The sequence below is a fragment of the Carassius auratus genome, chromosome 38, assembly GCF_003368295.1.
Source record: "Carassius auratus strain Wakin chromosome 38, ASM336829v1, whole genome shotgun sequence".
NCBI classification, from domain to species: domain Eukaryota; kingdom Metazoa; phylum Chordata; class Actinopteri; order Cypriniformes; family Cyprinidae; genus Carassius; species Carassius auratus.
In genome coordinates, this window is record NC_039280.1 from 9,843,324 (window position 1) to 9,986,155 (window position 142,832).

At 36.8% G+C, this 142,832-nt stretch overlaps 11 protein-coding genes across 15 annotated transcripts; 4 read left to right on the forward strand and 7 right to left on the reverse strand.

Annotated features, from left to right (window-relative positions):
• Positions 1-7,067: 7,067 nt before the first annotated feature.
• On the reverse strand, positions 7,068-8,941 carry LOC113057490 (dual specificity protein phosphatase 13). Its single transcript, XM_074559855.1, is given in 6 exon segments — positions 7,068-7,242; positions 7,244-7,280; positions 8,024-8,060; positions 8,063-8,204; positions 8,206-8,241; positions 8,326-8,941. Coding segments are annotated over 6 exon segments (588 nt in total). The 5' UTR covers positions 8,487-8,941.
• A 2,619-nt stretch (positions 8,942-11,560) lies between these two features.
• zgc:153981 (dual specificity protein phosphatase family protein) lies at positions 11,561-14,424 on the reverse strand. The gene is made up of 3 exons (XM_026223953.1): positions 14,117-14,424; positions 13,633-13,850; positions 11,561-12,754 (listed from the first exon to the last, which is right to left on the reverse strand). The coding sequence occupies exons 1-3, from the start codon at positions 14,239-14,241 to the stop codon at positions 12,543-12,545; spliced, it is 555 nt and encodes a 184-aa protein (XP_026079738.1). The 5' UTR covers positions 14,242-14,424; the 3' UTR covers positions 11,561-12,542.
• A 67-nt stretch (positions 14,425-14,491) lies between these two features.
• Positions 14,492-16,458, reverse strand: si:ch211-223p8.8 (dual specificity protein phosphatase 13A family protein). Its single transcript, XM_026223954.1, has 3 exons — positions 16,271-16,458; positions 15,965-16,182; positions 14,492-15,794 (listed from the first exon to the last, which is right to left on the reverse strand). Exons 1-3 carry the CDS (start codon positions 16,396-16,398, stop codon positions 15,592-15,594), a joined length of 549 nt encoding a protein of 182 aa, XP_026079739.1. The 5' UTR covers positions 16,399-16,458; the 3' UTR covers positions 14,492-15,591.
• Positions 16,459-19,319: 2,861 nt separating this feature from the next.
• slka (STE20-like kinase a) lies at positions 19,320-53,357 on the forward strand. The gene is made up of 18 exons (XM_026223951.1): positions 19,320-19,997; positions 27,623-27,787; positions 34,762-34,810; positions 35,743-35,892; positions 36,309-36,381; positions 36,510-36,704; positions 37,049-37,130; positions 37,221-37,352; positions 37,516-38,622; positions 38,705-38,835; positions 38,957-39,080; positions 39,371-39,550; positions 46,295-46,424; positions 47,002-47,126; positions 47,213-47,401; positions 47,493-47,618; positions 49,262-49,375; positions 51,702-53,357. Exons 1-18 carry the CDS (start codon positions 19,848-19,850, stop codon positions 51,846-51,848), a joined length of 3,369 nt encoding a protein of 1,122 aa, XP_026079736.1. The 5' UTR covers positions 19,320-19,847; the 3' UTR covers positions 51,849-53,357.
• Positions 53,358-54,134: 777 nt separating this feature from the next.
• On the reverse strand, positions 54,135-75,225 carry col17a1b (collagen, type XVII, alpha 1b). The gene is given in 57 exon segments (XM_026223950.1): positions 54,135-54,256; positions 54,368-54,448; positions 54,546-54,707; positions 55,684-55,869; positions 56,098-56,238; positions 56,330-56,473; positions 56,557-56,661; positions 56,748-56,864; positions 56,955-57,062; positions 57,147-57,254; positions 57,336-57,473; positions 57,725-57,772; positions 57,860-57,937; positions 58,066-58,110; positions 58,251-58,277; positions 58,390-58,449; positions 58,537-58,599; positions 58,681-58,731; positions 62,010-62,081; positions 62,165-62,239; positions 62,342-62,377; positions 62,556-62,636; positions 62,712-62,747; positions 62,948-62,983; positions 63,116-63,142; positions 63,360-63,431; positions 63,557-63,592; positions 64,322-64,384; positions 64,478-64,513; positions 64,610-64,645; positions 64,735-64,788; positions 64,883-64,900; positions 65,096-65,149; positions 65,302-65,406; positions 65,944-65,997; positions 66,074-66,100; positions 66,224-66,250; positions 66,391-66,441; positions 66,580-66,819; positions 67,193-67,354; positions 67,459-67,503; positions 67,646-67,735; positions 68,829-68,981; positions 69,085-69,159; positions 69,921-69,995; positions 70,096-70,167; positions 70,291-70,464; positions 70,545-70,685; positions 70,970-71,017; positions 72,595-72,624; positions 72,749-72,796; positions 72,914-73,147; positions 73,253-73,270; positions 73,273-73,359; positions 73,549-73,599; positions 73,829-73,889; positions 75,068-75,225. Coding segments are annotated over 56 exon segments (4,542 nt in total). The 5' UTR covers positions 73,884-73,889; positions 75,068-75,225; the 3' UTR covers positions 54,135-54,170.
• Positions 75,226-78,719: 3,494 nt separating this feature from the next.
• sfr1 (SWI5-dependent homologous recombination repair protein 1) lies at positions 78,720-79,827 on the forward strand. The gene is made up of 3 exons (XM_026223955.1): positions 78,720-79,001; positions 79,165-79,485; positions 79,581-79,827. The coding sequence occupies exons 1-3, from the start codon at positions 78,921-78,923 to the stop codon at positions 79,770-79,772; spliced, it is 594 nt and encodes a 197-aa protein (XP_026079740.1). The 5' UTR covers positions 78,720-78,920; the 3' UTR covers positions 79,773-79,827.
• Positions 79,770-95,650, reverse strand: cfap43 (cilia and flagella associated protein 43). The gene is given in 39 exon segments (XM_026223956.1): positions 79,770-80,217; positions 83,102-83,255; positions 83,437-83,517; positions 83,741-83,905; positions 84,236-84,395; positions 84,479-84,591; positions 84,699-84,710; positions 84,712-84,904; positions 85,005-85,093; positions 85,182-85,268; positions 85,498-85,605; positions 86,026-86,145; positions 86,488-86,613; positions 86,711-86,791; positions 87,455-87,544; positions 87,761-87,967; positions 88,154-88,342; positions 88,429-88,548; positions 88,697-88,801; positions 88,913-89,038; positions 89,138-89,215; positions 90,538-90,624; positions 90,745-90,916; positions 91,071-91,201; positions 91,331-91,498; positions 91,591-91,754; positions 91,885-92,034; positions 92,431-92,534; positions 92,637-92,785; positions 92,899-92,979; positions 93,144-93,260; positions 93,482-93,613; positions 93,683-93,762; positions 93,897-94,059; positions 94,268-94,418; positions 94,542-94,709; positions 94,804-94,900; positions 94,978-95,231; positions 95,563-95,650. Coding segments are annotated over 39 exon segments (4,977 nt in total). The 5' UTR covers positions 95,592-95,650; the 3' UTR covers positions 79,770-80,041.
• A 456-nt stretch (positions 95,651-96,106) lies between these two features.
• Positions 96,107-103,110, forward strand: erlin1 (ER lipid raft associated 1). Of its 5 annotated transcripts, none has more exons than XM_026223958.1 (12): positions 96,107-96,219; positions 97,121-97,248; positions 97,795-97,876; positions 98,088-98,134; positions 98,262-98,323; positions 98,493-98,618; positions 98,791-98,864; positions 98,935-98,993; positions 99,438-99,529; positions 99,617-99,706; positions 99,791-99,870; positions 100,783-101,007. In XM_026223958.1, exons 2-12 carry the CDS (start codon positions 97,136-97,138, stop codon positions 101,005-101,007), a joined length of 1,050 nt encoding a protein of 349 aa, XP_026079743.1. In that variant the 5' UTR covers positions 96,107-96,219; positions 97,121-97,135. The 5 variants fall into 5 exon arrangements, with proteins under 5 accessions (XP_026079743.1, XP_026079744.1, XP_026079742.1 ...); XM_026223959.1 differs by having other exon boundaries at positions 96,119-96,207; XM_026223957.1 differs by having other exon boundaries at positions 96,159-96,350; positions 100,783-103,110.
• Positions 103,111-122,193: 19,083 nt separating this feature from the next.
• adam8a (ADAM metallopeptidase domain 8a) lies at positions 122,194-130,176 on the reverse strand. The gene is made up of 25 exons (XM_026223962.1): positions 129,999-130,176; positions 129,778-129,881; positions 129,601-129,674; positions 129,419-129,497; positions 129,267-129,343; positions 128,808-128,991; positions 128,339-128,404; positions 128,189-128,257; positions 127,914-128,083; positions 127,647-127,728; positions 127,387-127,520; positions 127,080-127,257; positions 126,450-126,539; positions 126,136-126,331; positions 125,879-125,945; positions 125,621-125,789; positions 125,450-125,527; positions 125,089-125,173; positions 124,876-124,993; positions 124,597-124,780; positions 124,448-124,483; positions 124,288-124,344; positions 123,000-123,077; positions 122,822-122,896; positions 122,194-122,655 (listed from the first exon to the last, which is right to left on the reverse strand). The coding sequence occupies exons 1-25, from the start codon at positions 130,048-130,050 to the stop codon at positions 122,611-122,613; spliced, it is 2,547 nt and encodes an 848-aa protein (XP_026079747.1). The 5' UTR covers positions 130,051-130,176; the 3' UTR covers positions 122,194-122,610.
• A 1,375-nt stretch (positions 130,177-131,551) lies between these two features.
• On the forward strand, positions 131,552-134,257 carry znf511 (zinc finger protein 511). Its single transcript, XM_026223963.1, has 6 exons — positions 131,552-131,821; positions 132,019-132,092; positions 132,524-132,725; positions 133,504-133,628; positions 133,799-133,978; positions 134,082-134,257. The coding sequence occupies exons 1-6, from the start codon at positions 131,624-131,626 to the stop codon at positions 134,146-134,148; spliced, it is 846 nt and encodes a 281-aa protein (XP_026079748.1). The 5' UTR covers positions 131,552-131,623; the 3' UTR covers positions 134,149-134,257.
• Positions 134,258-135,059: 802 nt separating this feature from the next.
• On the reverse strand, positions 135,060-137,685 carry msx3 (muscle segment homeobox 3). The gene is made up of 2 exons (XM_026223964.1): positions 137,149-137,685; positions 135,060-136,630 (listed from the first exon to the last, which is right to left on the reverse strand). The coding sequence occupies exons 1-2, from the start codon at positions 137,555-137,557 to the stop codon at positions 136,215-136,217; spliced, it is 825 nt and encodes a 274-aa protein (XP_026079749.1). The 5' UTR covers positions 137,558-137,685; the 3' UTR covers positions 135,060-136,214.
• Between the last annotated feature and the right edge of the window lie 5,147 nt (positions 137,686-142,832).

A 142,832-nucleotide genomic window follows, 5' to 3' on the forward strand; every position in this document is an offset into this window, starting at 1 on the left:
GGCAAGGCAGTCTTCAGGGAAGCTCCTTAACCACAATCGAAGCTAATGGCTCGAACGGTAATAAGAGATAGAGCCCTCAAAACTAGAGCGAAATCCCACGGCGGCACGGAGGGCGGCCATGAAGTACACAATCGACTTGCTCCCCTGAGAAAACTGAATACCAGAGCGTGCTTACCGATCGTTTACCCGTAACCGGGGAACGAAAGCGGCAATAGCGGTCACATACACCTTCAGCGTGGATGGTATCAAACTCCCGCTATCCAACTGTGCTGTAGAAAGCGCAAAACATCCGACACGGAACAGGTCCCCGGGTCAATATAAATGTTCTCGCACCATTTTGTGAAAACTCACCACTTCTGCGCGTAGCAGCGAATGTTTGATGATGCTCGCGTCTCAGTAAGTGTGTTTAGCACTCGTCAGTGCAGAGAGTCCCGCTCATTAGGGTCCCCGCAGCGGCCACACATGAAGGTTCCACAGCTCGGGGCTGGGGTGCTATATTGTGCCATTCGCCTGAGACAGCAGGTCCTGCTTGAGGGGGATTCGCCATGGGGGAGCCATCAGTAACTCTCTCAGGTCCGCGAATCAGGGCTGATTCGGCCAGTTCGGGGCCACGAGTATAACTGATGCTTTCTCCTCCCTGATTTTGCACAACACAGGCAGAATCTTCACAGGAGGGAATGTGTAAGCCTGGCTTCCGGCCAGCGCGATGTCAGAGCATCTCCCAGCAGGGGGAGTGAGATAGCAAACGTGTTCTCGCTCGTGGCAACAAATCCACTTCCTCCCTCCCAAATCATTAGATCTGATCTTGGGTGAAGCCAACATCTCCTTGAGGAATCCCGTTCCTCAAAAGCATGCTCACTCCACGGTCCAAAGTACCGGGGATGTGCGACGCTCCTATGGAGATTAAGTGTCGGTCCGCCCACAACAGGAAACTCGCTGCCTGTTTGAATAGAGCTCTGAAGCGCACGCCGTCCTGGCGATTTATGTACGAGACCACAGACGTGTTGTCGGTTTGAATCAGTACATGTTTCCGCTCCAATCTCGACCGAAAGGCTTGCAGGGATATTAGGACACCGCTTCCATTATTCCAAACGGTTTATGTGTCACCTTCTCTGTGACTCCGACCACAGGCCCAGACGGACTGCTCCCCAGCCTAGATTCGCAGAGAAAAGAACTCCTGGGCTGAACATATCCGGGCTGTTCCATGGTCTCAGAGTGCTGACGCAACTGTGAATGACCGTAAGTGCTTGTGGACCGAAGACCACGCCCTCGGCGGAACTCGAGTTATAGCCAAAACTGTAGCGGCCGCAATGTAGCAGACCCAGATGGCACACTGAAGAAGCCGCCGCCATCAGTCCCAGAAGCCTCTGAAATTCCCTCAGTGCAAACGACCTGCCCAGTCAGAAACAGCGCAGAGTCGATGAAATGCTCTAGAGAGAGATGGGCTTGTATCGCCATCGAGTCCAAACATATTCCCAGATATGTTACAGTCCGACTCGTAAAAACACGCTCTTCTGCATATTCACACGCAGTCCCAGCGTATCCAAACGGCGAAGCATTGTTTCCACGTGACTGATAGCACATCTCTTGAGTGGGCTAAAATCAGCCAATCGTCCAGATAATTCAACATGCGCATTCCGCTCGATCTGAGGGGAAATTTCGCTCTATCGCTCTCTCTCGAGCAGACTGAGAACTTCCTGTCGCAGAACAGGACGGTTTTGGGGCAAAGTCAGTGACGGGACCACGCCATTGAAGCGGGGAGGTCTGCGTTTGAATTGGAGAGAATATCCGTCGTGAATTATTCCCAGTATCCACGGTGAAACGCCCGGGATAGCCCTCTTACCGTCCATGAGATGACACGGCGGACGCGTTAGGTCTACAGCCACTGATGGCTTCTTTTAATCAGGGCCCCGCCCCCGCGAGGCTGGAAGCACTGGCGGGAGGGCGGGCCATGGTGTGACACTCTTGCGCCATCGTGAGGCCATTATAATCATGGACTGTGGCTCTGCGCTGTTTGAGACAGGGCGAGTGACACAACGTTGGGTGCAAGAATTTGTATATATGCTTCCTTAGTACAATTTTTACTCACAAAAACATCATTTAAACAAATATAGCAATTGTCACCCATAGTGATGTGGGGGACATGATGCATATGTCTTTGTGGTGTTGGCACTCTCGCTCCTTCGCGAGGCCATTATAATAATCGGTTGTGGCTCTGCACTGTTCTGAGACAGGGCGAGTGACACAGAGATGAGTGTAAGAGGAAGTAAAGCTCTTTTGTTGATTGTAACATGCTTTTATTGTGGAACTCACACAAACAGCATTCAAACAGACATATAGCAATCGTCGCCCGAAGAAACATGGGGGACATGATGCATCCGAGCATTGAGGGTGACACCGTGTTCATGTGGTGTTGGCACTCTCGCGAGGCCAGTATAATCATGGGTTGTGGCTCTGCACTGTTCTGAGACAGGGCGAGTGACACAGAGATGAGTGTAAGAGGAAGTAAAGCTCTTTAGTTGATAGTAACATGCTTTTATTGTGGAACTCACACAAACAGCATTCAAACAGACATATAGCAATCGTCGCCCGAAGAAACATGGGGGACATGATGCATCTGAACATTGAGGGTGACACCGTGTTCATGTGGTGTTGGCACTCTCGCGAGGCCAGTATAATCATGGGTTGTGGCTCTGCACTGTTCTGAGACAGGGCGAGTGACACAGAGATGAGTGTAAGAGGAAGTAAAGCTCTTTAGTTGATAGTAACATGCTTTTATTGTGGAACTCACACAAACAGCATTCAAACAGACATAGCAATCGTCGCCCGAAGGAAATGGGGGACATGATGCATATGAACATGGCGCTTGGGGGCGGGGCCTCCCGCTCACTCACTCTTTCACCGTCAGGGAGACGGCTCGTATGGCGCGCTGGCTCTCTCGCGGCGCGAGATCCTCAACTGACCCTGACGTTACCTTCAAGGCTCTTACCACTGCTGGATTTGGCAGAAACGAGCGTCCGATTCAGAGCGGGGTGCCACAGCGGGTTATTTTAGCTGGTTTTAGAGCCTGACCCGGTGCATAAGAATCTCGCAGAGAAGACTGGGGTGAGCGACGGGGTATCACATGGCTCATACTTTGGCGCGCTTTCTGCGTCTCTGAGAATAGCTCCATGACGTCACCAAAGAGGCCGGAGGGAGCAACTGGAACGTTTAGGAGCGGCCTACGGTCTGCGTCTTTCAGGACAGCTAGGGTAAGCCATAGGTGCCTGTAAAGATGACCATGAGCTCCGTGAAACAGCTGAGCAGAGCGCTTAGTAGCAATCAGCGCGAGATCAGTTGCCGCGTGCAGATCCTGATGACGTCAGCGCTACTGTGCCGCCGTTTGCCTGAAACACCTTGAGTATTGCCCTGGCATGAAGAGCAGAAGCTGCACTCGCTCTTTCTAGACTGTGGTCCGGACCAAAAGCAGAGGGAGACGAGCACAGGTGTGTGGTAACAGTCTCCTAGACGGGGGGGGGAGGGTTTCCGTCCCGTCCACGTGCGTGATATGGCCTTCGTAGCAGAGTGGGTGCGCGCCGATTGGGGTGCAGCCCACGATTTCACCACGAGCTCTTGCATGTCTAAATGCCATCTAGTAGCAGCTCGACTGGAGGAGCCACGAGTCTAGTTACCTATCACAGGCTCGTCATGTGCGTTGCAAACGAGACTCAGCTCCGTGACGACCTTTCCGAAGACCCTGACGAGCTTCTCCTGGAGGTCTCAGGGCCCTCTTGGTCGGGGCGGTCCCACTGAGAGGCCCAAACCTTTTTCGACGTCGAAGCGACATGGAGTCGTTCTCCTCGCCAGCTCCGAAGAGGACGAAGTTCGCGGAAGCTATAGTCCACCACGCCGACGTCAAACTCATCTTCGGGCGGGGGAGGGCCCACCAGCGGCTCGCTGGCGGCAGTGGGCCTCATTCCCGCCGTCCTCCGAGCCACTCTGGCTCTGAGGGCGCGCACTGGCAGTTCGGTACAGTGGGCGCAAGTGTGGTCCATCTGAGAATCCCAGGCAGGTCACACAGAACTGGTGAAGGTCCGAATCTAGCATTTGCAGCCATCGGATGCGGAGAGGAAAAACAGGGTGAGTAGTCCTCTATTGCAACTTCCACGATGACTTAGATAAGACTTCTAGCGTGAAGAAAGAGATTCTGACGTAATTTTCGCGCCCATGCATTTTATACTGCACGCTTACCCGCCAGTATTTGCATGCTTCGCGTCAATTGGCCAGCTGTCCCCAGCTGGCGTTAGCCAATAAGATTTCAGTGAAAGTGGAGAAGGGAAGAGTTCCCATATACGTCTTAGCTGACGTAATGTTGAGTTACCGCCTCGAGAGGGAACCCTACTGGCGCTCATGATTCTTTAGCTCCGCCCACACGTCACGCCTCCAGCCGGTCATGTTTTTGCGGGAAAAATCGGTACAGACTATCTTTCTCTTATGAATATAATAAAACTAAAGACTTTTTGGAGTTATGAAGGATGCAGTAACTACTCTATAGGTACTCAAGATTAACAGAATATTGAGCGAAAACGAGCATTTCACCCCCCCTTTAAACTTAAAGTTGATTCATAATTTGATATGAAGCTGCTTCCTCAACGTCTCTTGCATATATTAAAATATCAGGCATTGTTCACACTACTTTTCAAAATGTATTTTTTTTTATTTTTAGTTTTATCGAAATAATACTTTTATTTGAGAAGGACACATCAAGTTAAGAGAATGTACATTTATAATGTTAAAAAGTAAATGTTCTGTAGAACTGTATGTATTAAATATTTTTTGGGGGGAAAGTATCACAGATTTTACAGCAAATTTGCATATTAGAAATATTTCTAAATGACAACATGACTGAAGACTAATGACAGCTGTTAATTCAGCTTTGACATCACAGGAATAATTTACATTTTAGAATATATTCCATCGAAAACTGTAATATTCACAATATTACTGTATTTTTGTCAAATAAATTCTGCCTCTGGAAGCATAAGACGACATCTAAAAACATTTACAAATCTAACCGACCCCAAACTTTTAAACTTTGTTTGTTTGTTTGTTTTTTTGGATTGTTCAGTGTTTTTGTTTAACTTGGAGTCATTATATTTTATCAAAATGTTATATCATTTGCTCACATTCCTATCACTCCAGACTTAAATTACTTTCTTTTTTCACAAAAGTAGAAATTATAAATCATTATAAATATAGTTACATAAAATGTACACTTTTTCAATATCTTCAGTATGCTTTTTCTAATATCATCAAAGGTATCTGTATGACTTCATTTGTCTTGTGAAGCTGCATGACGATCAGAATGAAGGTGAGTAAATGACACAACCTTCATTGTGGAGTGATTTATCTCTTGAATTGCTTATCCAGAGCTCTCAGCTGCTCAAGAAAGCCAGAGTTGAGAGAGATGTTTCAGAACCTGAAAGCGAGGATGGCATCCGTAAGAGTGAGGTTGGTTCTTGCACATCATGAGGAAAGCCAGGACCAAGGCTGACTCCCATTGCGCAGTGAACCAGCACTTTGCCTGCAGCACACAAAGAACCTCCTAACTTATTCGGTATCTCTGACAATGGTTATGATTTACATATTTCACTTATTAAAACGACTGTATTGCCTGCTGACTTTGCACTGCTCCATTTATTCTTTTGCTCTGCTTCTTTTAAATTTCAATACAATCACTGACAAAATTAGTCAGAAAAAGGTCAAGGAAGTCAGACTTGCCAGTTTGAGTGAGTGCAGCTTTAATGAAGGATGCAGTGGAGCAGAAATACTGGCTCAAATCAAACTGTGGGTGATCTGAAGCCTCCACTCCACAGTAATATAGTTCACAACATGAGAGGAGTCCTTTATCATGAGACGTTGACCTGAAATAAGCGGCTGTTTAACACGTTTTCATGTTTTTGATTGCATAATTTACGTGGAATAAACTGTAAACATAGACACCTATAATGTGAAGCTTTGGATTTTCACTAGTATCTTAGTTAAATCTGTTTAACTCCCAAGACTGTGATGGTTCAGTACTTGCTTATCTCCGATGTACAGGCCGGGCCAGATAAGACTGACCGGTCCAAAAGGCTGTCTGTTTGTCAGCAGCGGACACCGCGGATCTGCTTTAGATGCTATCTCATACACTGCCTGCAGTTGAGAGGCCAATGGTTTGTCTTTAGCAGCTTTTCTGTCAAAAAAATAAAATAAAAAACTGTTCGAAATCTCTGGAATCAAAGATGTAGCCTTATATAGCCTGTGTTAATTCAATGCACATGTTTTAAACAGAATGATCATGGGACAGTTTACACATATTACACATTTGACCTTTCTGCTTCTGTAATCATGTTTGCCTTCACAGTCACCGGTGGGAAATGAGGTGAAAATGAACACCTTTTAAAACAAAACATCACATAATTCCTGAGGTACTGTGTCATTTATTTCACATACCAACAAGAAAACAAACAAGAAAAGATATGATTCAGAGGGAACAATGTGACAGTTTTGGTCCGTTCCACTGTACTGAGAAATAATTGAAATGCTTTACCGTCACATTCTTGTTTGGTCATCAATATCTGTAGGTCGCAACACCAGTGTTTGTGACCAGAAACCAGAAATATGTTGAAGCATATGATACCCATTAGAAACTCACTACAGGGGACCAACCCTTAAGTCTTGTAGCCATGCATGGCTCCTCCACCTTCCCATGATAAAGAGCAAGCACAACCGTTTCATTTTGCTCCAGTAAAAAAAACAAACATGCTCGCTGGCTCATTTCGAGACAAGTTCAAAGTATATCTCATCTGGAACAAATTTAAAAACCTGCCATTTATTTTGGGACCCTGCTGCCCTTTGGAGGTTATTTACTATTTATTGGGAAACCCTTCGATTTTGCCTTCTGATATCCGCTTTGCTATTGCACTACAATGGATATTAGCAAATAAGATCTGGCCCAACAGAACTGGGTCAGGGCCATGGGGAAGGAGGCCCTTAAGGGGTGAGCTCTTGAAATGGGATTCATCACATTGTTCCCAAGTTTTCAGTTACGATTTGTAAGCTTCCAGTTTTTTCTTCCTCTCTCGGACGAGGCTCATGTCAAGATGTCGAAGCTGGTTGAGAAAGCCAAGATTAGGACAGATGTCCCTGTGTTGCCGTACAGCTTTAATGGCCTCCAATAGTGTCCGATCCTCACAGATCATGAGGAAGGCCGATACCAAGGCGGCTCACTCCCATCAGACAATGGACAAACACTCTTCCTGAAGAACAGAACGGACTCAATGCATGACATTTTTACAGTGCAAATGCTACTTTTAGTAGGCATAATAGCCAAAGGAATGCTTTATTGGTTTTGTTAGGTTGTACTCTTTTAAGCCTTCAAACCTCAGATCAAGTCAGTTTATAATCTAGGTTCAGTTTTAATTAATTTAGTACATTATTATAAACATAGCTATAGCTACTCTGAAAAACCAATGTGATGAGTAATTGTTTTCTAAATGACCTAATTAGCTAAAGCAATAATAAAAAAAAAGAACGGAAAATAAAAATGACACTTCTTATATAGTCTAAGGTTATTTAATAAAATCAATTAATTTCTAAACTCATGTATTTATGCAACCTTGGGCTATGTTCACGATGCATTTATACAGCTTTTAGGCTCTACGCGTGTGAGCCTGGAATATAATACACAGTCCAGTGATCATGTATTGTGCCAATACTTGAAAAAGAAGCTGAAAATGGAAATAAAAGTAGACGAACATGGAAACACCATTAGTAGTCGTAGTTGTAGCAGTCCTAATGTGAAATTTTGTGTGCGTCGAATAGCCTACTGTACAGCAGCAGGTGAGAAAATAAAGCATTTCCCAAGTAGAGCAAAGAAACATACTGTTTTTTTAAATATTTTAGATAGTTAAAGACTTGCCAGTGATATTTTATTAAATATTGCTTTAAAAATGTACAAGTCAATGTTTCCACATTGGATGTTTCCAACAATTCAACTCACAATTTTTTGACCACGCAGCTCGTATAAACCTTGCTGTGTGGGATAGAAAAACACACTTAGAATGAAATCTGAGGAATCATCCGCCTCCATTCAATAGTAATCAATATCAATGTCTCTGTAAAAGCGGGGTCCAGTGTTGACATGAGGGGTTCCACTAGCAGCTTTCACAATGTGTGTGATCCATATTATACAACTTTTACTTGTCTCGTGCTGCAACCCTGAGAAAACACAAACACAGAGAACATCTGTAGTTCTGTACATTTTCATTCAATTTCCATTTGAATAGAAATCATAATACATACTCATTGCCAACGTACACATTAGGCTGCACCTGGTTGACATGTCCAGTGGGTCGTCTGTCAGCCAACATGAAGTTCTGCATTTCGGCAACAGATGGGGTTTCATAGGCACACAGCTCCTTGAGGGACGTCCTGGCCCCAAAAAAATATTTTAAAAAGGACATTTTTTATTTGTAAATTGCAGTAAGGTATTGGATATTATCACGCTGCCTGACATGCAGTTAAGATACATCCTCCGAAAGCCCAGCTGAGCCCACCTGAGACCGTTGCTCGTGAAATCTTCTTGTTGCTAAGAACACTGACACTCCACTTCAGCTCTTAACATCATTAAAATTAATACTGAGGGCTTTTTATGGAATATCATTCCACTTAGGATTCCTTGACTGTTGTGGCACATGTGTTTACAGCTCAGGTGTGGGAAAGATAACGTGCGATGCCAGAGCCGAGAGTGATTCAGTGAGGTTAGCTTCCATAATAGCTCTCCAAAACACCAAAATGTTACTTTCTAAAAGCCTCTAAAATCTCCCCTCCTTTTGTGAACATACATTTAGCAGCCGGTGGCCCTTTTTTTCTCCTCGTTCTCAGATTGCCTGCTCTTCTCTCCTTGGTCAGGGACGTTGTCGACAGCCAGTCCACAGATATGTCTCTAGAGGCTGTTTCTTTTTTTAAATGGTGTATAATTATAAACCTCCCTGGATACAAAGAGCTCTTCCAGGTCTTAGTGGGCAGTCAGGTTTGCTTTTAGAAGCCATGTCTTTCCCTAGACAATGATCTTTTGAGCATGTTCTGCACATATTGTGTATATCTTGGCTAGATTCCCAATATTGTAAATCACTCTTGCAGTGCAGACGAAGGTAAAGGTGGGTCATCAGCGGCTTTCATTGAACACATACATCTTTATCATGAGTCATTGTGCAGGGAAATGCATCTCGCGAGGTCTTGCCAGCTGCTAGGTTAAACACTCTTGAAATCCAGATGTTCCTTTCATTTGCCTTGAGCGCGAGTCTCTGATAAATGGTGAGATCTTTGCACATGCAAGTGAAGTGACATGTTGGGTAATTGGAGCGTGTCAGATGCCCCTCTCAAAGATATGCTGTCTTCTTTGCACTCCAGCTGAAAGTGTTTAGTTAGTGCTCAAATGCTTCAGGAAATTAGGCTATATGTGTAAAGCAGGAAAAGTCTTAACTAAGAGTTGTTCTTACCATGCCGGTAAAATAAGCTTTGAGTCCCGTAGTAATTATGGTTTTATGAAGCTAATAAAAAGGAATTAATGGCCTGGGTGTGAAAGCCACATACACCTGTTCCTCCTCAAGATCTGCTTATTACTCACTATTATCGAAACCTTATACTGTATACGAAAGAATCACAATAACACATCGTATGTTTTGTGGATTTTAATAGACTTTTCTCTTTCGTTTTTTAAAGTCCTTGCCCGGGTGAATCAAATAATACACTGAAGTGTATTTACAGGGACTAAGCTTGGCTTTCTTTAATCTTTATTTGGAAACGCAGTGTATGTGATTTGTATTAAGTGGTCCAAATTTGCCAGTTTCAGATTGCAGTGGTAGATCCAATCCATGAATCATTCAGGCTGCTTTTCTTTTGTGGGTTTTTAAAAGTCATGGAGACTTCCTGAATTTAAAGTAAACAGTGGTACAGTAGCATATCTACTATTTAAAAAATTTGGGGTCAGTAAGATTTTTTTAAATACTTTTATTCAGCAAAGAGGAATGCATTAAATTGATCAAAAGTGACCGTGAAAACATATCATGTTACCATTTCTATTTCAAATAAAATTGTATCAGTTTCCACAATCATGTTAGACAGCACAACTGTTTTCAACACTGATAATAATAATAATAATATAAAAAGTGTTTCTTAAGGACCAAATCAGCAAATCCAAATGATTTCAGAAGGATCATGTGACACTGAAGAGACTGGAGTAATGGCTGCTAAAAAAAATAAAAAATAAGCTTTGCCGTCACAGGAATACATTACATTTTAAAATATATTTAAACAGAAAACAGGTTAACTAATTAAACTGTTTTACTGTATTTTTGATCAAATAAATGCACTTTTGGTGAGCATAACCAACTTCTTTAAAAAAGCATTTAAAAAGGTAAAAGAAAGTAGACTATGTGTTCTAGTTCTGCTTTACTATTGCTGTTTCTTAAAAGGTTTGTTTTAGCCCAAATATATGTTGCTGCTGGGCTGATTTGTTTATTTGTTCTTCTTATCCTGATATCTTAGGCTTGACAGTCTTCCCTGAGAAAACACTGACACGATGTAATCATGTACAGATGCATCTGCTTTCCAGAGCACTTGTGTGACACTAATGTGGTCTTGAACATCACCCCCTCTGTGCCTCTGGTTCTTCCACAGTCAAATCAGGAGATGACTAGCTTAGCTGAGAATATATACACACACTTGGCTCAGCTGATTGCGTCTGTTCTGTTTCTCTTCTCGACTGTTTCCATGATTTATCATTGTACACTGTATGCCAAGCAGCTAATCAGGAAGCAGAGTAGTGTCTTAATTGAATGTTCTCTGAAAGCGATGTGTGTCCTGGGACTCGTGTTGGTCCTGTTTTCCTCTGGCTGCACAGCTGCAGGTCGAGGTCACACTGTCAGGGTGACGACAGGAAGAGCCAGTCCAAATTCGATTCTGGGGGTTAATGCTGTTCTGTTACGGTTTTGGTAGGTCGGTGATGGGGTCCTACAAGTACATCTGGATGATGAAATGTCATTGACAAGTGATAAAGAACAGGTTTGAATCTGTAAACTATTTATCTACATTTCTTTGAAAGTGGTTGAACTCAACAAAAGAAGCTTGTTTTAATGTAGCATATGAAAGACAGCAAAGAAAAATATTATGAAAGGACACTCGGCATAAAAAAACAGCAAGATTTTAATTATGAAAACCCTGTTTGCAAACATTTCATGGCGCAACACTGCACCCTGCTGGAAACAGCGAGAAGCACAAGGGAAAGAGACGCAAAACTGTAATGTACTCTAGACAGGGTCATTGACAGTTTATTACTGACACATGCATTTGGCTCTGCATGTGGATGAGCATTTTGCTTTTCATAGAGCATCTGTCTTAGCATGAGCATTTTTTTTTTTTTTTACATTTTAGAAATTTGATATTTATTTTAAGTATACAAGCAAAAAAAGAAAGAAACAACCGAACAACTTTCACATTTATTTTATTTGAACAAATACATATAAATGTTATCTTTATTTGGCACCTTGTCTGTATAAAACATTTGAACGTGAATCCCATAGTGCAGTTGTTACACTTTCGAAAATACTTAACATATATATCTAACAGTGTAACAAATTCAATATTTATCCCTCTCATGGTCAACAGAGTCTAATGTGCAATTAAATGTAAGTATATAGTGCATTAACAAAACTGTGCATTTATACACTAAATATTCTCCAAGATAACAAAGGAACTTCTGTGAATCAATGAGCTGAATGAAACATTATTCTGCTATTAAAACAAAAAGGTGCACTAAAATCACATCAGTGAGTGCTGTTCAGTCATTTAAACAAGGTTTTTAGGATTGAGTAAACAGAAGAGTGTTGTGCTTGGCCCGTATATTTCTCCAAATGTGTCTGCCAAAAGCAACGTAAAAGCTAATACTGCTCACAGTGAGGGTATGCTCTGCAGCTGAATAATAAACCACAATTCAATCATTTAATACTGCTTAATTTGGTATTCTATGCTGAATACTGACTGCACTGTTAAATATTATTCACAGTGTGAGGAGCATGTGGCACTTTTGTGCTGTGGTTCAGAGCTGCAACTTGAATATATCGTATAGACTTTCCTTAAAAACAACATTCTCATTTCCTTCATTTACACTACACTGTACATTAAAGCCACCTATGATAATATGACTATGCAGACGTGTCAAATGTAAAATAAAAATTCAGTATTAAAACTTTCATTCAATATTAAACTGTTTTATAAATAAATTCTTAAAACTTTATTTAATAATCTTGTAAATGTATGGACAAGTAAAAAGATGGTCTATACATACAATAAACCTGCAAGGCACAAGTTTTACTATATGAAACGATATATATATATATATATATATACATATCATAAATAATGTAAACATACCAATGGTGGTTACCTCCTTACCTTTTAGTTATTTAAAATGAATGCATGTGCATTTGTGTGCTCATGATATTTGTGTTTTTTTCCCGTCAGAGAATAGGACACAGCATTCGCTTTCTCTGTAGCTGGATGTCCAAATCCAGGAGAAGGCTCAAAAAGTTCCTGTTAGGATAGATTGCTCTTTGCAGTACAACTGTTTGGATGGCAGTGCAGAGAGAAAGACGCTGACGCAGCATAAGGTACGCTAGAACCAGAGTGGCAGACCGACTCATTCCCATGATGCAATGAACAAGCACTTTTCCTATAGATAAAAGACACCATAACTGTCAGGAGAAGATTAATACTACAATTGAATACTATAACCACTTCATTTCCTTAGAAATAGATATTAGAATGAATTTACAGAATGAAGATGAGTTGATTATTAAGTTCAATGAGTAAAATGAGGTAAAGAGGTAATGTATCTTTTTTCTTGGAGTCTTTTTGTCTAAAGTCAAGTCAAGTCAAGTCACCTTTATTTATATAGCGCTTTAAAAAAAAATACATTGCGTCAAAGCAACTGAACAACATTAATTAGTAAAACAGTGTGGCAATAATGCAAAAGTCAATAATACAAAAAAAAGGAGAAAAAAAAGTCACCTACACCTACAGTAAGGTCGCCTACAGTAAAACAGACCTATTTGTTATTTTAGTACAAAATATTTTAATAATTTACTTACAAATCTAAGTTGTTTAAGGAATTGGTGGTATTGGATTGTATGTCAAATTAGTGAAAGTGAAAGTGAAGTGACTTTCAGCCAAGTATGGTGACCCATACTCAGAATTTGTGCTCTGCATTTAACCCATCCGAAATGCACACACACAGAGCAGTGAACACACACACACCCACACTGTGAGCACACACCCGGAGCAGTGGGCAGCCATTTATGCTGCGGCGCCCGGGGAGCAGTTGGGGGTTCGATGCCTTGCTCAAGGGCACCTAAGTCGTGGTATTGAAGGTGATCGGATGAATCATCAATTAGTATTGATATCATGTGTTATTTAGGATAATAAAAGGTTGTATAAATTATATTTATATAAATCATTGTTTTATTTTTAAAGAAGTCTTAAAAATTCTCCTCTGCATTTTTTTTTTGTTTTTTTTGCATTATAAGAATATCATTGACTGCGGTCACTTACCATTCTTCTTCCTCAAGGCTTTGTGGATGAAATCAGAAGCCGGTTTAAAGTATACACTTAGATCAAATGATGAAGAGTCTTCTGCTGGGATGCCATAATACTCAACTGTATTGCCGTAATAACTCTGGTCCCCAATGCTGCCTTGCTTGGAGTGGGCAGCGTTTAAGACATGAGTGATCCCCATTTTCATCAATGCATTTCTATTTTGAGCAATGGCCCTATAGAAAAAGTTAAATATGTGTTATGTAATTAAACAGGGCAAACACTATGGCAAGTCATTAAAAGTGATTTAGGATCGACTTCGCTAGAAGGATGCACAGTATGATAAAATCTCAAACAAATAAGTTACTCTGACCGAACAGCTTGTTCTCAAATCTTATTTTAATATAACAATAATAGCTATAAACCAATAAGCGCAATTTTTGCATATAATGAGCTGCACCATCACATGATCAGTTATATAGTAGGCTAGGCTGGTACTTACACGTTTCCAATGTACAAATTCGGCCAGACCTCGTCGAATGGATTTAGATCAAGTTTACATGTGTCCAGAATATTCTCTAACTCCTTAATAGCCATGAGTCCGTGTTTGTTTCTCTGAGCTGTCATTCTTCTCAGTCGACCCACATTAGATTGTTATGCCCGTGAAGATGTGTTTCTGCTGTTTTCCCGAAGCTTCAGTATACAGAACAGGTTTGGCACGCCGTGATCCACAGAAACAGGTGCTCTTTATGACGCTGTTCGGTCATCCGACACCACTGAGCATCTCAGTGCTCGCGCTCTGCTGATGAGAGACGTCTGCGCGCGCGTAAAGCACATCATCCTGCGAGCAACTGTTTCTGTGTCGTGCTACGTTTACCTCCTCCAGAGGGCGCCTTGTGGCTCAGAATGTCAAAAACATCAGTTGAGTCACATTCAAATCTTCGGATGTTTTTATCGTAGGCCTACTGGAAATATTTTTATGCGAAAGAAATAGCCACTAATATGTTAAATATATGTATCCCAAGGCATGGTATCAGACAAAATACTGGCATATAAATTACGATATTAGCTTTCTTTAATTAAATAAAATACTGGCTGGGCCAGTAATCACAAATTACTCTGATTGGTCCATCCTGACTAGCGCGGAAAAAAAATAACGGGCACCACATACGTACAACATCGTCATCAGTTTAAACCTAAAAATAACAGTGAAAACTTTAAAGCATTCACTATACTTTATACTTTACTTTAAAGCATTCACATTTGTTAATTATTATTTACACACTTCGTTCCCCGGCTATTTAGGACAAATACTATATATTTCGTGTAATTTCCATTCCAGCTTATTCCATTTCTGTGGTGGGTCATTGTGGTCTGTTCCACAAGTTAAGTTTAGAGATGATTCATCCGATGACGAGAGAACAGGACAATAAGTGACAATTGTGTTGCGTGAACATCAGTAAACATTGGTAGTATTGTACTGCATAGACAAAGAGGGAACAACAGTGTTTGCTCATCAGCTTGGGTTGAATACATTTGCATGTTTACTTCACTTCAGTTCAAGATTTAAATCCTTGGAAGATGCATGCCCTATCACTTTCAGACAACTTTAGTTTTGTTGTATTATATGAAAAATATACAGACTTTGAGGTTTAATTTGTGCTCAGTGGTATTGTGAGGTAATTATCAAATAATAATAAAATAAATAAATCATTCATTTATTATAATGACAATTGACATTTACAGAGCCCAAAAATGACCCCTTTATTGACCATATATAGTACAAGTATATTGCTTTGGAATTCTTACATATTTAATCAAATTGGACAGAAATCTGACACAAAGTTGTTATTATAAACAAGAAATATTTATACTCATGGTAATGTTGTTGATCAGTAGGCCAGGCCTACTGTTCAATGTTATTAGATACTATTTCTAATTGACAGATTTCTGAATTGCATACTTTTTAAAAAAAAATTACTTTGACTGCACTTTGTAATTTAATTCATTGTTGAGAGTTATCAGCTGATTCAGAAATCCTCGGTTTGGAAAGATCCATCTTCTTTCTTTCACTTTCAAGATGGCATCCACCAGAGAGAAATTGCAATTTATCATTAGGTAAGCTAAGACCAGAGCAGCTGAACGGCTCACTCCCACAGCACAATGCACAAACACTTTAGCTGTTGAACAAAATATGCTTCAATACTTTCATTTATTCTCTATTATTAGCTGATAAATACATTTTGAAAAATTAAAAATTAAAATAAATTTTAAAAAGTAAAAAAAAAAAAACAAGTGTTCATGTCTAAAAATGTCATACTGTTTTTAAGATGGAAATTATGTTACATACCACCTGTTGTGCTGAGAGCATCATGAATGTAGTGTGCTGACGGGTAGAAAAATGGTGAAATATCAAATGTAGGCAGGTCATTGGCTGGCACACCATAGTACTTTACGGTTGTCCCATAAAAATCATCATTTCCTTTGCAACACATTTTACCATGTGCAGCATTCAAAACATGAGTTATACCCAGTCTCCAGAGGCCATATCTGTCGTGAGACATGTACCTGTATGAAAGAATGACATAATAAAGGGTGAATGTTTTCTATTAATCAACAACTTTAAAGGAGAGAAGTCCCACATAAATGCACTTACATGTCCCCCAGAAACAAATTAGGCCACACTTCATCGACATGGTTACAGGACAGCTGACCCCCATGTAACAAATCCTCCAGCTCTTCAATAGAGGGACTTTCAGACAAAATTTGATCCACGCTCTCCATTTTCAGGAATAAAAGAAGAGAGCAGTGGCTTTAGGGGTAGGCAACATGAGTGACATTTCCAGGTGTGACACTTCTGCATTACACTGTTTCCCCCAGAAGATGTCAGTGTATAGCCATTCTTTCATTTAACATGCATGTCATTTCCCAATTATTGTCTAAGTGTGCCTTAATGTAGTAAATTGTCAGTAAACCAAAAGTGTGTGACTGATTTTTTGCTTTCCAAATACTGATTGTTGAACGAGTTAGTGAGTGCGGGCTGTGATGGAACAATATCATTGGTCAGTGTTGGGAAGGTTATATAACTGATTACATTTTATCACTTTTTGATTTCTTTTCTAAATATCTAATGTTTTCAACTGTTAATCTTTTTGAAACATGTAAACCAGGCAGGATTAACATTACAGTGACTCACTCAACACTGATTATGGTCAGAATTTCAAAATCATCGCTTGAATTAGGGTTATAATAATTTATAATAATTTTAAACCATAACAAGGTAGTTTAATAGCGATACTGCTTTTGAAATCAATGCAATTTATGAAAGATATAAAATAAATCTGTATGTGGGTGTGTGAAAATGAATATTCAGATGTAACCCTTTGTAATCATTAATATTTTCATAAGTAACCTAACTGTAATTTAATTACATTTTTTGTAAGTAAGTGGTGACAATTAGATTTATTTTGTACGTAATTTAGTTACATGTATGTCACTCTCCAACAGTGGTTGGACCTATGATAGTGCGAATACGCCCCTTCATTGAAGGAGTCTCTTCAGTGTTGAGTCTGAACTCTGAATGAGATTCGGGGCGGAACTTCGCTGAATGAAGAGTTCAAAACAAACTGAATGAACTGACGTGTTTCTGAACGAACTACAAGAAAGATTGGCCGTGTTCTAAATTTCATTCTTGCTTACTGCCCAGTACACAGTGTATACAATCTACTGTTTTTTAAAGAATAGTGTGTGAAACAGTATATAATAAGCAATAAATGTTTCAAAGTAGTGTGCTAACGTGTTATCACATGACAAAACATTAATTCAGCACAGCTGCTGAGGTTGTTATCTCAAAAATAAATGTATTAACCATTCTTTTTACAAAGGCTTGTTAATTAAGGATTCATGCTAGTAAACAATGTTATATTACTATTAATTTCATAATGAATTAACTTTACATACCGAGCAGAACTAATAACAATTGTGTAACTAGTAGTTTGGTGGTAGATATTTATATTTCAGAACTGTATACATTATAAAACAGTATGCAATAACATAGAATGTTTAAATTATTAGACCTTAAAATATTATTAAATGAAAGCAACTTTATTGGGACAAAAACCTCCCTATACTGCTAACTACTCAATAACACTGTATTATTAATGAGACGCATCCAGGCATTGGTGGGCGGAGTTAGTGTAAATAGTCTCTGCCAGCAAACTATTTATATATTATATTACTTCAGTGTTTTTGTTATTCTATATCTTTAAAATAATCTGTACTGTATAAAGCACTATAGAGGTAAAGTTATTTGACTTGATCGGAAACGTGCTGTAGAGATTAAAGTACAATTTATATAGTCTACATTTACATGTATGTATAAAAATGTTTTATAATTACCATTCCCCGCCTCCAGTTAGGAGTTTAGGAGTAGGATGAACACAGATTCTGTACTGATTTCAGTGTACTTTTAACAGATTCTGGTAATAGTAAATCATCCGGGTATTTAATGCATACAGAACATTTGCATACTATGCACTGCATACATACTGGATAGTGGATACTGCAGAAATAGTAAGAGTAGTATCATGATAGTATGGCATTTCGAACACAGCAATTGTCCCAAATTGAGTGTTTCTAGAGAATCGATTCAGTGGAATGAATCAAATCCCACACCATTATTGGTTGCAGTTTGTCAGAACGCTACAGTCAGCACCAACTGCGCCTGCGTTAGTCTTTCCTCAGCCGAGCACGTGCCTTCCCTGTCCAAACCATAGACTGTATAAAAACCAGTCCCAAACGCTCGCGTTTCGAGCTTTCCCGCAAAATCCTCGAACAGTCCCGAATGACCGTTGACTGAGGCGCGACAAACGTCCTTGAGAAGAAGACATGGACTGTTTGAATAAACCTTGCTGTAGTATACAAACGAACATGGAACAACATGATTATTAATCAGTGTTAATATTAGTTAATAAAACTACGATCGTTCAGTGTTTGTTCATGTTTTTGTTGCTGTTAGGTGGCGTAGCGGTGTCTGATTGGGGGAGACGTGGGCTGATATGTAATCGTTTCATAAAATATACGGATTCGCTGTCCACACGAAAACACAAAGGTTGTGTTTTCAAACTTATCCACTCTGGGACCGGTTTAAACAATATATTGGTTTCACTCTCCCAAAACTTGGGATCCGTGTGGACGGTGTGGACGAAACACCTATACGATACAAAATGTATGCTTATACGGTGGTAGTAACAATGAAGAAAATTACAATTTTTTAGATTAAAGGACATTAAATTCCCAGCAATGACTTTGCTAGGTCAAAGCGATTTCCGTGGACAGCAAATTAATCTGTGGTAGACAGAGTTTACACCAAATGGTGACATTTCCACGTCTTTCTTTAAAAATTAAATTGTCATAACAGGTTTATTAGGAAAAAATATAAACGTTAAAAAAATGAAATTTAGGAGAATCTGTGAATTGTGAACAAATTATTACCATTGTGTTCATAATCCTGTAATCCATAAAAATGTACTGTAGTTTGATTACGAGTATTTTAAAAAGTAGTTTAATTACAAGTTGTTACTTGAGTTTTGGAGTCTGATTATGTGATCCAGATTACATGTAATCCGTTACTTCCCAGCTCTGTGGTTTGTTTGATCGGTTTTTATCGAAACAGTTTTGGTTGGCTAAACTGTAAAACACACCCCTCCCGAGTAGACTGACTGAGCTCAGACTGGAGATTGATCAGCATCCGCTCCGCTTTTTCACGGTGTGCTAGCTGCCTATTCGACTCCACCCTTATGGATTTTAATGTGCTGTATTTTTTTTAAACGACACATTTGAATACTCGATGCTTGTTAAACTAGGAAGCTGTATTTTTTATTCGTCGGCTGAGGTAAATACAGAGGATCACACACATGTAGCCGTTGTGAAGCTAGCTGAGGAAGTGGACAGTTAAGTTACTTTTCTTCTGCATGGTGGAAGGAGACGCGAAATGCCACAAAAATCCACATCTCGGCCTCTTCCAGAGCGTCTAATATCTTCGTCATCATTCACAGGATTACTTGGAGCTCTCTGCAACTGTATAGTTAAATTGAATTGATGGTAAAATCCATCATCCACAGCTAGCCCATTAGCCAACTCCCCAAGTGTTTTGTTTTTACAGAGTATTAACAGTTTATGTCGTGTCAGTCTTCTTCCCCCCCACAGATAGTTATTTAGATTACGTTTAGAAAATGTCATTTTTCAATTTTCGGAAGATATTTAAGCTGGGCACGGAGAAGAAGAAGAAACAATATGAGCACGTTCACAGAGACATCAACCCAGAGGAGGTTTGGGAGATCGTGGGAGAACTTGGGGATGGAGCCTTTGGGAAAGTCTACAAGGTAAATATAAACCAGAAGGTGATCGTGTCACCTGAGTGTATTTGTGTTACTCCCTAGCTCTACTGATTAATCTTAAAGGTACACTTCAAGATGTAAACTTTTTAATCATTTATTTACCTTTATGTCTTTTGAAGCCTTTATGACTTTATTTTTATCTGTGGAACACATATGGAGATGTTGGGAAGGACTGACATCACCAGTCTCGGTTCAATTGCATATCTTATTCCATACAATGAAAGTGAATGGTGACTGGAAGTCATTCTGACTAACATCTAATGTAGTGAAGGTGAAAACTGATTCTAGGTCTGTTCTTATGTTCCATTACCATGTGATGTTATCCTTACCATTCTTGATTTCTTTATTTTAATTGGCCTGTTTCTTGCACGTTGTGGTGCATATCATCAGACTGATGAAATGAGACCTGAAATGTCATTTGAGTTCATAGATACAGTTATTCACATTTAATGGGATTGTTCACCCAAAAATGAAAATATACAAAGAAAGATATTTAGAAGAATTTTGGTAACTAGTGGAAAAAATACTGTGGAAGCCAGTGGGGACCACACATTGGGCCTCATTTATCAAACATGAGAAGATAAATTTTTGTGTAAATCATTTGTAAAGCAGTTCTGACGTAAACTTTTGAGTTCATGAAAATGTTATTATACGTATACGTATTTTTGAAATGTTAGTTGGTTCAAAATAAATGTACACCTGTTCCCTACCACGTGTAAATGATGCAGAAAACATTCTGTGTTTATTTTGGCAAACTGTTGACACTGAATTTTGATGCATTGCCATTATAATATTTTACAAGTTTGTTTGCTTTGTTTTGCTCTGTTTTTATTTATTTATTTATTTTTTGGTAGCTGAGAGTGGATAAACTGTTTAGCTTTGAGTAAAACGTAGTGCTTGTCACTTTTTACCCAGCCATCCTATCAGTGGAGGAGGGGCGGGACAAATACTACACCGACCAATCATCCTACTTGTACAACAATGGAGAAGTTAATATTGCTGGTTACTGCATTTTTATATTCAGTAATATTCTTCAAAATTAGATACTAGAAATAAGTTACTGCTGTAGATATTTCAAATCATATTAGCAACCAAAGCCTCCCAGCTGGAAAAATGCTTTGCCATCAAAGTGTGTGCACGAAAGCCATATTTACTAATGAATGGAATTCATTAACATACACATGTTTAACTATAAAATATGATGTGTAAAGAGTGTTTGTAAATTCGGAAGAGAGTTTTCAGGGAGGGGCGTTCCACAGTACGCGCAAATGACTCCGAATTTACTCCTATAATTCCGAATGTTTTGTGAATGAGGCCCATTGTTTGGTTATCAGCATTATTAAAAATATCTTCTTTTGTGTTTAACAGAAGCAAGAAACTGGTTTGGAACAACTTGAGAGTATAAATGATGGCAGTAGAGAAGTGAAGGATATGATAACTTGGTTCAAAACATTAATGTTAAACCTAATGCTATTCAACAATAGAATCAAACTTAATACTTTTTTTTTATCTCTTTACGTTCTCAGGAACCTAGTTCATGTATATTTTATATTTCTGGTGTTGTGGGACCAGTTCATACCATTCCTGTCATTCCCTGCTTCAGGCTTTAATCTGGTTGAGAATGTTTCCATACTGCTCCCATTTATGGAATGCATTGTGTTTCTGACACTACAAGTTGGGTGTGTCATTCTAAATATATTATACAAATGCATCTTGAAGTATCGTTTAGTGACTGGCTCGATATGCTGTCAGATTAGTCTTTGTTGTTTAAAGACTAAGCTAATTTGAAGCTTTTTATACAAAACATTTTGCAAAGTATAATCAGTGTCTTCAGTTTATGGAAATCTTATTCCAAATTAGTAAGGAAATATGAGTCATCTTATTCTGAAATAAGTGTGGCTAAATTGTCCAAAGAGTAAGTAACACAAGCTGCGTTTACATGGACACTACTTATCCGATCGTAATAGGACTAGAAGCACAATCAGAATAAAAAAGTCACATGTAAACACGTCAATCGGATTGAATTGGCCAGATCCGACTAAAATTTTGATTGGATTGAAAGGGGTTGTTTATTCCTTTTGTAATCTGAGAGAGAGGACATGTTAACACTTGATCGGATTGATATCCAAAACTGGAAAATTTTGCGCATGCGCAGCGACATAGACATAGCGTAATGAAGTATGACACGCAAAACGAGCTGTTCTTCCTGGTGACTAAAGTGTCATAAATAAGTGTCCTGTCATTATAAAATCTCCTTTCACTCAGCGTTTGTGAAGTGGAACAGGAACATGTTCCACCAGTTCTTGTTTAAGATTCTCATCAACAGACGACTAGTTTTGGGTGTGGGAAGGGACACTTTTACACCTTTTTTTTTTTTTGTATTGTCAAGCAGCACAACAGTTCATGTGCTGGTTGTCGCCTAATTAGGACCCGAAGTAGATAAATATCACGTCTGCTTTTTAAAACAGCATGCGACAAGCAGTGGGAAACTCTACATTCATACAGTGTGTGCATATCAAAAGAGTAAATCCAATCAGAAACTTGTGACATGTAAATGCGCTTATCAACCCGATCACTTTATTCGGCGTTCATGTAAACACTACGTTCGGATTCGTCAATCAGAATGAATTAAATCCGATGGAAGCAAAAAGTGTCCATGTAAATGCACCTACAGTCTGTGAATGAATGTGTGTTGATCTAGAGAGTGAATCAGCAATGTCTTCCTGCCTCAGTTTAGCAGCCCTGCAGTGATGTTAGCGATACTTCTGTTGCTTGTGTGGTTTATCAGCGGCTCGCTACAGTTTCCTTATTAAAAAAAAAAAGTTTTTTTTTCTTTCTCTCCTCCTCTCTCTTGCCTATATCAAGATAAAGTGTGCTGTGTTTTGTGCCTCCTCTTTAAAACTTTTCAAAACTATTCAAAACATAAAATTATTGCACATTCAAGGTCAGTGAAAGATTCATCAGTGAATGTTATAAAAAAAAAGTAAAAGCAATTGTTTGTTTTCGTAATCATAAATCCAAATTCACTAACACTCCCTTGAAACCACTTAGCCCAGTGACATCACTTAGCCCAGTGACATCACTTAGCCCATGCTGGCTGTTATATATCAACCAATTGTCAAATGGCTATAATGACTCACATTTAACATGGCTCAATGCTGATATCCAACGCCCACCATTCAGTCATTTCCAAAGATCGATAAAATCAAGCCCCGTCCTACATGTTTTCCATGACCCAAGTTTAGTACGTCGATCTCTGAGATTTGATTTGTTGCAAACTAAAAGCATGAAATGACAATTTGCCTTATCTATTTTTGTCAGAGCAAGTTATAGATCTTACTGTGAATAAATTGTTCAGGAATCTTTCTATCTTTCTTTTTTGACCTCATAATGTTTAGATCAGATGTCATTACTGGATCTTTCAGTGAAGTCGCTGCAGATGCCCTAGAGTATTCAAACTGGAAGCGTTTGTACAGCGTCATAGCAGCGGCACCAAAGCTACATATTTCTTTACAAAGACAACTATAAATGTGTTTTTAGAGATTGATCAGTTATAAATTGAATGTTTTGAAGTCTTGAAAGTTTGTTAACATGGGGATTTATTGCGTCTATAGCTCCGTTTCTGTAGCTGTGGAACTGAAAATAAACAAAAGGCATAAGTTTGTCACGTCTCTCGTAAGTGAACACGTGCAATATTTACTGATTACAGTATTTACAGAAGCTGTCAATAATGAGTGAATAATTAATTTCTTATGTATATACTCCATTGTAACTTAAGATCCTGTGCAAGATTAATTGTTTGTGAGTTTGATAAAATGTTTTAAGTTATAATTTTCGTATGGCAATTAAAAATTAAAACAAGTTAAAATGGGTAAATCTTCTATACATATTTTTTGATTCTTCATTTTCTTAACTGACATCAATGACATCATGCTTATTCTGTGCATTTTAGCATGTTTTGTCTGAAATCATGTTTATTTTATTCATCAAAAGTGTGCTGTCATTTGAATTGGGCTGTGCAATTAATCGAAAAACGATTCATTAAAAACGATTTAGATTTTGGCCTCCTGCAATTTTGAAAATACAGTAATTGAGTGATTGTTCATGTATATCTTCGTCGGTCATGTAATAAATGAACGTAAAGAGTTGAGAACGAAAATACGCTTTTAAAGTGATACCGGGCTTTTTTCCTTAATATTAATCAAACAAAAGACAAATGCAAAATCACACTCTGCTCTTGAGTGAAGGACTTTTGTAGCTTTAATAAGAAACAAAAAAATTTAATTCTTGGAATGAAGGCTGTTTTATTTTACATTGTCATTAATTTCTGTAGTAGGCTTTAAGCTTAAGACTTGCATAAAATAAATAAAGCAAAGTTTGTTCATTTGTATCTTTTTATTCTATAGTATTTGTATAGCTTTTTTTTTTTTTTTTATAATTTTCACTAATTTTGAGTACCGTAACCGGCGTTACAATTGCGCACATCACATTATGTAAGACAAGATGTGTCGCTACTCGCTACTTTGTTGTATTGGGATGTATTGTGAATTTAAGCTTTGCCTGACTGGTTTATGACCTGAAATGTTTGTTTTTGTTTTTTGACCAGTCTTTTATCTTTCCTAAAACAATTAGATGAGTTTGCCATTGAATCGTCAGTGTGCATTCGTATCTCTTCTATTACAATACAGTTATGACAGTTATTCACTCTTCTGATGAAGTATGACAAGTGTCACCCGCCCAGACTCGCTAGTTCTGTTGTATGATAATGGAAGTCAAAATTAACCCTTCTTTGTGGTCGTTTCAGATATGCAGATGCTGTTGATTTCCTGTTGGTCTAAGAGTAGAAACAGGTGTGAAAACGTGCAGAGAGAAGACTTGGTTACAAAATACTCTGACCCACTTGCACACTTCTCTGTACACTTTGCCCCATTCCTTTCTCTGTCTGCTCCTCTGTGTTTTCGGGTAGCTGTAAACACAAAGCGCTTTATCCCAGAATAGAAAGTGTTTCTTGGCATAGATGGAAAAAGTTTGAATGGAATAAAATGTTACACCCGCCATTAGTCACTTCCTCTTTGAATAGAATATTCTGGAACAGTTAGCTAATGCAAACACTTAACACGACTGGAGGAGTTTAATTGGTTTTGTATTGTAGCTCATAGGGATGACCTCAAAGCTTCATGCAGATATGTATTTCCTCAAACAGCCTCTGGCACGCCTCTAGATGAGGTAACCCTGTCTTGTTTCCTTTTTCTTCTTCTGCTTTTTTGTAGAATAGATGGTGTTGCTGATGTGTGTCAGTTGCAGGTTACACGGAACGGCTAATCTTTTACAAGATGTTTCCGGTTTTATGTTATCATAGATGTACATATCTCATGTTCTTTATTCCATGAATTTCATAACATGGTTACAAATTTAATGTTTGTTGGCTTATTGTTCAAACACAGTATGTTACGAATTAATTTGTTAGAAAGGCCGGTGTGCTTTGATGGTTCTAGGTTTCATTCTGAATGGTGTCTCCCTCCTGTTCGTGGAAAGCTGTGAATAAGAGCTTTTGTAATGAAGTAGGTCAAAGGCAATAAACTAATCTCAGGGTACATTTCAGGAATTTGTTTTCTCTCTCAGTAATTTTAGCTCTAAATTACACCAAAGTACACCAAAGTTCCTTCTTTTTATTGATAGTTTTATTTGATATTCCTTATACCACAAAGTGTTACTCAGATTTCCAGTCACACCATTATGATAGGAACATACATATATCAGACAGTTCAGAGGTCAAGTTAACAGTTTATTTTATTTCTGCACTTCATATCAGATGATAGGAAGGAAGAGGTTATTTGACTTCGGGTTGGGCGATGTCTTCAAATTTGGCAGGAGAGATGACTGAGGACGATGGGGAATGGTTTGCAGATGGAAGATGACATTGCATATCAGCTCAACTCTAATCTGACCGACATGTAAAGAGTCTAATATAACAGATTGTTTTGTTTAATCTCATGATTAAGCAGGTAAATGTTGCTACAATAATAGACTGGCTTTCACCTTTACAAACTTTTTGAAATCTAGAGTTTAGTATCTCATGTGAGGTGATAGTTGTCTTCAAGGACATGGCTTTTTTTCCTGGCAGACTGATAAAGACTGCCACACACTAGGCTCCCAGACACCTGGTTGAAGTCAGCCGTACAGATTTAGACTTTGCAGGAGTTTTTCCAGTTTTGTGTTTCATATGCATCAAATGTTAAAGCTATGTGGGCAATCTGGGGCTGAGGCCAGAGAAATTGAGCTTCAGTTTATTGATTGTGCCCGAGTGGTTGCCAGTGTGCAGAAGAACATTATAGCAGTGGCAAGGCCTGAAATGTTAAAGTGGACCTTGGTGAAATAGGGACGACCTCAGAGCTTTCTTTTAAATTAAAGTGCATCGTTTTGCAATACATGAGAGAAAAATATGGATGCAGATTTCTCTCATGTAAAAAAATAAAATAAAATAATAATAATAATAATTATAAGCCCAAACACCATAATACAATGCATAGATGTTGAGGTGATCCTTAGGCCTGTCATTATAACAACTTTGGTGTGCGATATATTGCCCTTGAAATAATTGCGATAAGAAATATTATTGTCATTTTAAAGACCATTTTATGCCACTGAATATATAATCATAACGTAACAGCATAATAATGCAGGAGGCCTACACACTTCCAAATGACAAAAAACTTTAAATTTTTAAGAATATTTAGATCATGGAAATTAAGTATTAAAATACTAGATACCTTAAAAAAACTGAAAAATAGTAAATAAACATTTTCTAGCAAAAAGTGCAAAGTAACATAAAGAAAAATGCACAACACTTTTCCATCTACAGATATTTCCCTGAAGTTATTTTCTCTTTAAATTAAGGGTTCACAATATTGCTGAAAAACAAAATCACTAGCAGTCGGATGTCTGCATTAGGGTTGGGCTGATGGACATTACATGTGTCATCGATAAAGAAATAGTTTAAACAATGTCTTGTTAGTGTACGTACCTGTTTGTGGATGTATCCTGACGAGACGTCCCCTCGTAGTCTTCACTGGAACATCATTTCTCGGGGAATGGATGGTTATACGTGGGTCTGCCATCACCGAAGTGGAAAGAGTAAACTTATGAAAATTTCTGTGTTTTCTTTAAGTTTAAGGCCTTTAGTTTTAACCTTCTTCTCCCTTCGGGGGTGGCGTTCAAATCATAGGGTGCCCCCATCGTCATTCAGCTCTGGTGCGTGGATTATGGTCAAAACAAATGTCTTGCAGGTATTTTTCTGTGGTCCATATAAACTAGCTAAAATAAACTATCCTGTTATCAACTTATCAGCACTCATCCACTAGAATGTTATTACTTTATACTTAGCATAAATACATTGGGTGGACTAGCTGTCAATCTGAGTGGGCCAGTGCCATCGCCACTGCATCATTAATGTGACTTGCAATGACACTAACCGTTATTACAGCTGCACTAGCCGTCATTAAAATGCTGCAAGAGCTGCTGTTTGAATACAAGGCCTGCACAGCATCAGAGAACACATTGTGTGCCTTTGCTACCTGTTGAACGTTTCCCACTGGTTGCTTTTATCACAGGCTCAGAACAAACAGACCGGGATCCTGGCTGCAGCTAAAGTGATCGACACCAAAACAGAAGAGGAGCTGGAGGACTACATGGTGGAGATCGACATCCTCGCCTCCTGTGACCATCAGTACATAGTCAAACTGCTGGATGCTTTCTATTATGAGAGCAAACTATGGGTGAGTGACTCGTCTCAGGAGGCGTTTGGTTATTTCAGCTGTACTGCAGCCATACACACACACACACATACACACACACACACACACACACACACTTGTCTGGTCAGCTATCCTTGTTGGGACTCTCCATAGGCGTAATGGTTTTTATACTGTACAGAACGTATTTTCTATCGCCCTACACCAGCACTACCCCTAAACCTAACCCTCACAGGAAACTTTCTGCATTTTTAGATTTTCAAGAAACTTCATTCTGTGTAATTTATTAGCTTGTTTACCCGTGGGGACCTCAATTTAGGTCCCCACCGTGACACGAGTCCCCATGAGTCTGTGTGTATTCAGGTTTAAGTCACCACCAGAATAGAAAAACAAGTACACACACACACACACACATACATACACACACACACACACACACACACAGACCTCTGTAGGAGGAGTAAGAGTGAGAGCACACTTCACTCTCTCCTTACTTATCAAAGAGTAGCACTATGCTGGTGGTTAAAAAAGTGTTTGTACACAAATCATGTCTTATTCTTACAGCCTATTAAAGAATCATAATGTTAATTTTGTACTTTGTAACAAGTTTGTACCCCCATGTAAATGTCATAGTTTTGAATTTTGTGTTTTTACTTTTATTTATATATATATATATATATATATATATATATATATATATATATAATGGATTTTTTTTAATCATGCTAGGGCTGTGCAATTAATCACATTTGATAGTCATCTCATCAGTAAAGGCGGGCACATGATTAGTAGTAAATTATCACCTGCTTTCAGACTGAACAGCTTTCAGTACACAGAGCCATAGTTCACTGACATGATAGACGATATCGCGTTCGAAATCAAAGTTGATTCACCTGCCATTATCAGGGTGATTTTGCCTAATTGTCAGAGAACTATTGCTCTGTGTATTTAAAGCTGTTCAGTCTGGAAGCATGTGATGGAGATTTACTACTAATCACGGGACCGGCTTTACTGATGAGATGCGCATGACAATCGAATACGATTAATTGCACAGACCAGGCTAACAATTTTTCTCAATAAAATCTTATGTAATAATCCCATGTCCTTCCCCATATTATTTTTTTCCCTCAGTAATGTTCAAAAGCACATAACAGGATTCTTTAACAATTAATAAACCTGCTAATTTCATGTTTATTAATTTAATCCTGAATAGCAACAGTAAGGCTTCACAGCTCCATATTAGTCTACAATAATGCCTCTCTATTTATCTCTGTCTAAAGAGTGTCAGGGGATCCTATTTTTCTACCATAGAGCTCCCAGGATAATAATGGCAGAATGGTTTCATATGATCCTCCCCTCTGCGGTTGCGTGTATAGAAGGATAATGGGCTATTTCAAATGACCAGAGAAAGTGCTCATGAATTAATTAGATGCAAGTCCAGTCTGCTTAGCCTGGCTGTTAATCAAGAGATATGAATGCATAGCTCATAGCAGCACAAGCATGCTTCTTAATGCGCATAGAGGTCAATCCTGCACTTATAAAATATTCATAGAAAGCAGCCTAAAATCTGCACAGCAGTCAATTGTTTGTCATAAGTCTCCAGCCTTCTGTCAGTGTTTATAGTTAACACAGACACAGTATGAGATAACATTATATGGAAAAGCTGACGCTCTCCAGCCTAGCAAAGAGGTTTGTCTAATAAACTGTAAGTTCCCTGGGTTTGTGACAAGATTGTAAATGTGGCTGTTTAAAGGTCCCCTGAAGTGCCTTGAAACACACAGCATTATTTTATGTGGTGACGTAATTTCAGCTGAAACAGGAAGATAGCGCCAGTGGCGGATCTAGAGATTTTTTTCCTGGGGTGGCAAAGAGGTGGCATGAGGTTTCAGGAGGGGGGCCATGGACAGTATTCATAATTTATAATGCTACAGTTTTCATTGAAGGTGTTTTGTATGGAGCCAAAAGAGTATCAATAAAGATAAGTGCACACACAACATTCACATATGCACACATAGGATTCATACATGCACACACATAATTCATAAATACACACACAGGATACACAAATGCGCACAAAATTCACAAATGCACACATAAAATGTAAAAAGCACAGAAGATTCACAAATGCATACAAAATTCAGAAATGCACACAAAATCCAGAAAAACACACACAATTCAGAAATGCAAACAACATTTACAAATGCACTCAAGATTCACAAATGCACAGGACAAGATTCAGAAATGTATTTCTGATGCACACACACATATATCTTGATTTACAAACTGCTTGTGGTCTGTGAACTTCACTGCATTTTGAGACTCCTTTGACCTGGCTCAACACAAAAATGCCTTTTTTTAAACAGGGAATGATCTGCAACCAATCAGATATCTCCCTTGTTTGAGCCAATCACAAGAATGCACCCCACGTGGGGGATTGTTTACTTATAAGCCAATCAGCGAACGACTCACTTTCCTCAGTGAACAACTCGCTTTCCTCAATCAGCGAACGACTCCCTTTCCTCAGCGAACGATTTATTTCCTCACGCAGCGAACGACTCACTTTCCTCAGCGAACGATTCACTTAGCTAACGCAGCCGGCGACTCACTTTGCGCAGCCGGACACCCACTTTGGGCAGCAGGAGACTCACTTTCCGCAGCCGGAGAGTCACTTTCCTCTCGCAGCGAGCGACTCACTTTCCTCACCCAGCAAAGTTGAACGAACAATTCCCTTTCCTCACGCAGCGATCAACTCACTTTGCGCAGCCGGAGAGTCACTTTCCTCTCGCAGCAGACCACTGACTCTCTCTTCATGTAGGGACCGAATATTGTAATTAAAGTGACTTCTACATTGCATCCAAAAGAATATTTAGATATATTTAAATATTTAAAAAGGTGTGAAAAAAATTTGTTTAACTTTCATTAAAATATTTCAATAAAATGAAATAATTGCCTATTGCAAATTTATGAATCCATGGTTAACTTTTTTTCTGCAGTCACAGTCTGGGCTATATGTATTGAGACATTTTTAAATTTATATTTTGTAAAAAAAAATAAAAAATAAACCTGAATTGTAATCTAAACAAGTAGGCTATAATATGCCGCACCACAGGCATATCGCGCTGTGTGAACGCGTTCATGTGATTGGCTTATAAGTGAACAATCCCCCACGTGGGGTGCGTTCTTGTGATTGGCTAAAAGAAGGGAGATATCTGATTGGTTGCTGATCATTCCCTGTTTAAAAAAAGGCAGTGAAGTTCACAGACCACAAGCAGTGTGTAAATCAAGATATATGTGTGTGTGCATCAGAAATACATTTCTGAATCTTGTTCTGTGCATTTGTGAATCTTGAGTGCATTTGTAAATGTTGTTAGCATTTCTGAATTGTGTGTGTATTTCTGAATTTTGTGTGCATTTCTGAATTTTGTATGCATTTGTGAATCTTCTGTGCTTTTTAAATTTTGTGTGTGCATTTGTAAATTTTGTGCACATTTGTGTATCCTGTGTGTGTATTTATGAATCATGTATGTGCATGTATGAATCCTGTGTGTGCATATGTGAATGTAGTGTGTGCATTTATCTTTATTGATACTCTTTTGGCTCCATAGTTTTGTTCTCTACACTACACACAAAGGTCTAGACATATCAAGGTTAATTGTCTGCTTATGGACTTTTTCGACTGGGTGTCAAACTTACCTCTAAACTCACTGCTAACTGCTTATCAACCTCTCTTCTACGAGACACTGCGTACTGCAGACAGATGCACTGTGCAGCCTGCCCAAGCTGCCCTGCTATGGCTTGCGGTCCGGACCAGAAATAAGGCTACCGACTTGTCGCGGGAATTCACCATACAATTGCCAGTAACCACTGAGTTTACCACTGATAGGCTGGCAGTGCATATCCGTTAAAATTCTAACTGACCCTCTGATGTCACATGGACTACTTTGATGATGTTTTTCTTACCTTTCTGGACATGGACAGTATACCGTACACACAGTTTCAATGGAGGGACACAGTTTAAGATATTTTAGATTTAGTTCGAGAGCTTTCTGTCCCTCCATTGAAACAGTGTGTACGGTATACTGTCCATGTCCTGAAAGGTAAGAAAAACATCATCAAAGCGCTACGATGTTCAATCAAAATATTGCGGAAAAGGAGAATGTGGAGAAGCTCTTGTTTACTGTTTAACTCTGAAACCAAGCCATTCACACAGAACGCATATTTCATGAGTTTTCTAGAGAGGGACATCTTCTATCACCGTTTCACTCGCGTCTCGCACAACAGAGCCACATATTTAGAAAGCCATGTAAAATTAAGGTGGGTTCAATTTTTTCAAAAACATATCTTGAGACTTTATGGTGGGTTTATGGTGTGATTGGCTTTCACCCCTTTGTATTAAACTATGAATGTCCACATGATGCGGTTTTGTTTATAGTACTTTAAGCTACTTAATTATGATTGGTTTATAAACATTATTAAAAAAATTATGCACTTTTTTTCACCGTCATATTTTCTTATGCTTTGAATAAACGTGTATTAGTAATATTTTGCCCAATGTGCCTTCTTGTGGCCTCAAAAGAGAAGCCAAAAGCTTTTATTCACCCTTACTGAAATTATGCATTTTAAATGTAAATGGCAATTTAATTGCCAAGTTGTCCGTAGAGGGTTGCAAAAGAGCAATGATATACAAGTGCTATAATGTGTATATAGCACTATATATAATCAGTTAGCTTAATATGTTTTTTTTTAAATCATATAATATCTAAAAAGGCTTTTTGCCTTTGGTAATTGTATAATAAATAAAAAAGAAAGAAAACAAATAGGTAGAATACAAAAAGATTTGAAAATCTAGTGTTAGTTTATTTTCTTTATTTTTTTTAAGCACACTGTTAGTAAATAAATAGATTGCTAGTCTAAAAGGGGCATGTTTTTTAAATATTTTTTTTAGAATAGAATTAGAATAGAATGTTGGAGTTAGAGTCAAATAAAGATGGAAGAGATGCGTTTTATCTTATTCTTGATTCTGCTCAGATTGAGTTGGGGAGGTCATTCCACCAGGAGGAAACATTTAATCTAGAAGTCTGTGAAAGTGATTTTGTGCATCTTTGGGATGGTACAATAAAACGACATTCACTTGCAGAGGGCAAGCTTCTAGAGGGCACATAAGTCTGAAGTAAGTAATTTAGGTAAAGGGGTGCAGATGCAGTGGTGGTTTTGTAGGCAAACAATAATGCCTTGAATTTCATGTGAGCAGCTACTGGTAGCCAGTGCAAATTAATCTACAGAGGTGTGACAGGCATTCTTTTCAACACGACAAAGAATCGTGATAAAATTGTAAATCATTTTTTTTTTTTTTTATTGTGCTATGATATTTTTGCCATATCACCCATCCCTAAGGTTTGTATAAATTTTCCTGCAGCACGTTAGCTTAGGTGGTGTATTAATGACCAGCTGCTGTGGTCAGTGTAATATGATGGTGTTCACTTACATGCTTTTATCATTTCACTCAGAGTTTAAAGTTTCAATACCATTATCCAATATACTAAAAGATAAGTGAATGCTTGAGTAATCTAAAAAAAACTAGTAATTGGCTTATCAATTTCAGAAAATGCTCTCATCTCATCATGGGTTGTTCTAATGACACCTGAGAGGGGAATTAACAAAGGCCTCTGAACAGGTTTGTAAGGGAAGTCATTAGTGCTTTGAATAGAAGCCAGAAGAAACCAATAATATGCACATAATGTACCCTAATATTGTGCAATACCATTTTCCTTGTAGTAGATATATTTGCGCACAGGGTGCGGTTTGTGAGCAAACAAGAGAGAGGAAATGTTTTGAATTTTTTTTCTTTTCTTTTTTCCTTGAAAATATATCACAAATCTCAGTGGAGCTATAAATATGTAGTTTTTTTGTCGGCTGTTACAAAAACATTTTTACAATAAATGTTCTGATTTGACCTTAGATTAGATAGCTTAGATACTTGACCACTATTTATGATCGTACTTGGTTACAATGACACTAATACTTCTAATTTCTGCATTCTGAATGCAAAATCAATCAGGAGTTAATGATATTCTTAATAGAATAAAGAGACAAAAACCTGTGCACATTCAATCGAATTTGCTTCCAATTCTTTTTGATCAGTGCTTTACTCCAAAAGTGTGAACACAATTTGTATTCACATCTTTACCTCATATTTCATTCAACGGAATAAAACCATAATTTCTTAATGACTGCCGATCCATCAGTCAGTATTGCATGATGATAATTCCCACATTACAATGATGGTAGACTTCTGCACTCTGTCTCATAATACGTTTATGCAAGAGTTGAGAGTACGCTATTTGCATTAGGTCACAGTAGAGTGAGTTTTGAGCATTGTACTAATCTCATACTGTCACTCTGAAATAGATTAATGGAGCAAGCTAACTTTAAGCCCTGCATAGATTGAGGCGCGTGAACAAGGATCATGAAACCAAGACGGCCTCTAATAAGCAGGAGCACTGACAGTTAAAGTTCATTTCTGATTTTATTGCCGCTTGTATTGTCATGTAGTAGTATTTTACTTGATATATTTAAAAAAATATATATATGTATTTTATATGCTCTGTTGGTGGCTGGTGGAGTAGCATTCCTCCGGGATAAAAATAATTCAGTAGAGGCAGGGATACGTAGACCAGATAAAGGGGACCCCCCCCCCCCTTACAAATCGCACCCTGTTTGCACATATATGAATGTATAGGAAGTCTTTAAGTTATGTACATGTGGAATCGACAACAGGACGAGGAATTTAGAAGTATACAGTGTTATACCCCCCCCCCCCCCCCCCCCAAAAAAAAAAAAAACAGTGGTGTGTGATTTCTACTTAAGAGGGAAAACACCCACCCAACCAAACCAATCAGATGCTTGTAATCAAAGTAAACTCTACATTGCACACTGTGGCATCGGTGTCATTCTTAGTACATTCATTTCTGGATCTCTTTCTTTCACCCCTTCTTTAGATTCTCATTGAGTTTTGTGCTGGAGGAGCAGTGGATGCTGTGATGTTGGGTAAGTTTTATGGTCTTTGTTTAACTGAAGGAAATAGAGGGCACTGTGGTCGTCTAAGTCTGTTCTACTGTGTGATGGTGTTCCATTCCTCCAGACCTCACTGGCACACCAGCACACTGTGCTCATTTTTGCCACTGGACTGGACCATATAATTATCAAAGTCAGATTTCAAGGAGTGGTTAGCCTCTTCTCAGCATTTTTCTCTGTTGGTTGGAAGTTTTGTTGAAATGTTCCCACACACATCCGATCTTTTCAGTGACATTCCATGTCAGCAAATTCATAAGTAGACTTTGCAAGTTTTTCAGGTTTTTCAACAATGCATAAATCTCTAACAAATAGTCCAATTTCCTCTCTTTTGGTACAGTGTCATCTGTACTATTTACAAAAACTTTTCCAATCACAAATCTAATCACTGTAGTTGTTGGGAAGACCATTTCACAATTGTAAACAATGTCCAGTAAGAATAAAACATCCGTTTCTTATGAGGGTTTAGTCTGCTGTGATGAAAATCTGGCCCCTTCTACATTTAGGCTAAGAGAGGTGTTGCTGTGGGAGGTGTTCTTTTGATGGAAATGCTTTTATTGACTCATTGTTTGTATTGTTATGACTCCCTCTGTTGTCTTCTGTCTGTTCTGGAAGGGCCTATCCCAGCAGCACTGCTGTAATAAAGATTTGTTTGCATTGCTTCAGTCACAAGGGAGCAGTGTGCTCTACCTAGCCAAAAACAACAGAGAATTTGACTATTAATGAGCCACAGCCCTTTGTCACTGTTACATTGTAGTTTATTTGTCTGATTTAACTTCAATACACATCACTGAAAATAAAAGAGCTGATAAAGTGTGCTTGCTTAGCGATGACTCTGTTAACAGCTATTCTCTCTCTATGTGTGTGTGTGTGTGTGTGTGTGTGTGTGTGTGTGTGTGTGTCTGCAGAGCTGGAGCGGGCATTGACAGAGCCTCAGATCCGGGTTGTGTGTAAACATACTCTGGAGGCGCTGGCTTACCTCCATGAGAATAAGATTATACACCGGGACCTAAAAGCTGGAAATATTCTCTTTACATCAGATGGAGAAGTCAAATTGGGTAATTGCCTCATAAAGTCTGCTTAAACTGTTTATTTTAAATGTAATTATTTATTTATTTAATAATGCAATGTGTATATATATATTCAAGTTCATGTATATATGTGTATCATTTCAGCTTATTTAGTTGTGTTTATCTTCTTCATCTTCTTTTTCAAATATCCTCTGTAATTTTTGTTTTGTTTTTTAAATCTTATCCAGAAACTTTAAAAATCTGGAAAGCTCATGGAAAAGTCCTTTGTTAAAAAGTATCAGAAATGTGTCTTTATCAGTTAATATGTACGTATATAAGAAGACTAAAATGTGTTTACTTTAGCTTTTAATTAAGTTTACTTATTGATTTAAAATCATATCGGTTTCTTGCATATTGTTGTCAGCCGTACTCCGTCTCTAATTTTGATCACTGTTTCTTCTCAGCTGACTTTGGAGTGTCTGCAAAGAATACAAAGACCCTTCAGAGAAGAGACTCTTTCATTGGAACACCATACTGGTTAGTCTTGCACTGATTCATGAGATCTGTCACTACTTATTAACAGAGCTGTGAATATGGCACATTATAAGCTTCTTTATTCTCAATTTTTCAAAATCCCCTCCCTCCCTCTCTCTCTGAAATGAAAGGATGGCACCCGAGGTGGTGATGTGTGAGACGTCAAAGGACAGACCGTATGACTACAAAGCAGACATCTGGTCCCTGGGGGTGACTCTGATCGAGCTGGCACAGATCGAGCCGCCTAACCACGAGATGAACCCAATGAGAGTCCTGCTAAAAATAGCAAAGTCTGAGCCCCCCACACTTGCAATTCCATCACGATGGTGAGAGTTATGACTCACAGCGCCGTTATCTTCCACATGTGTCAATAATGAAGCAAAATGTGATTTAAGAATATAAGCTATACTGATTGTTCATATTTCATATTTAGAAAAATTTTGAAAAATTGTAACTGATATGATAAATCACCTCTCAACTGGAAAAATCCAGGCTGGAGGTTATTGAGCTGATGAATCATGCAAGCAGTTGCCCACCCAAAGTCCTAACACATGGTCAGCCTGGAACTGCATAGCCTGTTGCTTTATAGTTTTGACTGTAATACACCAAATCAAGAGCTCTTACACATGTAGCACAGAGTTCATATTTGTTCATCCGCTGATTTAAACAGGTCTCCTGAGTTCAGTGATTTCCTGCGGAAAGCACTGGATAAAAATGTAGACAACAGGTGGAGTGCACTGCAGCTCTTACAGGTTGGGTCATCTTGTATTTTTTGATGCAGTTCAGTTTAAAGGTGAAAATTAAAACATACTAGATAGTGACCAGCCATGGTTTGCTTTCAGCATCCATTTGTTTCAAATGTGATGGATAACAAACCAGTGCGAGAGCTGATTGCTGAGGCTAAAGCCGAAGTGTTTGAGGAGTTTGAAGAGGGCAAAGAGGAAGAGGAAGAAGAAGAGCCAGAGTCCCAGCTGGTATGAACACAGCCACTTTAAGAACATAGAAACCCATTCAGACAATTTTAAATTTTCATGATAATATGGTGCCATTGTTTCCATGCAGAATCCTTTGATTATCTGCAGGCACAGTACACAGTATTTTGTTGCTGCAGTCACTTTGTCTATTTTGTATGTGTAGGTGGTGTCTGGACACAAACGTGCATTATCGGACACCAGCGTCGGCAGCTTGGAGGACGAGAGGCAGTATCAGAACACATCAACTCTCGAGTCAGTCACAGAGAAGGCTGAACCTGAAAGAAAGCCCAGTTCAGAGGATCAAGTTAGTGATAAGACCTCTGACATGATGGCGGATGCCAGCAAACCCAACCATGCTAAGGATGAGAAGGTAAAGGAGGCCAGTCCATCAGACACCAGCACTGAGGAATCACGTTCTGGTGAGAAGGCTATTTCAAAACACCAAGAATCTCCCACACCTGTGACCACAGAAGTAGAAATTTCTGGTCAGCCAAATCCTCCAGTGTCAAATGACGCTGTCCTCCAAGAGATCGTAACTGTCAGTGAGGAAACTGGGGAGGAAGAAAAGAAGGAGGTGAAGGTGGAAGAGCAACCAAAGGAGAAACAAGAAGAGTGTAAAGAAACACAGCAAGAAGCCAAAATGCAAAACACCACAGATGATGAAGACAAACGTACCCTGCCTTCAGATATAGCTGAACCAGAGAACAAATCTGATGGGGTTACTGAAGAAGCGATCACAAAACCAATTGAGGTTGCAGAAAAAACTGAAGACAAAATTGAGAAAGAGGAAGAAATGAATAAAAAGGAACCAACAGAAGAGTTAGAGGAGGCGCAAACTGAAATTTCACCAGATGTTTCTACAGAAGAGGTAAAGGAGGATCTTCCTCCAGTGGCAACAGTGGACCAAGAAAAAGCTGGAGATAAGGGTGAGAGTTCAGAACCCAAAGACGATCTTGCAGCCAAGGGGGTAGATGTAGAAGAGGAAAACATTGTGAATGAATTCCCTGTTGTTGTCATCAATGGTATAAGAGAAGATGAGGTCAGCGCAATGGAGGAACCTCAAGAAGCCCATGAAGACAGACCAGAGATCCAGGAAGCATCTACCATGCCTGAGAGTGACCAGAATGCAGAGGTTGCGAAAGCTGATGTTGAAAAGGAAAAAGACTCTGACTCAGGCAGCAGTTCTGCTGCAGATACTAACAGCATTGACATTAATCTGTCAATCTCCAGCTTCCTCTCCAAAAGCAAAGAAGGATCTCTTTCAGTACAGGTACATATAACTCTGCCCAGATGTGCTTAAAATCAAGGTCCTTGGAGAAAATATCTACATTAAACTTTATTCAATCCTACAGGATATCAAGCGCCAAAAGAAAACACTGAAAAAGACTCGCAAGTTTATGGTCGACGGGGTGGAAGTCAGTGTCACAACATCCAAAATGGTCACCGACAATGACACCAAGAGTGAGGAACTGAGATTTTATAGGTAAATAAACTGTTAGTTACGGTTTCTAGTTATTTTGCAATAGGCAAATGATAGTGTATCTAATAATGCATAAACCATATTTTAGATGGTGAGAAAATGACTTAAATTTGTTGTTTTGTAGGCGTCAGGAGTTACGAGAACTGAGGTTGCTGCAAAAAGAGGAGAAAAGAGCTCAACAGCAGCTTACCGATAAACTACAGCTGCAGAAAGAGCAGCTCTTCAGGCGCTTCGAGCAGGAAATGACGGTCAGCACCTTCTTTCCTTCATTAGTTTTGTCTACATTCAACATTGTAATCCATTTTAATCGGAAAGGCATATCGGCATACTTTTTTCAATTTGGCCGATGCCGATGTCTAGATTTTAAGCTTTTATTGGCCGATTACGTTCTGATAATCTTGCATCCCTAGTTCAAAAGTTTTAACAGCCTACCCTGATGATGTCTCAGGGGGATGCAAGCAGAAAGCTCAAAGTAATTGACAGGCATTCGTGGTCTGTAACAGTAATTCAGTATTCCTCTTTCTCACTCTCTCTTTAGGGGAAGAAGCGTCAGTATGACCAAGAGGTGGAGAACCTAGAGAAACAGCAGAAACAGACCATAGAGCGTTTGGAGCAGGACCACACCAACCGGCTAAGAGATGAGGCCAAGAGGATCAAAGCAGAGCAGGACAAGGAGCTCTCCAAGTTCCAGAACATGCTGAAGAACCGCAAAAAAGAGGTAACCGAGAAAGAGAGATGCAGAGTCGGATGCACTGTATTTGCTTTGCATGTATTTGTTCACCAGGCCATGAACTGTTAATTGTTGATACTGAGGATGAGCATTTAGTGTAATTTAAAAGCCAGGTACACTAACACTTTAAAAATTTGTTTACAATAATTTATTTTTATATATATTGGGGGTTTAACGATACACGCATTTATATTGAACCATTCTGTATGCATAACAAACCAAACAATTTGTTGGATTAATCCTATTACATATGGAAACCAAAAGAGCTTTAAGTGTGTGAAATATAATGTTCTCAGCAAGGAAGTCCAAACGACATAACAGGCATCGTGCTGTCTGCCCAGTGATAACCTTGCATTGAAAGATAATGATGAAAACAACAGTTATTGGCAGTAGGCCTATTAAAAGGATTTGCAGTTAATTTCCAATTAATGTAGGGCTGTAACATTTTTATTTTTATTAGGCCTGTTATTATTATGAAGTTACTTTTAATAATAAATTAAAATTAAAATTAATTTCCCCCTCCGTATTAGCCTACCGCGTAACTGACGCGCTGTGAGGATAACAAAAGATTAGGTTAATTATTCTTCAATTAAAATGTTTAAAAAGGTCTTTTAAAACGGGTCTATATACAATGAATTATAGTCCTATAATTAAAATATTAACTCCCCAGTCATCAGTTAAAATCAATTAATAAAATACTTAGCCTATTTCAAGCACTACCAAAAACAAGACTTCAAGACTTTCAAAAACAACCTGTTTAACATGAAATACATTTCTTGTCTTTTTTTTCACTATGTATGGGCCACAAGAGAAATGTTAAGGAAATAAATAAAAACAGTTAGCTGTATACCGTTATCAGGATATGATGAAGTAGAGTCTTCTCTCGTTGTCTCTGAGAGAGTACAAGATGAATCACTTTCGATAATGAATACGATATTGGCATAGCTTGTCAGTGATCTACGACTCTGTCTATTAAGTGTTGCTCCATGACTAGATGCACATGATCATATCATTAGATATATCGCCCAGCCCTAGTCAGATGCCGAAAGCTCCATCATTACTCCTTCATTGCGTTTTTACTTTCACTTTCTGCATAGTGAATTGACTAACTCTTGCATAACTCTTGTAAAAAGTTTAAACATTGCTTGTGGATATCCAGTGGCTCGACTTCATGGTTTAAAAGAGAAATATTTCCAACATTGCGACGTAAGCAATTACACCCCCAACTCCCGTAACGAAAACACACTGAACCATGACACCAATGTGTCGTATCGAACCAAACCCGTGAATTTTGTCAGCCGTTACACCCCTAATATATATACATACATACATATATATACATATATATTAGTGCTGTCAAACGATTAATGGTGACCAAAATAAGTTTTTGTTTACATAATATGTGTGTACACTGTGAATATTTATTATATATAAATAAATACAAACACGTGCATGCATATATTTATGAAAAAAATTGTTTACAAATTAAATATATATATATAATATAAGAATATGAATATATAAATGTATAAACGTAAATATTTTCAAAATATATACTGCATGTGTTTGTATGTGTGCATATTTATCATTTGACAGCACTAAATATATATATTTACATTTCATTAGAGTCTATAGCAGGCAAAGGTGACAATGTATTTGTGAGCTGTCTAGCAAATGCAACTAGTTTGAAGAATGAGTACTTGACTGATGGATTACTCATGCTCATCCCTCATTAGTATGCTTTTGGCATCATTTTTTCATTCTTGATTTCTGGGATGCAAATGCCAAACAGACACTATCATTTCGCTAATGTACATTGGCAGCTTTGCTTCTGAATCACAATGCAGCTTCAAATGGAATTGATTTCTTCATCTCTCCTCTTAGACACATCTCAACTGTGTCTCCTGCTTTCATATTCAGACTTGTAAATGCAAAGCAGTTCTTTTCTTATCATGTTATGTTTGCTTTACGAAACTCTGGCTCTCACATTCCATTATCTTCATCCTCATAGAGGCTGCAGGGACCGCTTTAAAGGTTAATTGGGTGCTAAGCAATGGCTCAGTAGCAAAATAAAGGCTCTTTCCATTCCATCTCATCTTCCTCCTGCTGGTGTTTTCAAATGGAGGGATTTCAGTGCATGCATGGCTTCATAACGGGGAGTCTAGTGTGGATCTGTGACTGGTCTTGTTTGCTTTTAGGTGGTGCATGGTGCATTTGCTGTCAAAATCATTAACATTATAATAAAACAGATGTTAGTCGTCTCCCTGTGCATTATCAGGAAGCATGATACATGCTCAGAGCATTTGGCAAACTGTAAATTAGCACTATTAGAGTCTCTTATTTTCTTTCTTTTTGGTTTTGGTTTTTCTTTGGTACTTGTAATAGACAGCTTGCTCTTCTCTAATGCTGTCATATGCATGAACAGAGTGCCTTAATGGGTTTAGATAAGACAATGTCTCATTTTCTCTCCCTCTTTCTCCCTTTCATGACACTGTTCAAATATTTCTTGATATTTATTATTTCTACCTATCAAGTGATGACATTTTTATTTTTACTGAAAGCAAGTTCCATTTAAAATGTACTGTTTTTGATATTATGCTTTTGTAAATGTCACTAATTATGTTGCCTGTGTGAGTGTGATGTAATGATTGGAGATCAGTGCTGTGGTGAAGGGCCTCTTCTCTTGATAGGAACACACTGTATTTATAGACTTTAAGTTTCCTTTCATTTAAAAAATACTGTTAAAATTGACCTTCATTTCAAGATGCACACCTCAGTTGCAGAGCGGCAGATAAAGTAATATATACAGTACCATTTAAAAGTTTGGGGGTTAGTATGATTCAAATTATGCTCACGCAAGGATGCATTAAATCAAAAGTGACAGTGAAGACAGATGGTTATTCCAAATAAATGATGTTTTTCAACTTTGCTCATCAAATATTCCTGAAAAGTATCATTATTTTCACAAACACTTTAAGCAGCGCAGCTGTTTTAACATTGATTATGATATTAAATGTTTCTGGAGCAACAAATCAGGGTATTAGGATGGTTTTTGAAGGACCATGTGACACTAATGTAATGGGGTAATGACTGCTGAAAAATTAAGTTTTCCCATTACAGAAATAAATTGTATGTAAAATATGTTAAAATATGAAATAGTTACTTAAAACTGTGGTCGTATTTTAATAAAAAATCTGATAAAATAAATGCACACACTTTTAATTGCAAATGTGAGCATAAGAGACATCTTTTTAAAACAAAAAAAAAAATCTTACTGAACCCAAGCAATTTAATGTTAGTTTATATGAAGCAATAATGTATTTACTTTTAGAATGGAAAAAATAATACTCATGTTGTGTAATATTTATTCAAATAAATGTATTTACTAAAAAAAATCCCTTTTATTAATTTGACATTTAGACATTTAGACATGCAGTCAGGCAATGAAAATCATTTTAGTTGAATAATCGTTGCTGTTGGTCTACATACTTTATGCTTTGTCGTTAAAAGTAAGTGTTAATGTTTTTCAGTTGAACAGTGACAGGCATTTGAGAAGAAGGCAGTCTTAGGGTCAGTTCAACCATTTTGTCTCCCCCAGCAAAATAACTCTCTGCATCCTGACAATTTGACATTTTGACACTTGACCTCTCAGCTGATCTGCGGAAAAACAATGACCTGCTGCTGACAAAACAGTCAGCTTCCTTCACAAAAACGTAAATGTCAGCAATATAGAAGTGTGCATCTTAGAGAATTACTTGAAAGGATCTATACTATGATGGCTGTGAGGTAAAAAGGGGATTTATTTTAGCATTGTTATTGGGCTTTCACTGTTACTTCAGCTTCTTGAAACATCTCTTCCCCGGCAGTGCTGATCATGGAATTGAATCATCTTTATATTAACTGCTAACCCAGTCAGAAATCATCAGTGTGATCTGCGGAAAACAATGACCTGCTGCTGACAAACAGTTCAGCTTCCTTCACAAAAACGTAAATGCCAGCAATATAGAAGTGTGCATCTTTTAGAGATTAACTTTGAAAGGATCTATACTCTGATGGCTGTGGAGGTAAAAAGGGGATTTATTTTAGGCAGTTGTTATTGGGCTTTCACTGTTCTTCAGCTTCTGAACATCTCTTCCGGCAGTGGCTGATCATGGACTATTGGAATCATCTTTATATTAACTGCTAACCCAGTCAGAAATCATCAGTGGTTTGGGGATGATTACCTCTCAAATACTAATCCTTTCGTCATGGTAGTAAATTAACCTTCCTGGCATATTTTCCTATTGAAAAATAAATCAGGCCATATGCACTGTGCTTTTCTGATGGCTGTCTGGCATGCTCCACTGTAGGCAAACAAGAGGCGGATGTTAAACATGAGTCGTAATTTGTACCGCTGCACCTGTTTCTACTCATGGTCTCAATTAAACTGATAAACACCAGATTCCATCATAAATTGCTGGCTTATGGACAGATCACTGGTGCTTGTTCCTACTATTTATAAAAGCCCAACCAAAGATGCAGAGCTGAGTTTTATATGCAACATCGCTGCAAATGTGAAACTGAAAACCAGATCAAATGCTGTGGGTAAAGACAGTGCTGAAAATGCAGTGATTTTTGCACTGTAAAAGTGGGTAGCTAAAGTAGCAAACAGGTTTTAAAAAAGAGGGAGGGTATTCACACTTTTGGCCACATAGGATGTTGCATTGATCTCGAGGAGTAAAACAGACTAATGATGACTGCTGCAGGACAACAGCTGCACTAACTGATCGAGGTCCTTCAGACTCGCCAGCTGCTAAACCCGCTCTCCGTCCATCATCTGGAAGAACTCATTTCACTGCACGTGACCCAGGAAACTAACAGATTTCTGCAATGCAATGAGAAGACTAGATGATATTGTGCGATATGTTGCTATACGCTTGAGTGCTGGTGTGTGTCCCCTGTTCCTGACGTGGTGGAGTTGGCTGTGTTTTGCTCCACAGGCTGTGGCCCAGTTATGATACAGTCTTTTCAGTTGTCCTCATGTGCTCTGTTCAACGCTCAGATGCAGGATGTAAGTCTCCACTCTCCTCATGACTCAACCCTCTCACATGTGCCCGTCCGTCACACAAGATACAGAGCAGATGCACACACAAATGCACATAACCGCTGTAATAGCTTAGCTAACTTATAGTTTAGTAATTAAAATAGCATTAGCTAACAAACTATAAAACAGGACAAAATAGGCCATAAAATGATATGCAGTGCAGTACGAAAATGCAAGTTGTCAGCTCATCTCTTTGGAAGTTCACTTGAGCCTGTCTAGAATCCGAACACTTTTGTCACATCTGAATTACAGTATATATCTGCTGAGTGAGTCTAGCAGAACTGATCTGATTATGTTCAAGACGATTCCACTGAAGCACGTCCCTCTGTAACCGTACAGTAGTGTTTGAATGTGATGTGGACGGCACATGCGGGCAGGAAGGTGCTCTGTTGTTTTGGAGTGCTGTCGCCTGTGTTGCTGCAGTGTCTCAGTATCTCTTCTATCCGCTCACTCTCTCGTACTGTTACTGAAACTCTAGTCAAGTTTCTGTGCGTCACCTGTGCTGCTTTTTTCTCTGTGCCACTGAAGGCCAAGTTTAAAGCAGTCGAAGACCAGGATGACTTTTGAAATGCATAATGAAGATTATTATTATTATTTAATATTATTGTATCAGCTTATAAATGATGTATATGTTAACAATATTGCTGTGGTTAAGTCATATTTCAGTGTTATTATACATGTCCTTGAGGCAGGCTCATATGGATCTGAAATCTGCTCAGGTTTGACAGAATTAGAATTAAATTTGTAAAACTATACAAATACGTTCACTACCACTCAATTGACTGTGGTCAGTAAAAATGGTAGTTTTTTAAAGAAATGTAATACTTTTTATTGAGTTAAGGATGTATTAAATTGATCAAGTGACAGTGAATACATTTCAAACAGAGGAATGCATCGTTTAAAAAAATATATTTTTACTTTCTATTAATCAAAGAATTGATTTCTAAGAAAAATAAGCAACAACTGTCTTCAACATTGATTATAATAAGAAATGTTTTATGAACAACGCCAAGTCAGCATATTAGAATGATTTATGAAGGATCACGTGACACTGAAGACTGGAGTAACATCTGCTGAAAATGTAGCTTTGCCATTAGAGAAATAAGTTACATTTAAAAAAAAGATATTAATAGAAATGTTATTTTATTTTGTGTTATTATTTTAATATTTCACAATAGTACTGTTTGCACAGTATTTTTGATCAAATAATAAGAGATTTTTTTGCGTTCATTAAATTGTTTGTTCACTTAAGCTTTCAGCAATTGTAGTAACATTTAACCATGTTTTACTCCATCCTGATAATTCCCAAATCAGCAGAGAAAATATGATAAAAATTCAGTCTGGGCCTACCTTAAGGTTATGTTACGCTGTACTGTGACTTTATATGTATTGTTATTCTGTTCTCTAGTTACATCCTTTCACAAATCTTTATCCATTTATCATGAATTATAAATGTTTTCTCTTTGTTAAATGGTTTAAGTGTGTGACTTTGCTCTTAATGCAGTGTTATCAGTGATCTTTGACTGCTTCCCCTTGGAGCATGACCATGTACAGTTACTAATTTATAATCCCCGTTGTTTCTATACCCGATTCCTCCTCTTCCTTCCTTTCTTGCTCTCTCTTGTTCTCTCTCCACCCATCTCTCTTAGGAGCAAGAGTTTCTCCAGAAGCAGCAGCAGGAGCTGGATGGAGCTCTGAAGAAGATCATTCAGCAGCACAAACTAGAGATTGCCACTATTGAGAGAGACTGTCTCAACCACAAGCAGCAGCTCATGAGAGGTCAGGTGGCCACTGTAAATATTCTTACATAAATGATAATGGAAAGCATTTTTCGGCTGCAGTAAGTCCTTAAATAATTGCACTTCAAACTTTGCTGTTTGATGCTATGAGGAAGTCCTGTAGACCTTTTGTGTTAAATTGTGGTTATTTTCATTATAAATAAATTAGCTGCACATATGTGGTGATAGATATTTTTTTTTTAGGTCACACTTAAAACTCCAAGCACAAAAGCAACAATCTAAACGTGTTACCTGCTTCTAGAGACAGTAAAGCTTTCTCTACCTGGAATAGTGCTAAACTCCATGTTATTTTCAGACAAGGGTCCAAGTATAAAGTTCTCCAGTTCTTTTAAAGGCCAGCCGTATGTCTCTTGAGGAGACACCCAGATCTCATTTGATGAGACGTGCATGTGAAAATGATTCCAGACATGTGTTGCGATTTGCCGTCTATGATGTGTAATGAGCTTTATGACTTCATGTCTGCACAACATGTCTAAACCTGCATGGGGTTGAACGGTCTGGTTCTAATGGCCGAGACTTAATCTATTTCCTCTTTTCTTTTGCTCACAAACCTGCAGCTCGAGAGGCAGCCATGTGGGAGCTGGAGGAGCGCCACCTGCAGGAGAAACACCAGTTGCTGAAGCAGCAGCTGAAGGATCAATACTTCATGCAGAGACATCAGCTCCTCAAAAGGCATGACCAGGTGAGACTTGACTGTCAATCTATTCAAAGATGGTTATGTTTTGTAGCCACTCTTTGACTGTTTATTCCCACACAACGGGTCATCAGGAGAAGGAGCAGATGCAGGGCTATAACCAGCGGCTGATAGAGGAGATGAAGAACAGGCAGGCACAGGAAAAAACTAGACTGCCCAAGATCCAGCGCAGTGAAGCCAAGACCCGTATGGCGATGTTTAAAAAGAGCCTGCGGATCACTGGATCGGGAACACCAGAGCAGGACAGAGAGAAGATCAAACAGGTCAGACCCTCGGTCAGGAAGCTTTGGTAAAGATCACAGGAATCAGACTTGTGTTCAAACCTGAGGGTGTTTTCTGCTTTATTTCGAGCAGTTTGCCACTCAGGAGGACAAGAGACAGAAGAATGAGAGACTTCATCAGCATCAGAAGCATGAGAACCAGATGAGAGACCTGCAGCTGCAGTGTGACTCCAACATTAGAGAACTACAACAGATGCAGGTCACATATATAACACACATATACAATCTTACTGTCAACCTCTTTCCTTGGTGCCTGCGTTTTCAATTACTGCATTTTCCGGACTATAAGTCGCACTTTTTTTCATAGTTTGGCTGGTCCTGCGACTTATAGTCAGGTGTAGGGCTGTCACTTTTCGTTCGAAAATTGACTGCACAATCGGTCGGACCAACCAAAAAAAGTTTCGAAAATGAAAGTAGGGAATCGATTTTAACCGGGCTTGCGCTCCGGTTTGCGAGGTAAATGAGCGGTCATGTGATGTGTTTCGATTAGCGCGAGAAAGATGCGAAAATGGATGTTGAGTAGGTGCAACGGAGGCTTGCCTCTGGCGAATATGTTTTGGTTGCACCAGCAACTCAAGCAAAGTCTGAGGTTTGGAAAAGTTTTGACCATGTTTATAATGAGAATAATGAGTGAATAATGACACACCATCAGTGAGTGCAGGAACGCGATGAAGCCCTCTACAGTGGATTCAATCATTTTCCTCCACAAAAACATGTAGACTTAGAATAATTTCTTTGAGTTAAGGTTTTTCAAATAATAACTATATATTCATTGAGTGTTAAATGCATAATGTTGACAGAGTAGCCTATATACACGAATGTTGGTCTTATTCTTTTATTAAATGTCAACTGCTAGTGGCAAAGCAAATCCGGCGAAGTCTTTATCTTAATTTCGTTATTGCCAAATACCCATCTTAATTTTAAATTTATCTTAATTTAATTGGTTAAAAAAGACTCGTTTTATTGGTGCGTTGGTCTATTTATAGGCTAAATGCCTATAAAAAATATTTTATGCCGATTTAGAGTGATGAAATGTTACGGTGTTACAGAGGACTTACTTTATTTCTTTATTCCAACTTCCAAGTGGCCTAGTCTACATTAGTTATGAATAAATTATGTTAAAACATGTATAGATGACTCATTCTTGACAAAAGGCAAAAGGGCTGTGTGTGTGCGCGCATATTTTAATGTCGGACTGTAAATGGGTTTGGGCTTTTCGAAAGCTGTCAATCAAAATGTACTTGTTGGGCTCAGGCCGAAATCTGTCGGGCTCGGGTCCTGTCGGGCCTAACTTTTAAGGCCCGATTACAGCTCTAATGCCTATAAATAAGAAATATTGCTGACTATTGTGTTTCCAGCGCTCTCTTTACGTTCATCTGTTATTTGGCATTGAAAAAGCAAACGTCTTTTTTTTTTTACATGGAAAATCGATTTTACAATCGATTCAATGAAGGCTTATGTAAAAATCGAAAAAGCTTTTTTCACAAAAGTGACACCCCTAGTCAGGTGCGACTTATCAAAATTAATTTGACATGCACCAAGAGAAAACATTACCGTCTACAGCCGCGATAGGGCGCTCTATGCTGCTCGGTGCTCCTGTAGCCTACCCCAGAGCGCCCTCCCCCGGCTGGAGACGGTAATGTTTTCTCTTGGTGCTTGGTTCTTAGTCCAGTGCGACTTATATATGTTATTTTCCTCATCATGACGTATTTTTGGACTGATGCGACGTATACTTAGGTGTGACTTATAGTCCGAAAAATACGGTACATTTACTTTTAAATTACATTATGCTGCCCTCTTTCTTTGGTTGTAACGTCTGATTTGTTGTCTTTCTGCTGTCAGAATGAGAAATGCCACCTCCTGATTGAGCATGAGACTCAAAAGCTGAAGGAACTGGATGAGGAGCACGGTCAGGAGCTGAAAGACTGGAGGGAGAAGCTTCGTCCAAGGAAGAAGGTATTCGGTTTTCATTTCATTCATTCATCATTTCAAGAACGTTTAAAATATAAATCAAACCTATATATATACTCGTATACAATCACCTGCAACTTTATTAGGTACACCTGTTCAATTGATTGGTAACACAAATTGCTAATCAGCCAATCACATGTCAGCAACTCAATGCATTTAGGCATCTAGATGTGGTGAAGATGACTTGCTGAAGTTCAAACCTAGCACCAGAATGGGGACGAAATTGGAATTAAGTGACTTTGTACATGAAATGGTTGTTGGTGCCAGATGGCCTGGTCTGAGTATTTCAAAAACTGCTGATCTACTGGGATTTTCACAAATGCCTTGTTGATGTCAGAGGAGAATGGGCAGACTGGTTAGAAATGATAGAAAGGAAACAGTAACTCAAATAACCACTTGTTAGAAACGAGGTATGCAGAATACCATTTGTGAACGCACAACACGTCGAACCCTGAGTTACAGCAGCAGAAGGCCACACCGGGTGCCGCTCATGTCAGCTAAGTACAGGAAACGGAGGCTACAATTCGCACAGGCTCACCAAAAAACACAATAACCGATATGAAAATATGCTGCCTGGTCTGAGGAGTCTCGATTTCTACTGCGACATTCAGATGGTAGGGTCAGAATTTGGCATAAAGAACATGAAAGAATGAATCCATCCTGCCTTGTCTCAACAGTTCTGACTGGTGGTGATGTAATGGTGTGGGGATATTTTCTTGACACACTTTGGGCCCCTTTGTACCATTTGAGCATCTTTTAAATGTCACAACTTACCTGAGTATTGTTGCTGACCATGTCCATCCCTTTATGACCACCTTGTACCCATCTTCTGATGGCTACTTCCAGCAGGAAAATGCTCCACGTCACAAAGCTCAAATCATCTCAGAATGGTCTCTTGAACATGACAATGAGTTCAATTTACTCAAATGTTTTTTTTTCTTTCACAATATATGTTCAAAAGAAGATTTTAAGCAAATATTAGAATTAGATCTCAGTACTCTGGAACGATAATGTGCATAGACTTGCACAGACTAGTCGAGTGATCGACTACTTCAACCACTAGTCGGCGCTGTCGGAAACAATCGACTACTCGAGCATGCATCAACCATAATGCATGCACAGAGTTTGCAAGTACACTTGAAATTTCTTATTCCTTGTAGCTGTTACTTTCTATGACTTTGTTGCATGTAAAATTAAAATATGTCATGTAATAATTAGGGGTGTTCCCGAAGCAGAATACTTTATTTGTAATGGCACGGATAATGTCTTCAAAAACTAACAAGGAATAATTCTGCCTGAATATTCGGCTGAAGCAGGCACAGTCTGGTGTTTGCTAGATAACAGTTGAGTCAGGGGATCAGTGCAATATTATACACAGACCACTAAAGTCACATAATTGAGTGTGAAGTGAATGAATGCAAACTTTATGAATGAAAAGAGTGCAAATCAAACACAGCATTGCTGTTTGCTCTCTGTGCATCTCTCAGAAATCAGAGCTTGGCAAGAGTAATGTCACCTATAATAATACATCATAAATGATTTATTATGTTTATTTAAAATGCAATGATTTAAACCTTAGGCTATGATATGAAACGAATGAATGGAACAAGCATCAAACAGCCGCGTTGTGCGTCAGTCTTTTAAAAAACAAACCAGTTCTCTCTAAAGAGTAGGCTAATAATCAACTTGGATACAGATACATTTTCTACTTGACCTACATTTTTGCATCTTTATCTTTTGCTGGTTTGCCTGGCACACGCACATTTGTTTAGGGAAGTTCACAAAAAGACTCGCTTAAAGAGTAATGAAAATGTGCACATTGAATTGATCCAGTAGTGTTCAAATGATCACTAAACGTTTGCCATGACATCTCTCTGCTTGCATGATAAATATATTTTTAGAAATTAATAATTATTTATTATGGGCCTACTAACTGTATGACATTCTATCTGAATGCAGATACGAATAATTTTGTGATTGTTACAGATGCAAATACAGATACAAATACTGGCTGTAACATGAAAATTTAAATATGTCATATGTCATAATTTTTTTTTTTTTTTTTTTTTAAATATGCGATTGTTGCATTAGGCAATTAATTAATAAGCGTTCATTGATAAGAACTATTTCATGTATATTCATTTACAGTAGCATGAACAGCGAGTAGTCGAGTAACTCGAGTATTTTTTTAAATAAGAATTCGACTCGCAGAAATCAGTAGACGTGCAACTCCTAGTGCCATCTCATATTTTGAGTAGGACTAATCTTTGTAAATGCACATACTTTATAATTCTCTCCTGCTCTCTCTTAGGCTCTGGAGGAAGAGTTCACACGTAAAATGCAGGAACAGGAAGTCTTCTTTAAGATGAGCGGAGAGTCCGAATGCCTCAACCCAACCGCCCAGAGCAGAGTCTCTAAATTCTACCCCATTCCCAGTGTGCACTCCTCCGGCTCTTAATCTTCACTGAGCTTTATCTAAAGTGAGGAGAGCTGTTCCAGTCAAGAGCCCATTAGCCTTTTAAAGGTATGAAATCAGAATAGATGTCACGGGGTTGATATGAAATTCCAGAAAACCTGAAAGTTGGAATCGTACAGTGATGAAGGACAAACCCCATGCATTACCTACACATGCTTTTTTGCCACATTGCATCGAACGGATTAACACTTTAGTTTTCTGTATGTTGTCTTCTTGTCACGTTAATTTTTGCTTGAGACATTAGCACAAATTAGCAGTGAATACACTCAGGCAATATCATCTTGTCTGTGGAATACATGCATGAAAAAGCCTTAATGAAGGTCACTGATGCCCATAACAAACAAAACATCACAAACAAAAATTATACCACTTAAATGGTGATAGGTCATATTTAACAGGACACATGGACACTAGTCACTGTTAAACTCAATTCTCTAAATGTTCAAATGAAGCTTCAGTACTGTTTGGGCTTGTAGCAGCTGTTATATGTTGTATTTCTTGAATACTCTGGCCTATTCTGTTTTTAATGTCCACGTAAAGATACTTTTAAAACAAACTACTCTTTTTAACCTTTTCTTTTACTATTTGACTTATGGTGAAAGATATTTGCAGACAAGGAATGTAACCCGTAAGATGACATTGCACACTTTAAAGCAAAAACATATGCAGTAGTGATCTCTTTAGTGCATTTTGAAGGAAACAAATATTTGTATACAATGATGTCTCTCTCATCTGGCAAGTCACTTTGTGGTCCAGAGGACCCAAGTTTATTTTTTTTATAAACAAGTTAATTTTACATCTTTGAAGAAGAATAAGGCAGTCTTTGCCTTCTTGAATGTTTCATATATGGTGTTAGAAAGTTATTTATAGATTTAACTTTTTATTGTTCGTTTTTATTTTTCCTGTTTCATCAATATATATACGGGCAGTATGAACTTGCACATGTTAGATGGTTTATCTGCAGTTTAGTGTCTTTTAATTTTTTTTTATTAAAGGGGACAATGTGCCCTTCTTTGATCGATGTAGAGCAGTGTTTAGTCCATTGCAGTCTGCAGAAGTGCTTCAGTGGGAAGAGATGAATGTTTCTCACTGTTGCAGAGGACTTTTCATCTGATTCAAGCTCTATTTTTGATAAAAATGTTTTGTGCAAGAAATTACACACCTGTATCTTATCCATAATATGACATGCTGTGCTCATATACTTTTTGCATGCTGAAAGAAATCCAAAATGCTGTAATTTAACAGAGGCATGAACTTTTTGAATAGACGATGCATTTTACAAAGGCTGGTTCTAAAAGTTAGTATTTGCACAAAGAGTGCATTAAACATCAGGATAGTTGTTTAGAGACAGAAAACTGCTGACCTTAAGTTCCTGCAGCAATTTGATGGAATATCTGATGCATATTTTTGGTCAGTTTAAGTTTCTAATTGCTTGTATCCATTGGTATGCTGTAATAATGCTGTAAATAAAACTCATTGTATTTTCTTTGATTCGTTTGGTGTGTTTTTTTTTTTTTTTTTGTAGCTCAGTATCGAAACCGTTTGGGTAGGAGTAAAATCATATTCCATTCTTTGTTACACATTCAGTGGCTTTTTACTTATAATAACTCACATTAAAGCACATTTTCAAAAAAAAAAACAAGTGTTTAAGACCCTTTTGTTAGTGTACCAAAAAGAAAAAAAAATTCCAAACATCACCATAGGCAAGATTCATACAATACAACAACAACAACAACAAAAAACAAGGCAATTAGGTATTCCACTACTGGGTAAAAAGTGCTATATTAAATGTAAGCTAATGAAAACTAAGACTGATGTCTTAAACCCATGCTAGTAAAGCTGAAAATTGTTTGAAATGTATGGATTATAATATTGCATGCATTTGGTTGGTTATAAAACTGGATACTGTGATAAAATAGGACCCAAACAAGCCTCTGATCTGTATTACTTCATAAAAAAAGGCTAGTTTATGAATTGATTTTCTTAAAGATATGTATCGTTTCTTTACACCATCAGTGCATCCACGAAAGTGTGCTGCTGCTGCAAATGTGTGTGCCCTCACACACCATTGGTCCGAATCCATCTACCAGTCTGGATCTCACCTAAAGTTATATATAGAGATGCATGTCAGAACGACTGCTGGATTCAGTGCTGCCTTAAAATACATAATTATTTGATGATTTTTACATAAAAAAATTTTACATAAAAATTTAATTTAGCATTAAATAAAAATATATATATTATTTAATGCTAGGTTACAGTATATGATGAGAAACCAAGTATACTATGACTGATAGTAGTTTTCTAACCTTTTTCACCCTTTTCTCCCCTTGATCCCTCTGACCCTCTTTGTCCTGGAAGGCCGGGGATCCCTGAGCTCCCCATTTCCCCTGTAGATCACATACAGTTTTCCATTCACCACTCTTCACTTTTATGTTAAAGCAGGCAGCTTTTCAGTTTGTTTTCTTGTCCAGTAGGGCTATATGAATCATGACTGGTACCTTTTTCTCCTTTAGGACCAGGGTATCCTCTGTCTCCTTTGGGTCCTGGCCTGCCAGGAGGCCCTGGGATGGTCCCATGTGCTGAAAAGTTAAATAATGTTTAGGAATAATGCTACAAGAAAAATACAGTGATTCAATATTTAATCAGTATATGTGATAAAGTAAAGCGGATACTAACTTCTAAAGAAGTCCATTAAGTCAGCCGTCACATTTCCATAGGCAGCAATCACACGGCTGTACCCGGGTGGTCCGGGGGGACCAGGAGGCCCAGCGGGTCCTTGGATCCTTCCTGCTTGTGTTCTCCAGTATCCCTCGGTCAGGTCCTGCAGTATACCTTGATCTAAAGGAAACAAGCAAGATGGATTTGCTCACTAGCCCTGTGATGGCCTGACCATCTGTCCACAGAGTTTCCCTGACTATGGCACCAAGACACTCGGATTGCCTTCAGTATCTCTGCAACTGCATAGGATTTTGGAAAAAGGATGGTTTTGATTATTATTACAGTGCTTTGTACTATTAGACATAACACTGCCAGCTACTCACAGTATAGCAAACCGGAATCATACACAACACACAAAGTGTTTTGTTCCTTAACGAGTCAGTGTTTTTGAACAAATCGATTAGATGAATGTCTCAGTGACAAACGCAAACAGCAGCTGCATCCAGATATGAATGTTCCCCTACTATATAGTTGATTAAAGAACAGTATGTGAATTATAAATATTTACAAATTCACAGTACTCATAAAACAATAAAGAAAAAGTCACGGAGAAAACGAGCATTAATTCCAGTGCTGCGCTTCTGTTTTAATGATGAAAGAGTGCGAGATAATATGTAAGTAGATTTAAAATATATCTATTTCACAATAAAAATGTTAAATGATCATCAATTTGTGCACATTTAAAAAACAATACTTGCAATTAAATGAAAATGGTTTTCTATGTTCAAAGTTTTCTACTGCTCTCCATCAATCCCATTAAATATTTTAATTATTTGTAATGCCTATAAATAAAAAGTTAAATTTATTAAGTCCAGAATACATTTACACTATATAGAAAATACTTTTTTTTATGACATGATTACTTACTTAAAATAAGCATCTACTTAGAGAGGAGAACAAATTGGTTGAATGATTCAGTAGCTCACTCTTAAAGACGTAACTTGTTAAGGACTAGGAAGCACTAGGAAACCAATGAATACCTAAGACTGCATTGCAAGTGTGGGCATTTCTATCAGGAATCCTAAGATTAAGTTGACTGCTTTATTATGACTATAACTCTGACGCATCATTCTGACTTGGATGATACTGTACTCACTCTTAATGTAATCAGTGACTTTGAGTGCAACATTGGAGTAGTCCACTGGTTCACTGATCTCAGAGCCATAGCCGTATTGTCTTCTGGCACTCTGATAACTGTGTCCAGTTTCACCACGTTCACCCTTCTGACCGGGCGGTCCAGGAGGCCCAGGGGGACCATGAACGTAGTGTCTCATAGTGTCACCTGAACAAAATATGAGACTATTTATTGATGCAGCAAACAACCACAAAGTGTTTCCAAGAACTGGTCAGACAAATCTAGGACACAGAGAGTACTTTCAAATCGTGCGTTTAACTTTGAGAATGTAGAATGGAGTGCGATCACTTGTTAAACTCAGTCAAACATACACCAATGTAAAGTTACTCTGAGGTGTCAGTTCCCAGATTAGAGTGTGTGGTGAGTGACACTCACTGTTTAGGTAGTCCTGCAGCTCAGCACGGATCTGTTCTCGCGCAGAAGATCCTGAATATGAAACAAGGCCCCTAGTGTCTCCTGGAGGACCCTGGGGTCCTGGTGGCCCAGGTAGGCCAGGAGGTCCCCTAAAACCAGACTCTAAATAACAGAGAATCATATGAGTTTTTTTTTTTTTTGCAAAACTGCAAATGTGTATCAGACAGTACAACAAGAGGATGAGACGACTCACTCTGTAGATAGAGCTGGATGTCCTCTAATTTGTAACCAGAGACTGCAGAGGAGCCTCCTGGGGTACCAGGAGGACCAGGGGGTCCCTGTATACCTTGAGGACCAGGGGGCCCAGGACGTCCAATGCCTCCACTAAGCCCTGACCCTTCAAACACATTCAAAGTGGAATATGAGGAAAGGAAACCCTTTACATGTTCTAAAACATGTTGCAAAAACAGAAGAACATACTCTGAAGCAGAGTGGTTATTTCACTGTAGGAAGCGCCCGGCTGGCCAGGCTGCCCAGGTTGGCCGGGAGGACCTGGTGGTCCAGTTCTGCCTGTCATCCCCTGCTCTAAAAACACAAATTCACAAATGCCATTAATAAGACAGAAGTCAATTGATTTCCTCTTTAAAATAAGATTCAGGTTAAAGACACACCATTCATCAATCTGATGGCATAGTTTGCCACTTCCCGTGCGCTAAAGGTACTAGCAGTAATGCCAGGTGAACCCGGTGGTCCTGGAGGGCCAGTCACGTAACGCCTCACATCTTCTCCTGAGCATAAGAAAAGTCACGGAGTCCATTCTTAGATTCAAGATTCAAAAAGCCATCCATACACAAGCGGGTCTGACATTGTTTACTCACTCTGTAAAAGGGAAATGATGTATTCAGCACTTATGCTTCCAGGTGGGCCAGGAGGTCCCGGAGGTCCTTGAGGACCTTGGCTAATACTGTTACCGCTAATTCCAGAGCCTGATTCAAAATGATATATTTTACCATGAATGCAGCAGGACGCAAAGACATCCATCAAACATTACACAGCAGATCTTAACTTACGCTGAATGTAAGCGATAACCCTAGACGCCACGTCCTCTACAGACACTGAAGGCCCAGGTGGACCTGGTGGCCCCTGAATACCAGACAAATGTTGCCTCATGCTGTCACCTGTGGAAAAGATGTCACACATTCATGAGAAAATGACCTTCAGGAGCAGGAGTGTGATCATCCAAATCAACAGGTGCTCACTCTGCATATACTCCATGATGTAATGACGATAATCTGCAGCAGAATGGGATCCAGCAGAATGACCTGGAGAACCGGGTGGACCAGGAGGTCCTGGGGGACCAGGCCGCCCTTGGGGCCCGACTGCAACTGCTCCTGATACTGAAGGCAACAAGAAGTGAATTAAGGGTTACAATAGTGTTTTGCTTTAGGAACCTCATTTAATAATCTAATAATGGTGCTATATTAAAGATTTAGTTCATCCAAAAATGTATAGGATTAGAAAACTTGAAAAAACAAACATAATTTGTGTTGAACGAAAGATGAATGATAGTCTTATGGATTTTTAATAAGATGAGGGTTGTAATTTTTGGGTGAACATATGCAGTAGAGTGCAACATATTAACATTTACCTCTTGATTCTCCTTGGAATGTTGTCATACCTGGTACTCCAGGATCCCCTGGGAAATCATTTTAAAGATTATTGTGCTGTAGATATTAATGAACAGGAATACAATGTGCCTTTATCATTATTTGAAGGTTTTTACCTTTACGGCCATCTCGTCCAGGTGGTCCAGGAGGTCCTGGGGGACCAGGTGGACCTTGAGCTACACCATAATCAGAGACTTTATAGAATAAAAATAAACAATAAATTCCATATTAGTTATCGTTTTCATGAAATATCAAAATCTCTTGACTATATTTTAATGAAAAGCAAAAATTACATATAGACCAAACAAAAATGTTAACTTACTAACTCTACCGGGGCTCCCTGGAATGCCAGGTTGACCTGGTTCCCCTAAAAAAAGTCACATATGACAAATAAAGCACTATTATATTATATTATAAGACGTGGTGATCTAAGTACTTTATGTGTTTTACTGTTTATATCAGTTCTTGTGACCAATATGAAGTGTTAGCTGGAGAATGGATCCTCACCTTGGTATCCTCTTGGACCTTGGGCACCTGAAATTTACATAAACATATCATTAAGTATCTGATAATAGTTGTTCACTGGTGATAGGCTGGAATAAAGGTATCAACAAGTAGATCCAAGTAGATTCTGGGTAAGACTAACCTGTTGATCCCTTGGGCCCTGAAGGTCCTGGTGGCCCAGGTGGTCCCGCAAAAAATGTTCCTGTGTAGGCAACATTTGTAAAATTGTGAGACTTAAGAAAGCACAACACTCTCAATGCACAGACTAATACATCTGATGGAATTAAACCTGAATTAGGCACAAAGTTTCCTGGATCTCCCTTGTCTCCTTTAGGACCAGGTCTGCCATATCCTATGAGTCAGTAACAAAAAAAGCTGAGAAGAGTATGCCACTACAGGAAATGATGAAAAGAAGCATGAATGTCCATCTTACCTGGTGTGCCTGGTTCACCAGGTGGTCCTGGAAGACCTGGTCGAGAATCACCTACAGGGAGTAAACAGTGAAAATGGATTAAATGTGTTTAAATATCCTGAATAATCTGCTCTAAAAGTATAATATTCATTTTAAAACTATTCTGTCATCCAGTCATGGCCAAAAATATCGGCACCCTTAGTAAATATGAACAAAGGCGGCAGTGAAAATTAATCTGCATTGTCAATTCTTTTGATATTTTATTTAAAATATTCACAAAAATGTATCCTTTCATTGGATAATAAGAATCTAAAATGGGGGGAAATATCATTATGAAATAAAGGTTTTTCTCAAATACTCGTGGGACACAATTATTGGCACCTCACAATTCTTATGATTAAAATATCTCTGAAGTATATTCCCATTCATATTCAATTCATTTTGAGCACTCCAGTATGATTATAAACATGAAATTATCCATCTATGGCTTCCTGTTTCACAGAAATATAGAGAGGAGGGAAAACAAAGCCCAAATTCCCTTAATCATCCATCAAAATAAGAAAAAACAAAGAATATATTTCTGATGAAAAGAGCTAGAGAAGTGAAATATCCCATTCCCACCATCAGGGCAATAATGAAGAATTTCCAATCAACATAAAATGTTATGAAACTGCCTGGAAGAGGACATGTCTATATCGTCCTAATGCACGGTGAGAAGGATGATTTGAGAGGCTAAAGACTCTCCAAGGATCACAGCTGGAGAATTGCAGAAAATAGTTGAATCTTGGGTTCAGAAAACCTTTAAAAATTGGTAAAACAGAACCTACAACACTACATGTTGTTTAGGAGGGTTACAAGAAAAACTCTCCTAGCTCATCCAAAAACATCAGACATGACTGGAACTTCAAATGGGACTTCAATGGTGAGATTAAACTAAAAAATTTGCTTTTTAGCAGCAAACACTCAAGATGGGTTTGGTGAACACAGAGATAAAAAGTACCCCATGTGTACAATGAAATATACTGCTGTATTTTTGATGTTGTTGGTCTATATTTCTGCTGGAGGTCCTGGACATCTTGTTTAGACACATGGCATCATGGATTCTTTCAAATACCAACAGATAAAAAATCTGTAAATGACTGACTCTGTTAGAAATCTTATAATGGGCCATGTTTGGATCTTCCAGCTGTACAATAATCCAAACACAAACCTCAAAAACAACACAGAAATGGGTCACTGAGCACAAAACCAAGCTTCTGCTATAGTCATTCCAGTCCTCTGACCTGAAGCCTATAGAAAATGAGAGGAGTGAACTGAAGAGGAGAAGCTGGGAATCTAAAGGGTCTGGAATGATTCTGGATGAAAGAACACTCTCTGATCTCTTGTGAGGTGTTCTCTAACCTCATCAGGCATTATAGGAGAACATTTAGAGCTGTTAAACTGTCAAATGAAGGTTTCTAAAAGTACTGAAAAAAGGGTTCCGTTAATTGTGGCCAATGTGTTTTAGAGAAAAACCTTTATTTTATAATGATATTTGCCCCATTTTAAATTTGTATTATACAATGAAAGGAATAAAACATCAAAAGGATTAAAAATGAAGATGAATTTTCACAGCCTTCTCTGATCATATTTACCAAGGGTACCGATATTTTTGGCCATGACATATAAAGTGGCATGCGAAAGTTTGGGAACCCCTTGCAGAATCTGTTAAAATGTGAATAATTTTCACAAAATAAGAGAGATCATACCAAATGCAAGTTCTTTTTTATTTTGTACTGTCCTGAGTAAGATATTTTACCTTAAATATGATTACATACGGTCCACAGGACAAAAAGAAAAAAACATTTTTTTTTCTGAAATTATTAAAATAGCCTCATTCAAAAGTTTGGAAACCCTTGGTTCTTAATACGGTGTATGGTAACCTGATGATCCACGACTGTCTTTCTGTTTTGTTATGGTTGTTCACGAGTCCCTTGTTTTTCCTGAACAGTTAAACTGAGCACTGATCTTCAGTAAAATCCTCCAGGTCCTGCAGATGCTTCAGTTTTCCAGCATCTTTTGCACATTTGAACCCTTTCCAGAAGTTACTGTATGATTTTGCGGGACTCGTGCACAACCATCACAAAACAGAAAGACAGTCGTGGATCATCAGGTAACAGAACACAGTTTTAAGAACCAAGGGTTCCCAAACTTTTGAATGAGGTCATTTTAATAATTTAAATTAAGTTTATTCAATAATTAAAAAATATTTTATGCACAATATCTTACTCAGGACAGTACAAAAAAATGCATTTTGTATGATCTCTTTTATTTTGTAAAAATGATTCACATTCTCACAGATTCAGAAAGTCTCTTCTGCTTGTTGCCTTTCTTTAGCAGTGGTTTCCTAGCAGATATTCTACCATGAAGGCCTGATTCACACAGTCTCCTCTTAACAGTTGTTCTAGATATGTGTCTGCTGCTAGAACTGTGTGTGCCATTGACCTGGTCTCTAATCTGAGCTGCTGTTAACCTGCGATTTCTGAGGCTGGTGACTCGGATGAACTTATCCTCCGCAGCAGAGGTGACTCTTGGTCTTCCTTTCCTGGGGCGGTCCGCATGCGAGCCAGTTTCTTTGTAGCGCTTGATGGTTTTTGTGACTGCACTTGGGGACACTTTTAAATTTTTCCCAATTTTTCGGACTGACTGACCTTCATTTCTTAAAGTATTGATGGCCACTCGTTTTCCTGTACTTAGCGGCTTTTTTCTTGCCATAATACAATTTCTAACAGTCTATTCAGTAGGACTATCAGCTGTGTATCCACCTGACTTCTGCACAACACAACTGATGGTACCAACCCCATTTATAAAGCAAGAAATCAGACTTATTAAACCTGACAGGGCACACCTGTGAAGTGAAGACCATTTCAAGTGACTACCTCTTGACGCTCATCAAGAGAATGTCAAGAGTTTGCAAAGCAGTAAAGCAAAAGATGGCCACTTTGAAGAACCTACAATATGACATATTTTCAGTTGATTCACACTTTTTTTGTTATGTATATAATTCCATATGTGTTAATTCATAGTTTTGATGCCTTCAGTGTGAATCTACAATTTTCATAGTCATGAAAATAAAGAAAACTCTTTGAATGAGAAGGTGTGTCCAAACTTTTGATCTTTACTGTATATATATATATATATATATATATATATATATATATATATATATATATATATATATATATATATATATATATTTATATGGCTAAATAATTTCATAAATATTACATTTCAAATTCAAAAGACAATGTATGTGGCAAAAAAAAATCAGATGTTGATCCTTAAATGTTTCATGGATAATGTTATGGTACCTGGACGTCCAGGAGGCCCTGGGGGACCAGGAGGACCAGGTGGTCCAGAAACTTGTCCAGCACCATACTGTCCTAAAAAGGACACGAAAGTATTAAATTAATGCATATCTAAACATTACTAATATTCAAATCAGATCTTTTAAATAAAGACTCACTTTCTGCTCGCGTTGTCTCACCAGTGTTAACAGCAATACCCGGTTCTCCTTGATCTCCCTTATCACCTTTAGGACCTGCACAGAAATCAAGGTGGATGGAAGGTCATTTGGATATCATTTTTATTTTACTAATATACAATATTACACAGGAAGACCAGATGAAAAATGATAATTTACCAGAATGACCAGGAATTCCAGCAGGCCCAATGGGTCCTAGACATACAAAGAAATATGATAAAATAAAATGATAAATATTCTGATGTACCCACCTAAACAGTGCAATTAGTTAAAGTATATGTCATTCATTGGATTGTTAACATATACAAAGCACAGGACATTTTGCAATCTGGTTTTTTTTTTTTTTTTTTAAGAATTAAGATTATGAACATACCTGAGAGTCCTGGAGATCCAGGTGGGCCAGGAGGACCAGGGCTTCCAGGTGGTCCTGGGATTGCCACTGAGCTAAAACCTGCTGTAAATTAAAGCTCTCAATGTAAGTTGGTTGCAGATTGAACTGTTAAATATGTCATACTTCATGCAGTCTTACCTGCATTGATCACTCTTCCAGCCTCACCAGTCTCACCTGTGAAGATTTTCAGATTCATTATTTAGACATTGTTGCACACACATGATTCTAATGTCCAATAATAATAATAATAATAAAAAAAAAAAAAAAAAAAAAAATTATATAAAAATAAAAATATTGCTAAAAATGTAAGACTTCAAAAGACCGCTAAACATGGTCCTATGGTCTATTATACTAAAACAACCACTATACTGCACCTTTCGCTCCAGGCTGACCAGGATTGCCAGGTAGGCCTATGCAAGAAGCAACATGATTACCATTATATCTTCATACATAACTAAGACAAACTGTAAAAATCGAAATTGCATAAAATTCTAACACAAACATTATGCACATAAAATAATGCAGTACAAGTGACAGGTTACCTGGAGGTCCTTGAATCCCTTGCGTTCCTGATTTAAAGAGAATAGTAGAGTTATTAATTTTTTTAAACTAAAATAATTCACCTATTTTTTCAGACATTATTAAACTTCAGTATTGATGTGTATAACCCCTTGGCAAATGACAGAAACTGTGTTATAACATGAAGATTAATGTCATTTTCTCAAAATTAGGATTATTGTTTTCTATTTTTTTATTTATATTAAATGAAGATTCATGTTTTTATACCTGGTTGCCCAGCATCACCGGGTGGTCCAGGTGGTCCTCTGATTCCTGGTAAGCCAATTGAGCCTGGCTCACCTAAATATGAGTAAAAGATGATACAGAATACAGAATACAGACAAATTAAATAAAGATGCAGATATAGGTACACAAGAAAAATAAATATTTGGTTTGGAATCATCAAATCTGAAAATGCCTCTCACCTCTTTGTCCCTTTTCACCATCAGGTCCTTGAGGCCCTAAAATGAAATGACAAAATGACTATCTGGGGACTTCTTTTACACCAATCTAAGATGATAATAGAGCTTTAATAGATTCCATGCACCCACAGCCAACTAAGCAATAGTGAAGCAATACTATTTATTGATTTAGTTTCAGGAAAACAAATAGTTTGACAAATAATTGGCACAAACAAATTCTGGCCTATCATTTAGATATACTTCGGTCAGTACGATTTTGTGATGATTTTGAAAGAAATATAATATTGTGAAATATTATTACAATTTTAAAAAGCTTTATTCTATTTCATTACATTTTAACAGGCAATTTTTCCTGTAATGGAAAAGATGAATTTTCAGCAGCCATTACTCCAGTCTTCAGTGTCCTTACAGTAAGTCATTCTACTATGCTGATTTGGCATTAAAGAAACATTTCTTATTATTATCAATGTTGAAAACAGTCATGCTGCTTAATATTTTTGTGCAAACTATGATGAATAGAATAAACAGCATTTATTTGAAACTACATTTTTTGCTGTTGATGGCCAACACATCACGGTTAAAAATATAGCTCTGTCTGACGTTGAACTATATGCATACAGACAACCTGAATTATAGACTCTGCTAATTAGTCATTTGCTGATTCCCGTCACACTTTTCTGCCTACCATGTCTGTTCTCTCCCTGTTCTAATAATAAAATAGCAAAAAGACAAATCTCAGGTTTGTGTCTGTTCCTACAGATGAATCACCTTCTGATCCTTTAGCTCCTTTCTCACCAGATGGCCCTTGTCGTCCTGCAGCACCAGGTGCACCTGACAGAGGGTACAGTGATTTAACAATGAAACATATTTGTAAACATGGCACAAAATAATAAAGTTCTTATGGCTCAGTACAAGTATACACACCTGGCAATCCATTTTCCCCTCTATCACCATGATCACCTGACACAACACATGCACAATTTTACATGAATTCACATTGACTATAATTAAGAACTGGATACTGTACGTCAGACTCAAATATAATTAACAACAAACCTTTAATTCCAGGTGGACCAGTAAGTCCTCTATCACCTGGAAAAAAAATATGTATTTATTTATTTATATTAAAGATTATGATTTTATTAATATACGTACTGTAAAGTGTTAGCTGTGATACACACCTTTAGCACCGGCAGGGCCAGGTTCACCTCTGAAGCCTTGAGGGCCTTGTTCACCTACACAGAAAACAAATGTAATGTCATTATTTTAGAACACAAAAAAAATGCAAAATGTCACTAAAATATTTTTTGTAAAGAATGAGTTGATTACCATGTAAACCACTAGCACCTGTTAAACAGAAAAAATGAGATCAAGATCAAACACTTGCAATTACTGCATTACTGTTTAATTAACATTCATATTCAAGTTCATATATTTATGCCAATGCATTTCCTTTTGCCAATCTCAAATGATTCTGTACAGCTAATTTCACTGAATATAATAAGTATTAGCCTTTATATAAATTGCTTTTTGTGTACTGACCTTTAGGCCCAGGTGGACCAACAAGACCAGGAGATCCAGAAGGACCAGGAATCCCTGAAGAAAGAACAAGTGCACAGACACATGGCAAATTAGATCAAAATAACAGTTGAATTTACTTTTTGTATGAGAACCCTGTAATTGTAATGAATGAAATACAAAAAATTTAATGCTCAAGAGCCATATTCTCAAAGTATGCAGTATCTTACCCCTTTCACCCTTTTCTCCGGCCCCTGCAGGACCTGGATCTCCACGGGGTCCAGGCTGACCATCTCTTCCTCTGAAACCTGGTGGTCCTTCTGGACCACGTTCACCTGTCATACACATTTTAAAGCTTTGATGAGGCAACATCTGGAAAAGGTTCCTTCTTTTTTTCAAAAGAACCAAGAGCATTAACAGGACTGAGTTAAATGTTCACAGAACAGATTAAATTAAAATTAAATTAAATTAAATTTATGAATTTAGCAGACGCTTTTATCCAAAGCGACTTACAGTGCATTCAGGCTATCAATTTTTACCTATCATGTATTCCCGGTGAAACAAACCCCCCAACCATGCGCTTGATGCCGCAATGCTCTACCAATTGAGCTACAGGAACAGATGCATCCTGAATGTAGGTAGGGACTAGTCTCTCAAATGGACTGTAAGAATTGACTATTAAAAGTTTATGTTTTTGTGCTACAGTATTAGCACCTGTCAGATGCAGCATTTATAGACTGTATTTCTAAACCTTAACCTCTAGGCCTTATCTTTTGGGGTTCTTGTTAATATACTTTGTGATTTAAACACAGAATTAATGATGGTGAATGATTTTCCCACAGAATAAAAGTGCTGCGTATTGTTTCAGGTACCTGCACTTCCTTTTTGTCCATCTCTTCCTGGATGTCCTGGGATTCCTGATGGACCTAGAGATGAACATCTGTTAAGACTTCATTCTGCACAACTGTCCTAGCTCCACAGAGCATCAAACATTATTCTTACCTGGGAAGCCTGGAGAACCATTATCTCCTGAAAAAGAGTTTACATTGTTTATGTTTTCATGTTTAAGACTGTGAGCAGATCAATTTAAACATATAGCCCAGGTCAACTGGTTCACAGACTTTTCACAGCCAGTTTTAAAATTGTACAAACCCTTTGTTCCTGGAGATCCAGTGTCACCTGAAAGTGGTGAAACGAGCAGATGTGTGATTGATGCAGTAGTGACGGAAAAGCAGGTTACTGACTATTGAATCTCCATAGAATGAATAAATATAATTTTCTGTACTGGCAGTTCAGTAAAAACTCTATATCTGGTGTACCTTTAGGCCCTGGAGGTCCTCTTTCAGCTTTAACTGAAGAAGCAAGTAAGACTAGATACACAAAAAAATATGTATTAAATGTAATATTATTTGTATTAAACATATACATATATGCGTGACATTTTATAAACATTGTACATGTTCAGGTGCATTTGTTGTGTGTTTAAGCAGAACTGTGTTCACATGTACCTTTCATGTCTTCAGACTGCAGCTCTTCTCTCAGTATTTGCTGTACATTTCTTTGCAGTACAGAACTGTCTGAATAAACTGCAGAATCCATTGAACTAAAATATGCCGCTTTACTTCCAACTTGTTTATTTATGCCACTGTCATCAATAGGAGCGGACAGTCGACTCGTGCGAGCTGTCATGGAGGAGGATATTCCCTCAAGAGCACTGACACGAGACTTCAGATTCTTTACCTCCTCAGCTTCAAGGAAAAGAGATTTGCTTCAGATTAGAAGACAATGCAATAGTACATATACCTAAGTTAGGCAGAAAACCTATTCTTGAGTTGAGCTGGAATCCTCTACTGATAAATACACATTGATCCATAAGATACAATTCCCTTCTCCCAAATTAAACCAAATCCAGAGGTAAGAATTAATTTTTTGCTTATTATTTTTTAAATAACTTTTTAATCAAATTTTGAATACATTTTATTGAAATTATTTGGTGAACCATAATTTGCCTCATATTTTGAAAACCTTCTTCTGTACAGTTTTAAAATGAAGCTATAATTTTACCTCAGGAGAAATAATGAATAAATGAATCATGTCTTTCATTAAAATGACAAGACTTACATAAAGCAATGAGTCCAAACAGAAGGCCGAGGAGCAACAGGAGGCTGAGCAAAAAGCCCAGAAGCCACTTCCACCAGGAACAGCAGTTTGGCCCACATCCACAAAGACCCCCTCCACCATTACAGCCCTCATCATCATCAACAACCTTGGCCTTACGAATCTCTGACAGGACACACACAGGAAGATTGTGATTCTCTGTTTTCAACAGTATGATGGTACATACTGTGCGCACTGTTTTTTTGTTTTTTCAAATAAAAAGGTTTTACCTGCATAAGTAGCTTTGTCTTTTGTTGACACTGATGTAGAGCCATCTTATATAGGTAAAAAAATAAATAAAATTGGTTTTATGATGTCAACAGATATTTTCAATATTTATTTGAGACTAGAAGTGCTTCAAGAGGAAACCATGTAAATTAAAAGTAACATCAAGATACATGAAAATTAAGCACTTACAATGTGTGCCAGAGCAAGACTTTACAGGGGCACTTTCAGAATAGCTGGTCATCATAGTTTCCTTCTTCACTGAAACATCTGAATACGAGCCTTAAAAGCAAAGAGTGTATTCAGTTAATCAGAATGCAGTGCTAGAGTATGTCATAGCATTAATCATGTTATATTTCGATTCGCTTTCATTCAAACACCACAAATAATTCCCCTTGCAACATCAAATAAAAAACTAGTATCCTGTCCCTTACGAAAAATAAGTTTATTCAAGTGCGCTATTAATATACTTCTTTTAAACTAAAAATACTTTTTAGTATTTAAAAAAAAAATTTTTTTACTGAACTTATCAGGAATGGGCTGTATGTATCCCTAATAAATATACTTAAAATTACATTCAAGTATACTTGACTTATACTTACAAAAAGTCTAAATATATTTGAGCTATACTCCTAGAATCAGTGTTTTCATTATTACACAGTAGAGGGCGCTAGTACACATCTTCTGCACAGAATTTCCAAAAAAACACAAGTGAAGAAGAAAAAAGAAACAACAGATACTAACACATGTAACACGAACATCTGACATGAAACAGCTTTAAAACTGTAACGTAATGGAATAAAATGTCAACCGATGAAGAGGTAATCATGAACTTTGGGGTGTTGATCGACTCCATCTATGTTTTGATTATCATTCTGATTCCAATTCATAGTCTTTTTTTCAACTTTTTGTTCAAAATTGTATTTCTTTATTTTTTATGAAACTTACCCACATTAAAGTGTTTAAAAAAGTATACTTAGAGTATTATGTAAAGTTCACTTAAAGACAACTTATGAGTATAAAACTACTAAACTAGTAGTTTACTGACACTAAACTTAAAATTGTACAAAGTATTTAATAATTAAATTATCAATAAAGTTTACTTTTAGTATAATTGCAGTACAAACTACAAAAATTGAGGCAAACTAATTGTGTACTCAAAGTTTGCTACTGTACTTTATAGTACACTTTTATATACTAGAACATTTTATATACTAGAAATTTAGTCCCAAGGAGTATTGAAACAGTACACCTTCAAGTATACTACTAGAACACTGATGTTAGTATACTTGCTACATAAAGTATACTTAAAATATAGAAAAATATGAACTTTCCTTAAGTATACAAATAAACTTGAAGTATACTACTTTTTTACCTGCTGTCCCATTAGGGGTGCTGTTAGTAAACTGCTTGCCACTGTCTTTGGTCAGGATAAGTTCTTCGGTTTCTCTCTTCACTGGAATGTTCTCTTTCTCCAGCGTCAGGTATCTCTTCGACACATTCTCATTAAGGGTCCTTGTACCAGTTCCTAAATATGAGACAAAATCTTCCTGTTTATCAAGTCACACTGACTGCATCTTAAAGAACTACAGTAGCCATAAATCTTGTTCCTGTATGAGTATAACAAACACCTAAAGTGGAGACTCCTGTGCTGACAGCAAGAGTGCTGTTGGGACTTGAGGAATAATTCTTCTGCACTCCATATCCTAAAAACAGACACATAACAAATAAACAAAGATGTCTGAATGTCAAGTATTTCTTTGTACTTAGAATGACACTGTTCATCAAGTAACAATGACTACCTCTTTAGAGAATTATCTAAAGATAGTTCTGATTTTCACAACATTTTCACTTACCCAAACAGAAAAATGCTAGGATGTATTAACCTTGACAAATGTGTTAGTAAAGACTTTGATCTGGTTGCAATCTATCATAATTTCCACAACAGTATTTAGCAGCACAACTGTTTTCAACATTGATAATCAGAAGATATCAATCATCAGAAGAAATGTTGCTTGAGCATCATATCAGCCAATTAGAATGATTTCTGAAGGATTATGTGACACTTAGTTTTGCTATAATACGATGATAATACATTTTAAAATATAATTAAAATAGAAATCAGTTATTTATATAAAATTGCACAGTAATATTATTAATTAAGTATTAAAAGTTACTGTTTTACTTTATTTCGATTGAATAAATGCATCCTTAGTGAGCATACCTTTTGAACAGCAGTGTATTTACAGTATATGTTGTTATATTAACAAATTTCATCAAATGTTATTCTTTTTTTCTTAACACAGTGAAAATTCATACTGATTTTGTAATTATTTACAACTTTGACAGTTCAGCACTGTGCGACAGAGCAAGTGACGATTCTATCAGCTGTCCCAAAACTCTCTCATATCTCAAATCGGGTTTGTTGTTGAGCTATGATGTACAGAAAAAAATATGTAACAAACACCTGCGGTGGAGATGCCTGTGCCAGAACCAAGAGTGCTGCTGGGACTTGTCAAATAATTCTTCTGCACTCCATATCCTAAAACATAAATGAACATGCTTACAAGGAATGTTATTAACTTGTCATTTGTCACAGCATGTCATCACAATTATTTAATATTATATGCCTCAGAGGATACCTGAGTGTGTGTTAACTCCACTGGAAGTTAGAACTCCACTCTCAGGAGCCAAATTGTTGTGGAAGCCATACACTGTAAATCAAGAAATAACATGTATTTAGCTAATATACTTGTAGGAGAACTGTGCCTTCAACTGAATATTTTGATGTATTAGTAGGCTTGTTTTATTTATAATACACCAGAAACTGTGCAGACCTGATAAGGAGGATGGTGATGTGCTGGTAACAAGAGTAGCTCCCGTTGACATGTTGTTGGTGTTGCTGTGAAAGCCGTAAGCAGCACCAGTGGAGACTGTAGAGGGCAGGGTGGAGCTGTTCCATGTGTATGAGGCCAGGTCAGCGTCAAGAATAGTCGTGTCATATTGCTCGACTAAAGAAATTGAAAGCAAGTCTTAACGCCTTGGAATTGAATACAAGATCACTGTGCATTTCTAATCCAGCTTTCTGTACCTTGCTTGGTGGAGATCTTGGTGTCTAAGGTGCTGGCCTTGCGAGGTATGGGGAGAGGGGAGGAGGAGGGAGATCGTGTGGGGCTGACGCTGGCCGATCGGGATCCCATTAACAGCTTCTTCACATCATCCAGCTCTGTCCCTATAGCAGCAGCACTATATTAGTTGTTTAAACGTGTCTTCAGGTTCACTATCTCATACTACTGTCCACTGTGGCAATCAACAACATCTATAGCTTTTCATTGAGCCTCTGAGAAAAAGATAAAACTGTATAGGTTACATTCGTTTACTTGTTTCCTAAAGTTTTAATGAGGCTGTTTAAACTTTTCTTAACATATTAGTTTCATTCTTTATTATTATTATTGTTGTTATTATTATTATTATTATTTTAGCCTATTTTTGCGATTTCCTAAGACAAAAACATACATCTTGTGGAGGGAGATGCACTCTGAAGCCTGGTCCTGATTTCTGTCTCTAAAACAGAAACACAGATAGACACATTTAATTATCTCCAAATTATTTCAACACCAACACATATATTTAGCACATATATTTAAATATGTAAATGATCAATAATGTCCAGGAACCGGTGTTGAGTAACATTGAACAGAACTTGGCGATGTTTCCTTATTGATGACTTACCACGCACACTGTCCAGTTTATTCCCCTACTTTTCAAATTCCATAGATATTGAATATTGAATTCAGTGGAAATTATTTTATTAATTACTAGGGAAAAAATGGGAAATAATACTACACAACAAGAACACAGCTGTATGAAACAATTTTCAGCGACGATTACAGCATTTCAACAGACAATGGTATTTTTTCAAAAAATACTGGACAACAACTGAATGCTTTGAGTTAAGAATAGGAATCTAGTTGTGAATACATTTCTGATAACGAAAGAAACAGGCCTAAATTAAAGGTGTACACTTTTTCAGCCAATCAGAATCACTCTGTTCGGAACGACTGTGTTCGGGTCTGCTGACATGTATGAAGGTAAAATTATGTCATAAAGATTTGCAAGCACAGGGTAATATTAGTGCAAGTATACATTAGAATGTAAACGTAAATTAAATTTGCATGCGCAAGAGAAGCTTTGTAAAAGTACAAATCGTGTCTCAGGAAACTGTTGCAAATGACTCGTTGTGTAGGCCTACCTAGGGCAAAAAATTCTGGAAATAATCCGATATGTACAGCTCCAGCTTTCTTTTCTCTGCACTTAAAATTTTGGAATGATTCTCTCACTAACTGAGTTTTGCAAGTGCGAGGGCGGGTCAACCTACCTCTCGTAGCCAATCAAATTAGGCTTTCACTGACTCTCCATTTACTCTTATCTGATTGGTTCAATAAATCATACGCCAAGACCATAGACTGTAAAAAGGCCAAGACATTTACCTTAAAGTTATGCATTTAGCAGTCATTTTTATCCAAAGCGACTTACAGTGCATTCAGGCTATACATTTTGTACATCTAGTGGTTACACGATATGATTATAGATGATAAACGGTGAGTAAGAGTAAATGGAGAGTCCACAAAAGCCTCATTTGATTGGCTACAAGAAGAAGGTGGACCCGCCCTCCCCCTCACGCTTGCAAAACTCAGTTAGTGAGAGAATCCTGCAAAAACTCTAAGCACAGAAAAAAAAATGGAAATCAGAAAGATGCAGATCTTTTTTATTTTGCGTTAGCATGAAGCTACAGTTTCTCAATACATGAATTACACAAATAAAATCCTGCAAATATTTTTTTCTTGCGCTTGAATCACGATTTACACCTTAATAAAGTTTATTTTGCGCATGTAAATTTAATTTATGATTACAGTCTTATGTACACTTACACAAATATAACCCTGCACATGCAAATCTTTATACATTTAAATCTTTATATCTTTATAAGTCATTTTACCTTCATAGACATTGAAGGGGGGGGGGGGGTAATATAATCGATAATATAATATTATAAAGATAATATAATCATTCAGTAAAGATGATTATCCTATGCAAAGTAACTTTTATACTATTTGCATTAGTGTAAATAACAATCTCACCCCTGCTTTGACTCCTTCCTCTAGTTGAACCTGGAAACAGAGCATTTAAAACAAAATCTGTTTTTTTTTGTTTTTTTTTTTGTCTAAAAAACAAATGACTTGTCACTTTCATATAAAACTATGTTAATCATTTTTATTTGTCTAAGTGTCTTACCGTAGTCCTTTCTTTTTATTTCTGGGGATGAGCTGTCACTTGAACTTCCTGTTGAAGTTTTTAAAAAATATATTACATGCTAGTATAACTAATTATGAAGGAATGGCTAAAAATGCTAAAAAGAAAAAAGTATTCATTTATTTAAGTGTCTCAGCTGCGACTAACCATCATAACGACGTGAATGAGTGGTTTTGCTTTTCCTCTCCACAAACAAAGGGGAGTCTTGCGTTCTTCTCATGCCATCAGTGGAACTGGATCTCACCTTCGACCCTGTTCCCGATCCAGAGACACTCTCCAAAACTCCAGTGGCACCACCTGTCAACCTGCTCACAGTTGTCTCCTCTATCAGATATTCCCTTGATCCAGAACCAAACCCACTTGCACTCACACCAACAGATGCTGAGACACAGACGCAGGGACAATTTTAGCCATTTATAGATATATGAGATACAGTACATTAAACATAGAGTATAGCGCTTCAAAAATAACGTTTGATTGGCTTACAGGATGAGAAAAAGGACTGCTGTTGTTTTGAGTCAAAATGTTCTTCTCCAGGCCAGAAGACCCAGAAGTGCTTGACATGCCCTTATTGGCGGATGCACTGAAGCCACCTGGGAGTTAAAATACAGTAAATTACAGCATTGTCCACTTTGAGCACATACTGAAAAAGATGCTCAGGTTACAGCCACAGTATACATTTTCCCATGATGCATAAATTCAGCAGAGAAACAAGGCAATGAATATAAATAAATCAGACAGTGAGAACAAATAAAACTGTAGAGTGAACAGGGGTAACTTACGTGGAGGTAAAGATGTAATTCTAGTAGTAGACATTGTTGTTTCCCTGATGCCTGCTTTCATAAAACATGTCTTATAAATGTGAACAGTTCTTGCTTTGAGATGTAAAAACATATAGCTGAATAAAACATTCTCACTTCATCAATATAATAATCAAGCTTCTCAGTTACAAACACATTACAAAACCACTAGGTGGCACAGTCTTCACAATGAAAAGATCTTCACAAAAGATTTTGGTTCAGGTTAGCAGCAAATTGATTCAAGATAATCAAACGCCCTTACCTCTATCTCCTGAACTTCCTCCTGAATAGTTTCTTTGCTCTCTTAAATCATCCATTCCATGCTAAATAAATGTAGCAAAACAATTACAGGTCATTAAAATTACAGAGCAGAATCGGTGTACGTCTATACTGAAATATTTTCTATATTTAATGCGCATTAAGGTGTTTCTATTACAGATGAACTGTGGGATAGGACTGGATGAGAAGAGCTGCAATATATATTATGCATATTATGTATTAATATTATACATAAACTTATTTAATCAGTCATGCTTAATTTGGGATATATTGCTGTATGACATTACGCAATAAATTGTTTTTACAAGATGGTGTGTTTTACCGTCTTTGTTTTTCACAACAACAAGTTTTAGAAATTTTAGAAATTTTAACTGCAGGCACACTGATAAAATGATTTCTTTGCTTTCCTGGCAGATTCTACTCAGATTTCAAGGTATGGATGTTAGAGAATTGCAACCTAACCCACATCAAAAAAGTAATTATAAATGACACATACCCACATTCATTGGTAATGAAAAATAATGCCTACGGGGTAATTATTTGCTCCAACAAAAGACTTGCAAGTAACTACAGTCTCATATTTACAGTGGAGAGAGAAAAGCAATTTATCACCACCCCACCCTCCTCACATCTTCAGTTTCAAATGCAAGACCAGCTACTGTTTCACTGCAATCCACAATACATGAAAAAGCTAAACACAGTGAATTGTCCCCCGCACAGACAAATAATGCCTTTATTTGCTAATGGTGATTATCCGTGCAAGGATTTTCAGCTGGGACTTCAGAATCAGATTTTTGCTACTTTTTTCCCACTTCATCCACTGCAAAGTTTAGAAGAAAGTAAGTAAACATTAAAAACAACTCATAATCAATAAATTGGACCCATAATTTGTTATTAATATCATAAAGATTTTTTGGTTTCTACTGTTTCAGTCTGGGTTCTAGTCTTCGGTGGAGTCCCACACAGAAACAACATATAAAGAAATCTGATTGTTCCATTTACAAATTAATATTTCAGGATAGCAACGGGCTGATATAAGCATATAAAAAGCAATAATTATGAATAAATAAGAAGGAATATACATACATACACACACACACACACACGTATAGTCAAACTGAAGCACAAATGGAGGCTACTGCAAATCATTTATAGTTGCTCTTATTGTGTAAGAAAAAATGGATAAATGTTTGAAAACGAAATCATTAACAAAATGTTTTACCTTTGATCCTTGAAAATCTGAAGAGAAAGGGATTTTAGATAAAGTCCACCTAAGAGTTGCCTGTGAACTTCACCTGTGCAGTATAAATGTTGTTACCTGACTCCTGCTGTTTTCTTTCTGATTTTACTTTTTTTGACCGGCAAGCCTCCACAGGACTTCTGGGTAGGATTTTATACCGAGCCACTCCCCTGTCTTTTGGCAGATGCACAGACAGACTTTTAAAGAAGACAATACCCTCAGGAACCACAGTTTTATCTTTTATGTTCCAGCAAACTAAGGTTTAGGACATGTTCAGGTGAACACAGGTGTGGCTGGATGCGTTATCTGTGCGTCAGTTAACTTTGCCTAAACAGAGACACACATGCAGAAAAAAAGTTGAATCTACTACTGTTGGCATAGCAGCAAAAACATGGCAGAAAATGCATTTTGTTCAGCTTGAAGCAATTAATATAAAATATTTTAGAAAACATTTTTAATAAATAAAGTTCCATGTTAGGTCATAAAGACTTAATACTTTGTCTCGAAGAGCTCATGCTTTGTCTCTTAATAAAATACACTACAGAAGTGCTTTATGAGCAACATACATTGAATTCAAGACATTCTCGGGAAAAATTGTTCTATAAGCTACATATTAGTAAGCTTTGAAAGTGAGGGTTTTGATTTTCTCATTTGATAAGCTCACACATTTTCTTGGAATTAAATCATGTTTTAACACCTTTCAAATCACCACAGAAAAAAAGCATGCATCTTTAAATAAACTGTAGGAACATGACAATAATAATTTTACTTTAGCTGAATGCGTCAGCTGATTACTGACAGAACATTTGTATGAAAAGGGGTCAGACGAGATATGACCGGCTTTCATTTCCAGCAAGAGTTTAACTTTACAATTTTATGCATTAGTGTTAATGCACACCATTTTAGCAAGTCATATGCGATACATACAGTATTAAGTAATTTTATTTCTCATTATAATCTAAAGACAGCTGGATCAAAGAACAATGCAAATGTTCTAAAGGAATTCATGCACATACAAGCTTTCCACGGGAAAAGGGTGTTGTTTCCCTTTGGATTTACATGCCAATTTCTATGGATTCATTTTTTTCCCAGTGGGCACACCCTGTTGATACAAAATGCACATTAGTCACAAAATGTTTAACTCCAGCCCAAATGCATCCTTCACTGCATTAGACCCCATACAAATCTTAGAAACACGAGAAGACATGGTTGCATGACTATACAGCTATTAAACAATTTTAATTTCATAGACAAGTTATAACAAGACAGAAAAGAGTTCCAGTAAAAGCAGAAGAGTAGTGGAGTTGTTTGAAAAAAAAAAAAAAAAAAAAAGTTCATGAACATGAATGAACTGAACCACCAATGTAATCATCTTTATTTGAATAGAGAGTGTTTTTTCCTTCTGGTTTTGCATTGCTTTTGCACAAGATGCTTGAGTAGGCCTATGTTTGTTATATAAGCTGGATTCATCACTATGATTCAGAGTTTGATTAATTTCAACATCCTTCTTTTTTATTTTTAAATATGGATTCATTCAAACTGTGTCACCAATTTCACCTCTGATTCAGCTTAGGAATCCAATTAGTCTCTTTCAACTGGACGAGACAAGAAGACTGAAGAAATATGTTTAGATCTATCATATGTTCTTCTTTATGTATATGGACATTCATACTTTTTAAAAGGGGTCATGATGTTGCTAACACAAACATTATTTTGTGAATTTGGTGTAATGAAATGTGTTTATGCGGTTTAAAGGGGGGGTGAAATGCTATTTCATGCATACTGAGTTTTTTACACTGTTAAAGAGTTGGATTCCCATGCTAAACATGGACAAAGTTTCAAAAATTAAGTTGTACGTTTAAAGGAGTTTTTCTGTTCCCAAAATACTCCTTCCGGTTTGTCACAAGTTTCGGAAAGTTTTTTTCGAGTATGGCTCTGTGTGACGTTAGATGGAGCGGAATTTCCTTATATGGGTCCTAAGGCACTTCTGCCGGAAGAGCACGCGCTCCCATATAGCAGAGCACTGCATGAGAGCACAACTTCACTGATCAGAGCGAGAGCGTCGCGAAATGTCACAAAACCGCATCCGACGCTGTTGTTGCTGCTGCTCTTGTTAAATTTCAGCCTCTGGATCTGATTCTGGATCATAAATATACGCTGAATCTGACTGTTAGCCATGGTTTGTTTTGGTTGGTTTTGTCCTCATGTAATGTCACAGCTTCCAAACGCTATCAAAGCAAAAGCCTACTGGCGCTCGTGATTCTTTAGCTCCGCCCACACGTCACGCCTACAGACGCTCGTGTTTTTCCGGGAAAAATTGGTACAGACTATCTTTCTCTTATGAATATAATAAAACTAAAGACTTTTTGGAGTTATGAAGGATGCAGTACTACTCTATAGGTACTCAAGATTAACAGGATATTGAGTGAAAATGAGCATTTCACCCCCCCTTTAAGGTAAAAAAAAAAAAACACATTATTTCCCACATACTGTACATTATTGTTTCTCCACTATGCCCCACCTTTCTCAAATGCGTAGATTTTTTACAAAGCTCATTGTTCTGAAAAGCGAGGTGTGCTCTGATTGGCCAGCTATCCAGTACTTTGTAATTGGCTGAATACCTCAAGCGTGTGAGGAAATGTTACGCCCCCTTACTATACATTACTATACTATACATTGATACATTTGCAGAGACAAAAATATTAAAACCCATTATAAAAGAGGCATTTATCTCATCAATTTGGGACATAATTACTGATTATAATGACTTATTCAGTCTTTTTAGGCACAACAAGCGCCACTCTACACTGCTCAAAACTCGCGTTTGTATAATCAGTGGCCAATCCTTTAAGAATGAAAACGTACTTACAGACTGTGAGTCAGAACAGACAGCATTGAAGTCTGCTCTCCCAGGATCAGGAAACAGTCCTCTAAAAAATGGCAAAAATGATAAATCTGTTAAATCTGTTAACCTTTTTTTCTGTGTTATTTAGTGATCTAAAAATAATAAACTACACTGCAAAAAAATCATACTAATTTGTTTTTAAGGTGAGTGGTTACAATCAATTTATTTTAGCTACATTTAAATAAACACATTTCAGGTAAATTTGTTTATTTAAATGTAGCTCAAATAAATTGATTGCAACCACTCACCTTAAAAACAAATTAGTATGATTTTTTGCAGTGTAGTTTATTATATATATATATATATATATATATATATATATATATATATATATATATATTTATTTATTTATTTTTTTTCTTCAGTGTATGAGGTGCTGCATTCTAAGTTTGAACCAATTATGTATTTTTTATAATACAGTTTCTCCTCAAATTTTTTCCTTCAGCCATGTTGTCTACCTACATAGTTAGTTTTAGTTAATATGCATTTATTAATCTGTTCAGACTGTCATTTTTGTCTAAGTCCTAACTGTGGAGCAAAATATTATCTGGTAAAAATGGACTACAAAAATATACAAATAAAATTATATTATTTTAATAACTGCATATAATTAAACTTACAACGATTCTACTATTTTCTATTAATAAATTACCTCTAATAAATGAGAAAACAGTTCTTCATGTACTACGTTTCCCATGATTCATGATAATGACAACGACGTATAGACGTCCCGGAAATGACGACGAAATAAGTGGCGCTTGCATCAATTTCAAAACATCAGAGTGCCTACTGATAACTTTACAGCTGTTAAGATTTGCTTCCAGTTGTATTTTTACGCCAGAAGAAACGTGAATAGTAGCCCTGTTACTTAAGAGTTATGTAACGTTAGCAGTTTTCTCCTCTTCATAGCGAGCTTATGTGGTGTGAATCATGGAGACAACCCCGATAAAACTGACAGCTGCTGATGAAAGTACACCAAATACTTCTTCAAGCTGGTTAAGCGCTAACAAGGTACATCTTATTGCCTTTTTGATATCTAATATTTTTCAGATTATGCTTAACTTTAATAGTAAAGTTCACGTTCAAACACGTGAAGGGCTTGTTTTTCACAAAATCAGTCACTGTCTAGAATCACATTAACTTTGTTAATATTTTGTCGACACTTTTCCTTTAGTCCATGAGTTCCTCACTGAAGGAGAAGCTAAAAAGATCACGCCACTCATTCAGATCCCCCCTCAGTGTGGTTAAACGCCTTAAAATTGAAGATGACAGTCTACCACAGGCCTCACAAACGAGAGACAGTGTGACTGACGACAGAGAGACCGATGCTGAAGTCCATCGGAATGATATGAGGGAGCAAAGAGACCTCACACCTCACACAGCTGAACCTGCACAAAAAGACTTGATCCAGAAGTGTGAAGAGCTAAGAAAAACAGTGAAGGAGAAATCAGAAACCTTGCGAAGATTAAAGATGGCCAAGATGTATAGAAAAAAGGTAAAGATCTATTTCAAGTATATCTAGTAAGTAAAATATTGCCGAAGGATGATGTTCTAGAGGTTTTTCTTTCTTTGTTCTGTCTTTTCTCGTAGAATGACCTGACCCAGCTGCAGAGACTCGTAGACAAATGGAGATCCTGTGCTCAGTCTGTGCTGTGTGAATTACAGAGTGAATTACCCTCAGAGGGAAATCAAGTCAGTCTGTCTCGGCTTATAGACAGTTTTGGGTTAGATGACAAAATACTGCACTTTGACAGGACAGAGGAAGACTTCACAGACAACTGAAATTCACTGTATTGTATTATTTTATTGATAATATTTAAATGGGTAGGAAGAAGCCTTTTCAGAAAAGGTACATTTTCATCAGTACATTCAGATAGGGTGATTATTCAGATTAAATGTGGAACAATAAAAGACATTGTGGATTTTGGTAGGTTCATTAAACTTTCTTGTTATTTATTACACATTTTTCTTGTGTTCTAATGTCACATCTATGTATTGGAATAATTAAATTTTTAAAATTTTGTTGTAATGAATCTCATTTATGTCCTGAATCAGTTGTAGTTTAGTTGAGATAGAGATGGGAAGTTCTTCATGCGCAGTTTCTCCACCTCCGCTCGCAGTATGAGTATCTCTTCAGATTGTGCTCCAGCGATGTTCAACAGCTTCTTTCTCAAGATGATGTCTTGGTAGTTCTTCTCTGCCTCTGTCTCCTGGTTATCTCCCATTGCTGGATAACAACATTGTGTGAATAAGTAAATATAAATTAAAGTTATTGGGCCTTATTCATGAACCCTTAGCAGAATGTACATTACAAAGCATACTGTTTTTATTTATTTATTATTATTTATTTAAAAATCATGTAAGTCAATGGTACAGTTTACCCTGCAGTTCAAAAGGTCTCTTATGCTCACCAAGGCTGCATTAATTTGATCAGTAACACTGTGTATATACTGTAATATTAGAATTTAAATATTATAACTTTTTTTCTATTTGAATATATTTTAAAATATTTTTTTTTTCTGTTGTGGTTAAACTGAACTTTAAGCAGCACCGTTACTTCAGTCCTTAGCCACACATGATCGTTCATAAATTGTTATAATAATCTGATGTGGTGCTTAAGAAACATTTGATATATTATCAGTGTTCAAAGCTAATGTGCTGCATAGTATTATTGTGGAAACCGTGTTTTTTTTTTTCTAGGAATCTTTGATGTATAGAAAGTTAAATAAATAAGCATTTATTAATAATAATAATACAAACCTAATTTATTTCAGTACATTTTATATATATATATATATATTATTGGACAGAAAGTCTTGTCTTCAGTTCATTAGCCATAGTGCAGCACTTCACCTCAAACTGTGTGATACACAACTAAGCTACAAATTAGTGTTTACTAGTACATTAATAAATGTGAAATAATTTTAATACAAATACCAGTTTACAACATCCAGCAGGACACTCCCTCGAATACTCAAGTTTACGCCTGCTCTTACATTAAAAATAAGATGGAAAGATAAAAAATATATAGCTTCCATTGATCAAGTGTTTGCATCTGTTTGATGTTTTAATCAGGTCTCCTCTTTTGAAATAGAATTGGCAAGATGGTGCCGTCACAAAAAAATTAGAATCCTAGAACGGCAGCCTCCAGTTGAGCAGGAACATGCTATTGCTGCTTACTGGTATAATTAAAAGGGAACACACCTCTTCTGTTCTGGTTTCTCTACACTGGTTACCAGTTAAATATTGTGTTAAATTGAAGGTTTTGCTATACAGTATATGTAAGGAGTTAAATGCTCCGCAATGTATCACAGATCTCCTAACCACTGGAAATGTTCTAGGATCTTAAGGTCCTCAGATAGGTTGATGCTAATCATGCTAAGGTCCCGTTTGAAGTTAAAAAGTGATTATGCTTTTTCAGTGGCTGCACCATATGTAGCCAAAAGAGTCTCAATAAAGATAAATGCAACACTACATCACATATGCACACAGGATTCATACATGCACACACATGATTCATAAATACACACACAGGATACACAAATGTGCACAAAATTTACAAATGCACACAGAAATTTAAAAAGCACAGAAGATTCACAAATGCATACAAAATTCAGAAATGCACACAAAATTCTGAAATACACACAATTCAGAAATGCAAACAACATTTACAAATGCACTCGAGATTCACAAATGCACAGAACAAGATTCAGAAATGTATTTCTGATGCACACACACATATATCTTGATTTACAAACTGCTTGCGGTCTGTGAACTTCACTGCATTTGTGTGTGAATTTTGAGACTCTTCTGACTTGGCTCAACACACAAATGCTCCTTTTAGCCAATCACAAGAACGCACTCCACGTGGTTGTTTACTTATAAGACAATCACATGAACTCGTTCACACAGCCTATTTATGAAATTGTATGGAAATACAGATTTTTTAATTATTTTTTTACAAAATATAAATGTAAATATGTCTCAATACATATAGCCCAGACTGTGACTGCAGAAAAAAAGTTAACCATGGATTCACAAATTTGCAACAAGCAATTATTTCATTTTATTGAAATATTTTAATGAAAGTTAATAAAAAAAAAAACTAATTACACTTTTTTGAATATTTTAAGTATATCTAAATATTATTTTGGATGCAATATAGAAGTCATTTTAATTATAATATTCGGTCCCTACATGAAGAGAGAGTCAGTGGTGCGCTGAGAGAGAAAAGTGACTCTCCGGCTGCGCAAAGTGAGTCGCCGCTGCGTGAGGAAAGGGAATCGTTCGCTCAACTTTGCTGGGTGAGGAAAGAGGAAAGTGGGTGTCCGGCTGTCCGGCTGCGCAAAGTGAGTCACCGGCTGCGTGAGGTAAGTGAGTCGTTTGCTGCGTGAGGAAATGAATCGTTCGCTGAGGAAAGTGAGTCGTTCGCTGATTGAGGAAAGTGAGTTATTCGCTGAGGAAAGTGAGTAGTTCGCTGATTGGCTTATAAGTAAACAATCCCCCACGTGGGGTGCATTCTTGTGATTGGCTCAAACAAGGGAGATATCTGATTGGTTGAAGATCATTCCCTGTTTAAAAAAAGGCATTTCAGAGGAGTCTCAAAATTCACACACAAATGCAGTGAAGTACACAGACCGCATGCAGTTTGTAAATCAAGATATATGTGTGTGTGCATCAGAAATACATTTCTGAATCTTATCCTGTGCATTTGTGAATCTTGAGTGCATTTGTAAATGTTGTTTGCATTTCTGAATTTTGTGTGCATTTCTGAATTTTGTAAGCATTTGTGAAACTTCTGTGCTTTTTAAATTTTGTGTGTGCATTTGTGAATTTTGTGCACATATGTGTATCCTGTGTGTGTATTTATGAATTATGTGTGTGCATGTATGAATCCTATGTGTGCATATGTGAATGTAGTGTGTGCTTTTATCTTTATTGATACTCTTTTGGCTCCATAGGCTATGTAAGAATGTATTCATAAATGATTAACACAAAAATCTCTACTCCCGTATCATGAAAAAGGCCCTTTGTTATCTAAACTACAAAGTAGTCTATTTTTGCTAAAAACTAATTATTTATTTAATGGGACAAGATATGAAGTCAGTTACCAACAGCCTCGTAAATATTTCTTCTATCTGCAACAGTTATCTCCATGTCAGCCACTTTCAAGTCGAGGGCTGCGTTCTTCTCTTGCATTTGCACACTTTGTCTGTCCAGGTGCTTTATCTGTTTCTTGCAAGCCTCAACTTTTTTGTGATGAGTCTGGGCAAAGAGTGAAACAAACCAAACTTTTATATCTGTCAATGAATTTGATTCATGTAATCACCCAGACTGAATTTACAACAGAGTAACACCTGCGCTGAGATACAAACATCTGGAAAAGTTACTCTGTGCCTAATATCTTTGCTATGCACTTGAACAGTTATGAGATTTATAAGTTTACCGTTTTCTGTAAATCAAGTGTCGTCTCCAGAGTTGTGAGCTGCTTTGACACCCTGTTGTCATTACTTGTTTCATTTAGGTACTAATGTGAGAAAAACACAAAGAAATAATTATTTGTAATAATATGTCATTCAATTTCACTTTAAAGAAAAGACAAAGCTCCTGAGCCGTAGTGTCTTCTTATCTTAGACTGGTTAAATCATCCTTTTTAAAATGTTCACTAGCTTACTTTATCAATCAAAAGACACTAAATGAACGAAGATGATTTCCAGCAATATTAGTTTACAGATTAAATCCATCCATACATCTTGAATCTCCTGAGTGATGCGCAGGGTCTGTATGTCTCTGGCTTTATTGCTGAGATCCTCCAGATGCATTCTCATTCTCCTGTGATCCCACTCCTGCTGTATGATTCCTTTGCGGAAGTCTTTACACTCCACCATGCTGGCGATCTTCTGATCTCCTAAAGCCTGACAGATTAAAATGTAATTTTAAAGTTATTTGATCAATTAAGTCAAATTAACCTCAAATTATCAAAAAACGCAATTGTGTTTGATCAATAGTTTTTATTTGTTGAAATAATCTAAATTTCATTTAATCAGCTACTGGCTTTTATGTGTCAGTTTACGCACTTCATTTAGTACAAATGGCCATTGATGATGATTATCCAGATTTTGTTTTGTGCTTAGTTGTTGGTTGATGCACAGAAACAATCAGCGATATTAAAATGGATGCACACTGATAAAGATTTGTAGTGTGGGAAAAACTGAAATGAAGAGAAAGATGATAATTCTCTGTACCCTGATGGTGCTGTTGAGGTCCTCAACTACTTTGCGATGTATTAGCAGAGCATTAGTATAATCAGCAATGAAGTCTCCAGCCTCCACTTCCACCTGACCTTGCTGGAGAACGATCTGCACCATACTGTCTAGTCGAAACCTCATCTTTTCTTCACAGATGCTAGGACAATAATAACAATGGTCATGGATGCTCAATAACATCCCATTCCCAGTGCGCTTTCCTTTGTATAACCGTTTCCTCACCTATTGAGTTCATCAATAAGATTTTTTATTTCAAGCTGAGCTTTCTCGTCCTCATCTGTTCTCCTCTGAAGAAAAGCCTGCATCTCCGCCAGGGTCAGTGCTTTTAGTTTGACCTACAAGAGTCAACGTTAAAAGCCAATTTCATTTTTTTTTTTTTTTTGAGGAACGAGATGTGGTTTGGGTGACTTCTAGCTCATTTGCTCTCTCTACCCATTCTCACCTTTTGTTCACTTTTCCACTTTGGCCCGTCTGGCCAGGCAAAACCTCTCCCACACAAACGGATCTAATCCTTCCGGAACGTTCTCTGGTGCATCCAATTCTTCCATGGCCTTCATCATCAGAGACAGTCCATCAGATGGTGCTGTTCCTAATAGTGCTCCCTCTTTAAATTGGTTATTTTCAGTCTGTGTTTTTATCCTCTGAGCCCTGTTAAACAACACCATTACTGTATTCAGAGGTAACTATTCAGACAATCGCATGTCTTATGCACGTGTCTCATGATTTTGTTACTCCTCTGAAATAATACCTTGGTCTGCGTTTGTAAAGCTTATACAGCTGGTCAATTATGTGTCCAGGAACGTCAAAAAACTCTTTGCGAAATCCTTTGTCAAGAAGCTTAAAAAAAGGCAAATGATTTATTAAATTATACTTTCTTGGTGAGAGCATTATGGATATGTATATGCAAACATGCTCATAATCTTACTTTGTCCTCAGAGACTGTGCTTTCATACTCCTCTCTAAACACATCAACAGTCTCCTTGTGTTTTTTCAACTCCTCCCCAATTTCATTCTGACAGGAAAGAGAAGTGACTCATACAGTTCAACATGAGCAAAACAAAGTCTCACAGGAATGGATTAGCATGCCACACAAGTTCGTTCTTGCATGAAATTTTTGTCTCATCATCAGGAACATTTTAATTGTCTTGTTTTATAACTGCCAATTTCTGACGTTATATAGAGTTACTGTGAACGGATAGCGAGGCTGAAAAAAGATAAAAGATAGAATATCTATAGATCACCTTTACAATTCGTGCCTTTTCAAGATTAAGACTCAACTGTTTCTCTCTGCTTAGGATCTCTTCTTCGGTTTGAATGGAGTGAACCAGATTTGCAATCTTGAGCTCCTCCTGAAAAATAAAAATTCACAACCTATAAATGAGTTTGTATGTTTTACACATTCATGACAGGAGCTTCCACAGTGCAACAGAATGACAGTGACAAGACAAAACACAGATAATAAAAAAATAGAAATAGAAATAGTAATAAGTAAATAAGGAATAAGAATTAAAAAAATTATAATATTGTATGTGCAGGTATATTCTAATAAACTATTTTGTATGTACAGGTATATTATGTGCAATAATATACCTGTATATATAAAATGGCCTATTGCTTGTTATATTATACCTATAATTATATTACAATATATATATTGTACTATATCTATAAGTATTAGAGTGCAGTTACTGTTCCATAACTACAATTATATTATATATAGAACACTGAAAAGGTGACATGAGGTGCAGTGATGTACTGTATCATCTTACCTGGTATATGACCATCTCTGATTTCACTTTCTTTTCAAACAGCTTTGTGAGTTTTTCATCAAACATCTGTGTAGCCTCTTTAATAGAAGTCAATAGTTTCTTCATTTCTGTCTCTAGTGTCTAAAGAAACAGGAAACCATGTTAAAATGGTTTGAAATGGAAGGAGTGGTTGTTAATAAGAGCAGTTCACCTAAAAATGCAGAGTTGAAATCAGTGATGCCAAGCACAATTTGTTTTTGCATTTACTGTGACATATTTGTAGAGCAGTACATTTTGCTAACAAGACTTTGTGTTGTCTGTTTCTCACAAAAAAAAGTTATTGGATGGTCTCGGATGATTCGTAATACAGTATATGTGTTGAAAGACTACTTTGGTGTTTTTGTTTTCATTTTTGAAGCCTGACAGTTAAAACCCACAGAATTTTGGATGAAGTATCCATGTAAGGTGTAATCAAAGTCATACTTTTCTGTATTTCTCTTTCTCCTCACTGAGCTCCTTTGCTTTTTTCTCAAACTCTTTGAAGCTCTTTCTTTCTTCTTCTGTCCACTGTACCTCAGGTTTAGACATGAACTCAGGCTGATGTACTTCCTGTAAGATAAGCATATTTTGAATGTTACTTTGCCCTGGCATTATCTTATTTTTGGTAATTAAGTTTATGCATTCTAGTCTGATTCATTCTGCTCACCATCCTCAGCACATCCTCTTTTTTAAGCTCCAGAACTCCACCCATCATAACACTTAGCGCTTGATCTCTTGTGTTATCAGACTGCATTAAAAATGCAGAACAGTTGTTATCATCTACAGCATCTATGTGACAGCGGTCATATTTCAGTTTAATGCATCATAAATATTAAACTATTTTTTTAATCTTTTTTTTAATACGTTTTTTTAAGTCTTTTATTCTCACCAAGTCTGCATTTATTTGATCAAAATAAATGGCTAAATATCATTACAATTAAAAAAAAAAACGGTTTTCTATTTCAATATATTAAAATGTAACATATTTGTAATGGCAAGCAAATGTTCAGCAGCCATTCCTCCAGTCTTCAGTGTCCAATGATTCTTCTGAAATTTTTCTAATATGCTGATTTGGTGCTCAAAAAGCATTTCTTATTATTATTACATTTGAAAACGGTTGCTTAATATTATTGTTGATACTGTGATACATAAGATGAATAGAAAGTAAAATCTTTTGTAATATAACAAATGTCCCCTTTTTGATCAATTGAATGCATTCTTGGTAATAAAAAGGTACAGTATGTATATACATTAAAATGAAAAAGTTTATACACTCTAATTTTTTTGTTTAAAAGTTTGGTGCAACTTTGATGTAAATATACATGAATATATAATTAATACGGAAAAAATTCAGTGATTCATGTTAAAAAGTGCTGTAAGATCTGTTGTGAGGTACAGTAATGTTTTATACCTTGGCTGCATGCCTTTGCTGTTCATCTTCCTCTCTTAGCCGTTCTTCTTTTTCTTTTTGCTCAGGGGTGAGGTATTTCTCAACCTTAATCTAGAAACACACACATTTGCCCGTCAGGCTTATTGTTCAAAATAATAAATCAGTGTTTGCCATAATTACATGTATGAAATGATATAAAAAACTATGTCAGATTGAAAGATTAAAAATAGGTCTATGCGAAGACCTGTTAGACCAATAAAGGTGCCATAAATGCTGGATTAGACTTGGATTTTTTTTTTTATCTTATATAGAGACTGGTTGTGTTACCTCTGAGTCGGTCACAGTAAGAGCTCGCTCAGGACACTCATTATCCGTGAGACTAGGCTCCCACAGTGTCTCACTGAGGTCCAGCTCAGTCATAATCTCAGAAATACGCTTGTTCTTCTCTCTAAGACGGTTGATTTCCTGTTCCTTCTGCTTGTAAACTGCCTCAAAGTCTTTGTTGAACGTGCTCTTCACTTTGTAGATAACATCCTTCATTAAACAACCATGAAATTTATCAAATGAACAGTGGTAGACCATACTGTATGACACAATTTTCACTGTTTTCACACAATTTTCACACAAACTTTTTCTATACTCAAAAGGGAATATTTCAACATCCAAATGAAACATAAAACAGCAAGTTCATGTATCAAAGTATGAACGAGAAGTCATCACCTTTAACAAGGTGATTTGGTTGATTTTCTGCTCTCTGATGTGTAAGTTAAACTGGCTGTAGAGATGAGGATTGAGCCCTCCGTACAGAGCACTCAGACTGCCGGTCAGAGCAGGACTCTCGCTCTTACTGTCCTCTGCCTCGTCTTCCTCTTTGTCTCCAGAGATTGTGTTTAAAATCATCTCTTGAAGCTATGAAGAAAATTCATATTATTTGTGTAAAATCTTGTGAAATAACAGAAACAAGCACTGTATCATATTAGAAACACACTGTACACATACTTGTGAATTTCCTGTTCAATCTGCCTCATGGTCTCAATCCTTTGAAGCTCTTCGAGTTCTTTTTCAGTGCGTTCCTTCATGGGGTAGTTCTTCACCTCATTTTCTGAATGAAATGCCTGAAGGCAACAAAACGTACACAAAAACACTGACACTCGGCAGCTGTATAGATTTCTAGTTCCAGGTACACCAGGTGAAATCGATCGATGTTGATATTATACAATATTTTTGCTCTACAAAAAAACATTGTCTTTTTAGACTAGAGACCTTAATAGCTTTGCCTTTGACTTGCATGGAATCCCAGCATTCTTTCTTCAGGATCTCCCTCTGATAGCACTTAGCCAGATTCTCCATCTCGATCTCTTTCCTCACCTTAAACAACATAAATAAACATCTGAATACAGTAGGAAAAAACCTTATATAAACTAAAGAGCATGTTTTTAATTAATCTGCTCTTCATCATCAGTAAATAACCATGTTTACCCTGGTAACTTCCTGTTTTGCCTCGAGCTGCATCCTCTGTTGCTCTTCCACATCCAGGTTAAATTCCTGGTGCCCAAGTTTCTCCATGTCTGGCAGACTCTCATTCTCTTGCATCATTGCTTTGATCTGGAATGATCCAGAGACAATTAAGATTAACCTTTCAACTTCAAATGTGTGTATATATGGACACAATAATATGAAAGAGCGGACGGTCCTTTCTCTTACTGTGTCACGAAGAACTTTGATGTTTTTTCTTAGGTTCTTTTTGGTCTCTGCATACTGCTGGGTCTCTTCTTGAAGAACCTGTTTGGAAACCACTGGAGTCATGATCTTATTATTATGTATTATCTTTCAGTTATTCTATTTCTCACTCAAATAAGATGCTTGATGTTTTTGGAAACCAATATCATAACAATCTTTCAAAAGTTTGGGATTGGTAAGTTTTTAAAAAATCTTTTTGAAATAAGTCTCCTTTCAAGACTGTATTTATGTGATCAAATAATACAGTGAACCAGAAATATTGTGAAATATTTTTACAATTAAAAATAACTGTAGTCTACTTTAATATATTTAAAACAAATGTAACATTTCTTTAATAGCAAACAAAATGTTCAGCAACCATTATTCTGGTAGTATTCAAAGTATTCCAAACTTTTGAATGAAAGTTTATAAATTGATAATAGCAAGCATTCATCTATTTAATTTTAATTTATTTCTTCGATGGTAATTCTAAATTGCTCATTTGTGACCCTGGAACACAAAACTCTTAAGCCGCTTTATTTTTTATTATATTTTTTAGCAATAGCCAAAAAAAAAAAAAAGCAAGCCAAAAATCATTAAGATATTAATTAAATAAATATCCTGTTACAATGAAGATATTTAGCAAATTTCCTACCGTAAATATATCAAAACTTATTTTTTGATTAGTAATATGCATTGCTTAGAATTCATTTGGACAACTTCAAAGGTGATTTTCTCAATATTTAGATTTTTTTTTCACCCTCAAATTCCATATTTTCAAATAGTTGTATTTCGGCCAAATATTGTCCAACCCTTATAAACCATACATCAATAGAAAGCTTATTTATTCAATTTCTAATAATTGACACTTAAGACTGGTTTTGTGGTCCATGGTTTGGTACTCAAGGAACATATGTTGTAATGTCTTTAAGGTCACGTTTGAACAATTAATGCACCCTTGCTGAATAAAGTATTCATTTCTAAAATCATACTGACCTCAGACATTGGAATGGTAGTACAGCTTATGATTTTTGCTTACACCGTCAATTGAGTATGATAATACAAATATATAAAACCTTACTTTTTTGATCAAATTTTGCATTAGGTTGTAAAACCTTTCCCTGTACCACATTAGTGTAAATTATTTTACATAAATATATTTTGTAATCTTAGGAACTTTTTTCTCATGTAGGCCTGTGATTAACTTCATAAAATAAGAAAACTCATAAAATAAACTCATAAAATAAGAAAACAAAATGTGTTGTAACCTGAAAGGTATTAGCTGCTCGTTACAAATAATGCTATATTATAAAATTGAGAACAATAACATGGCAATATTATATTGTTAATTAAACTGTAACACATAAATACATTCAGACACTAACCGCATCTAGTTTTCCATCAAGCCATGTAGAACTAGCTGGGGACACAAAATAGTTTTCCTCTTGTTCAGCTTCATGACTCATCTTTCCCTGCAGGAAGAATTTTATGGCAGTTTATATTCTGTCTCAAGGAACAGAATATCTCCCCAGTAAAACTGCTTAACCAGGTACAATATTGTGCATAAACATGAGAAAACACTGTTTCTGTACTTCTCCTGTTAGAAATGACGAACAACTGGTCAGGGATTGTGTCTGTGGATCCCAGTCAGTCATTTTGGAGAGGATGGTGTTCTCTGAGGATACTACTGACTCAAAAGAATCAGCAACTGACTGAGCATACTGGGTAGCTGCATTTGCTTTGCCGGCCCCAGAAAGCTTTAACCTGTTAGATTTGAATGCATTGTGAAAACAAAACTGCTACAGGTCCATCTTCAAGGGCATTTTGAAACTACCAGATAGAGAAAATATTGCTATAGACCAAAGCTTTATAGTAATATTTGTCTGTTTTGTCTATTTTTTGAGAGCCCTGAGCTCACCTGAGCCTGCTGCAGACAAGTGAGCCATCCCTCAGGCCAGAGCTGATGAGGGTCTGACTGTCTGGGGTGAAACAAACAGATCCGACTCCACCCTGCCAACATGAGTGGCACTGCAGCTGCACGTACCTGTCCTGCATTTCAAAAGCACGCACATTTACATACCCATCAGATATTTGGGCAGTTTCCGAGAATCCTGTTTCTTCTAGCCAAGTACTCATAAACATGGATGAACTTGTAGAGGTTGGTTTTAACAACAATACCATTGTTGAGATCTCACAAATGCGCAGCAGTCCATCCCTGCCAACTGTTGCCAGCCAGTTTTGATGTGGGGAGAGCTGTAGAAAAGCAGGACTCAGTAAATGGCCCCCTGCCTCCTTCTCTAGGATCAGGGGAACTGCTTCCTGTGCATTAGATGGCTGTACTCCACTCTGTATATCACATGAGAAGCAGTTAGGAATAGTGCCAAAAACACAAAATAAAACTGTCATCAGACTAAAGGTGTTGTCTGTTACTATACCACCTCAGGGATACGGAAACTTTGCAAGACTTTTCTCTGTTGGCAGTAACCAAATATCTTGTTCATGGCCAGGACACAAGAGCAGACAGCGTGAGGGATCTCATATAGGCAGCTGTGCAGGACATCTTTACACAGACAGCCATAGACATCCACACAACCTGACGAGTCTGGAAGTGGCACAACATTATGAGAAGGAGTGCTGGAATTTTTGAATGTCTATGATTTGTCCTTCTTTTTTTAGAGAAGCTTTCTGCATGCCAGCCTCAATTATGGTGTGTTTTTGTGTCTTCCTGGTACCTGCAAGCTGTTGCACAAACAAAGTCAGTAGCAGAAGCACATTTCCCTCATTGATTTCTCTCTCTGTCTTGCTGCATAGCACCAGCACTTTAACCTGTTTACTTTCCATGTGGTACTGAGTGGAAAGGTTTACAATGGCACCCGGAGCCTCTGGAAGAATGTAAAAGGACTGTTTAAAACTTTAGGCATAAAATGTAAATATAACACAGTTCAAAAGATTGGGGTGGCAAGATTTTTGAATGTTTTTTAAAGAACCCTCTTCATCGTGTGATCAAAAATATAGTAAAACAGTACTATATTATTAACATTATTATCAGTACTGCTTTTTTTGTTGTGGAATTCATTATGTTTTTTTTTACAGGATTCTTTGATAAATCATTTCAATAGAATGGAATTTATATGAAATATAATTTTTTTTTCTTTAATGTCACCTTTGATGAATTTAAAGTATCCTCATTGAATAAAAGTAAACATTTATTTAAAAAAAGAAAATATTATAGACTCTAAATATAGAGAATTGAATAGTAATGTGATTCTGTGAATTACCAGTCCATCCTATAATTTGAAATCCCTTTGATGGCCTTGCGTTCAGCACAAACATGCGTGAGTCTGATGCTCCTGTGATTAAAAAGTTGCCACCTTGATCAAACCTGTTAAACAAATATAACATACAGTATTCCCAACATTCACTTCACAATGCCTTAATTCCCAAGAAATGTGAGAGCAAATAATCACAGTGCTGTGAAACTCACACCAAATGGTCTACAGGGACACGGTAAAGATGAACCCTGTGAACTAGTCTGGGTTTTTGTTTTGAGGTCATTTCCACAAACAGAACGTCTCCAGTGGCTGTTCCTACAACAACATACTGTGCTATGGGGCAGCATGCCATACTGGTTACCTAAAACAAAGTCATACCAAATAACACATATTTGAGTACAGCAAACGTATTCACCTGATCTGGGAAAAACAATTACTGTGATGTAGAATAGAATCCCTAATTATAGCACAAACATGTATTTGCAGAAAGACGGAGCCCATGCAGAATCCATCATCCAGGGCCCACAGCTGTAAATCTCCTGCCTCTCTGACTGACTGCAACAATGAAGATACAGATGCCTTATTATTTTCAATAATATTTCTTTCAATAATATATCTAGACATTGTATTTTAATATTTATATTGTAATACTTTACTATTATATGTGTCAGTGTATTTATTGTGATTAATTAACCAATTGACACCATATGTTCTTTTACCAAACAAATGTTTCTGTCAGTGTATAATGGAGCAACAGCCACAAAATCTCCACAGAGTATATCCAGAACTTTGACAATGTTTTCATTCAGCAGTGGTTTCAATCTGTAAACACAGCCCTGAAGAGAAAAAATGAAATTTGTTAATTATGTTTCTCAGCATTGTCTTTATTGTATTGTATTGCAGTCTAAGAATATTGTGAGTTTTTATCATGACATTTTTAAATAAAATATTTATTAGATATTATATCCATATAATGCAACAGAGCTGTTTTTACATTCATATTATTTTAATATGAATCATAAAAAATACACTAACATCATAAAATATAAACACTTACTGTATTAGAAACTATCAGCAGTGTCTCACCATCAGGGGAAAAGCATATAGACGAGGCTGCCTCATCCAAAGCCCAAGTCTGCACTACCTCCCATTTGTTTCCTTTAATTTGTATCTTTCGTAAAATGCCTTCCTGTAATAGATTTGGAAATGGTCTAAAATTATGTCTCACTTGAAAATAATGATAAATACAATTTCTTACCATTCCTGCAGCAAAAACATTACAGTCTTGTAGTACTAAGCTCCGGAAGCTGCCTTCCTGCAGGGATGTTTTACTGTCATCTGTGATGTAAAATTACAACAAATGCAATTAAATTAAGCTCTCAAAACAAGGAACTAGATTAAGTTTAAAATTCATACAGATAAAGTGAAATCCAGAAATTTTCTGATTTGACATTTATCAAGTATGAGTTTACCTCTGGGATTTAAATCAGTTTGAGGTTTATATAGGACAGAGACAAGTAAAGTGTCAGGATTCACACAAAGCAGGAAACCTTCCTCGGAGCCAACATATAGGTCAGAAGAAGTTGACCAGCAGATGGCACTTGGACACAGTTTTGGTTTTATTTGTTTCAAAGGCTGTTGGGACAGACAAATTATATTATGCTGTGACTCTGACAAAACATAAAGTGTTATGTAAACAAATACAACACCTGTACTTTTATTTTGATCATAAATACTGTCAAAAAAATTTAATAAATTTCACTGATAAAAACGAAAAAATTAAAAATCTTCAGGAGAGCTACTGGTATAGAAGAAAACACTCTACTGGAGAAACAACCCATACCACAAAATCATCAGCTCTGTGTCCACTCAGTCCAGCTATTGCTGAAGTGGGCATCTGAGGACCTAAGTGTGTCAACTTCCTACTGAGCATACTAGATAGGTTTGTTTCACACTCAATAACTGAACCATCAGCGGCAGGGAGATCGATAGCACTGCAAAGAAAACATAAAGAAAGGATAATGGGTCAAATAAACACTATCAGTGCATGAATCCTAATGTTGGCATATGAAATCAATTTGTAAATAACAGTGACATCTGCTGGAGAGACACTCTACCTAGGCTTCATCAAATGGTATTTGTCACATCTTTCAACATTCCAGATAGTAAGGGACCTCAAATTTACAGCACCAATTTGACACCAGTTCATGGGGTTAAAAACCAATGCTGTGACGTCCTCTCCCAAAAGTGGATGGCTACAAAGGAGAATGCTGCTCTCCCAGTTCCTAAATAGTGGATATTCAAATATTGTTTTGAAAAAGGTCAAATATAAATAATTGCTGTAGAAAATGTCAGACTAATATGAAACATGCATTTTACCATAATGAGATGGTGTGATCAGGCATGGAGGAAGCACAGACTAAATAAGGGCCAGTGTCACACAGTGCCAAAGTTGTATAGCCCAGTTTAGTTGTGCCTAAAACATGAAAAAGCACTAAAAGTTTTATAAAAGTTTGTGGACACTAAATAAATGTTTCAAATAAATTGACTCACCTTCCAGTTTACACATCTGCTCGAGCTCTGGATAGTTGTAGACAAAGATGGAAGGATTGAGTCTGAGGTCAGAGAAAGCAAGACATCTGCGATGCCCACTGGCTGTAAAGGCCCCAATACCAGAACCAGGACTCTGCAGAGTCTTCCTCGACTTAGTTTCCATATCGAGGAAAACAATAAAGTTCCCACAGGTGTAGCATGTGGTATTCTTGTCAACAAATCTAAATGTGCCATTGCTGAATCCTTGCACCCACCTATCACATAGTAATAAAAATAAAAGTAGCATTGGTTTTATTCATAATTTATTTGTTTTTATTTTAAAGTTGATATTCTCTTCCAGATTTTGAGATTAGTGGGTTTAAAATTAATTTCCTTTGATAACACCCGCGGTATTTCCAGTGTGCGCTGTATACTCGAGTGTTTTCTGCTCGACGCTAGGGCGCTAGCTATGATACTGATGCAGAACTTGTTTTTGTTTTTCAAAACAGGATAACTTTACAGACTACAAATTAATGATCCGCTATGGAAACAATGTTAACAATTGTCCAATGTTTTTTTTTTTTAAAGAAATGATTCGTAACTCACCGAACTTCCAAGTTTCCCAGCACATCCATTTCAATCCGTCAGCTCAGCCTCTGTGCGTGCGTCTGTTTCCATGGCAACCCATAGCACGCGGACTTGAATAATAAACATTTCATTTTCATTATTGTATCAATTACATTCATTTGGATTTTTTTTTAGATCATGCTATACAAAAGAAACATAATATAATATTATAAACATATATAATACACTTCATATAATATAACAATGTAACATATCGTACACATTATAAATATGTATGGTACATATAACACATCGTACATACATATTACAAAATAAAATTGCTTCTACACTCTTTGATATTACACACACACATTATTATTATTTTTACAATTTTATGTTTTATTAATGTTATTAGGTAGTTTCAACGATTTGATGAGAACATTTTTTTTATAAATATATTTACCAAAGCGACGAATAAAATAATATTTAAAAAATTATTATTATTATCATTAATTTGAAAGTAGTTAGGTTGTTTAATTTAACGACCTAGCAGCAATGTTGTAGCCTACTGGTGACTTTTATTTTGAAAGTGTGTTTGAGGTTGATTTTGAAAGGGAAATCAGTATCGGATTCACAAAGCGTTTCAGTGGGAGGCTTCAAACCTACAATGTTGGGCACGGCGTCGTGAGTAATAAAGTAATGTCTTGCAAAAGCGTAAGGACAGCATTGTCCATTAACTAATTGAATGATCGGTAAATGCCTCCTGCGGCTAGTATTATCCCCTCGTATATGTCGTTTAACTTGAAAGAAGGTCGTTTTTACACAAGGTTTGCTTGCATTTCAAATAATTAGCTTAGTTAGCCAGCCGCGGGCGTTGGTTAGCTTAAGTTTAGTCTTGCGAGTGCTGTGATTGAGGCTGCAGTGTCCAGATCACGTGAATGACTGTGGCGGTTGTTTTAGCGTGTGTAACGTTACCGACAGATTACGCTCATTCATATCAGTTCGTGCCGTGTATCGTAACGTACATTAGTACGTGCGAGTCAGAACTTCATAGCTAGCGAAGACAGATAATGAAGAGGCTGTGTTTTAAAAAGTCAGAGTTCCCTAACTAGAAAGCACCATCTGCGCATTCGAACAAAAAGCTGTTCTTGTGCTGCTGCTGTCTTTCTAGGCAGCGCCTTAGGTTTTGAAACAGAGCCAGACTGCAATTTCTGGTCACTGACAGCCTTATGATTAACACTCGTTTTCCTAAAATAGCTAGAGGCTCATGCAGCTCTCACATGTACGATGTTGCCATACGAATGTATTTGTATATATTTGTATTCTACATTTGCATTTGGCAACATGACTTCCGTGTGTGGGTCTGATGGACTTTGAAAACCTGTTATCTCAGTTTGCTGTGCAGCTCTCCAGAGATTGTTTATGCGTGTGTGGGAGCAGTTGAGAGAGGTTATACAGCACAGGCTGATCTGCTTACATGTTTGCAATCAGGGCCCATGCTTGTGTTATAAGCTGATCTTTGTCACACAAACTGAGTGTTTTTTCTTCTTCTAAGGATCAGCTCAGCTTCCTCTTTTGCAAACTTGTCTCTCCGCAGGTGAGTGCAGGCTAGATGACAATGGCACACGTCGGGGCAGTAATCGCAGCAATGGCTGGTGTGATGGCCATTCTGCTTCATTCCTCCATTCACAAGATTGAGGAAGGGCATTTAGCTGTGTATTACAGGTGAGTGGAAGGAAGTTGCATTGAAATTATACACAGATTTTATGCTTCTTATGTTAATAATTAATAAAACGGCCGTAATATAGTTGAAATTTGGTGGAAAGGCTAGATCAGTTAACATTGTATGTTTACAGCTTTTAAAGGCATTGTTGATCCAAAAAAGAAAAGTGTTGTTTGCCCAAGCCTCTGTGACTTCTTAAGTAAATATAACTTCAAGTAATATTTTAATAAAAAGATTAAACATAAACTTTTTGTCCATCTTATGGATGTCAGCGGTCACCAAAACTATCTGATTATCAACATTCTTTAAAATATTGTCCTTTGTGTTCCATAGAACAATGAAAATCATACAGGTTTGAAATGACATGAGGTTGAGTAAATGATAAAAGAATTATTCTTTTTTTGGATCAACTGGTAACTACACAGCTTCTTTATAGCAATAGGTGTTGTAATATTTCTACACAAATGAAATTTATGGTATATTTATCTTTCATATATTTAATTTGCTTCCTAATTTTGGTTCATGGTTTTTTTCCCAATTTTTTTCAGAGGAGGAGCTTTGTTGACAAATCCTAATGGCCCAGGTTACCATATAATGCTGCCTTTCATCACTTCATATAGATCAGTGCAGGTACAAATGTGATGTATTTATAGTTGGCCGTATAATAATAAATTGTTTTATTACAGTTGTACACATTGCATATCATTTATAATGAATGAGTGGATTTTTACATCTATGCATTTAGCAAAAGTCTTTATTATAAAGTTAGAAAGGAAATAAAGGTAGAATATTGTTAAATATGCTGATTTCTTTTCTTCTCACATTTGCATCATGTTTATAGACAACCCTGCAAACAGATGAAATAAAAAATGTGCCTTGTGGAACCAGGTACTCCTTCGTGTTGTTGTTATTCTATCAAAATGTCCTGATAACTGCTTAAAATTGGTCAGGATTAAATTGTACTGGATATTTTCTGAGGCTCCTGAATGAAAATAATAATCTTTTTCTTCTACAGTGGAGGTGTCATGATCTATTTTGACAGAATTGAGGTGGTCAATATGCTGGTTCCGTCAGCAGGTAAGAGCCTTAAAGGGATAGTCCAGCCAAAAGTAAAGGTTTTGTCCTCATTTACTCACCCTCAAGCCTTCGCCAAACATTTATGACCTGTATGTCTTCAGTGGGAGGAAAATGAGATGTTAGGCTCTATGACAAAACAAGCTCATGCTCTTGTTCTCTTCCTCCACAGTGGTGGACATAGTGAAGAACTACACCGCAGATTATGACAAGACGCTAATCTTTAACAAAATTCACCATGAGTTAAACCAGTTCTGCAGTGTGCACACACTACAGGAAGTCTACATAGAACTGTTCGGTAAGTCACTGAGATGTCAAACAGTTTATTCAGCCAAGTATACTGTGAACTTTCAGTTGTTTATATATAGAGTGCTGCAGTTTCTGCTGTGTCATTTGTTTTGTCTTTGGTGCTTTTTTCACTGCAAGAATATTTGTCATGATCTTGCATTTGTGTCGTTTTTGTTTGACAGACATAATTGATGAGAACTTAAAGACTGCACTGCAGAAGGACTTGAATGCTATGGCTCCTGGTCTCACGATTCAGGTATGGTTTTTATCTCTATGGTTTCAGCTTTGACTTGAGCAGAATTAGATGATTCCATAATATTTTGCAGGCTGTGCGAGTCACCAAACCTAAAATTCCTGAGGCCATCAGAAGAAACTATGAGCTGATGTGAGTGAATATATTTTCGGAATAAATTTGATTGTATAGATTTTTGATAGATTAAAATGTTTTCAAAGGCTTGAACAGTTTTAATCTTTTACTTTCACCAAAACCACATTTATTTCAAACACACAGTAGAGACAGTATTACTGTGAAATATTATTACAATTTAAAATAATTGTTTTCTATTTAAAAACATTTTAAAATGTAATTTATACCTGTGATGGAAAAGCTGAATTATCAGCAGCCATTTCTCCAGTCTTCAGTGTCACATGATCCTTCAGATATCATACTAATATGCTGATTTGGTGCTCAAGAACATGGATTTTGCTGAAAAATAGAAAGTTCAGAAGAACAGAATTTATTTGAAGTAATCTTTTCTAACATAAATTGTCCTGGGATGCGTATGTCTATGGTTTTAATCAAAATTTCCCTCACTTTCATCATCTGCAGGGAAGCAGAGAAGACCAGGCTGCTCATCACCGTTCAGACACAGAAAGTGGTGGAGAAGGAGGCTGAAACTGAGAGAAAGAAGGCCATCATAGGTGAGTCTTCCACTTCCAGATATAATGCTGATCATGTATGGAGTTATGGTTTGTCCCTGTTCATTTTGTGTGTTGCTCTCATTGCAGAGGCTCAGAAAATGGCTCAGGTGGCAGAGATTCACTTCCAACAAAAAGTAATGGAGAAGGAAACCGAGAAAAGGATCTCTGAAATTGAAGGTCTGGTTTATCTACTGAGAATTTTCATTGCACATGCCACGCAGAGTGTGTTGCTCATCAGAGACATTTATTTGATTGTAACAGATGCTGCATTCCTGGCAAGAGAGAAGGCAAGAGCAGATGCAGAATATTACACTGCTGAAAAGTTTGCAGAAGCCAACAGGGTAACAAAAAACTTTTTTTGATTGAAATTTGATTTTAAGAAAATATGAAATATTTGTGTGGAACTCGGTGCTCAACATTCAATACTTCTTTGACGTAACCTTTTAGAGAAATCCTTGAAAGAGTATTTTTTTTATTTTTTAAAGAAATGTAAAAATGTTATTTGGTGCATTTAAAAAAATAATAATAATTACCTACAGGTTTTAAGGAATAATTCACCCAGAAATGAAATTTTACTGAAAATGTACTCAGCCTCAAACCATCTAAAAATTAGATGAGTATGTTTCTTCATCAGAACAGATTTTGAAAGTTTTGAATTGCATTACAATGGGTGCCATCACAATGTGAGTTCAAATCGCTGATACAGATATCACAAAAATCCACAAATTATCAACACCACTCCAATCCATCAATTAATGTCTTGTGAAGTAAAAAGCTGTGTGTTAGTGATAAACTAATTCATCATTAAGATGTTTTTTAACTTCAAACTGTTGCTTCTAGTTAAAATAATGGTACATTTCCCCTAATCTGTTTAATTGAAAACCTTACCTACATCTCGGATGGTCTGAGGGAAATTACATTTTAAGTGAAATGTAACAGCAACTGAAGGTAAACTATACCTTTAACAGTAGGTTTGTTAACTTTTAGTACATATCTGTACAATCTATTCTGTACAAAAACACATAATAGAGTAGATTTTTTGTGAAATAATTTTTCAGCTTGTCCAAAGCTTAAATATCCTTTAACCTCAAGTATATTAAGTAGTGCCTGTAGGAGGCTCAAGCTGTTGTCATAGTGTGACTAGTGTCCACTCTGGACACATGGAGGCACACTGACACATTCCTTCAGCAGAGATGATTCCACACAGGATGTGCTCATGGCATTGATCATACCACTGTCTCCCTCCTCCACAGCTGAAGCTGACACCAGAGTATCTGGAACTGATGAAATATCAGGCCATAGCTGCCAACAGCAAGATCTACTTCGGTCAAGACATCCCAAACATGTTTTTAGACAACAGTGCCTCCCATCCGAGCACGGGCCAGGGTGCGGCAGACTCTGTAGAGCAGCTGGAGGTCTTGAGTATGAAAGAGAGTCTTAAGAAAGCATCCAAGCCCAAAGCCACAGAAGGCCACTGAGGGGCCTGAGAGCTGTCCACCCCTCTCTTCCTCTGCTGTTCCTCTCTCTCTCTCTCTCTCTCTATTTTTCTCTTTCTCTCTCTTTCTGTGGGTGCTTGTAAGGCATGCTGACATGGATACTTTTCACTCTGCTTCTGCAGTGGGGTTGGGTGCTTGGCTAACTGTGCTGTGACTGACACACAGAGCCTGTGGTTTTTCAGCAGTCACTTGTGGACTAAAAAGGAATGTCCAGACACTGTACCACTGAATATTGCCAGGTCGAATTAATGCGATCCAAATCCCCTCCCTGACTCACATCATCGTGCTTTTTCCCCTTTTTTTGCTCTCAACTTTTGCATGTCACAAATCCATGCTAATTATTTTTCAATGAATTTATGTGAAGTATGTGAACATTTCAAGGTTTATGTTTGTGTTGTCTTTTACATAACTGGAATTATAAGGCATCACACTAATTGAGATCTAAGGCAATGGCCAATTGAGCTACAATCTGATAAAACTCATTGTGTAGCCAAAATTTGTCATCTACCTTTCCTTCATATGTTGTTGAAGGGGTACTTCACCCTAAAGTTTAAATTGTGTTATTATTTATTCACCCTCATGTCATTCCAAACCTCTATGGCTATCTTTCCTCTGTGGAATATATAAAAAAAAATTTATATATATTTTTGTGTCCATACAATAAGTCAATGGGATTCAGTGTTGTACTTGTAATTGAACTTTCAATATATACACAAAAACTTTGTTCTACTGAAGAAAGAGAGTGCTGCAGGTTTGGAACAATATGATGGTGAGTATCTGATGACAGGATTTACATTTTTAGGTAAACCATCCCTGTAGAAAAGTCCTCATTTCCATCATCACTAAAATCTTAATTTAGTCCAGCCACAACTGCAGTGATCAGTGGCTTTTGCATGTGTATGTAAGAATGCGTTTGTTTTAAAATCATCCCTGCTTGTTGATCTTTAATTGAAAATTTTGACACCTAAATCCTTTGGTGTGAATTTAATTTAATATAACGTCAGAAATAGTGGGTTTGGTATAGTGTTGTGTAGTGTGTTAGTGCCCTGTGCCTGTTTTTGAATAGATGGTTCTTAGAAGGTGTCACACTGAACATGGGTATGTTGATTCCATAAAGTCTCATAAAATGTTAAAGTTTTGATCCGGGGCTCCAGCCTTTGAAAAGCTACGAGATGGACAGCTAATGGATTCTATATAGTTGAGTCAGTTCCTTTATGACTGAAAATGCCTTTACGACTTTAGTTTAACTTGCTTGTTTTGTCATTACTGGAAGAAGTTTATTTCAAAGGGAATTCAGTAACAACAAGGGCTGCTGTATTATTAGGCACTATTGTTTTTTATTTTTAAGCGTTGATGGGTGAATGAATTAATGATCAGATGTTCTTACATCATGTTATTGCATGCTGGGAGCCAGATGATGATTTTCTGAGGCCTCAAAAACTTCATCAGAATGTCACCACTAGGGGAAGCCAGTGCTCTTCATGGATCAAACTAGGCAACAAAGACCTACTTGATTCAAAATCAACTAAATCAATAATAATAACAATGCATTAAATCAAACCATCCAAACAAGGCTTTGAATAGTGTCTACTAGTACTATCTCTCAGGAAAAGAGACTTGCATGACCTGGATTTTTTTTTTTTTTTTTTTGCAAACATATAAAAGTTGTAAGGTCAGATATAAGGTCATTGTAAATCTGTCATGCAGCACATATTCTTACATCCTCTACAAACTTTTCCATTAAAGAAACAAGCATTAATTTAATGCAGTTAGTCTGGCTTCTCCCATTCTTGCTTAAAATTGACATTTATTGTTTTCCTTCAGGGTGTAAGTTTAATTGTCTCAAAAGCTTTGAAGCAATTCTCAAAGATTTTTCTCTGTTCATATGATCCCTGTGATTCTTATGGCTGATTAAATGAGAGAGGACAGAACTTGACTGCCCTGGAATAAATCCACTCTGTGAATGACACTTTTATATGTCAGCATAATTTAAGCTCCTAATTTTAAAACATTTATATGCAAAATTTATAACATTTTGACAATGTTCAGTTCTGTGAAATAAAACCTATTTTGATACCATGAAAATGACTGTTTCCTTGGTGTTGCAGTAGTGTGATCAGACTGTTCTTGCCTTGCACATAAAGGAAGTGTATATCATTTCCTATTAAGTAACTCACAAAAGTTAGTGACATAGATTGTGTCATGACTTAAGTGTGCTTAGTTTAATATGATTTGGATATATTTCCCAGAAATAAGGAATAGGAACTAGATCTTGAACAATATTTTAAAATCTAAAGCATAAGTGCATGCAAAGCTTATTCAAGGGTATTCAAGGCGCAACTTATTCTAATATTCAGATCTTCAGATGTGACTCCTGAAATGTATGTTTATGGGACTTTCACTTATTTTTTAAATAAGAATAATATGTGATTACAACATGCTAAAATTTAAGATGTATTTGATTTCTAGAATATGGAATGTGTTTAAATCTCCAACCTTATGACACAGAGAAAAAAAGCTCCATGTTGACATTAAAAACAAGAGTATTTGTTACTCTTGGACTCAATCTTACATTGACTGTTTTGGGAATAATCTGATAGCCAGGTATTCTCCAAAAATAACTCAACTGCTTGATGAACAATACCAACAAGCAGTTATGACCCGTACAATCCTATTTGCTTTGGAAATAAACTCAGAGTGTCTCAGTCAATGGTTTTTGTCCAAGTCAGGAAATGTCAAAAACTCTCATTGCCAAGTAACAAATTAGCCTGCTTCACCTTTTTGATGCAGGACTCAGACTTACTAACAGTATATGAGTGAAAGAAGGACAAATGAAGGAAACAGTCACTCCAGGAAGTGGAAAAAGTCTCTATCTGACCTTAAAGAGAGAACAGAAGCTTGAGCTCCCCCAGAAACTCCTGAGTAAATATCAACCATTCAGATCTGGTCACCAGACTGAGTCAGTCCCCAAACACAAGAGCACATTTCCTGTTCCTGACAGTGAATTTAGCATTAAGACTTATAGATTGGATAAAATGCATGCTTTTTCTTCGAGTCTGTATATTTTAGGTTAAAATGTGCTTGTGTGTCCAGGATGTACCACAAAATCGCTTTCTCCACTACACGTCAATGATATATAGAAAGTGGCACCACCAAAAATAAGTGTGGGAAATGAAAGAGACCAACAATACTTTGGATTGTGGTAGATTTGTAAGGCCAACATAATTGCAGATTCCATTAAAGGGGTTATCTGATGCTACTTGCACTTTGATAAGTTGTTTGCACTGAAATGTGTGTTGGCAGAGTGTGTACACACCACTGATAAAAAAAACTAAAAAAAAACTGGATTTTTATCTCGTTAAATAATTTTCCCTTTCTCAAATCAGAGCCGATCTCAGACGTCACATAGACAGGCCCCTCCCACGATAGTTTGATTGACAGTGGTGTTTCAGATCAGACTGGACTAGTGTCTTACCTGAGCCCCGCCCTGATTGGTAGTTGTCATTTACGACATCTGAGCCGCTGAAGACGCAGTGGATTACGTTTGTTTTTGAAGGGAATGTGCCTCGGCTCTGAACAACATAAATGCCTCTATGTTCACGTGAATAATTTGTGATCCAGCTTCACCCATAGGAGGAGTATAAGGTTTTAAATGAATCTTTGCAAATTGCCTTTCCTTATAATGTGCCAATTAGCAAGTTTCAAGATGAAAGTGGCTAAAGTAAACAGTCCCTCACAGAATGGCTCTGAAGAGTGGGGCGGGGTCATCAGAGCTCATTTGCATTTAAAGGAAAATGCTACAAAATGGCTTACTTCGAAAAGAGCTGTTTTTGATATGGTAAAAAAGAGTGTTGTTTTACTATACCACTGAGACATTTTAACCAAACTATGTTACAGACTTTTCATTAAGACCCTAAAGAATCATATCAACTTGTGAAAAATGTTCATCCGAGGACACCTTTAAGTCTTATTTGATTTAAACATTGTTTACTCATGAAATGAACATTTTTATTAACTGAACAGAACTGACTATAAGTCATATTAAACAAAGTTCACCGGACAGCAAGATTTTAAAGACTCCCAAATGACTTATACAGGATGCATCAATTACACAGTCTTACTCAGCACAAGGATGCTGGCCAACTTTTCTTTCCATAGTTCACTGAAATGGAATGAAAATAAGCCACGTGCATTATTAGATGAAATATCCACTAAGCCCTTTTATTTATTTGTACTAGAAAAACTAGGCCATCAGTCTAGCAGGACACATACCAGTAGAAAATTAGTTTTTTTTCTGTTTTTGTGGAGCTGTTGGCAAATGTGTGACCTGGTTACAACTATTGCAGGAAGGGCAGTGCCCAGGTTTTGTAACTGTTTGGAGGGACTCTGGCATAAGAGACTGAAATGTTCCCATGACAACTATGATGAGATTTATGAATTACTAGCAGCAGCCTGAACAATTGTTTTCTGTGTTCAGTCTGGCTCATCGCCCTGCTTCGTCCCCTGAAGCGCCATGCTGCCGGAATTTACCAGGGAGTCATGGGGCAGCTTCTGTAAGGACATGATAGATGATAAGCCTGGCTTCTCTCAACCAGCTCTGATTAACACAATAATGCAGGCCAGTCTAAGGGGATTTCTACAAGCTCAAATCTGACTTTGAGACACATGACGTTGTGGGTTTAACAGAATAGACATAGCAGACTGTAGAGAGCATGTGAATTGAAATAAATCTGACTTTTTATGAATATTTATTTTGTAATATATAAAAACACATAGTACAATTCAAAAGTTTGGGGTCAGTTCTCTTTTTTTAAGGAATTAATAGTTTTCTTTAGCAAAGATGCATTAAATTGAATTAAGATCACAGTAAAGACATAAATAAGTTTCTATCCATCAAAAAATCCTAAAAAAATATATATATATTAATAAATATTAAGCAGCACAACTGCTTCTTACACTGATAATAATAATAAATGTTTATTTAGTGCCATATCAACATATTAGAATAATAACATTTCTTAAAGACTTTTATTAATGGAAAGCTCAACCTCAGCAAAATCAATTATTTGGCTAAAACCATTAGAAAAGCAATACAAGCCCATAGCAATTTTTTTTTACAGAGGTTGTATGAGTCAGTGATTCAGAAAATATAGCTAATATTAGAGAGATTTCTGAAGGATCATATGAGACTGAGACTGGAACAATGACTGCTGCAAATTCAGCTTTGCCATTTCTTGCCAAAAACAGTTTGGTATTTGGCAAGTGTCAATGTGCATATGTGTGCACTTCTCTTATCTTGCAAAGGGAAGGAACAGCTATCTTACTGCTTGCACAACTCTTTACTCATTCTGACTCAGTGCAGGTCTGTTTTTTAGGGGTGAGATCTGAAAGCAATGCTTTGAGGTTTGTTTTACCCCTGGGTGTGTCACAGGGTTAACATCTCTCCCTGATAACACCTGTCTGAATTCTGAGTTTATCACTCGCTCTGTTTTTCACTCCAAGATTGTTCCCATGCTTGTCATCAGTTTCCTCCTGGACTAGTTCATTTCAACACCAGCACATTAATGAAACTTAAATTAGGCCATCTTCCATCCTGCAACTGTCATGTCTAGAATAGTAACCCGTAAAGTATTTGGCTTTATTGTATCAGTCAGGATGCATCTCATTTAGACTAATAGATGTTCACTGATGGAACATGTTTCTGATGACAGCAGACAACTTGTTTACAGATTACACAGGCGAAAAGTTCAACAGAGAACACAGATTGTGTTACTTAAACATCTGCAGTTATGTACAGCAAGGATGCAAAGGAAACATCTATGTAAGTCAATCCCAAAATTACGTTTATGGATCTATCTCATCTTCAGTGAGCTCATGAAAAAAAGAAGTGACTGTATTATGTTGAAAAACACAATAAAACGTGCCAGTTACCTGTAATAAAAAGACTGTTTTCTTAAATGTTTTTCATTCAATTTGATTACCATGTGGCTTTGATTGCATTACAAACTCCTCCCTCATTAATCTTCCAAGAGTCATTTAAACAACATAAAAGAAAGAAAGACTTCAGACAGCCATGTCTTGGTCTGAACAGAAACAGATGTACTGGGATAGTAATCAAGGCTATCCCATACAGCTGAACTCTTTCAAACAAATATTTTTTTTCTTCACTGGAACTGTACCATCACATTTTTATGAATTTACTACGCGGTGTCATGCCTTGAGTTTTGTTTGTTTTTACTGTGTGCAAAACAGAACAACACTATTGTCATGACATTTTACACTTCTTTACTTGACCTGATGATCTCAACCTTCCAAATGTTGATAAATTGCCATAATGAACCCGTAGGTTGAATGTCTCTGCAATGCAAACCCAAACAGCACAATGGTGAAGACTTTCAGGTTGAGGTTTACATATATATATATATTTATTTTAATATATATATATTTTTTTATGGTTATCAAAATTCTGCCATAAATGCAGCTGATTCTGCATATTATATATATATATATATATATATATATATGTATTACTATTATTATTATTATTTATTTATTTATTTTTTCTCTCAATTTCTTTAAAAAAAAGATCCAGGCCTCGTTGGGGGACTTACCAGTGTTGGGGGTAACGCTTTACAAGTAACATGAGTTCCGTAATCAGATTACTTTTTTAATGCATTACTTACTTACTTGTTAATCTACAAGAACATAGAGGAGTTACTTTTAAATAATACATTAAATAAGTAACACCAGTTTTTTGTTTTCCTATTAATTGACTCCTTTGCAACCATGTTGAGAGAAATTGCGAGTAAGTGCAGAGGTGTTGTGTGTGCTGTGTAAATACGATGGTTACTGTAAATCTAAACTAAGGCCATGTCCACACGTACACATGTATTTTTATAAACTGAGCTTTTCCTTCCTTTAAAAAAAAAAATCTCCATCCACATGAAAATGCAAAAGCATGCTATGAAGCACTGTCAAGGGCGATTTAATCTCCAACGTAAAGCCATGTTGGCTATTTACCCTGGGAGGAGTTTTCAAAAATGTTCTGTTTCAGTGACCTGGTGCTGCGTTTGCCTGTGGACAAACGGCCAAACTGCATAGAAAAAGCGGCGGTTTTGAAAATACCTGCGTTCGTGTGGACAGGGCCTGAACATGCATTTTCTCATCTCACCTGCACAAAAACATTTTCAATATTCCTCAAAATGAAAAAAAAAGTGAAATGCAAACTCAGGATATGACGCAAATCTACAATAACTGAATGTAAAATAATACAAAACCACAAGGTTTGTTTGAGCTGTGCACTCTACTGTACAGATGTGAATTTACATTTCCTTCAGCCTGAAGGCTTATTCGTTTCACTTTTAGTGTGAAAGGGCTTATACAACTGCCAAAAACAGAACTTTTTATATTAAAAACAAACAATAAAGACCAGTCCAGATTTAAAAAGTAATACAAAAGTAATAAAGTAATACAAATAATACAATACTTTCCATAAAACGTAACTAAGCAACATAATTAGATACCTTTTTAGGGAGTTATGCAATATTGTAATGCATTACTTTACTGTTTCAATAGTATGGCTATATAACAATGAAATAGAAATGCTAATTATTTAGGTGTCATAAAATTGCTTAAATACCAAAGTCATTTTTCCAGTTATACACCTTTTTTGCCAAGACAACACAAAGTCCATGGTAAACACTGGCAAAAATGTTGTTTTGAACAACATTGGATCTCAAATAATATTTGAGTTTTAAGATAATTAATGTGCTTTTATATAATTACAAGCTTCACATTACTGCTTTTTAACTCATAGAGTCCAAACAAATCGTCTGTTCTCTTTCACTGTAAGTGCCTCGTCACAACTTATATTCTTGTTTACTTTTTTAGGTAAAAGTAAAAATTAAATTTTGTGGTAATCAATATTCAATAATCAATCGATTGAGATCAATGTGTACCCAGAATATTCAGAATTATAAACAACTGCAAAACATAAAACTTTAAAACAACCTAAACATGATTTTGAACGGGGTTGTGCATAAAACATGATGACAAATAAAACATCTGAAGACCAGATTTCTTGCACACTTGAAACAGACCCTAAAATGGTAGTGAATTGTTATTAAATGAACCGAGGAGGTGTATCTGCAGTACTTTAGTTTACATTGCTCTATTGGATTAGACTCTTTAAAACTGATGGTCTTAGAACTGAGACATTGTTTTAGACCAGAGGGAGTACCACTCATTCTATCTTTGTGAGAACAACTCCCGTTCCAGACGTTCTCATAGTGTGCTTCATATGTTGTCTGCATGCTGAAGGGCTCAGGCATGCTTTTGACTTTAATTCAGTGTGACTCAGAGAGTTTAATGCTGCTTTCCAACCCCTAAGTTCTGCTGGGTTCTTCTTTCGGAGAGCTCAGCTTGAGTCATCAGTAAGCTCTCAGAACTTTATTGAAAGTGAAAGTCATGATATTTCCCAACCCAAATGCTCTGCATTTAACCCATCCATGTGCACACACACAATCTCCAATCTGTCTACAATATAGTGCTATCCAATAACTGCGCTCAGACCCATGACTCAGGCTATCAGATCAATACGGTTATTTTTGAATAATCAAATCTTGGGTTTATTATTTCTTTGAATGACAAAAATTTGGTTTAAGGCGAGACACTGCAGGTGAATAGGAAAAAAAAAATATCTAATAGTTATCACCTTACTTACCCAGTTGATTGATTACATTGATTATTGCAAACATTTTTTGTATTACAAGTTTTCAAAAATGTTATGTTTAAATATGCAAATGAGGCATTCTTTAATGAAATATGTGCTAATTTGCATACATTTCTAGTACAAAAATCTGAACACTAGATGAAGTCAGTTTCAAATTTTTTGTTTAATTTTTTTGACATATTAGAGTCAAATGTTTTTACAGAGGGAGTTCTGGTTATCTTTTTTTGTCACTCCATAATTCAGAAAATACTGAATTAGCTGAATTAGCCAGAAAACAATATATTTTCACAATTTTGGGGGGAATAAAATGTTGTATATAATCAAGGACCATATATATGAACAAATCCCTCTGTAAAAATCTTCAGAATACAGACAGGAATAAAAATGTCAAGTTTGGTGTGTGTACGTGCTACTGAAGTTGAGATTTATGGCTCAGTGTTGAAGAAAAAACTCATTTTGAGAAAACGGCCTTTAAAAATATGTATTGTAATTGAAATCTATTGACACAAACAGATAAAGTGCTATAAAAGAAACACTTAACAGTGTCTTTTGGATGTTTTCCTTCCACTAGTTTGAAAAAGCACTTTATGAAAAACCAAAAAGCCCAAAATCTCAAAATTGACAGGTGCTTGAAAAAACATTGTTTTTGCCTGCAGTGTCTCGCCTTAACAACAAATTGAAATACAAACAAAAATAAATAAAGATATTTTCTAATAGTTCAATAATAATAACCTAATAAAAATAATTATAATAATTAGGCCAGTATTAGCATTAATTAGCATTATTATTATTATTATTATTATTATTATTATTATGTTCTGTTTAAAAAACGGGCAAATGACAATTTAGCTAGATTTTTAGGCCTAATTTTGTTAGTGGGTAAACAAATGAGCTTATGCTTTAAAATTTGTTTTACATGTGTGGGCAGCTTTGATACCTCAGTCTGATTATATATTAATTATGTATTAGTGATTATATATTATTAAATGATATCTTTAGCTGAATCAAGCCGCGCATTGTATCACGTTCTTCTTATGGGTAAAATTCCAGGCTTTATTTATACTGAAGAAATAGGCTTTTCATTACGACATAATTGAGTAAAAAAAAATTGTGTGTGGCAGCAATGTGTCACCATAACTTTGCTTCAGAAATGTTTACATTTGGTCTGAGGTTTCCACTTGGGCTTGATGCTAGCATAAACATGTGGCTCACGAGAGGGACACAAAGTGATTGCAAATACTATTCCAAAAATGGCTTTTAGAACTCTTCTGGCCAAAAGAGCTAAGAGAGGATGAGTGGCTGCAACTCTGCTGGAGCCAAATGTGCATTGTTGAAGAAAAGGCCCAAATTACTGGTCTCCTCTTTGATGACTTTATGATAAAGAACAACTTGTGGTGAAAACAATGAGCTGTTTATATCCCCCCAGGGAAATACAGAGAATATGATGTGTTAGCACCCCTGCACACATTGGATAGGCACAAGGGGGAAGTGAATGGCATTTGAGCAAAAAATGAATAAATTCACAAGATATACAGTTTATAAAAAAAAATGTCAACAACACAATCTGACATGCACTGTCAATCCATGTTTCCTACTGTATGTGTCAAAGGAGGTAAAATATATATTTATTCTTAATGAAAGGAGAAGTGAAGCTTCATTATAAAAGCACTTTTATTTCCTGTTAAATTATCTGCATAGGATATTTTAGTATTTATGCAAATAAGCAAGTATAAGTTTTGTCAAATAATGTTGGCCAAATGAGTCAAGTTTCCATTCTGAGGTCAGAATGAAATCAACACCTGTTTTTACATCACTTTAGCCCCGCCCACCGATTCCCATATGTAGTGTAGATTACAAGAGAGACAAATGCAGATCTATGCAGAAACCAGACTATAAACTTTATTTGATTAATTAATTTATTTGATTTATGAACATGGCACAATTCAATGCAAGATTATTACAAAGATTGAAACTAGAAGATGATGCAACTATATTGGATCCAATGTTGCACCACACAAGTGTAACTGTTTTCATTATGAATAACTCAACCTCCACTGAACACTTAAAAAAAAGGACTCACCTTACTATTTGACAGTCCTGGCTCTCAGATGGAACCTGAAATTGAAACAGATTGTTATATAGTGTTGCTAGACAATTTCTCAGTTAATTTAATCAAACATGGAGCATACTGTTAGCAGAAATAAAAGCATCTTTTGGCAAAGATTTTATTTAAAAAAATAAAAATAAAAAAGAGTTAGCACTTAGCTCACTATAATTACCACGCAGCAATCTTAATCAATAAAAATGAATAAAAGCAGTTAAAACGACTAAAGTTTAAATTAAGTAATTAAGTTAAAAATATTGTTAAATTACATATAATTACAGACCTCTGGACGTTTTCTTCATGTTAGCAAGTCCTCTGATAACATAGGGCTTAGTGTTCCCTAACAATACAGTCTGACACCGATCTAAGGATCAATAAAAACACTGTAAAAATCTTGATAACATTATAAGTGGACCTCAAATAACAATTTAGTAAAGTACAATTAACAGTTAATTCTTTTTTTAAAAACTGAATCTGCTGGAAGGCTCTAGAAAATTATGTTCTAAGATTTTAAAGGGGTTATATGATGTGATTTCAGTTTTTCCTTTCTCTTTGTTTTACAAGCTCTTAAAGAAGTTAAAATTATCTCTTAAAGTTAGCTCTTAAAGGTGCATATAGAAGATCCGTAGAGTTGCAAAGACTAAAGTCTCAAATCCAAAGAGATATTCTTTATAAAATTTAAGACTTATCCACGCCCCCCTAAAACGGCTCGTTCAAACACGCCCCACATCTCAAGATGCACAAGATGCTACAATACCTTAATGTGTAAAATCTGAAGCAAAGTAAAACATTTACTGTACATGATATTTAATAACGGTTGTATGTTTATGAAAGATAGAATATGATAAATATGATAGATATTATGATAAATAGACTTGGCCTGCAAAGCAAAGGGTTTACAGCATTGCGAAAGAACAAACAGAAGTTTGCTGTCGCAATCATTTTGTAGCATTGTCATTTCCTTCATTTTTAATACATAAGTTGATCAATTATTTCATAAAATAGAACACTTACTGAATATTTTTTATTGATATGCAAACTTAAAATGAAATTATTAATATTAAAGCATTTAAATCTGTTGCTGCAACCTTACTGTCAAGTGACGTATATCATAGCTGTATGTTTTATTTTGCATGCAAAAGTGCTGACACTTATTAGTTTTTGCAATTTGCAAGTCATAAGATTTAACATTTTTAAAGAATATCAAGGATCTTTTGCAAGATTTATACTAATTCTTATGTACATTACAGTTACAATCAAACAGACCTTTTCTTCTGTATTGTGAGGTCAAACACACTTTAAGATATAGGAAAATATAGGATGAGGGGACATGGTATGATTCATAAGTTGTAGATGTAGATGAATGCAAGCTTTCAGGTGATTTAAGTGGACTAAATGATCAGAGAAACCCAGGAGAGTGAATGATGATACTTTTGTTTTACTATAAAATGACTGTATTATTACAAAATAACACAAAATAACATACATTGATATATTTTTCACAGTAACATCAATAACATGCATTTAGAAAAAAGATTTAAATTCACTTTAACTTCACTTCAACTTTAAATTTGCAGTGTTTCGAAATTGTCAAAAAAAAAAAAAACAAACAAACAAAAAAAACATTTGGCCTCAAGGTCACAGCAACACTACACAAGATTTTCAACAAGTCTATTACTAATGTGTATTTTTAGGCATACATGAAAGACTTCATGAACCTCAGAAAGTCCTTTTCACATCACAGTTTATCACCTTACTTTGTCTTTCTTCTTCACAGTAGCTGGACTGGTATGAGGGGCTTCAGAGAAAACAGATAAAGGGATTGAGTTTTTTTTTTCTTTTGTTTTTCTTTTAAACATTTTACATTTCACTAAGGGAAATGTGTTGACCAAAAGTTTCTTCGGTGGGACTTGGCATAGACAGCAGATTCAGGATACCTCCAGGCTAAATTACTCTCACAATACACTGAATCAATTTCCTCTAGCTGAGTGGTACTCCCCCATACTTTAAGATTTGTAAGCTCATGAGAACTGCTTAACCAGGAAGGCTAAACTAATTAGACTCTATTTGAACCCATTAAACTCAATAAGGTCAAAAAGACACACTGACAGGGCACCAGACCTATAACTATGCGGGAGAGGGTTTTTTTTTTTTTTGGCTCTAAGCTCTGAATCATCAACACCAGCTGTGCTTCAACTTATAAACATCCCATTAAAGAGAAGTTAAAATTGAACAGCATCTACAGGAAAAAGAAAAGTAAAAAGCACAGAACTCCTGTTACTTTAATAGAAATGGTCTGCACTTTGATTATATGATATATCAGAAACTATTTCTCTGGTCTCATAAACTCAATCTACTGTTTGCTTGAGTTTTCTGTGGACAAAAAGGGCTTTTAGCCGAATGCTTTGAGTCTGTTGGAAGTGATAAGGGCTATCTAGTGAATGGAGCTGATAGATGTAGGACCTTTTCTAACAAAAGGGAGTTGGATCTGAAACCAGATGATGTCACGACTAAGACACCATGATGATGAGGTTAACCTATCAGATGATGAGTTAACCTATCAGATGATGAGTTAACCTATCTACTTCTATTTAATGTTGAGAGTGCTGACAATGCAGTGCATTTTCCCTATTTCCAAACACAGCTGACCATTTTGTTAGTCCATTTTAATATACAGACCAAAAGTTTGGAAACATTACTATTTTTAATGTTTTTGAAAGAAGTTTCTTCTGCTCATCAAGCCTGCATCTATTTGATCAAAAATACAGAAAAAAATTAATATTTTGATATATATTGTTTTTAAATGTATTATACTTTAAAATATCATTTATTTCTGTGATGCAAAGCTGAATTTTTAGGATAATTATCACATGATCCTTTAGAAATCATTCTAATATGATGATTCATTATCAAAGTTGGAAACTGTTCTGCTACTTAATATTTTTTCAGAACATGTGATACTTTAGGATACTTTGATGAATAAAAAGTAAAAAAAAAAAAAAAAGAAGCTATGTTTTTAAAATATAAATATTTTGTAATAATATACACTACTGGTCAGTAATTTGGGGTCAGTAATTTTTTTTCTTTCTTTTTTTAAAATAAAATCAATATTTTTATTTAGGAAGGATGTGTTAAATTGATAAAAAGTGATAGTAAAAAAATATATTATTAGAATTGTGACGATGTCATAAATCATCTTTAATCTGTGGGCTATGCCCTGTGTTTTTGTTTGGTTTATATTAGTTTGGTTAATTATATTGATATGAATGTTAGGTCAAGACAGAGACACCAAAAAGGGTTATTTTTTGTAGTTATTTATTCAAAGTTCGTCTGATTTCCTTACTTTTTTTCCTCTGGACTCATGACTGCAGCATGATTTGGGGATGAGGATTTAAGAGGAAGTGCGGCCTTCCTGTTTCCTATTTTATACCATCAAATTGAATTCTGGGTAATGTAGGCATAGTCTACTGGTTAGTCAGAGCAGGGGAGTCATCGTTTATTGTTTATTTTGAATGTGTGTATATGTAAATGTATTGTTCAGTTTTTGAATGTATTTTTTGTAATGTTGATCTTATGTTGTTTTGAACTTTATCTTCAATTGAGTTTATGTGGCTGTTTGTGTGGGTGTGTATATGATTTTCCTTTTTGTGGGTTTCCTTATAATTTGGGATGGTTTGACCCTTGAGTTTCAAAAGGGCACACTTGGCCTCACAGTGTTTAGGGTTGGTTGGGGCCTCCATGAGGAGGGTCAACTTTAATGTCTCCAGTGTCTGATGTGAGTAAATAAACTTTTTTGAAACGTTAAACGTTTTATGGTTGCTTTTGTTGCTAGTTGTTTGGTTTAGTTGTTAGTTGTTGTTTGTTTTAGTAACATACTGTTTTGTGACACTTTCTACTCAGAATGACCCATTTACACCCAAACACTATTCACTGATTGTTACATCTTTGTGTATGGTGTACCAAGTATTAAGGTCTCTGTGTTCATTTGGCTATTCATTTTATTGAGTGGGCATATTATCTTAAAAGGATAACAGCCTGTCTAAATGCTTACTTGCATGTTTGCAAGTGAACCACATGCTTTAATAGCATGGTGGTTTTCCAGTGTTACCTTGTTAAATACATTTTATAAACTGTGACGGCTGGTGAAAGGACAGTCTGGAAACAATAGCGAGTTAACAAGGTTTAATGAGATGATGAGATATTGTACAAAGACACACAAAGACGATGATATGGGAACACTCCAGAGGGATGATTAAGGCGGTGAGAAGTCCAGACGTAGACGGGAGGCTTTGACCGGTGGCGATCGGCCTTGGCCTTAGTGTGCTCCCTCACCCGGAGAAGAGTCTCACGGGCTCTGGTCCAGGTGCGGTGGCACCTCTGGACAAACGCGTGAGCGGAGGGGACCGCGACTTCAGATTCCAGACTGGGAAACGCTGGTGGCTGGTACCCTACACTACACTGAAACGGAGAGAGGCCCGTAGCTGACACTGGCAACGAATTGTGGGCGTACTCCACCATAGAGAGTTGTTGACTCCAGGAAGAAGGATTCTTGGAGACCAGACATCTCAACGTCCTCTCTAAATCTTGGTTGGTTTGCTCAGATTGTCCGTTGCTTTGGGGATGATAACCCGACGACAAGTTATTATCTGACGCTCCTAATAATTAGCAAAACTCTTTCCAAAATTTGGATATAAACTGAGATCCCCTGTCTGAGACCACGTTTACCGGGAGGCCATGAAGCCGAAAGACGTGATCTAAAACAGTAACCGCTGTCTCCTTGGCTGTAGGTAATTTGGGCAAGGGAATGAAATGTGCCGCCTTCGAGAATCGGTCCACTACAGTCAAAACGACTGTCATGCCATTAGAGGGCGGGAGGTCGGTGACAAAATCTAGAGCGATATGTGACCAGGGTCTCGAAGGGACAGACAGCGGTTGAAGGAGCCCATCAGGAGGTCTGTTAGATGACTTACCACTGGCGCAAACTGAACAAGCCAAAACAAAATCGCGGACATCGCGAGCCATACGCGGCCACCAGAATCGTTGTCTAACCAACCCATTAGTTCTACTTATCCCTGGATGACAAGCCATGTTGGAACAATGACCCCACTGGACAACTTCAGACCTTAACTCTTCCGGCACAAATAAGCAGTTCTAATGTACTCTAAATTCTTATGATCGGTCCAAACAAGAAAGGGACCCCTGAACCCTCTAACCAGTGGCGCCACTCCTCCAACGCTAATTTGACCGCCAACAACTCTCTATTGCCAATGTCATAATTACGTTCGGCAGGAGATAATCGATGAAAGAAAAACGCGCAAGGGTGGACCTTATCGCGTGAAGCAGCACGTTGGGACAACACTGCTCCTACCCCCACCTCTGATGCGTCGACCTCCACCACGAACTGCCGTGTGGGGTCAGGGGCGACAAGGATGAGAGCCGAAACAGAGCGGTTCTTGAGGTTAGAGAACGCAGCCTCTGCTGCGTCAGACCACCTGAACGGCGTACTGGGGGAGGTCAAGGCTGTCAGACGAGAGGCTAGTTGGCTGTAATTACGAATAAAACGCCGATAGAAATTGGCGAACCCCAGAAACCGCTGTAGGGCCTTACGGGAATCTGGAGATGGCCTATCTATCATAGCCTTTACCTTGTCAGGGTCCATTCGTATTCCCTCAGACGATACAATATACCCTAGGAAGGGGACCGACTGTGCATGGAATACACACTTCTCCGCCTTGACAAAAAGCCCATTCTCTAATAACCTCTGGAGCACTCGTCTGACATGTTGAACATGTTCCTGGAGAGATGAAGAAAAATTCAGTATGTCATCCAGGTAAACATTTATAAACTGATCTACCATATCTCTCAACACGTCATTCACGATTGCTTGGAAAACCCAGGGCGAGTTGGAGAGCCCGAACGGCATCACCAAGTACTCAAAGTGCCATCTAGGGGTATTGGAGGCGGTTTTCCATTCATCCCCCTTCCTGATGCGGACCAAATGGTAAGCGTTACGTAAATCCAATTTTGTGAATATGGATGCTCCCTGCAACCTCTCGAAAGCTGAAGACATGAGTGGTAAAGGATAAGTATTCTTAATCGTAATGTTGTTCAGCTCTCGGTAGTCAACGCAAGGTTGCAGAGAACCATCCTTCTTACCCACAAAAAAGAACCCCGCACCCGCTGGAGAAGAGGAAGGACGGATGAACCCAGAGGCTAAGGATCAGAAATTTATTTCTCCATGGCCTCCCTCTCAGGAATAGGAAGAGAGTATAACTTGCCCTTAGGCGGAGACTTACCTGACACTAAGTCTATGGCACAGTCGTAGGGACGATGCGGAGGGAGAGAAGCAGCACGGGACTTACTGAACACTTCCTTCAGGTCCAGATACTCAACGGGCACGTTTGTAGCAGCAGGCGTGCAAGCCGAAGCACGCTGGAACCACGCTCAAAGAACAGTGATGACTAAAAGCATGGCTAAAAGCTAAAGCTAAGAAGCAAAGCTAAAAGTAAACTAAAAGCAGGCATGACTGATAGCAGAAGCAAATCTAAAAGCTAAAAGCATACTAAAGTCGACATGACTGATGACAAAAAACTAAACGCAAGCTAAAAGCAGAATTTTATGGTGTCCTGAGTATTTCAACTGGCCTGTTGGCGACACCTCAAAATGTTGTCTTGACCAATCAGATATTTTCCTTGCTCGGGGGTAACATAAATCATATGTTATCTTATCAAGCATGTGGTCCAAATTTTCCCGCTCTTGCAGGGTCTAATTTTGGAGATAATTTCTATAACAAGAATAGGGTACATTTGACAAATAACTGATGGTCATGACTGTTTCAAGCTAACAGATTCAAACACATACACACTAAACATGAATATGTGTCCTTAAGCTATGCCATAGTTATTAAAAGACATACACAATAAGTGATTATAACATGATAGTCAAATGTGTGGGTTATATATAAATGAATATGGAGTTAAGTGATGGATTGATTAATTTATAAGTCATTTTGAGTTCATTTTGGTCCATTTATATCTAGAAAAACAGTTTCTGTGCCATTCTCTGACATAAAGATTTCTGTGGAACCAGAGGTTAAAAGGGGTGGGGGGGTGGGGGGCTTGGGTTGTCAATCCAAGGACCTTGAGTATTACTCTCATGGGTTTACATGTGATGTCCGGCGTTGCATCTCAATTACTTGCCCCAAATTTGACAATCTCTTCTCAGAATTGAAATTGTCAATAATGGTTCTAGTGCTGTTAATGTCGAAAACTGTTCTGTGAAAGAGTTGGTTGGTTGGTTAACTTGTTTCTTACTTGTGGCACTAGGACTGATTCATGACCTCCTGTTGTCTTCCTGAGGAATTTGGCTCATGTTTCAACCACAGTCCTGATCGACTCTTTAATTTGTCTGGTTCGGGTCAGATAAGCTACAACTTTTTGAAGTTCAATCCACATACTAATCTATAATCTTAATAATTAAGACTCTCTGTATCATTTTAGAGTTTACATGGCCTTGAATTTAAACAATTTAACTGAAGACTTTTTTTGAAGGACCCTCAGAAACCCTACGAACATAGTCAGTGCAAACATTTCTGTCATGCATTTAGCAAAAACCTTTTGTTGACGATGCATTTTACCTAATTTGAGTCAAGTACAACTCTGGTGTCCCCCTTTGTTAGTGTGTAGTGAATTATTAATATTAGAGAGAGTAGCCTACTTTGATTATGGTTGCACCTAATAAGACTAAGAATTATTTTAATGATCAATATGTGAAAAAAGTTCAGATAGGAGGTCAAACATTAAAAAACTCATCGCCTGCAAGTACTGTACAATTCTATAGGTCTGAAGAGACTCATGAAATCATACAAAAGAGAAGGCAGCCAGTTCAATATTTGTGGCAAAATATTTTAAAGGGCTTGAGTATTGTCTGTTACTGTATAATATAGTTTATACTCAGAAAGCAGAACTGAGATGGCATTTATTGCAAGTTTTCAAATGCACATGAAGACTATTTTTCCAGGCATGCTTTTCATGAGTGAAGATTTCTTAAAATAGTGTAAAAATCTTGTCTAGTCTCATTCTTGTGAACCCTATCTCGTGTCTAGTCTCAGATTTTTGCCTTCACTTTGATGTTGCTTACATCTATTTCAACGTGTTTACACTTATATTTGATTATTTGTTATTTAAAATGTATAACACTTATATAAAATGTATTATAATTATTATTATTATTCTGTTCTCTAATGTAATTTTCAGAACCAGGTGTTTTTGCTTAAAGCATTAATCTCACTAAATTTTTATACATTTCTCTTAAGCGATCGTTTAACTCGATTAAACTCTTTAGTTATAAAAGTTTGCTTAAATGAGTTGTTGACATGACATGGCATTTTCATTGTCACAAGATAAAAAATGTTGTCATTTAAAATGTATTTGTCTTACACAAAAACTGCTTTGTTATTAGATTTATTATTATTGTTATTATTATTGTAATTTTTTTTTAGCTAAATCTCAAAATTGTCTTGCGGTGTGACTGTCTAAAGGATGTTCAATAAATAACAACTTTTATAAATTAAAAATAAAAGCATACAATTGTTAATAAATATGCATCTATTTAAGTAATTGGCCATCTTTTTTTTCATCCATATATTTCTAAAAGCATATGAACTTTGAACTTTGTCTTCCGGTATGACAGGATATCCTGTTTTTAAACTCCACAGACAACTTTAATTAGTTAAAAGGCCAGAATACTTTTTTTTACAAAAAAAGTGTTTTTTACTGCATATTTGTCAACTACCCAAATATATATTTCCTATCTATATCTTGAAAGATAAATAAGTAAAACAAATTGGTAAAACTTTACTAGGTGTCAGTGTAGAATGTGTACATTGGGATGGGATGCGGGTGGTTAGGTAAAAATGTAGGTATAGGGGTCCCTTTTAAAAATCTGCTGAGGGCCCCTAAAACACTAGGGCCGGCCCTGACCGCCCTACTGTAGATTATAACCAATGGGAACCTAAATCCACATTTTTATGTTTTACAGTATTTATCTGATCTGCACTGTCAAGTTGTAGTGCTGTAATATTCCAAATCCTGTAAAAAAAAAAAAGATTAAGACAGGGTCAAATAACTGATCATTCAACCATTATAAAGAAAGAGGAAATTATATAGAAAGAAAGATGCTGTAGCAATGCAAATGCAAATACACACACAGACCCACCAGTGTGCCATCTAATTGTTTTTCTGGCAGTTTCTCCTCTTTCAACACTCTCAGAGAGCAAAGGACTGGTTCGATGTACCCTGTGTGCTGACTACAATATTCTTCACCGTCTCTTCAGGTATATGGAAGTTCAGCTTGGCGAAAATGTTTCTGAAATGAGAACATAATGCACTTGTGTGTTGTTCAATTCTAGACAAACATAAAAGATGTTTATTTGGTAGGAAACTGCTGTCTATTTCCCCCACTGCTCTACATATGCTGTCTAGGCAGATTTTTAGACTCAGTCAGTGTTAAACAGTTCAGCTGGAGATCCCAGTGTTGTTGCTGAGGTGTAATGTCACATTCCTCCAATTCCTTGGGGAATATATCAAGCGACACGGGGGGCTCAGATAAGCAGCGCAGTGTTTGCTTTACTGTCTGCGTGGAGAACAAATAAATCTGCTTGACTGTTCAGGGTGCTCCAGTTACTCGCATGCGTGTAGTTGCGCAGCTCCACCAGTTTAGGGAAGAAATGCTTCACTTCCTCTAAATCATTAAAATACTCAATGACAACAATACTGAACTTAGTAAAATGTTATATAGCCAATTATATTATAATTTTGAATATGAGTGTTTGAATCATTACTAGGCAACGAAAATACAGGGCGCTGTAGAGGTCAAACATGTTTGACGCGATTCAAATATATGGAAATAAACCAAATAAACTGATTAAAAGAGAAATGTGAAAAACTTTATTATAGTTAACAAATGATACCAAAAAAAAAAACACTGAAAAAAAAAAAAAAAAAAAAGAGTACAATCAGACCAGCTGAGATCATTGCACGTTTTGAATTTAAATATTTGGTGGGCAAAGATTGTTTTGCCTTTGTCTGAGAGCACAAAACCACAAGGATCACAACCAAACAACAAAGAGAATGTAAAAAATATATATAAATAAAGCAAATTACTAATGTAAGGACAAATTATGCTTCAGAAAGGTCACATGGCTCAAGCTTTTTTACAGGTCCCCTCTTGAAATTTCAAAAAGTAAATAGGAAGTTCTACACAAAATCATGAAAATCAAATTTCAATTACAAGATATAAAACTGCAAATACATAAAAGCTGCATAAACAAAAATTTATGTACCATAATACACTGAAAAAAAAGAGAGAACCTTTGATCCCCCACTTAGACAGCAATGTGACTTTAAAAGGAGGAACTCTGTAGACTTTCATAGACACAATCTGAACGGACTGAAAACATTTGCAAATAACATTCTTTAAAATTGAAGTATAAAATAAATAAACAGGAAAAGAAAGTCAAATTACAAAACAAACAACAACAACAAAAAGTACCAAAATAATAAAGCGATTCCCACAGTGCAAATCTTACATTCTGCTTTACCTTCTCCTTAACTTCATCTTATTATTCAGAGCTACACCACAGAAAACAACAACACAAACTTTGTTCAGCTTGTAAACTGCTGCCCATGTTTTGTTAACCAAGGTTCTTCTGAAGCTCCCAGTGATTTAGAGTAACTCATATTGTTCCAGATCATCTGGTCTTAACAGGAGGCTTCAGTGCAACTTTCTGGATTACCTACAGTAAATGCAAAAGAGCTTTTAAAACACAGACATTTTCTCACTAGACTGCCAAGCAGTTTGAATAAATTAGCATTAACAATTTATTTTTTCTGATAATTGACAGCATATTTTATAGTTTATATGTGAACTGCTGAATGGAAAGCAATAAAACCATACAACACCTGAGGTGGACTGAATGCTGGCTGCAACCCAGTAGGCTTCACAGGAGGCACTGGAGGTGGTTTTGATTTTGTCCCCTATCAGTGCATACAAAGAATGGTTAATAGTATTGAATGGTATTTTTGTCAGATGGTGTGCTTTATGTTGACTAAATTATTCAAGTAAACAATTGCCTCTTACAGGTTTAGATGTGAGTGGTGGCAATGGTCTTGATGGAGGGAGTGGTTTAGTTGGTGGAAGTAGGGGCTTTGCCTGAAACTAAATTTAGACATGACATAAGTGACACAATGCTCTTTAGTCTCACAGTATTTTCAAGTCACCTCTGTTTTATGTCACATCTCTAATAAGCTTAGAGTCACTAAAAGTAACCAACATTAAAATGAAAATTATACATAAAAGTGGGGTATGTATTTTTTCAAAAATGCTTTAGAGTCAGGCTGAGGACCAAAACAAACTTGTAGCCAATCAGCCGTAAGGAGCGTGTCTACTCATGATGTGGAGGAGAAAGTGTTCAGTCCACATGAAGGACATTAGCCGAGCTGAGTGATGACAGAAAGATAAAAATCAAGAGAGCGATCGGACCCCGAGGTTGCTTTGTTTCCTCTTGATAGGTGAATGAAATTGGTTTTGCTTTGTTTCACAGAACTAATATATGCTGGCTTTTGCTTGAATACGCTCGTGTGTCATGTTGGCTTGTTTGTTCATTTGCAATCATATTGTAGTTCCCTTAACATTCATTTCCACACCCTATAAGCCTGGACCATATAAACCTAATCCACTGTCTGTTTCAAGCGTCAGCTCCCAAAGTTTGTCCGAAAAGTAAGATAATGTGTTTAATACAGCAGATTCTGCCTTAATCATTGCCTGGGTTGTGTACATATGTGTGGGGCGAAGCTATTAAAATATACCATGTTTGTTTTTCTGATTTTGAAATATCAACATTGACTACCAGAAATCACTTACCCCACCTTTAATTATACAATATATTCTCTATCATTAAAAAAATTGGGGTTGGTACAATTTGTAGAAATCTGTTGTACTCAACATAGGCTGCATTAATTTGATAAAATGCAGTAAAAACAGTTATATTGTGAAATGTTTCCAATTTAAATATATTTAAAAATCTAATTTATTCCTGTGATGAAAGAGCTGAATTTTCCAATGCCAGTCTTAAATGATCCCTCAGAAGTAAATCTGCTATCAATCAATAGAAATCAAGCACTAATGTTGATTAAGTGCTCAAGAAACGTTTCTTATTATAATCAGTTTATTATCGGTAATATTTTGATGAAAATCATGTTTTTTTTAGGATTCTTTGATGAATAGAAAAATTTTAAAGAGGTCTTTATGCTGTCTTTTTTTATCAATTCAAAGCATCCTCGTTGATAAAAGTATTTATTTCTTTTAAAAAAAATATCTTGATAATTTTGAATGCTAGTAGTGCATTTTAAGATACTCTGTGCCTCACCTGAACAGGATGAATGTTTCTGGAAATACCAGGAGGTGGGCCGGAAGGCTTCACAATCTAATAGAATATGGAACACACATTTTTATTTTTGTTAAAACTGTTTTAGTTTTAAATAATAGTTTTAAATAAATTACATGCATTTTTAAAGAGGATAAACTACCTGTTCTGTCCTAGTTTGTGGTGCATTCTTTGGAGGCTGTGCATAGTGAGAAATAAGTGGTAGAAAGATTAAGTCTTTGATCCTAAAATTGACTTTTAATGCAAGCACAAATTGAACAGCCCTTTTCAAGGCTAAATGAATGACTTTACCATTGGTGCTGGTCTAGAGGCCGTAGCTGGAGAGTAAAGAGGTTTGCAGGCCAGAGTAGTGGATGACTCGAGGAAAGTTGGTTGACTTATGCGTGATTGTGTGAATCTGGGACTGTTCTTTGCACTTCCTGGTTGGAACGCCTGATTACACTGGCCTGAGGAGGTGTGGATGTCCTTCAAAGACCTTTTCGAATAGAATGCATTTCATTACTAGTACAGTGATTTAAATGACAACAGATATGTATAGTTCATGATTATCAGCTGCATAACAGATCCTACCTTTTCTTTCTAAATTCTGTTATTTTGTTCCAGTGACACACAAGTGCTCCAATAATAATGATCAACCCAAGAACAACTACAGATGCAGTCACACCAATTATCACAGATTCTTTTGTCACTGTTAAGATATAATTTTGACACGGCATAGCATTAGTTTTGTATGGTCAATGACTGAATTACGTCAAGTTATAAAGAAGAAAGGATGTGGTTTACTTTTTTGACGTTCTGAGAATTGAACATCACAGTGAGGTGGTGCCCAGCCTGGATCACAGTGACACTTCCTCTCATGGTTACAAACCTTTAAAATAGAAGTCAGTAATATGTTTACACATATTTCTGCTTTTAAATGATCGGTCTCTAATGCAAATTTAAGATGGATAATAAAAAAAAAACTAGGATGAATAGTTTTAGCACATACAAGCAATGACTTTCACAATATCACAGAATTACAAATATTGCATGCAACACTGTTTTTCTTAGAGAAAGAGAGAGAGAGAGAAAACAGAAAATTTGTTATAAAAGTAATGGATTTTTTTTTTATAATTAATATAATATATATATAAAAATCACACACCCCATGACTGTTGCATTTGTCAGAGCAGTCCTCACTGCCGTATATACTGATGTCTTGGCAAAGGTTGTGGTAACACACCTGTTGGTTATAACAAATAAAAAAAAATTAAATAAAGATTTTATACACTTTGTACTTTTTTTGTAAGGCAGTATGCATTCATTATTTACTTGCCTTATTAAGGTCACATTTGGTGCCTGCTGGAACCATTCCTAAGTCACCTGTGGGTGAGGAATCCACAGCTATGTAGCAGTTTTTTGAATTAATTGTTACTGTTGATATTCTATTGGTTATGGGGAACGAATTCCCACCATAACAGTATATTTTCCCACACATCATGTGCCTGTAGGATTCAGAATACCATTGTGTCAACAATTTACAAAATATTATTTGTAGTCTTCAGCCATCAAAGAAAAGTTAAGTTACACTTACTCATCACTCTTGGAGGTTCTGTCATATACATTATTACGAAAGCAGATGTTAGAATCCACTTTAGCATCTAAACATGTACAAGATATTGATGTTAATATATATTTTTTATTTTCCTAAATTTCTTTATGAATCTTTATTTTACAAAAAACACATTAATTTAACAAAAAAAAGCTGTAAAGATTTTGTTAAAATCTTTGTAAAAAGGATAAAAGAGGACACAAAGCGGTTTCTGAGCAATGGCTGAGTAAGAATTTTACCTGATCCCCACAGCAACTTGCAGTGCTCCTTATGTGTAGGACATTGTCCATTGTAACAGTAGCCTTGGTTATAATTGCAAGGGATTCCATTCATCTTATATTCATCTTCAGGACAGAAGGCTGACTCTCCTGTACAGTACTCGTCCAAATCACAGTCGTGAGCACTCTTTCTGCATATGCTATCGGAATGTTTCAGCTACAAGGGAGGATTAACAAAACAGATTAAGGCAATAATCTACATTTACATGTATTTTCAGTCTAATATCAACTAGTTTGGTCTTCCTGTGGGACCTGGTAGGCAGCTTTGCCGATACCTGGCAATTGTGGCAGCACTCTCCATGCGCACAATGGGCACCTTGGGTTAGTCGACACGTGGTGGCATTGCAGCAGGGATTGTTGCATTCCTATAATTGAAATAAAAAATGGATGGAAAAAAAGTAAAAACATTTTTTTATAGAAATTAATACTTTTATTCAGCAAGGACACATTCAATTTATCAAAAGTGAAGACTCAAAGACATAACGTTGTTCTTTTGAACCTTATTTTCATCAAAGAACATTGAGGAAAAACAAGCAGCAAACTTATTTCCAAGATTGATAATAAGAAATGTTTTCCGAGCAGCAAATCAGCATATGAGAATGATTTCTGAAAGGTCATGTGACACTGAAGACTGGAGTAATAAATGCTGAAACTTCAGCTTTGCATCACAGGAATAAATTAGAATTTTAAATATAATCATGCATTTTAAATTGCATTCATGGTTATTTGAAATTTAAATATTTCATAATAAGTTATAATAACATTACAGAACATTACATACAGTCAGAAAGAATACAGAAAAAACAGTAGTCAAATACACAACTCTATTTTAGTCATACTTTAACTAAGAAGCCAAAGTTGCATCAACTTACATTATGAACAACTAATTTTATAAAATGTCACACCTCAACAGTTCCGCAGTCACATTCCTCGCCCTTTTCAACAAAAGCATTTCCACAAACTGGGCCTCCATATAATTCACCCTCATTTGGTACATCTAGTAGACAGCTGGTGTCATAGCTCTGCAAAAACTCCTTTAAGGACGATTTACTGCAAGTACTAAATAAATCAGGGTAAACATACCTGTTGGAAAAGTATGTAAGAAATGTTACGGTCTGTGAAAAAACAGCAGAAACCAAATACAATAGTTGCCTATCTCTTGTGCCATTGCATAAATGTATTCTAATCAAAAGTATTTTCAGTTAGCCTCACCCAATGGTGTCTGACATGACGCAGCCCTTGTCAGAAGAGCATGCACAGTTTGAATCATCATGAGACATGCCCAAATTATGTCCCATTTCATGGGCAATGGTAGATGCCACTGCAATGGGATTTTCATTATGGTCCTTTGTAAAGAAAAAACACCAAATGTCATTATATAATCCACCACAACCAAAGCTTTTTCAAACATTAGAAAAGTAAAATTTTTAATCTATTAGTTTACATATGCAAACATATGCTCATAAAAATACCTGATTCACAGCACCAGAGGATGAGGAGCACATAGCATGCATTGGGGCCAACCCAACTGTTGTTCCTTCAAAATCTACACCACTGATGAAAAAAGAGAACGTGAGGCATAAAAGTTTAATGTTTTAAAGCTTGTGGTTAGATGTATTTAAGGATAAATACATCTAACCACAATATTCCCTTATATATTTAAGGGAAGTGTGTAGTTTGAGTAAAAATGTGGCATTCACGGCTCAGAAAGTGATTAAGATGAGCAATCAGTGACTCACGTAACAAACTGGGCATTGTCATGCTTCTTCCTCTTGAGAAGGCTATCTTGACGCCATAGTAGAAATCGTTCCAGAGTAACTTTTGGTATATCGCTGACATCAATCAGGTTTCTATTAGACCAAATCTCAAGCCCAACCAACCTGACACGTAAGTTTAAAGGCCGGTAAAGCTGAACGTGGACAACAACAAACAATTATATAAATAATATTTTAAAAAATAATTTAATCATCATGCATAACCTGTTAATTAATGAAAGACCAAAGTTGTCTGATACCTTGTCTACGTGATTTGCAACCAACATCATTCTTTCTTCAATCTTCTTGAAACTTCCAAACTTCTGGTACTGAAGGAAAATATGTAGATATATTTTAACAATCTACATATCAGTACTCAAGATATTTTTCCCCATTAAAGAAATTCGTACCTCTGTATTATCAATGACCAAAACCATCTCAACAATCCGCTGTCCTCCTACGGGGGCTTTGTTTTTCTGAAGAACAGTGGAAATAAAGTTATTGTCATAAAACTGTTCATTGTAAACACATTATAAATAAGATATTGAGGTACAAATTAAACATGCTGCTTAATTATGAAATAAGGAGCGAGTATATGATTATTTTCTAAGTTGGAAACCAACACTAAATAATATATGGTTAAATATATGATGCTAAACACAGTATATTTCTTATATAATAAGCTTACATTCCACAATAGATGATTACTTGCTTGAATACATGCCATTAATTTACTGCACAATTCTGCCATATGGACATTACTTTGATAAAAAATTAATTGAAATGTAGAAACATTTATATCATGTAAAGCTGTGCTGAAGCAATATGTATTACAAAAAGCACCATATGAACTAAACTGAATCATTAGAATATCATTACCATATTTTTGCCTTTATACAGCCCACTAGACTTTGGACCAAGGTCATAGACGGTGTCATTAATGTATCCAAAGACCCCTTGCTTGGTCCTTAAATGCTCTTGCTTATAAATTGCATGGTCACCATCCACAGACTCTTCTAGGGGCTCAATCAAGTAAACTTGATTTTTGACCCTCAGAAACCCTCTAAATGATGAACAAGATACAATATATTAATGAGGGAGAAATGTGAAATATTTGTTGATATTAACTGTACACATTTAGAAGTTATTTAGATCACACTGTTTAAAGCAACTTATTAAAGGCACAGTCCAAGAAATGCAACTCTGAAATATCTTTTTTACTGTACACAAAGTGGACTCAGCGTATATTTAACACATTTTGATACTAATTTTAATGCATTTAATATTCAATCACATCTATAGTTTACAAAATTGGCTTAAAATTGAAAATGTTCTTACTCCATGCCAGAGCAAAGTCCAACACTGACTGAAGATTCCTCAAAATTATGGACATGTCCCTGATAGTAGCAGTGATCCTAAAGTCAAAATCATAAACAGTTGAGCAGTAACATTCATATGTCAAACAGAAACAAGCTACTATTTAAACATACAGTGTTGTCTGAAGACTTTGTCTCTGAAAGCCCATCTTTGGTATAATGTGAGAGGGTGTAATGTTTTCCTAAAAGCTCCCTGTTGAAAAAGAAAGAAAGAAGGAAAGAAAGTTTAATTAGTCTGGGTATGAATACAAGATCAGAGTATAAGTTGTTATATTTCTAAACAGCCATATTCTCACCTATTTTTGTGCAAAGAAATTGTGAAGTTCCTCCCATCTACAGCCAAATCATATTCAAGATGTTCAGGATATATCTGAAAGGATGAAAGCAAGCATGCATGAATAAAAGTCAAATCAAGCATCCAAAGAGATGTCAATATTATTTCAGTTTACAAAACTAGTCTGAAAAAAGCGGACCTTGAGAGCAGAGGCGCTCCTCCTCGCTCGCTCTTTCAGAGCCTGAGGTCGGAGTCGGATCACATCATAGCGCATCACATGAGGTAAAGCTGCCTCGAGATTCTCTAAAGCAACAGTGAATAAACAAAGCATCAGTATGTGTTACCTGTAAATTAAAAACGCATCACGCACCGTGACATGATTCGCGCTGTAAAATAATCTTCATAAAGCTGCGCGCTCACCCCATGTATAAACAAAAGAAAGCAGTGATATAAATAATCCAGTGTATCTCATGGTTCACTGTCCTGTGGACTCGCTCCGGGACTCGTGGGCAGCTGTGGGACCTTGACTACTTGAAAGTTCAAGCTCCGCCTCGGTTATCCGGTAAATTAGCATGAAGAGACTACCTCCTCGTCCGGTAACAGCAAACCGGTCACTAATGAGTCACGGGCCTGTAAATGTGTCAGTATTTTTTCATTGTGTAAATGTGGCACAACAATACTTTTTAATTATTTGTTTTGTTATTAACGATTTCTAGGCTACATTAGACCTATGTAGCCTAGGCCACCAGACAGAATATAATTTAGAGCACTTTTCAACTCTGTAACTAAATCAAATATTATTTCTGTTCAAATTAATACTACCTCATAGAATCCTCCGATAGTCGGTTTAGATGGGGGAAGATGCGCCTCTAAGGAGAATGTGCTGATATTTTTAAATTACCAAATTTAGCAAGTTTCACAGGATGATACATCAACCATGATATTAAAGGAAATTATAAGTGCTTCACAGAACCAAATTATTCATAAATTGCCTGTCTAGGGCAAGAAGCCTTTAGGTCTGGGGTGTCAAACTCGATTCCAGGAGAGCCGGAGCCCTGAAGAGTTTAGATTAAACCCTAATTAAACGCACCTGATACAACTAGGATCAAGTCCCTTATGCTTATTTGAAAACTACATGGTATGTGTGTTTGAGCAAGTCTGGAACACACCTCTGCAGGGCTCGAATTAAGTTTGACACCTCTGATATAAATATTTAATTGCTTATATTTTAATCTAATATCACATTAGCAACGCTGTGAATTCCAATAACCTATAAGTTTAAATAAATATCGAAAATGTCTAAAATACACATCGTAGCTTTATTTTTGTTCTGCTTTGCCAACAGAAATTGTGCAATTTCCTGGAAGATGTCATAAAGGACATAAGAGTTGGGAAAGAAAGTGTAATTGAGGACACAGGAAACACACGCACACGTAAAATAAACACCATTTAAAACAACATTCCAAATAAAACTTAAGCTTCTTAAAAACTTACTTTAATATTTTGACTAGAAAAAAATAATTTAAAAACACTTGGATTAGTTATAAATATATTGCCAAACTACATGAAACAGTAAGACAATAAAAAAAATTATTGTCGTTTAAGGGAACTAACTGATATAATTTAAATTTGTTTTTTTGTTTTGGTCAGTTTAGCCAATATATTGAGATGTTAATTATTAATATAATTATGTGATACTAAGGACAAAAGGTTTGGAAAATGGATGAAGAGCAAAACTGGAATGACTGTGCTGACATCCTGTGGTTATATTCCGCAGGTGCACTTTTGACAGTTTTGCTTTAGTTCCTTTTGGTCCTGCAGGCAATGCTTATAAGACTTATATGTAAAACTATAAAATATAAACCATGTTGTAATTATTATGTTGAACTTTGTTTTGTATCAAAATAAAATGGCAAGACAGCTTCTCAAGCAATCGTACACCCTGCGTGCCCTCCTTAGTTTGAGGACTTTTATTTTGACACGGAATCCCAAGGCGGTTGTAGGCTTCATGTAGTATGTTGATACAATGCTATAGCTAGAATAAAATGATGCAACCTGAATTAATTGAACTGTTGGGGTCTGCAACACCCAAAATTCTTGCGGAAAAGATACCGGTGATTGAAAATAGGGAATCGGAGTGGCTTGGTTTACAACAAAAAGAAAGTGGGAATGAAAATGCTGCTTCTCCTTTTAGCTTCAGACCTCAACGACTTCGACTTGCTGCAGAAGATGAATTTTTTGAGGTTTGTAGATTGATCGTTATTTTTTATTGCACTTCAGAAAAGTTCCTTCCCTTTGCTAGTATAGAAACAATTTCCTGTTTATCTCTCAGTGTGTGTGTTACTTAAGAGTGACGAAGTTAGTAGAGAGTACATGACTGTAATGACGTAATGTTGGGGTATTTAGCAAAATCCTTATTTCTTAATGTATAATTCAACAGGATGGCGACATACACAGGCACATGTACCTGCAGGATGTCGTGACGGCTATTGCAGATGATGAACATGCTCCGACGTGAGTAACGTGGTTTCACGATTAATATTACTTTATAAATTAAGCAAATATGAATTAAGAAATGATTAATGATCATAAGTGAATTGATAGATGCAATTGAGATCATTAGTATTCATCTTATTGGTTAAAGCTTTTAAAACTAAATTGCTAATTACCATGTCTATGGAGAATATCAGTCGATGTTGTTATATTAATGGTCAACGGACTGTATCTTTCTTTCTTTGTGGCTGTCATTTTGTAATTTGACAGTGTAGATTTTAGTATTATTATTGAGTAATGTCATGTCACCATATCAGATGAGGTCAAGTTCTGGGAATCTCCACCATAAGTTTACTGGTGACTTCACTTGGATGAGTGCTAGAACATTTTGAGCAACTGACTTCCTCTTGAATTGATACAATGTGCCACTGATATTTCAACCCTCTTCCCAGTATCTCTGAGTTCAGGTGTCACATCGCGGGATGCAGGCAGTTATTTGACACTTTGGAAGGGTATGAACACCACTACAATTCATTACATCGAAATGTGTGTTCCAACTGCAAGCGCTCATTTCCATCAAACCGACTGCTGGAGGTGCACATCCTGGAGTGGCATGACTCTCTCTTCCAAGTCATGGCAGAGAAACAATGCATGGTAATATCATTTGTAACATCAGATGTTATAGGAGTGTAGGGAGAGATGGATATTGTTGTATGAAGTTGTGGGTCATGTTAAGTGGTATTTGTAGGATTAAATGTTTACTAGGTCTAGGCTGATGATACACAGGGCAACTTTTTGAGCAATGTTGCTCGGGCACTTTCCCACTGAGAATGGGTAACATATTTCTATCTGGATACATTAGATTGGTTTTGGGCCCTGTGTCTCCCCTTGTTGCACACTGATGGCAACATTAATGAAAACGTTGCCCCTGTTTATAATCAGCCTTAATTTTATTTACTACATTTTAATTAAGTTGATAAGGATTTAAATGTCATTGCAAGGCAGCCTTCAATTAATTAATTATTTAAGAACAGCGGCTGCAAAAAAATATATATATATATTTTAGCAGTTTGTTTTTGTATTTCATACTCACAGCACATATGCTTTTGATGCTTTTATATCACTCTTGCACTGGAAAACTACATAAAATAATTTAAAAATATATATATTCATAACTATTTTATATACATCAAAATCAAATATCTTATGTAGCGAAATGCTGCCACCTACTGGTTTCAATAGCGAGTTGCTTTAATTCATTGCGTGTTTCAGTAGTTTGAAACCGATTTTAATGGGACAGAAATACCAGTTGTAAAAGAATATGAGCACGTTTCCTCCTCCCTGTTTAAACCAGCAAATATATTTCAGTTTTGCTATTTTTATGAAAACATTTTATTTTTGCTGATTGTGTGTTGTTAATCTCGATTTTCAGTATGAATGCTTGGTTGAGGGATGTGGACTGAAATTCAAAACAAGCAAAGAGAGGAAAGATCATCTTATCAGAACACATAGCTATCCAGCAGACTTCAGATTTGACAAAGCAAAGAAGAGCGGAAGGTTTGGTGTTAATACTACTGTAAATTATGGGCCATTTTAGAATATAGGAATTTTAATTTTGCTCTCATATCCAGTCATTTAATATTTTACCCTAAATGGCCTAATATAATTAGCTACTTTTATCACTTTAGATTTTTATTTATTTATCATAATCTCATGCTAATCAACAGAATGCGAGAAAGAAAGACCCAACAGAAGAAGGATGCAAATATGGAGGTTTCTGAAACAGCAACTGTTCACCAAGAAAGCGAGTCGATGGACTTCTCCTTGACCCCGGACCCAGAAAGCGTGAAGACTGTAGAAACAGAACCAGTGCAGACAGCTAATCTAAAGCCAAAATATTCATACAAGTGGGTGAATTTATGGTCATGGATTCATATAAATGATTAAGTTTCATTACCCTGTAGACTCAGTGATCAGAACTATTTGTGTTGATTATTATCTTTCCTCCAGAGTTCCATCATCCATTTGCTTCGGTCAAGGCTCAGTCAGAGGCTTCAGAGGAAGAAGAAAGAAGTAGGCCAGCGTTTTTATTAAATGCAAACAATTTACCACGTTTGCTTGGTAAATCATTTGTTTGTCCAGAGCAGTATTTTTGTAATAAAACTTGTCAAAGCAGTCTTTAAAAATGTCTTGTCTCTTTTTATGGTTGAGATTAGAAATCAGTTGCAAAACTTTGGCAGTCGGTTGTGGAGAGGAGATTGAAAGTCTAATAAGTCTTTAAATATGTTCACAAATATTCAACTTTATAAATATACATTATGTAGCCTATTCAAATAAATGTAAGCGTTTTGAGACCTAAAGGTGCTTTCAACCAATGGCACAAACATGTCGCTAGATGTTTCAGACTCAAATGCGTGCGTGTAGCCTAATGATGGCGAGTAAAACTCGCGCAAAAACTACTAATTAAAAACTCAAGACGCGTTGCAACTGATGTATTCTCGCTCGTTTTGACGAGGATTTGGATTTTGTAACACTATAAATAACATGAAGGTTATCTGAAGGGCTCGTATCTGCATGTAGTCTACTTAAAATTTTTTATTACTTTTTTTGGTCGTGAAGTTAAACGTAAAACGTGTGATATTTTATTTTATACAATGCTTTATTTTGCTTGTTATTGGAATATGTTTCTTTTTTCTGTGTATTATTAATATAATCTTCATGTCCTTGATATTATTATTAGGCTATTATTATCATTATTATTATTGTCCGTTTAGCCCTGATTATTAGCCTAAATTAAACGTTTGTTGTCAGTATCCGAAACAATTTAATACATGGAGCAACAGTTAAACTACAAATTATAAAAGCGAGCTACTTAGCGCATCGATTAGACTTTTGATTTAGGTTTATGTATGACAAAACAAAACAAAAATCATCTAGCGGAGTACTGAAATAAAAGTTTTTAAACGTAGAAATAATAACATTGTACACTTCAGTCTCTGTGAGATTTATTTTTTAATGCAAAAGATTATTTTTCTAATTTGTATATACATATAAAATATACAATAATTTACAGAAGATAAATGTAAACAGTGTATAAATATCAGCAATTCTATTTGTAATTTATTCAAATGGGGAATGCAAAATCTGTAATATATACGTGTATTTACAATGATAAAAATCTAGACATTAATCTTACAACCTAGCAAACTAGCATACATGTAGTCTACTGAAGGGATTATGGCTAAACAGGCGAAAAATCTATCAACAGGCCAAAAGTCCTCTGTATCCAACGTTTGGGAGGTGAAGTTTAGTAAAAAAATAAAAATGGTATAAAGGACGATGCTGGTTGTCTCTGCATCTAGTTCCTCTTCAATAAAGACCAACAGAATAACAAGCCACGTATTTCAACCTAAGACTGGGTAACCTGTCAAATTAATGCAAAAAGGAAAAAAGACCTATGGGCCTATTGGTAGTGTTTTCGCAAATTGTAGCTAACTGGGTACAATCCTTGTAATAGGCTATGCTAGAAAATATTTGGTTTGCGTGAAAAAACACGTATTCATTTTTTAAAAGGCTCACATTGACCATCTATGTAGGCCCGAATTTTGCAGCCTATAGCCAAGTAATTGAAAGTAGCAATCTCATAAGACATAGTTGAACTGTACTGTCAGTCGCAACAAGCTCTTTAAGTTAGAAAAATCTTAGTAATAATTATAAGGTAATTTCTTTAAGAGCTTTGTTGGAACTGGTACAGGCCATGCATACATTTCAGAGCACACTAGGTGTTTTCTAGCGCATCTCTTATTAACAAGTGATACTGATCTAGACACTTGCCAAATCGGCGGTGCCCTCAGTAGAAATGATCTCTTTCAAATTATTTTCTCTGAGACTAAGACAATTAGCCACATTATCTGTATGCTTAGATAATACAGGATAAAGTATTCAGGAAAGAGTCATTACACTTTTAAAGCCAATTTGTGGACTCATACTTTTGGAATAAACTGTGTAGATCACAAGAGTAATATCTTTTAAATTGCTGTAGAGTTCTTTAAACAAAACATATTTTGCTCTTATTTCACTCGTCTTCTGACTGGCAGAACCGCTCGTGCTACAGACGGTGAACTGAAGGACGTGCTCACAAAGTTAAGACAAATAATACATTCCGTAGGTCACCGGCCCACCAAAAAGTCCTGGGACTGGTAAGGCAGGTCTAGGAAAGGAACTGGACGGTCCGTAGAGGGGTGGAGAACCAACGTGTGTTCCGAGGGGGAACGGAAAGGCGAACGCAGGTAATAATGGCTTGGTTGCAAGTTTGAGTTTCTCTAGTTCGGCCTCTTGTAGTCTTTTTGCCTTTGCTCGCCTGTTTTGAAACCAGATTTTAACTTGAGTCTCTGTGAGGTTGAGTGAATTGGAAAATTCCGCTCTCTCTGCAATAGAAAGATACTGTTTTTGACGAAATTTTCTCTCCAAAGCGAGCAGCTGTGAGGTGGTGAACGGGGTCCGCGGTTTTCGGTTGTTCTTATGCTTTCTGAGGGTGCACGGAGGTGGACTTGAGTGCCCTGCGAACAAATAACAAAACATTGAACTGATTAGTTTGACAAATTATATTACAGTGATATTACTTTAGGCGACATTAAATTACACTGCCTTGATAGTTACTTTTTCTGCAGAAAGCAACGCGTTTATTTTCAGCATTATGAGGAGAATAATTATGCATTAGCCTATGTGCGAAATCAGGTTAATATTAAAATGTCTACATACAGATATGGAAATATAGCCTGTTTTTTGTCATTCAAATCGATCCACTAAACTTTCTTTTTTTTTTTTTGCAACTTGTCTTTGCAGACGTAGCTGGTCGACTTGCTGGATGACATCAGGCTCTTCCTCTCCACGCCTCACATTCTTTTAATTTGTATACAAAAGTCTAATTTTAAATCTAAACGAGCTTGATTAAATATAGTATACATATTGCTCGATTTTATTTTTATCAGTGCGTTTTACTATAGCCTAGTCTATGTAAAGCATGCATGTTTTAGTCTATAATATTATTGACAGGCTTCCCTGCTGAGCCACTCACTTGGTGGAGAAGTGTACGAGGGAGTCTGAAACCAGCCGGACTGTCCCTTGTCATTTAGTTCTTCCATATCTCCTCTTTTGCAGTCGGATAGGTTGGAGACGCTCTCCACTGGGATCTTTCTATCTGCGTAAAGCGCAATGGGCGAGAGCCTCAGCCGCTCATCTCCACCGGAGGTCGGAGAAATAATACCAGATTCAGATGACGTGTATAAAGTCCGCGTGCTTGTTCTGTCTGATATTAAAGATTCCACACTGAACGGAAGACTCAGCGCCTTGCCTTTACATCCTTTGACAGCCGCTTTATCGTTGCTTTGTGCCTCCTCTTTGTCTGCGCTTTTGCCTTCCTGTAGTTTTCCTTCTTGGGAGAGTGGCCCTTGAAAAGAATTCATCATGGATGATAAAGGGGCCATACAATAAGAATATGAGTCGTCCTGAATTTTACTCGTTCACCAGTGCCTCTCCCTTCTGCCGCCGCGCGTTTGCGACGCTTGCCTCACTCTTCTAGCAGAGCGCACTCGCAGCTATAAACTTCCAAAAGTTCTCTTTTTTCCCTGCCGCCCTCCAATCGGCTGGACATTTCACCCACATGACTTTCCGCGTGCCCGTCCTGATTGGTCAAACCAGTTTCTTTGAGACGTCACAATGATTTTGAAAGAAATGTTGCATGGTTAATCATACTTGTCTTGCCGAGGTGGTTTATTGATTGCTCTGGGGGCTCCAGTCTTGGAGGCAAGGAGCCATTTGAGAAGTTTTGTTGCAATTAACCAGAGGGGATGTCTGTATAGCGGGCCTCCGTACTCATTAACTGAACTCTTATTGGAAACATACAGCGAAACAAACCATTTCCTTGGCTTATTCGTCCACGATTTCTGAGAGTTTTCTTTATAAAAGCGCTGTATAGTGGAGATAGTGGAAAACGTTTTTATAACGCATGTGGGATAGAATTTTAAGGGGTTTTATTGAATGTGTAGAAAATTAAGGCCTGTGATATACTACTAGTTTTTTTTCCTCCGAGATAAAGATTTTTTTTTATTTTTATTTTTTTACTTTTTTAAAAAAAAATTAAATTCTAAATCGCATAGTCTGTTTCGCCTGAAAAACAAAAACCAGTGTTTAATGGAAAAAACAGTCTCAGCTTTTTCCGTAAAACTGTGACGGGACAAAATGATGTGACTGAACTGACTATGATTTTGTCACGCTGCATTACAACAATTTAAAGCTTGTCTTGGCCCTTTAAGGCTGCAGAAAGCCTCTATTGAGGCGCAACTGGCAACCCCTCACCGAAAGTCAAAGCATTTCATAACGCAGACAAGCCCTGTTTTGGAAGGCGCCAGTCTCGGCAAGATCAAAAAGGAAGCTACCTCAGGGAGAATATGCAACAGTTAACTCCACTTAACCAATTGTCCTAGACGAGTTTAATGTCAAGGCAATAGCCAGAGGGCAATCAGTTCCCACAGACAGCGCGCAACATTGAGTTAACTGTTGCCTTACTACATCTCCTTTTAGAAAGGTTTGGACTTGATCATTTTTTATTATCGGAGCATGTTTACTTTGCAGATTTATGTGAAAATATAAAAGGGAAAATAAGGCGGTAGACCATCGTAAAGTTTCTACTCTCATTTTAAAACGAGTTAGGCCTTTTTTCCAAGGTAAATTCAAATTAATAACCGACGATTAATAATAGGACAAGGTTTTTTTTCATATTGAATTTAAGAAATTTTTAATTTTAAAATCATGCACTTACTTTAAAACTCATACTATGCAAACACTTAAAAAATAATTTTACATTTGTGAAACTGTTGGTTTTATGAGTCGGATAGCGTCCTCATTATGGATCATGACATTGGTTTGATCGGTTTCAAATGCTAGTGGAATTAAAATGTAGCTGTTGAAAAAAGAAAATAAAAAAAAACAGTTGGGGGTTTAAAGTCAAGACGGTGTGCTATTAGAAGCTTTCTATTTTTTTTTTCCACCTCGATAGATGACCCGCTAAATTAGGTCAGCTGTTATTAGCCAGATGTGTAATTTATATGAATCTATTTCAGAACCACGATTCATCGTTCACAACTGCGGTTTGGCAGTGATTCTTACTCAAAACAGTGATGCAGTCTGATGTTTGATATTCTGTAAAGTTTAGTTGCTGGTGCAGCCTATTAAATATTACATTGTTTAGTAATATTTGTTAGAAATATTAAGAAATAAGACAAATGCTTTTTCTATCTATAACTATGTTTTTTTGATATGAGTGTTGTTGTGGACTTCATGTACATGTCTTCTTTCAGCCCAACAACACCGATGAGAAAAAAGTGGACTGCTTTTTCTGCTGATCCACAGTGCCTGCTCTTGGTAAGGCGGTATTTCAGCGAAATCCTTGGTGAATGTAATTGCTAGGCCCATGTAACCTCCTCCCATGAGAATACCACTCCAAGTGTTCTTCAAAACCAGTGCACATATTGAAACATTTACTAAGGAAGTGGTTCTCTGATTTATTACAAAGCAAAATTCTGTAAGTAGTGTAGTGTGTCTATGTGCTACTCATTACCCCATAATGGCAGAAGCTGACAGGGTTAAGATGTGAAAGAACCCAATCAACTGTATTTATATAAACATGAGTATAGAAAACAGGACCTTTAAGACGATTCACTTGTACCCTGTACTGACATATAATGGAATATTTTCATATCTTCATATCATTAGCTTACTATCTACTATTCTGATTGTCTTCACCACTCTGTCTTCTCTCCACCAATAAACTGGTGTGTGTTGGGCGTTCTGGGGCAATATGGCTGTCGTCGCATCATCCAGGTGGATGCTGCACATTGGTGGTGGATGAGGAGATCCCCCGCTCACAATGTAAAGTGCTTTAAGTACCCAGGAAAGCATTACATAAATTTAAGGGATTAAGGAATTATTTATATTAATTATCTGAAATGGAGATTTTCAAAAGTCTAGTGATTAAAAAAAATACAGTTATTACCTCTTTAAAGAAAGAGTTTTTTTTATGCAGAAAAATCTACTGACAAATTAAATGTTCTAGGCATTTACATGGCATTAATGTGACACGTGAAATATTTGCTTTTTGATTGCACAAGTGGACTGTAAGATGCTTCTGAAGATATGTGCATATATGTATATAGATTATTTTCTTTTTTCCTGGTACTACCACAATTTAAGCCAGAGTTAAGATCCTGTAAAGTGTGCCACAATGTCCTCATTATTTGTTAACAAACCAAGCTTTTCATATTCTTAGAGCCAATGTCAGAGTTGATATGTTAAAAGACCACATTAAGATTTCTATCTGAGGACATTGCAGTTGCCTTTTGCTTCTATATTGCTATTAAGTAATTTCCTTTGCCGTCATCTCAGGACATTATTTCATCTCTGGGGAATTCAATGTCATGCGTAACTTTCCTCCAGTCTCCCTAGTCTCTCAACCTTTTTTATTGAATAATTAATTTTTCCTGTTACTCTTCTTGAGGTCAGTATAATTACTTGAAATGTAAACACACAATGTTATTCTTTGGGAATCCCTCATGATTTGACTATTGCTCTGCCAATGGAACAATTGCTCTTAAGCAGTACAATACTGTTTATGTTAGTCCTCTGTGCATGAGTTCAAAGTTTTGCAAAGATCTGGTTCTTGATGGAATGTTTGTCTATGTCCAAGGGGGGTTACATAGATTTCTCATGCATCCTTAGCTTTGATTCTCATGTTTAAAAAAATACAGCCAAGCAGAATTCTACGCTGATTGCTGAGAGACTCTTGTGGTTGGAAAATGCATCTTTTCAAAGGGAAAATTGTTGGGAAAAGTTGTGTCAGTTATAGAGTGATCCATTTCTGTTTGCTCCTAGTTCACTGGATATAAGCAAACTTAAGTGTTTGAAAACAGAAAAACTCACATAGTTAAATAAATATTCCAGATTTACATGACATTAAATGTCTTTTTAATGCCAGTTTAGACAAATGTTTCAGAATCATGCCAATATATTGTATGATGCAATAGTATTCCTACACAAATAGTTGAAGTTCTAGTTAAATTGGCATCGTCTTGGCCCAACTGATGTTAATAGTTCAAGACGTTTCATACCCTCTCCAACCGTGCTGACATGCTGTACATCGAGCCAATCACAGATGTGTGGTTATGCCAAAATACAGAGAGGCAACTCCCACCTCACACATACACATGCCCTTTATGGAGTTTAAGGTCACAGACCTATCTCATCTCTGAGGTTTTACAGCTCTATTTTGTGATCTCATCCTAGCATGTTAGTGTCTTTCTGATCTGTGCTTCATTTCTCTTTGGACCATGAAAACCTTTGAGAAAGCAATACTTCTAAGCATATAAAATCTTTGACTGTCATCGTCACAGATTTCCATCTTCATAACCAAGTCTATGCTTTTCTGTAGTCTCCGCGAAAATGGACTGTCTACAAACAGTAATTCTTGCGGCATATCCGTACAGATTGTATTGGCATCATGTTATGATAACCATAGGCTTTTAGACGATCAAAGAAAATCCTTGCAGAGGTTTCAAAGGGCGCAAGTAACCATTTTAAATGAGATCAGTGTTTCTGAATACTCCAAGGCACAGAACTTGAACTTTTGGCTTAAAGGTTTTTGTTTTTTTAATCAGATCTTGTTCTATGGATAATACTTTGGCTTGTCAAAATCAATTTACATACATACATTACAGTAGTCCCATTTTGAGGGTTTTCATCTCTGTATCAAGCAGTGTCTTAGTGGGGTGCAGTCTCTCCATGCTGTCCTTAAATTTGGCTGCTTTTCAGCCTTTTGTGCATATTAGGTTCTCGCCCAAGATTTAAGTTTTGATAATTATAATTTTTATTTTTCCATTCTGTATGTCCATATCATTTAGTGGTAGGAGGTTATTGCTTGCAAACGATTTGAGCCTGTTAAATCAACAAAATTATGCAGGACAATATTCAGAATATTATATATCTATCCTATTATTGCTCGCATTTTTATACATATACCTTTATGAAAAAAATCCCCCTTGAAGTATAATCTCACTATGTTTGGCTTTAGGCTTCCAGAGTGGTGCCCTGTTTCAGAGATTTCCGCCTTTGACTCCAGAAGACATTTCTGTCACAGCGTGGAGGCAAGTAAACTATGTCAGAAGTCATTATAGACCTTGAAAGCAGATCAGTTCTTCAAGGTCGCCATGGAGTAGGATGGACATTTTCACAGTATGACTGAAAGTTGGCTGATCTGATAAAAAGACTCAGAACCTTAAAGGCTTGAATGCAAACAAGTATGTTCTAGAGCAATTGTGCTAATTGTACCTCTTTAAAAATTGTAGAAAAACAGTCTCCTTTAGTCTGTTGTGAGTATGTGTTTAACGAGTAACTCTTGTTGTGTTGCCAGGGTGATCACAACAGTGAGAGCCAAGTTTTGTAGAGTATCCATTTGCTTAAATGTTAAAGAGCACTTTGAAAAGTCGACCTAAGATGAAGTTGTTGCCACAAGGGACATTATGTCCAGTAACTGACCATTCTCATAAAAATCCAACAAGTGGCATCAGGCTCCAAAAGGATTACATCTGAACATTGTTCCCGGGTTTTATAGAGACAATTGGAACCTTAAACCCTTGTCAGAGGCACAATGGGACACAGTTATAGCCCTCTGTGAAATGGTGGCCAAGATGAAGTGTTGATGTGACAGAA

Excerpts from the sequence above, each read along its gene's own strand:
- zgc:153981 (XM_026223953.1), bottom strand. The coding sequence starts at position 14,241 with ATGACAGCTCAGAGAAACAAACACGGACTCATGGCTATTAAGGAGTTA. Across the intron at positions 13,851-14,116 it reads AATTTGTACATTGGAAACGT|GGCCATTGCTCAAAATAGAA; the intron begins GTAAGTACCAGC and ends CTTTTTCTATAG. Across the intron at positions 12,755-13,632 it reads AGCCTTGAGGAAGAAGAATG|GAAAAGTGCTTGTTCATTGC; the intron begins GTAAGTGACCGC and ends TTTTATCTATAG.
- adam8a (XM_026223962.1), bottom strand. The coding sequence starts at position 130,050 with ATGAGATACACTGGATTATTTATATCACTGCTTTCTTTTGTTTATACA. Across the intron at positions 124,484-124,596 it reads CCTCTAGACCAGCACCAATG|CCTCCAAAGAATGCACCACA; the intron begins GTAAAGTCATTC and ends CACTATGCACAG. Across the intron at positions 122,897-122,999 it reads CACCACTCACATCTAAACCT|GGGACAAAATCAAAACCACC; the intron begins GTAAGAGGCAAT and ends ATGCACTGATAG.
- msx3 (XM_026223964.1), bottom strand. The coding sequence starts at position 137,557 with ATGGCCCCTTTATCATCCATGATGAATTCTTTTCAAGGGCCACTCTCC. Across the intron at positions 136,631-137,148 it reads CTCGTACACTTCTCCACCAA|GGCACTCAAGTCCACCTCCG; the intron begins GTGAGTGGCTCA and ends ATTTGTTCGCAG.
- sfr1 (XM_026223955.1), top strand. The coding sequence starts at position 78,921 with ATGGAGACAACCCCGATAAAACTGACAGCTGCTGATGAAAGTACACCA. Across the intron at positions 79,002-79,164 it reads GCTGGTTAAGCGCTAACAAG|TCCATGAGTTCCTCACTGAA; the intron begins GTACATCTTATT and ends CTTTTCCTTTAG. Across the intron at positions 79,486-79,580 it reads CCAAGATGTATAGAAAAAAG|AATGACCTGACCCAGCTGCA; the intron begins GTAAAGATCTAT and ends CTTTTCTCGTAG.
- slka (XM_026223951.1), top strand. The coding sequence starts at position 19,848 with ATGTCATTTTTCAATTTTCGGAAGATATTTAAGCTGGGCACGGAGAAG. Across the intron at positions 38,623-38,704 it reads AAGGATCTCTTTCAGTACAG|GATATCAAGCGCCAAAAGAA; the intron begins GTACATATAACT and ends TCAATCCTACAG. Across the intron at positions 38,836-38,956 it reads GAGGAACTGAGATTTTATAG|GCGTCAGGAGTTACGAGAAC; the intron begins GTAAATAAACTG and ends GTTGTTTTGTAG.
- znf511 (XM_026223963.1), top strand. The coding sequence starts at position 131,624 with ATGATGCAACCTGAATTAATTGAACTGTTGGGGTCTGCAACACCCAAA. Across the intron at positions 131,822-132,018 it reads CAGAAGATGAATTTTTTGAG|GATGGCGACATACACAGGCA; the intron begins GTTTGTAGATTG and ends ATAATTCAACAG. Across the intron at positions 133,979-134,081 it reads AAGCCAAAATATTCATACAA|AGTTCCATCATCCATTTGCT; the intron begins GTGGGTGAATTT and ends TCTTTCCTCCAG.
- si:ch211-223p8.8 (XM_026223954.1), bottom strand. The coding sequence starts at position 16,398 with ATGGAGAGCGTGGATCAAATTTTGTCTGAAAGTCCCTCTATTGAAGAG. Across the intron at positions 16,183-16,270 it reads AATTTGTTTCTGGGGGACAT|GTACATGTCTCACGACAGAT; the intron begins GTAAGTGCATTT and ends TCTTTCATACAG. Across the intron at positions 15,795-15,964 it reads TGCTCTCAGCACAACAGGTG|CTAAAGTGTTTGTGCATTGT; the intron begins GTATGTAACATA and ends TTTGTTCAACAG.
- erlin1 (XM_026223958.1), top strand. The coding sequence starts at position 97,136 with ATGACAATGGCACACGTCGGGGCAGTAATCGCAGCAATGGCTGGTGTG. Across the intron at positions 98,865-98,934 it reads CTCCTGGTCTCACGATTCAG|GCTGTGCGAGTCACCAAACC; the intron begins GTATGGTTTTTA and ends AATATTTTGCAG. Across the intron at positions 99,530-99,616 it reads GAGAAAGAAGGCCATCATAG|AGGCTCAGAAAATGGCTCAG; the intron begins GTGAGTCTTCCA and ends CTCTCATTGCAG.